We start from the raw sequence: 144,179 nt of genomic DNA, 5'->3' as shown, positions 1-144,179 counted from the left end.
AGACCTCATTGTTCCTTATATACCAAGTAGAGTACTTCGTTCGCAGACTGCAGGCTTACTTGTGGTTCCTAGAGTCTCAAAGAGCCGAGCAGGAGGCAGAGCCTTTGGTTATCAGGCCCCTCTCTTATGGAATAAGCTCCCAGTTAGTGTTAGGGAAGCAGACACCCTCCCCACCTTTAAGACTAGGCTGAAGACTGTATGTAAAAGTGACGGGGGAGGACGCAGGTAAGTGACGTAATGCTGTAGGCAAGTAGTGAGGTTGAGACGGCGGAGTCCCACTAGGCAAACGTAAACTATTCATTCATTCATTTATTAATGTGTGCGTTTTGCCAAATTAATCTGAAATTAATTTGAACATTCTCCTAAGTAGGTAAATAGTGTCTCTTTAAGGTGCATTCTGGAGCACAACGAGGAGGATTTGGCCAGCCTGACGGACTTCATAGATCAGTGTTTCGACAGAGTTGTCATGGGGAAGCCAAAGCAAACATCGACCCCAGCCGCATCATCTCAGGCTAAAAGACAGCGGAACGAGGATTCATCCGGAGCCATTTCGTCGCCGGGGAACGACACGACCGATGTTCTTATTTCTATCGATAAAAAGCTCAGTAGTTTCGATGCGCGCTTGAGCCTGGTGGAGATTCTCCACAAAGAGTTTCAGGCCTTGCGGGAATCACTGGAATTCAGCCAGAAGCAAGTGGAAACACTGGCCACAGAAAACGCGGTCCTCAGAGAGTCGGTTAAATCCCTCACCGAGGGATTGACCAGAGTCTCCGAGGAGAACAAGAAGATGAAGGAAGCGGTGCTGGATCTGCAAGCCAGAAGCATGAGGGACAACTTGGTGTTCGCAGGGATTCCAGAACAAGCAGATGAGGACCCCGAGACCACAGTTAAAAACTTCATCCAGACTCATCTAAAGCTCCCGGAAGAAACGGTGGGGAACATTGCCTTTCACCGATTTCACCGTCTGGGCGGAAGGAAACCCGGAGCCGGCCGGCCAAGGCCCATCGTAGCCAAGTTTGTTAACTACAAACAAAAGGAGCAGGTGAAGAGTCAGGGTCGTGAACTTCGGGGCCTTCATTATGCAGTTAATGACCAGTTTCCAAGAGAGATCCTGGATCGGCGGAGAGTTTTGTTCCCTATCAGGAGGAAATCCATCGCCGAAGGAGCTCGCGCTGTCATCGCCGTGGATAAATTATTTATCAATGGACAGTTGTACCGCGACCCAAACATCACTACGTGGCTCTACTGACTTGTTGGTATGTTCCTTAATAATCTTAAATCTTAAATAAGTTATGCCATATTTGTAATACTGTGGTTTCAAAATAATTATCAGTATTTTCTCCACCCGTCTCTGCTACACCGTTCTCGTCACGGATGTTTCTTTTACATTATTTTCTTCCTTTGGCACGGTCACTTTTTTCTCTTTTCACTTTTCTTTGTTTGAACCCTTTCACTTTTATCAGTAATGTCACATACTTCTCTATTTATATGTTTCATGGCGCACGCACAAGATTAAACATCGGACACAACGTTATGCATGATTCACACATACACTCACAGTTCAGTATGAGGAAAGCACACATAGAGACACTTAACGCGCAGATCCAGGTACCGCACACAGCTGACAGGCGCACAAGCAGCGGGTTACACACAGACACACGCTGTGGTAATATGCACATAACCTCTATCTCTGCTGGTTTATGGATACACTGAGGTTTGTAATATGCAGATAGTCTTCGTTTTTGTCGGTTTATGGATGCACTGAGGTTTGTCTCTTGGAATGTGCGTGGAGCTGGTACAAGAGAGAAGAGGTTAAAAATTCTTAATCAGATGCGTGAAATGAAGGCAGACATCGTTCTCCTGCAGGAGACTCATTTATCTAATTCAACAATAAATCTTTCAACGGACCAGTTTCCACGTTTACTCAGCTTGCTATAATTCCAGACAAAGAGGAGTAGCCACTCTTATTAATAAAAGTTTAAAATTTGACATTGATCAAACAATCACAGATCCAGAAGGCAGATTTTTAATAGTTACATTATCTATTCAAAATGTTAAGTTAACTATTGCAAATGTTTATGGCCCAAATGTTGATGACTCCTCCTTTTTTCACTCCCTCTTTACTTCGCTCTATGATCACTTAGATAACACAATCATTGTAGCAGGGGACTTAAATGTTATTCTTGACAAATACAGTTCATCAGGGAAGTATCGAGGTTGGAAATCAGCTGAAACGGTTAAACAGTACATGAAGGATTTTGGTCTTTGCGATGCATGGCGCTCTCATCACCCGACACTGAGAGAATACACTTTCTTCTCTTCAGTTCACCATACCTATTCTAGACTAGATTATTTCCTAATCAGCAGTTCACTCATGAGTGACATATCAGAGATAAAGATCCATCCCATAATCATCAGTGATCATGCACCTGTATCATTAACCCTTAGAAGTAAAAACTGTAAGCCAACCACTAGAAACTGGAGATTTAATACATCATTACTTACAGATTCTGAGTTTATCAGTTACTTTAAAAGAGAATGGTCCTCATATCTAGAAAACAATAACAGACCAGAAACTTCAGCGTGTGTTCTGTGGGAAGCAGGAAAAGCAGTAATGAGAGGGAAAATAATATCCTTCTCTTCCCATAAGAAAAAGAAGGAAACTTTGAGAACATCAGAATTAGAACTCAGAATTAAATCACTAGAGGAAGCTTACCATGTCTCCCCAGAAGAACACACACTGAATGATATTAGAAAAGCCAAATTTGAACTTAATGAAATAATAGATAAAAGAACACAATTCATGGTGCAAAGACTTCGATTGGACAATTTTGAACATGGTAACAAATCTGGAAAGTTCCTGGCTAACCAACTAAAGGCAAATAAGGAGAAAACAACAATTTCCTCTATAAAAGATTCAGAAGGAAATATCAGCCATGATCCTGACATGATAAACAATACTTTCAAAGAATTTTACAAAGCATTATATTCATCACAAATAAATCCAACAGATGAGAATATTAACCAATTTCTTAGCAGCATCAATCTTCCTAAAATAAATCAGGAAAATAAAATGGCTCTAGATTCACCTATTTCAGTTCATGAGCTCCATGAAGCTCTCCACCGTATGCCAAATAATAAAGCACCAGGTCCAGATGGTTATCCAGCTGAATTCTACAAAGAATTCTGGACCACACTGGCTCCAACCTTTTACAGCATGGTATTAGAAATAAAGGAAAAGCAAAAAATACCCTCCAATATGAACTTGGCGAATATTTCAGTCCTATTAAAACCAGGAAAGGACCCTACACTCCCATCCAGTTACCGTCCAATTTCATTAATAAACGTAGATCTCAAAATAATCAGCAAAGCTCTAGCCAGAAGGATAGAGAAAATAACCCCTTCCATTATTCACCCTGATCAAACAGGCTTTATAAAAGGTAGACATTCCTACACTAACATGCGCAGATTAATTAACATAATAGATTATTCAACTCTACACAATCTGAAGTCCACAGTTATATCTTTAGATGCAGAAAAAGCATTTGACCGTGTAAACTGGAAACTTTTATTTGCAACTTTAAAAGAATTTGGGTTTGGGTCATCATTTATTGACTGGATAAAAATATTATACAACAACCCAAATGCATGTGTGAAGACTAATGACAAAACTTCTCCAAACTTCTGCTTACAGAGAGGCACCAGACAGGGCTGCCCACTTTCTCCATCACTCTTTGCCATTTTTATTGAACCTCTGGCAGCTGCCATAAGACAAAACCCAGAAATCAAAGGAATTCAAGCTAAAAATATTGAACATAAAATTAGTCTTTACGCAGATGACATTTTACTTTTCCTTAACAACTCACAAACAACACTTTCTCAAACAATCACACTAATTAATACATTCTCTTCAATATCAGACTATTCTATTAACTGGTTAAAGACTACAGCAATGCCCATTAACTGTGACTTTAAAAACATATCTAACACCACTATACAGTCAGGAAATATTAGTTATTTAGGTATAATAATCTCTCCCAGACTAGCCGAACTAATAAAGTTAAATCATGATCAGCTAATAAAAACAGTAGAGGATGACCTCTCAAGGTGGAACCGCTTGCCCATATCACTTATGGGGAGGGTTTCCACTGTTAAAATGATGGTTTTACCAAAAGTTAATTACCTTTTCTCAATGGTTCCCATCAGACCATCCTCCACTTGGTTTAAATCACTAGACTCCCACATATCCAGATTTCTCTGGAAAAACAAGCCATCCCGCATTAGTCTAAAAACTTTGCAACAGACCAAAGACAGAGGTGGGTTGGACCTGCCAAATTTTAATCAATATTTCTTATGTAATAGGCTGCAATGCATCTCCAAGTGGCTTAATCCAAGTTCTTTGGATGAGCCATGGCTGGATGTTGAGCAAGCATTGTGTGAGGATTTAGTCATCTCTGATTTACCATTCATCAGCTCAACTGTCAAGTCATATAAGTGTTTTAAAAGCATTAACATCAGCTCCAGTTTAACGGCTTGGTGGGAATTCCTGAAAGTAACCAAGTCTGCGCTTATTCCATGTAAGCTCACACCCATCTGGAACAATCCTGACTTCCTGCAAAACAAAAAGATGATAAACTTCCCTCGGTGGAAGAATAAAGGAGTAAAGCAGTTAGAACATATAGTAGAAAATGGAAACTTTCTGCCATTTGATGCAATTTCTTCACGGTATGAATTCAGCAGCACCAAATTCTTAGAATACCACCAACTTAAATCTATCATAAGTAAGAAATACACCACTGATCAACTAAACTTACAGTTACCTATAAGGGTTGCAGAATTCCTAAATCTTAAGGCCCCGAAGCTACTATCCAAAATATACAGATTACTATTGAAGCTAGAAGATTCCATCTCTCTCCCAACTTCTAAATGGGAAGCAGACTTATCCAGCAACTTCAATCAAAATGAATGGTCACAAATCTGCTCAAACACATTCAAAATGACTAAGAATTCAAGCATGCAATTAATACAATTCAAAATTCTACACAGAACTCATTATACGGGACACAGGATGTTCAAGATGGGTCTGTTACACTCACATATCTGTTCACACTGTACTGACAACATGATTGACAGCTACTACCATGCTTTATGGTCTTGTCCACCTGTCCAGAGATTCTGGCTCCAGGTATGTAAAGATCTGTCAGACTGGTTTAAATGTAATATCCCTGCAAACCCCAAATTGTGCCTATTGAGTCACTTAGGTGAAAATAGCATAGGGTTTAATTTAGCAAAACCAATCCTCAGCAGCCTGTGCATTGCAAAGAAAACTATCCTTGTGAACTGGAAAAGCAAACAGAATCTGTGTATCCAGCAGTTTAGAAATCTGTTATTAGATTACATCAGCATGGAAATGATGTCTGCCTCCTCAAAGGATCAGTCAGTTGAATTTCACTCTCTCTGGTCTCCTGTGATCAGCTCCATCACTTAGTGTAGGGGGAGAGTGTGACCTCATCCCGCTCGGGGCTAGGGAGTGGCTGGGTGGCTCAGGTGGCTATGGGTCTGGGGTGGACCCCTGGACGGGGATCTTGGCTGCTTCATTACTGGGGGGGCTAGGTTTCCAGACCTGGCGGGAGGCCTTGGGTTGATCAATGGTTGGAGTTGCCTTTTGGCGGTGGGGCGAGGTCGCTGGCGGGGGCTGGATCGGCGGGTATTGGCTCCGTGACGGGTGGCCGTGCCGCTGTGGGGTGGGCGGGGTGCGGGTCCTGGGCGCCGGTGCCCGGGGCTGTCCCCTGCTTCTCGGGGATGAGGGGGTCGGCCCTGCCGTGGGGGGGTTGGGCTGACCTGGACCTGCCGCTGCAGTGGGGGCGGGTCCGTCCCCTGGTGCCCGGCAGAGGGACCCGGGCCCAAGATAGTTGAGGATGGGGGGGTGCCTGTGTATATATGGGGTGTGTATGGAGGAGTGTAGTGGTACATGAATGTATGGGGGGTAGGGGTGCGTGTATGTGGGAGTGTGTTGAGGCATGTATGTGTGGGGGTGTATGTATGAGGGAGTGCAGTGGTGTATATGCGGGGTGTGTATAGAGGATTGTAGCGGTACATGAAGGTATAGGGGGTGAGGGGTGTGTGTATGCGGGAGTGTGTGAGGGGTGTTGGGGTGGAGGTTTAGGGGACTGTGATAGTACATGAGTGTGTGGGGTGTAGGAAGTGTGTGGTGGTTTATATGTGGGGGGTTTATGGGGACTGTAGTGGAGCATGAGTTTGTGGGGGGTAGGGTTGTGTGTAAGGGGGAGTGTGTTAGGGCATGTAGGTGTGGGGGTGGAGGTTTTGGGACGTGTGATAGTACATGATTGTGTGGGGGGTTGGGGTTGTGAATGAGGGAGTGGGTGGTGTGTGTGTGTGTGTGTGTGTGTGTGTGTGTGTGTGTGTGTGTGTGTGTGTGTGTGTGGGAAGGGGTAAGGGCTTGTGTGTGGATAATCTGGTGTTAAATGCATGGGAGATAGGGGTGTGTATATAGAGGAGTATTGAGATGCATGTGTATGGGGGGTAGTGGCCCGTGTGTAGGGGGGAGTGGGGGGGTGCATGTGTATGTAGGTGTATAGGGGGGTGAAGGGTCATGATTATGAAGGGGGTAGGACTTCAGTGAGAGAAGTGGGGAGTTGTGGTGGTTTGTTCTAGGGTAGGTAGAATGAGAAGGGGTGTTTTGTGATGGGCAGGGAGGTGAGTGGGATGTAGGGTTTTGGAGGTGGACTAATCTTTTGGCCGTGTATCTGTTAGAATGGGTGTGTATGTGTATAGATGTATGTGTGGGTCTGTAGGTGTGTGTGTGTGTGTAGATGTGTGTGTATACCAGGCTGATGGTGAGGGGGTGTGAATGTGTTGGTGTGTAAAGGAGAAGGGAATGCAACGTGTCTCTGGGTGGGGGCGTCTCCTAGGGGTGTGGGGGCGGTGGGCCCTTTGTCTGTCTCTCCTTCTCCCGCCCCTCCTCTTCTTTGCCCCCCCCCCCCCACCCCCACCCCACTTTTGCATGTGGTTCGTTGGCGGCTCCTTTATTGGGGTTGCTGAGGGCCCTGGTTGTTGGGGCAGCTGCCCTTGGCCTGTCCTGGCCTTCGGGGGCCCCGGGAATGGGGGACGTGCCTCGTGCCACAGGTGGCTCATCTTCTTGAGGGAGGCGCGCTTCCCTCGGGACCTAAATCCCCGGACCCCCCTCCTTCCCTTCTTCCACCACATACAGGCAGGGCGTTGGGAGGTGGACACGTTGATCTGGATGGTGAGAGAGGCCATCAAGGTGGTTTCGATCGCTGCACCCAGCATCGGTTCACCTCCCAGTTTTAATTACACTTAGTCAACATAACACAAAAAACACACACTGACAACACATGGACATATTTTGGGGGGCGGGCCATGCAGTGTGCGGTGGGCGGGGCTGCTTTGGTGGTCCCGCTCCCAACATGATGTGGTTACTTCTTCCCAATTTTAATTGCAAACAACACACACTTCACAATCATTCATAAGCTGGGAGGGAGGGGGTGACAATGGGGTCCTGCCACGCCCCTATTTCTGGGGCTGTGCCGGAGGAGTTTGGGCGGGGGAGTGGTGCTGTTCAGGGGGCCTGGGTCTGGGCTGGCCTGGCGGGGGTGGGACTGCTGCTGGCCCTGGGTGGTGCTGGATCGGCTGCATGTGTGGAGTGGTGGGGGGGCATTGACAGGGGTGGGGGGTAGTTGTGGGGCCCTGATCAGGGCCCTCCTATCCCCTGCTCCCCCGGGGGTATCTCACAGGGGACACGTTGGGAAAGAAAGGTGAGGGCGTGCATGAGCCAATGGATGAAGTGGTGACTGAATGTTAGGGTAGAGGGGGGGTGGGGGGATCAGGGTGAAAGAATTTAGGAAAGTGGATGGCCGCTGGGATAGGAGGAAGGGGGGGTGTATGCAGATGGGTGGGGGTGCGTATGTGGGGTTATGTTGGTGGTACAGGGAAGTGATGGGGTGGGTGTACAATGAGGACTGTGAATGTGGATAGAGGGGTGTAGGGAGGTATGTGTGTGTGTAGAGTGGGGTATGCGTGTATGGAAGAATGGGTGATTATAGAGGGAGCAGGGATGTGTGTGTGAGGGGGTGTGTGTGTATAAAGAACGGGGGTAGGAGAGTGTGAGTTTGAGCATGTGTAAGAGAATGGGTGTATAGGGTGTGTTTAAAGAGGAAGTGTGGATGCGTGTGGGTGTGGGTGGGGGTAGGTGGGTGGGTGCATGTGTGCGTGTGCGTGTGTGTGTGCACATGTGTGTGCGTGTGTGTGTGCACATGTGTGTGCGTATGTGTGTGTGTTTGTGTGCGTGGGTGCGTGGAGGGTCTTGGTGCTCGGGGAGCGCTGCTGGTGCGCTGGGGTGCGGCCTGGCTGCCGCTCGGTGGCGGTCTGGGGATCCCGGCCCTCCGTCGGTGTGGGCTGGGCCCTCTGCCTGCGGGGGTGGGGGGTTGCTCCTGGGCTCTTGGGGCCGTGGGGCCCGCGCTCTGTCTGCCCTGGGTGGCCGGTGCCCGGCGGGGCCGGTCCTCGCTGGTCCGGGCCTGCTGGGGCCTGTTCCCCCTGACTGCGGGGGACTCTGGCTGGGACCCCCCTCTGCCTCCTCCTGGGTCGGTGCATGGCTGGCTCCGGGGTGGGGCAGTTGGGGTCTGCGCCTGGGGATGGCTGCCGATGGCCCTGGTCTCGGGGGTCCTCCTGGCGTGCCTCTTGCCTTTGTGTGGGAAGGGTCACACTGGCATGATCACCTTTTCCGGAACACGTTCCACTCTGCATGTTCTGCATGTGACACAGTCACCGAGTCGTCACGCAGTTTTATTCACTAATAGCAGCTAGTTTTCTCATTTCTGTTTGTTTCTCATTTATATTTAACTTTTTAGATTCATAGTTTAGTTACTATGATCTAAAGTTGGCTTGTATGTGTATGTATATGTGTTAATACTGGCAAGTGCGTATATGTTTGTACGTATGTATGTGTGTGTATGTGTGTGCATAGAGGTGTGTGTGTATATGTATGTATGTGTATATGTATATGTGTACATATGTATATATATATGTATATATATATATTATGTGTGTATACGTGTGTGTATATGTTTGTGTATGTATGCGTGTGTATGTGTGTGTATATGTATGTGTGTGCCTGTATGTGTGTATGTATACATCTGTAGGTTGTTTTCTTTCTTTTTGTTTTTGGGTTATTTTTTAGTTGTTGTTTTTTTCTCTCCCTTTTCTCTCCCTTTATCTCTTTCCCTTTTCTTATGAGGTGTTTCTTTTCCTTTCTCTTTCTGTCTTTTGTCTGTCCTCTCTGGTCCAGCAGTACAAACTCTACAATTCAAACAAGAATACAAAATAAACATAGAAATAAAATAAAAATTCAGAAAGTCAAGGGGATCATTATATCTATAAAGCTTCCCCTGGCAGAGAAAATTTGCTCTGCAGAACACAGCATCCAGACCATCATTCTGCTTGCCTAAATGCTGGACAAGACAAAAAAAAAAAAAAAAAAAAGACTAGGCTGAAGACTTATCTTTTTGATAAGTCCTATAGCTAGGGATGGTTAGCATCCCTTAGTTATGCTGCTATAGGTTTAGACTGCTGAGGGACATTTCCTGATACACTGAGCTTCTTTCTTTTTCTCTTTATCTCTTTCTTTTACCCCCCCCCCCCCCCATAACAGTGTTGCATCATTAACATGTATGTCTCCTGTCTCAGCAGGTCTCCCTGGCCGGGAGTAGCAGTTCCTGTTGTCTGTTGTCTTTCTGTCCTCTTCCCCCCACACAGCAGAGGCAGATGGCTGCCTGTCCTGAACCGGGTTCTGCCGGAGGTTTCCTTCCTGTTAAAAGGGAGTTTTTTCCTTCCCACTGTCGCCAGTGTGCTTGCTCAGGATGGGAGATTGAGTTGGACTCAACTCAATCTGTTGGTTTCCTTATATAGGCTATTATGAATTGGCCTTCATTATGTTTTCCCCTCTGTCTGTAAAGCGTCTTGAGATGGCATTGCCGTGATTTGACGCTATATAAATAAAGTTGAATTGAACTGAATTGAATTTAGCCAGCGTACCTCCGTTGATTGGTTAGCTCCTATTAGCTTCGGGTTAGCTCAGATAGCTATAAGCTACATGCAGGTTGTAGTTCAATAGATATTAATCATCCACCCTGAAGCTCACAGCCCCCCTCTCAGCTCCACCTCTTTGCCCATTTTTTGTCATTTCCGAGAGAGATGACATGCGTGACACTGCCAAGATGGCAATGGTAGGAACTGCCCACTGAGCTTCAATTCAGCTCTTCAGAAACCTATGGGTGACGTCACGGAGGCTACGTTCATCTTTTATATACAGTTTATGGTTAAAAGAACAGCATGGTTCCTTTAAGAATGGCAGGGAGAGAAGGGAGAGATAAACAGCACATCACAGCGTTGGTAGCGGAGGAAGTTAGCTGTGAGAAAAAGCCTGATTAGCCGTTTTGCTACAAGCTTTAGCAATAAAAGCCACCCAGCTTTTCTAGTTCCAGCAGAGTCCTGTGTCTGCATTACCGCTCTAAAGGTAGTTTGCAAATGCAGCAACAAGTAAAGTAATCTCATTACAATTTACAGAAGAATAACAAGTAACTAATTACTTTTTTTGAGTAATGACTCCAAAAGTGTCCATGTGTTTTTTTTTGCGTTGTCATATTTTTCAAATCAGTTCGTCCACTAGTGGGCGGTGCTGAGTTCATCTCTGCATTTTGACAGTGGTTTAAAGCAGTGATGCACTGCTTTAAACTTAACCATCCAAAAACACCACATGAAGTAGAAGGATAAAATCAGAAAGTTTTTTTTGCACCTCTCAACGTCTTCTGCATCTTCTTTGGCGAGTTTTATTTATTTCCTTCTTCATCTTCTTCTTATCCCTCTTGTTCATCTCTGGTATCTTCCTTTTACTGGTTGTGTGCCAGATAGACAATTCAACACTGTCCCTGGGATTTCTGGCCCTATTGCTTCCTTTTTTCCATCAAGTCACAGGTAGCGAAGCTCCTTGAAAACAGACCAAAGGGCACATGTGGCCAGTGCAGGAGACAAATGAAACTGTTGCTCTGTCTGTGTATCTGTCTTCTGTGTCAAGACCTTTGGGTCAATAGTCTTGGGTGTCATCCTCCACCGTACATTTTTATTCCAATCCAACATCAGTAAAGCGATCTGCATATTTCCATCTCAGTAACATAAATTGTCTTCACCCCTCTCTTACACCCTGTACCACTTGTTCATAGACTATTAACTTCCCATACTGATAACTGCAATACCCTCCTATTTGTTCTCCCCACCAATCTTTCCATGAAATGCAATTACTCAAGAGCTGTTCAGCTAGTTTATTCACCAAACTCCCTTTACCACCTCTTTTGCAGCAGCTTCACTGACTCCCTATCATGTTTAAGTTGATTTCCAAATCCTTGTATACACATTCAAGGCCAAACATGGCCTCTTACTAGTATCTGTCTGACCTGATCAATATTTCCACCCTATCCCATTCGTTCAGTTATTACTAACTTAAATTAATACTCATAATAATGTAGCAGTCAGAAGTGTCCCATTCTGTAAATTGATCTAAATATCTCCAACATTTTAAATTCTTGTACTAAAACAGTTTATGTTGTAGTACTGCTAAGTGAATGATCTAAATATTTAATCTAACACTGATTATAGAGCCGTAGGTCTGTTGGACCAACTAAGTCTATATTTTGGGGCGTCCACTGCATCAAACATTGCACTTGTTATTGTCAATGTTCTTGTGTTTTGTGGAGAAATGGGATTTCTTTCTCTGCTGAGGATCACCAGATTTGGACATATGTTACCTGTATAAGGGAGTGTTTTTCAACCACTAGTGTGCCTTGAGAGATCATCAGGTGTGCCCTAAGAAATGACCCAATTTCACCTAATTGGTCTAAAAAGCAGCTCTGTGTTAATCCAAACAGGCCCCAGTGAAAGATAATAAAATTTCTTTTTCTTGTGTTTTTCTGATTTCTGCTCGAGAGGCTTTGACAAGATGGACTTTATATTAATAATATGGACTTTAAAAAAGAAATAAATAAAAATTTTAAAAAAATAATGCCATTGTGGTTTGTGGTGTGCCTTGTGATTTTTTTTTTTTTTTTTTTTTTTTTTGGTGAAAAAGGTGTGCCTTGGCTCAAAAAAGGTTGAAAAACACTGGTATAAGGTATTTTTTAAAGTGATTGCTCATTTGGGGTATGGAAGAACAAGAAAAGTTGTGATTCTGGCCATATCAGCTTTTCAGTCAAGGCTTAGAAATATGGTCATCATTACCAGGAGCTGACCACAGAGGACCCTAGTCACATTTCTGATCAGTTCTTTTCACTCCAACGCAACCTCAATGAGTCTACTTTTGTGTGAAGTCCATGTGATGGAAATTTCTTCGCTCCACCAGCTCCCTCTGTGGCCAACCATGCACTGCCCAAATATTGGCAATAATCTGAAATGAGTGCACTTACTGCACCTGCACTTGGATCAATATTCATTCACAAAAAAATAAAAAACAATACCAAAGAAGATGAGGAGCAGAAAACAACATCACAGCTACTTTTGAGGAGTAACTTTGCAGGAGAACTCCATTATCAACATATATCATGGGGAGCTTCAGCACAGCTAACCCAAACAGTAGTGTAAACAGGAAAATGTGCCTGTCAGCAGATTCTCAAATGGTTTGTACACACAGATGCAGAAGCCGTAGTGAGGGAAACTTTTACATCTCTTGCATTTTGAGATTCAGCTGTAAAAGAAAAAAAAACCCAGAACCTATCCTTTACTTTTTTTTTGCATAAGGCTTTAATAAAGTGTTTGGGTCTGCCCTGTATTTACTTGAACTTACCATTGTCTGGATACCTAAGCTGCATTTCTACAATTTATATCTAAATAAAAGCAATATTTGTAAAAATCTTGACAAACTACAATTGCAATTAGCAGGTGTTTTAAGTTGAACTGTGTTTAGCACATAACCTGCAGTTTGTGTAAAATCTCGCCTCTCTCACGAGATTTTACAAGAATTGTGGCCGATGCAGGGTAGTAGCGTTATTTCGATGTTTTCTACTTGCTTCAGAGGATTTGCCACATCTTTTCCAAGCCCTCCTCCCTAATTTCAATTTGTAAGATATTATAAAATGCCACATTTTCCCCAAAATGACCTGGTCACATGACCCCCTGCGAAAAAACTGTTTCCATTACACTTTTAGAATATATTTCTATATCGAAACACCTTAAAAACCACCTCATGATAGTGTAAAAACATTTTAGTGATATCAGAGGTTTTTTTTAGATGTGGGTGTTTCCATTACCATCTTTCATTGTGATATTTAGGTTTTGCACAATTCTAGGGGTAAGGGAAAGGCAGCTACAGACTCCTGCTGCTCAGGTGGTCTTGCATATCCTGTTACAGTGACCTAGCTCCCATTTTCCTTACATCCCAGCTGCAAATTATGGCTTGTCTTTTTCATAGTAATTAAAATGTTGGGGGAAAAAAGAGGACTGTAGAGTATTTGCACTTCTTCTCTGACCCTGCTGGTGACCCACTCCTTTTTCTTTTTCGTATAACTGTATTAACTTCGTTGGTATTTCTCCAGTTTGAAATTGGTGTCCCTGAGGCTCATTAATTCTCCGCAGCTTCTGTCTTTCAGACAAGAAAACACAGCAGCTATGTGAATTGGTGAACAAATGACTGAACTGGTCAAGAAAGTCTGTAAAATGTAGTTGCTTGTTAACATAAACATCCTAATAGTAAATCACATGACAGGAACTCAATACATTAGTCAGGATGAGATGACTTGCTGAAGTTCAAACTGTGCATCAGAATGAGGAAGAAGGGGGATTTAAGTGACTTTGAACGTGGTCTAGTTGTTGGTACCAGACGAGTGCTTCAGAAAATGAAAGATTTTCACACACAATCATCTCTGGGGTTGACAGAAAAAAATCTGAAAATAGATTTTAATGTCCATCCCTTTCTTACCATACTGTACCAATCGTCTAGAAATCTGCTGCATCTGTGTGATGCCGTCATTTGAATATGGAGCAAAATATCTGGAATGTTTCCAACACCTTGTTAAATCTGTGACTAAACAAAGCAACCAGTGAGTTTAAATAGCAACAAATCAAACAAAGGGTAAATGGAGTGCCTTATAGAGGGCTTTTCTAGTCACGTTAACAACTCAAAGCGCTTGTCCACTTGTCAGTTTTAAAATTTTCTACATCTCTACAACTCGGTTTTTTTTTTTGTTTCTCTGTTAAACCCAGACAACCACAGCTCTGAGACCACACACATGGCTACATCCGTTTCTGTGTAATTCGGATGATGTCGGATTAAGGTAACTTTTTTTTTTTTTTTTTTTTTAAAGAAGGCTTTCATGATGCAGTTTTCATAGCATCTCAAGCTGTTTAAGTGACATTGAAACATTTTTTTTTTTTTCAAATTTGCATTAAATTCCATTTTTTTCATATATTTGTAAATTATTGCCTCCTTAAACATTTGCTTTGTGCTCAGCTTAAACACACAATATCATCACAACCAGTCCATTGGGAATCTATGCCAATGGATCTTTTTTCAAGTCCATATGATTGTGAGGGTGAAAGAATAATACCCAACCATCCTGGGTTTCATTTATAAACTATTCATATGAAACATATTTGTGTAAGTACACAAAAATACATATAAATGTTGGGAGGCCAGTCATATGCATATTGGTAAGTAACCAGTTGTTCATCTTCACGAACATGGTTCATGGTTATTTACATTGAGAAATGTCCTCAGTTTGCCATAAATGGTGACAACACACTTGTTTAGATCTGTTATGTTCCTTTTCAGATAGAAAGAAAAAAAGAAAAATTTCTGCTGAGTTTGAATTTAACCTAACATCTTTGTTTAGTCCATTCAGTTTCACTGTTTCAAGTTTAATTAACATTCATTAAAAATAGATTTAAAACACAAACTAGTGCAAGAGTGGGAGACCAATATTTACAATCCTTTGGAACAATATGCTACATTAAATGTTCCTCAGGTTTACAGTCTTTGGTAAAACAGCGTTTTCTTACCATGCACCATGGTCTTGGAATAATCTCCAAGAAGTTAATACATTTGTTCATATCCATAAAGGATTTCAAGATAATCCTGAGAAATGCAGTGAAGAAGGAATGTCTAATGTTTTTCTTAAAAAGTCATCTCTGGCATGGTTTATGCTTTTGTAACTTCGAGACTAGATTACTGTAACTCTCTATTACTGGGCTGTCCCAAATATGCCCTAAAAAGCCTTCAGCTGATCCAGAATTCTGCAGCCAGAGTCCTGACCAGAACCAGCAGGAGAGATCATATTTCTCCAGTTTTAGCCTCTCTTCATTGGCTGCCTGTTGAATCTAGAATAGAATTTAAAATCCTTCTTCTTACATATAAAGCCCTCCACAACCAGGCACCACTATATACCAAAGACCTCATAGTTCCTTATATACCAAGCAGACTTACTTGTGGTTCCTAGAGTCTCAAAGAGCCGAGCAGGAGGCAGAGCCTTTGGTTATCAGGCCCCTCTCTTATGGAATAAGCTCCCAGTTAGTGTTAGGGAAGCAGACACCCTCCCCACCTTTAAGACTAGGCTGAAGACTTATCTTTTTGATAAATCCTATAACTAGGGATGGTTAGCATCCCTTAGTTATGCTGCTATAGGTTTAGACTGCTGAGGGACATTTCCTGATACACTGAGCTTCTTTCTCTCTCTCTCTCTTTCTCTCTCTCTTTTACCCCCCCAATAACAGTGTTGCATCATTAACATGTATGTCTCCTGTCTCAGCAGGTCTCCCTGGCCGGGAGTAGCAGTTCCTGTTGTCTTTCTGTCCTCTTCCCCCCACACAGCAGAGGCAGATGGCTGCCTGTCCTGAGCCGGGTTCTGCCGGAGGTTTCCTTCCTGTTAAAAGGGAGTTTTTTCCTTCCCACTGTTGCCAGTGTGCTTGCTCAGGATGGGAGATTGAGTTGGACTCAACTCAATCTGTTGGTTTCCTTATATAGGCTATTATGAATTGGCCTTCATTATATTTTCTTCTCTGTCTGTAAAGCGTCTTGAGATGGCATTGCCGTGATTTGACGCCATATAAATAAAGTTGAATTGAACTGAATTGAATTGGCTTTTTTCCTTTGTATTTAAATCTGTGTTTGTTTGATATAGTTTTAACTCTGCATGTTTGCTACCTTGGCCAGGTTTCTCTTGTAAGAGAGATTTATGATCTCAATGGGACTTTCCGGTTAAATCAAGGTAAATAAAAAAATAAAATGAATGAAGCTAAACAAAAAATAAATAGATAAATACTGCAGAGAGAAACTGCTTTGATTTGGGATCTTTGCCAGAAATGAAAATAAAATAGCTAAACAGTTTTATGTCCAGCTAAAAGAAATAGTGTCATGATACACAGGCAAGGTGTAGGACGACATAACCAATAGAACTCCCATCTTTAGATGATGTATTTTTATCCTGTGATGCTCTTTGGTTAACTTCACTTGGTTTTATATCCAGAACGACAAACACGTTTGCCCCAAATGTGCAGTTTTGTTTGGCCCGTATCTGGCCTTGACTTACATCTTTTCTCCATGTGAGTGTGATTGCTAAACCTCAGGTGTGTGACCAATAAATGTGGCCTAGAAACAATTTGTTATAATTTATATCAAGACTGGCTCCTCATATTTGGATCACATCTGGTTCAAACAACACTTGCCAGCGTCATAACTACAAGTACCAAAAGAACCGCATATTAGGTCCAAATGGCTGAGAGAGATGGCAGGATTTGACGTGCACACATTCCCACCATCACTGGAGGGAATTTACTGTTTGATTTCAGCTTGATGTTGGAATCGTTCCAGAGAGATGAAAACATAATTGGCCCAAAGAAAAGACCATGTCCAGTATGGTATAATCCAGCTCAGAGATGGTCAGCCTCTCAACTATCTTATTTTGTTGACCAAAAATGCTCATTGGGATTATCAGCAGAGTAGTTTTAGTTCAACTCTGTGACGCAGGTCTTAAAATCACTGCCGAAATATGACAGGATCTCTTATAGGAAACAATGCTGGATCAGAAGTCACTCTACACTCTAACCAAACACATCAGCTCTGATGGACTCAGAGTTTAAATAATCATTTATCAGTGACATTTTAGTGGTGATTGTGATTTTCACCTGCATGGAAAGGTAAAATTAAGGTCTAGTCTAGGGACTGAAGTCAATGGAACACATTTGTTGGCATTTTGAGGCATGGTGGAAAACAAACTGTTCTCTTGGTAAGACTGATGTACACTGAAATGTCCTGTGGCTCTTAGTCATTGTTATGTTCCAACATGTTGTCAGAAAGCCTTTTCAGAATCAAGAGGACAAAAACTGAGGAAGTGTATTGATTTTTAAGCTTCTTAACCCACCTCTGACAACACTGGGATCAATGGCTGTGACCTTTTAGTGTTTTTAGAGTTGACCACAGTGACATTTTCATGTTATTTTTAGATTGTTAATGTTTAAATGTACTGTATTTTGAGGCTGTGGCCATCTTTGTTTACATGGCTACAAGCATTGTTGCTTTCTGTTGGGTCTGCCAGAAATGTTGCAGTGTGAATATACTGTGAGAAAATACACAATGCTCAGCTGTTTAAACAGAACCTACAATTTGTTCAAAGGGAAAATTAAAGCTGCAACTCTGATGACAACACAACCACAGGCTATCTGTTTCCTATCGGCAGTATCGCCACATTTAAAATGTGTTTCAGACACATTTCACTGCGTTTCCAAAGAAAAGGCTACGTGATGAACATTTCTGTGTAAAATTTTTTAGCCATTATGTCTTCATATTTCATGTCAGAACATAAAGAAATTATCAACGTGATTTACTGAAACAGATACAAACAAATGCCGTACATTATATGAGCTGAAAATGTTTTATATAATTCCTGCAGCTTGAAGGTTAATATTTGGTGTGACCACCTTTACTCTTCTACACACACAAAAACATTTTGACAACTCAAATTTGCATACACACACACAAACTCATTAAAAAGATTTGTGCTTGCACAGTAAAAACCATGCAGGGTTAATCACTAATATCTGACGTTTCATATTTTGTTGCTGGTTTTTTTTTTTTTTTCCTTTTAGGTGCTCCTGATTATCTGATTTGTTTGCTGAGTCCATAAGATGTTTTCTGACAAGTTTCACCACTCATGTAGCAGTTGATTGTCTGGTTTTCTGCTGGGGTTTTGATTGTACTATTGCTGCTTTGTTTTTGCCTTTTTTCTTTTAATCCACTCCTGTGTTTTCTCTTCTGCTCACCCCCCTCCCTGTCAGGAACAGTACTGATATGTAATTCACCAATAAATACATTTTAAAAAATAAAGTTTGGTACAACACAACAGTCAGACCATAATCCCTCATAATGCCATAATGCTGGACAGGAGATGGTTTTTTTTTTTAAAAAAAAAAAAAGGATTCTTGTAATTTATTTAAGTAGTTTTCAGGAAAACTTTCCCTGGCCTCTTGTTGGACTCGACAAAGCTCTTCTTTAGATTTTGGGTGTCTTTCATAAAGTTATATGTCAAGATGATAGCACATTAAATGTTGAGGTCTGGGCTCTGAGGAGTATTGTCTCTTTCACATCTGGTTCCATCTAGATTTGCTAAGGACACTCTGCACCCCATGACAAGATATAGGAAGAAGAGCAGTTGCATACCAACTCAGAGATAAAAGGCTGAACCTCGCATAACCTCCCTGATGTGTGATGAATGTGGGCATGATTGCGAAAGTTAAAACTCAATTTGGTCATGTAACTAAGATGTGTGCAATTTGGTGAATGTGGCATGTGGTGCAAAAGTGCTTTAAGTGGTCTAGAAAAACACTAAGCAAGTACAATCCATTTATATTTTTCCATTTTTTAAAGATGCAACTAAAGAAATGGGAACAAATTATGTGTCATTGTGACAGACTGCTGGTAAAGTGTCTAATTATTCTGTCTAAAGTGGATCTTTGTTAAGGTGACGGTTATGTGACGATACCACACGGGTTCATCATCATCGTCATTCATGAGAGTAGGGTTCCTTTTTATGCTGAGATGATTGATGGGGTCAGTGGTTAAGAAGAAAAAAAAAAAAAGAGTGGAAAAGCAGCAAGTGTTGAAATAAAATCTTAGACCTTCAGAAAGCTGGAAGACTATAGCTCAAGGTTACTTCAATAGATTTTAAAGGATTAAAGTAAATTTTCGGTGCTTGTAATTAAAATCTAAACATAATTAAATGAGTGGTTGTTCAACAGTACTTAAATTAATCAGAATTTGCTCTTTTTTTGCATGGAATAACCTGCAAAATTGGTTATACTTTAATTAAATGTGTAGACCTATAGAAAAGTTCCCTCGGTATTCAGTTACATGTTGGCATACTTCTGTTATTAATGATTAATGAGTACATACAATTATTTACATTGTCAGATTATATTTTCCAAGTGTCTTTTTATTAAATTTCTTTTTTGAAATATCAGTTGTGGACACACGCCACTTTGTCATCTTTCTGCTCTTGTATTTAAACACCCATGTGTTTGTCGGTGGTAAATGACGATGAGAGCAGCAGAAAGCCGAAACACACTGATCAATAAATAATGAAATAAACTCATTGTTGCCCAAGTCATTTTAGATCACCAGCCTTTGTCCAAAGCAGGGCCCGGTGCCTTATCCTACTTCAGCGAAGGTCAAACAGGTCTGATGACGCTCTGCCGGTGGGAGTCGAGCGCTACACGCAAGTCTTTCTAGAATACTGAAAATGAAGGTCAGCTTTCTGGGCCGCCGTTTCCCACAGTGACCATCCTGCCAAGAGAAGAAGAGATGGAGGATGCAATGCAACATGACCGCTGCACAGTTACGTAAGACCAGAGAAAGTGCAACAACAGCAGTGAACCCTGTCTCAGGGAAGGGACAGCACGCAAAAAAACAGAAAGGAGAGGGAGTGGGGGCAATTCAATCACATCAGTACCTTCATTCACGGGACAGAGGCCGGTGTTATGAACAACTAATGAAATAAGCAAAACGCTGAGTCAGATATTGGCTTCTGTCTCTCAGGGAAACGAGAGGTGAAGCAAGGAGAGGGATGAAAGCAGGGGCAGAGAAAACATTCACACCACAGCTGGGCAGTGGCATCATACCGTGACTCCTCCGTTCTTTCAAGTTAAAGGTCAGGGGTACAGATGGAGAGAGACTCTCCTATCCACCATAGTAAACAACTTCCCACGGTCATCTGTAATACTGAGAGCTCCAGACCAGCTTCTTCACTACAGATACAGCCCAGTCAAACACATACAGTCAGGAAATTTACAGGCAGGATGGTTAACATTTTGTCACATGGCATTGATGCATCTCATTTGTTAGAAACGTCTAAAGAATTTCCAACTTTCTATTTACAGTCATCGGGCAGACGCTTTTATCCAGAGCGCCTTACATGTGATAAGCAATCAATTAACCAGAGCCAGGGCACCCGGAGAGAGGCTGAAGCTCAAACCAGCAATCTTTTTGCTGTATGTTTCATCTGTTACAGTTACTTCAAGAGAAGGCCAATAAATCGCCTAGCATCAAGATGTCTTGTCCCTTCTCTATGAGGACTGTTAGCTATAAGCCAAACTGAATTCAACATTCACGGAGGGCTGAATAGTCGCAGTATTAACCCCTACACTGCCATCTTAAAGTTGTTCTTAATTATCTCCAGAAACTATGTAAGGTACATGAACATTTTTTTAGGATACGTTCTCTAATTTTCTTCTAGACCTCTTATGATTGGGGAGAGGTTCAGTTGTTCAGGAGGGTTGCAACATTCAACCAGTTCAAGTTTGCTTTCACACTGCACTTCCTCAAACTGGGGCTTTTGAATAACATATTCCTATTGTTGCCAGAGAAGAATTAAAGACAAGATATAAGAAGAAAACTTGTTCAGCCACTGGTTAATGCAGAACAAGTTCTGTTTCCTCCACATAAGAGCAAACCTGGAGCGACATCAGATCCCAGCTGTGTTTTGTAGATCATACTGTCACACCGGGTTCTTGGTTCCAGCCCAGTTCCCACGACTAAAGGAAAAAAAATGCCTGAGGAAGTCAGAGGGATGATTGTTCTTTTTATTAAAAGTCATAGTGAAAATTGTCCATTAAAACGTTTTTAAAAAAAAAAAAAAAAAAAAAAAAAAAAAAAAGGGCATGTCCCCCTCAAACGCCCCGATATACACACCACTGCTTCCTTTGGTCTTAGCCAAGCGGCAACCTCCGGGAGAGGGTCTTCGCTGCAGACTGGAGAATGTGGCGGGGCTTGATATTGGATGGGGCTGAATGTCCAACTCCGCCCCCTCAACATTTTGATTTGTGGCCATTGCTAACCCTAATACCCATTGCCCGTCTAACCACGCCCATTTGACATCCAACTCCACCCAATATCCAGCCCAGCCCCGTTCCCCAGGCTGCAGCCGGGGGTTATTGACCTCTGTCAGCTAAAAGTGAAGCCTATGCGGAAGTGACAAAAATTGCAGTTCATGTATCATCCACTAGTGGCTCTAAAACAAAACAAATCACCATAAACTCCCATGTTAAAAAAGACCAACTTCACAGCAGAAATAAACATGTTTACAGCCTGGTTCAAGAATCCATTTTAGGTTTAATAGGTCAGGTTTACCTTCATGACAACTGTGTGGGGAGTGGATTTTTTTCTAACTTGCCTGTTTAAAAGTAATTTAATCTCAAAGTTAGGCATATTTAGGGGCGTGTCCTTTTGATTGACAGGTACCAATCTCCAGCTTCAAGTCAGAAGAACGTAGAACAACCGCAGTTTTAATCTGGTTAACAATGTGACTTAGCTTTAGTCTGCTTACCTCCATTAGCTGGTTATCTCCAGTTTAGCTCAGTTAGCTTTTAGCAACAGAAAGCTCGGAGGTCGCTCGATGTCAATCATCCACCATGATGCTCACAGCTCCCCTCTCAGCTCCACCTCTTTGCCCATATTTGTATTTTCTGGGAGAGACGACACACGTGACGATGCCAAGATGGCGATGGTAGGAACCGCCCACCGAGCTTCAATTCAGCTCTTCAGAAACCTACTGATGACGGAGGCTCCATCCATCTTTTAGATACAGTCTACGGTCTTAGCCATGCAGTTGCTGCAGGGAAAACGAAGACCAAGACACACTTTATGTAGGAGCGGCACCTCACCCAAACACAACAGCCATATGTACCAGTGTTCATTTCACTTAGCTGTTGATTGGCGTTACGCCATTTCCCTTGGCCAGGCTGGCACTCATTGCAGCGTTGCTTCGATCTGTTGCTATGTCTCTGGTTGTTGTCCTTCTGCAGTTTTCCTTCCAAGTGGCACGGCCCAAGCCACTTCGCCCCAATGCTGGTCACATTTTCATCCCAGTCCTTCTGTATTCCTTCTCCTACTGGTGCTTTAATATACCTGCATCACACCTGTTCCTAGTTGACCAATTGTCTCCCTGCCAATCTCGTGGCAGGGATTGGAGATACCAGCTGTTGCCAATTGCTAATTACCTGCCTTACCCCGAAATAAAACTAAAAACCACAGCACAACATGCATGAATAGAAATAACTTCATTAAAAAACACTAAAACCATAAAAACCTGGGGACAAGGCAAACTACTCAGTCCACTTTGACAATACTTCTATCAGAACTTTTATCACACTCTTTAATATCTGACCATGAGAAATATTCTCTTAGCCAGCGCCACCTGTTGTCCTACACACACGTATGTGTTGTTTCCACTGTATATACCTAATCTGCTTCTCCATTTGCTTCACTTGAAGCAGAATGACACCTGCGTTTGTAAGCAGAGTTCACTTCTTTATTCAGCACCAGAGTTCATCATTACAACCTCCCCAAACCAATTGCTTTCTGAGAAAATTAATTAGGTTTTGAATTAGAAGGGCTTGTTTGGATGTGCTCTTCAATTGTTCACATTTTTGCTTTTGGGTTAATTAATGTTTATCTAATAAATTAAAGCAAGTGCAGTAATTAGCAGGTAAGTGGTGAAAAAGGATCATTAAAGGTCATGAAACTGAAGGACTGTGTGTAGACACAGCAGGGATGAGACAAACGAGGAAAAGAGTCAGAAGTATTATTCACTAGGTAGGAGGCCAGATCAGTCTCAATGGGAATGAACACAGGCCAGGTTTTTCATAAATGCACGTGCTCTAATTCACAAATATAATTTTAATGCACACTTTTATTAAGACAAAAAGCCCCCAAGCATCAAAATAACAGATTATAGGGAAGTGGTCTAGTGGTTCAGTATGATATTATGCAAGTTTAAAAAAACATAACTATACTGCGGTGTGCAGAATAAATGTTTTCTGAACACTGTTAGCTTTGTTTTTCCTCCTACCCAAACCATAATCTGCATCACTTACTTTTTCTTGATGCTCTATTGTAGCTGGAAGACGTCAATTCCTGTTTGGTTGATGGATGCAAGCGAATCAAGACCCCCGGTTTTCAAGTAGACCAGAGTGTTTGGTGCGCATCAGTGCAGTTGGTGCTCATACTGTACCAAACAATTAGTCTATCCCTGGAAGCAGACCACCGTCCGTTTAAAGCAGACCAGACAGCAACAATGTAAATATGCCCAGAAATAACGTGTTAAACTTCGATCCTGCATCAGGAAGGACAGAATGAGATATAAAAAAAAAAAAAGGAAAACCGGTCTATTTGTTGGTTAATGCAGAATAACTTCTGTTTCTACAACATTACAACAAAACACACAGCTGCATCAGATGCTAGCAGTTTTGGGTTGATCATATCTCTATCCGAACTTTTACAGAGTTCTTCCACATCTAACTCCAAGACATTTCTACCATTCAGAGCCACCTATTGTCCCATACCACATGTGTTTTGGTTGAGTTTACCGACAGTGATGGGTGCTGAACCCACAATGCCCTTTGCTCTGTAGTGTTCGTCCTGTATTTGGCTGTGTTTGAAGGTCTGATCAAAAGGACTTTTTTTTGACTCGCTTACAATTCCTCAAATGAAGCTGTATTTTTGAGGAAAATAGATTAGAATTTTAGTCAAAGACACTCGAGGGAATCTGCCCTTAATCCGTGGTTCTGGGAGTCGCAAGTAAATTGGGCACAAATGGAGTGTTAGAATGATCAATTAGACCAATCAGACCAATTAGAATTAAATCTCTTTACTGTGACTTTCTCTGCTGCTGTCAATGGAAACTTCATGAATTGTGCGACTCATGTCTGTGACATTCTCACACTGTCTCACAGCTCCTGCTGGGGACAGGTAGCCCTTTCACAATGGCCAGGCACTGGCATGTGCTGGTTTGCAATTATTAGCTTTGCTAGCTTCCTGTTTAAAATAAATTGGATTATGTAACTTTAGCATAGTCAGTGCTAAGTAACTGGGATGCTTAGGTTATCTTTGAGTATTTTACTTATTTCTTCTCAACTCCAATGTGAAAGACTTGGTTAACTGAGCAGATTGGCAGTCCCTAAATACGCTCAATGAAAACTAAATAGGACGTGTTTTCCACACATTGTCTTTAAACTGATCTGAAGTTACCATATTGGTAGATTAGCTTTGCTATGTAGCTTCAGGTTACCCAGCTTTTATTATATCAGTAGGCTAGTTTTATTTGCACAGGGGCAATATCTGTTATAGAAATAGAAATAGAAATGTGCAGCCAAATGTCTATATCTAAAAAAAAAAAGAAAGAAGTAGCCTTCTCGAGTAGCCTGTCAATCATCTGGGGTTCTATCTAGAATGACCAATAAGATTTCAGAAGTGGCCAGGACCTCCCTGGTTTCCCCTCTAGTGCCTTCCCTGCCTTTAGTATCATCGTCATGTTTTGTCTTGTGGCTTTAAAATGTTATTCCATTTTTTCTTGGCTCTTCTTCTAACTAATTGTTTAACTAATACCACCTGTCTAAGTGAAGTGGGGCACACACCACCAAGCTGAGCTGGGTTGTACTGTTAGCCTGAATGTCTGGTTATTGTTTAAATGAACATATGTTGACAGTGGTAACCATTTTCACACATAAAAGTCCAGAAAATTTGATCTGGTGCTCTTTTTCTGAGTTGCTGTTCACAGAAGCCCACCACATTGGATGGGCTTCTGCTGAAGAGGCTCCCACACAGATGGGAAAAAATGAGGGAGGAGGTGCAGAGAAATGGCTTTCTTGAGCTCACAGGAGGCAGCATGTGATTCAGAAAACAGGTTGTGAGAGTATGTTTTATGTTTTAAGTTGAAAACACCTTACTGTGCCGATCTGAATACTTCGAGTATCTGAACCTGTACACAAAATGATCCAGTGGCATAACAAGAGACTTGGCTTGAAAATCCACAGAGAAAGAAAGTTTGGCAATGTTGTAGAAATGTGTGTTGTCTAAAGGCATCTCATGCCACTTCTCTGAAACGTCGTCAACATTTCAGGAGTTTAGTGCATGTCTGAAATAGGGCTGCACGATTATGACCAAAACAATAATCACAATTATTTTGAGGAATATTGTAATCATGATTATTAATCACTATCATTCATTGTGTCTGGAAAAATATGTATTTTTAATGCACAACTTTTAATGCAACTCTAAACATATATATATAAATGTATAGATGGATAGATAGATAGTGCTCCCTCATTATTCCCTCAACATTTTTCATACAGTGCAGGAAACCCCTTTGGAGCAGTAATTACACGAAGGGTTCTCATATTTCTTAACCAGTGTGTTCATGCAGCTGTATTTTCCATTTTCGACAAGACTTGCTCTCAACAGTCTAAAAATTGTTACATCTGCCACAAGAAGCTTCGTTTGATGCCGGGAGGGATCAATGCGGGCGGCGTTGTCTGCTTTTTGTGCACGGAAGCTGCTTATTTCATATTTAATGAGCAACTTTGTCTGCGGCAGGGCAGGTTGTGCAGGTGGCAGGGTTCATGTATTTTAATGCAACGTGTTGTAATAATATTCATATTTTTTACCACCTCGATCAGCTGTTTAATCAAAACAATGCGTTTTACCTGCAACAGGAAAAATGCGGACCTCAAATGTCCAAACAATCCAGCAAAATACCTGGCTGCAGGTAAAAGATGTGCGTGCTTGGTATTTAGGCAGCTTAATGAAGCCTTAACCACGCATTGGCCCCTTGGTGGTTGGCAGACTACTGATTGAGAACCTGAGTGATCAGAGACCCATGCAGCAGAGCTCGCATTTTGAATCTAAATACTGTTGACGATCAGGTTTGTTTAATTGTGGCCACCAAAATTGTGATCACGATCAAAATCCAATTAATTGTGGAGCCCTAGTCTGAAAGCAACAAATGAAGATCCATGGTCATGTTTGGTCAATACAAATATAAGAATGTCATTTAAAAGTCAAAGTAAAGGAAACAAACATGCAATTAAAATTAACTTAGGTGTTGCCTCCCTGTTGCTCCTCCCCCAACTTTGAAGTGATGGTAGCTAATTTCACTTAATAGTTTCGGGGTGCAGCTTTAATGAAGAAAGGATTCGTCTCTCAGCACGAAGTGAAGTGGTGAACAGAGGGTACATGGTGTCAAAGTGATGCGTTTTGCCTAAGGAAAGACGAGCTGATCATCACACACTACAGCGTCTGATTAAGAAGCTGGTCATCCTTGAAACGGTCTGTCTCGGGATGTTGTTGCTGCTCAAAGCTCTTATAGGCTCCTTCAAGGAAACTGTCGTTTTTCATTTTCTTGTTGGGGTAGTCCCTGTCATGGTGGCCAGCTGTCCCTACGATGAGCATTAGACTGGAGAGACCACCGACAGTGACTCATCTCCAACCTTTTGAGTTAATAAAAAAAACCTTCCCACAGCTCCGTCATGCTCTGTGAGATATAACGAAGTGTGGCTGATGTCTGGCTCAGATGGTGAACCTCAGAGTGTTTGTGTGTGTCTGTGTGTGTGTGTGTGTGTGTGTGTGCTTCCCATTAAAACTGAGAGGTTATCCTTTCAGTCCACCTGTCTTATGTGTAAAGGTTGTATTTTGAAAGAAACTCTGTAGTTAATAGCCGTACCTTAAGTTATGTAATGTCTGCATACATCATGTCAAGGTTAGTTCAATGTTATCATAACAAAATGAATTTATAATGTGACCACACTCACTCAGGCTACTTTATTACATTAGCCTAATGCTTGGTAATGCAACCAGCTAATCAGCCGATCAGATGACTTAATGCATTTAGTCATGTAGACATGGTCAGGACGACTTGCTGACGTTCAAACTGAGCATCAGAATGAGGAAGAAAGATGATTCAAGTAACTTTTAATATGGCATGGTGGTTTACTGGTATTTCAGAAACTGCTGATCTACTGGACTCGCTCTGATGTAGGAGTACACGATGTGTTGGTATGTGTGAAAATAATAAAGTAGGAAAACAATTAAAATAGTGTCAATGAGAAGTTTTATATACATCTAATAAATATTGAAATACATGTGGTCATTGACAGTGGCCTTTTCTGTTGAATTTGAAGCCACTTGTTGAGATATTGAAAGCTGAGGTAGGTAATGTTGCTCAGAGACATTTCTTTACTCTGGGTGAAGTGGTTCCTTGTCCTGATAGTAGTCTGTACATTTTGTTATCATGAACAATAAAAAATATAGTTAGACCCCTCAGTTTACTGTAAATCTGTAAAAACTCTGACCAATCAAAATGTTCGGGTCGAATTGAAGTTGTCCGTTTCTTATATTTCATAAGCGTCTTCTCCCGGCTCCCCTCCTCCCCCTCCAGCAGCGCATACCTGATAGCCACACCCTGCATATAAACAGCGTGTTAGGATGAAAATACAAAGTAGTGAAGAAGAAAAAAAAAAGGCAGGAAGGATTTCCCGACCCGGCTCGGTTTATTTGCCTCCTCCCGGTAAACAGCTGAGAAAGAGAAAATTGTTGTCGGAAAAAGCTGCGGACTAGAAAAGCGGTAGAGCGCAAACCTCTGCCAAGGCCTTTAAAAATTTCCTGGATCCAAAAAGTGATCCGCATTACCACCAAAGTTAAATAAGTTTTTCCTTTTCACATTTAATTAAAATCCATCAATAACTTTTTGAGTTGTCTTGAACACAAACAGATAAACGCCTGTAAAAACATAACCTCCTTGGCTGAGGTAAGAAAAAAGCCTCGGATCACGCAAGGAGCAAAACCAGAGGGGGAGGAGCCAAGACAGGGCGCTACTTTCAAATCTTGCTAGCTCCCCAACATTACCTACCCCAGCTTTAAATGGTTCTTGTTTGATTTGCTGATAGTAAACAGCTGCTAGCGTGTACATTTTACCAATAAACTGAATTTGCAGCGAAGGTTGAATCATTTTGACTGCAGCTGTGAGTGCAAACGGAAAAAGAAGCAGCCTCTTGCTCAGGGCCGGATTAAAAGTGCACAGGCCCCTGGGCCCATATTTTTCCAGGCCCCCTTTCCCCACCGCAACATTGTGAAAATTGTGAAGGATACACTGTGAAACAACATTTCTAACATCTCTCAGCCAATGGTACCAGTACCAATACACTGGAGACCGTGGTGTAGCTATCTGGCTTTTATGTACAATTTGTTTCATGTCCAAACTGCAGGTCTTTGCTCTACATGGGCCCCAAGTGAACGTGGGCCCCTGGGCCTGTGCCCATAATGCCCATTGGATAATATAGCCTTGCTCTTGCTGCATATCAGTGATTTTAGAGACTGAAAATGTTTAGAATGTGTCAAATTAAAAGTGTTTCCTAAGACACATGGTTTTGTTTCATAATTTGCCTTTTATTTATTTATTTGTTGAGGTCATGTGAGCATCATTTTAATACCAAAGACCTGGGCATCTTTGGTATCGCCCATCTCTTTCTGATCACATCTAACGGCTACTTCCAGCAGGATGTATCCAGCACCATGTCACAAAGCTCAGATTGTCTTCAGCTGGTTTCTTGAACATTACAGTGAGTTCACTGTCCTCCAGTGACCTCCTGAATAGGTGGCTCAGACGCTAGAACAGGTTGTCTGATAACAGTTTGAATCCCACCTCATCCCAGTCAGGCTGGTTGTGTCTTTGGGAGGAAGAGAATCCCAACATGGATGTGCGGCCGACACGTCCGCTCTAACTGTGATTCTTCACCACAAAATCTCTGAGGAATGTTTCCAACACCTTGTTGCATCTGAGACTTGAATTAAGGCAGCTGTGATGGCAAAAGGAAGGCGGGGGGTACAACCTGGTGATAGAGAATGTAATTCATGCACAATGATTCATAATGAAAGCAAACACTTTACAGGGAAGGTAAACAAAGTCAGTTCAAGTCCAGTTAAATCACAACCTGATTGATTCTAACATAATGCGGCATCAGGGGATTGCAAGGAAGAACAGCTAAAATGTCCTCAACATCTGGACTTATTGTGTTTCACATGAGGTGTCCCTGAGCAGAATCTTTATCAAAACAGGAAGATTTACACGCAATCTTCAAGGTAGAGAGGAAGTCTGCTAGTTTTACCAGAGTGGAGCCTGATATCAGAAGTTTCTGTGGAAACAACAGAGTGTGAGAGTGAAATACTGGATATTAAAGATAATATAAAACTCTGACATCTTAGATGGAGTTTGGCCGCTAAAGGCCTGATGAGTGTGGAGAAAGATGTTTAACTCTATTTTGGCTTTTACTGGGAGCTACTAAAATTGGAAGACGGTCATCTGTCTTCCTGGTCCCCATCAGAGCTGTTGCAGCAGCGTTACATCATCAGAGCTGTTTCTCCAGCTTCAACATGAGGAATTATAAAAGTCCAGCCTACAAGTAACAAAAAGGCTTGTTGTGGAGGTGGAAGAAGGCAGACGTAGAAACTTATTTTTCATGCTTGCATCTGCAACAGCTCCTTGGATTTGAATCAAATTTTCAAACCTTTGCTCTGCAACGATCGACCATTGTCATGGTTTCTGCTCTGGCCTTAACTTGCTGAACTCTTCCCTGGCCTGAATGCTGATATTCCTCACCTGTTCTGCCCTCTACCTAAACACCAGCTCTAGATCTGCTCAGTGTGAGATCGTCTGTCTTTTCCACAGCTTTCGAGCAGTGTTCACGTACCTGACTCTGAGAAAAAAACCTGGTTTGACGCTGCCTGTAGCCGACCACCGTCTTCACCCTTATTGGTATGAACTGATCACCTGTTGCTGAACCCTGCCTGAGTCTGACCCTGCCTCTTGCTTTCTCGTGTCTTTTGGTGTGGACCCTGGACTGATTTTGGACCTTGAGATTCTGGATTGTAGAGATTGTTTTCCCGGCTCTGGAGGACCACTCTGAGGCTTCCTATTTCCCATCTCCAGATAAACATTCATTTCTTGGCCTCTCCAGTATCATCCTACCCCTGTTTTGGTTCACCTCTGTGTTTTGTCTTCCAAACTTCCTAAAGATCAGACTAAGCGAGACCACTTTCAGCAACATCATTATTTTAATAAATTTGTTTAAACCTCCTTGTTGGCTGAGTTTTGGGTTCTGGCTTCATATCAAACAGATGAGAGTCGAATGAACGAAGCTCCAATAAGACAAGCAGGAACCAATAACTGAAGCCTGGAGGAGATTGTTGGCAACTTTCTGGCTATGATGTGCTCAGAAAACCTAAATTACTTCTGCTAAAATCACGGAAAGCATGCAAACACACACATGCTGCAATCCAACAAACTGAGATCACTTTGCTTTTTACAGAAGCGCTAGTGCTGATGATGAGTTAACCCTTTAAGTTCCTGGTTTACCATTTGGTAGAGACTGGTTTGGTGAGTTTGGTGAATTCTTTTTAAAATATTGTGGTTTTAAACCTGCCTGAGCATCTCTACCAGTTGGTTTGGGAATGTAAAACCCATACTAAGCCCAAACTAAGTGTTGGTTATGACACATCTTTTTCACTTTTTAACCATTTCACTATTACAGTATTATTAACCCTTTCATGCATGGTGACTTTATAGTGGACACATATTTACAAGATTTTTTTCTTGCATATTCATTAGCGAGGAGGGTATTTTTGTAAATAAACCAGTTCAGTGGACGTTAGTGAACCATCCAATACATTTCTACTCACTGGAGAATAAACAAATACATGATATAATTGAACATATTGTAATTACACAAGTTTGCCTTTGCGCTAAATCGGAAAAGAAAACAATACAGCTATAGCTTTTTCGAAGATTTACATGTAATTATGACTATATATTTTATAAACATTTTATAGAATACATTAACATAAATCATAAATCGGGATAAATTCTAAATATCACTCATAAACAAAATAGTATCACTGCACATGTTTGAAGAGAAAAAATACGATATTAAAAAAAATGTTGCTTTGTTCTTTATTAATTAATGCATAAAAAGGTCAAATGCTTCTTTTTAACATCTCAAACATTTGCTAAAAACACAGAAAACATTCTTCTGGCCTGTTTCCTGTGTGAACATTAAAGGGTCAAGAATCTGCAGCCAGTCGTGTGATTGGCAGAACATGGCAGCTATTTGCCCTTTTAACTATAAAACTCTATTAAATCCCCCCCGAGCGCAAGGGTTATAGTATCAATAATATTTCAGCAACTGTATGTAACACTATGAGGTAAATTAGGATAGCTAGCTTACCCTTTCGGGGATCTACAGACGTTTTCCAGGCAGTTGTATCCCATCCAGGAGCTTTACAGTCCAGCTACGAAATAAAGTGTTTATTCAGGAACTCCAAATCACAATGGGTGATCCATAATAACATGAATATTAACTTTCTCTGAGCATCATAGCCACCTTTACCAGAACCGTCAGATAGTTCTTGTGCTAGTTCTGCACGCCATCTTTTAGGCTACGTTCACACTGCAGGTCTTAATGCACAATTCCACGTTTCTGGTCAGATTCTGGTTTTTTTGCTTCACTATTCACATTACATTAAATGTGACCTGTCTGCGGACCTCGCAGCTTGTGCTCATGAAGTAACCCGCATGCGCAGTGTAACATTAATGAAGTCAAACAGAGGACAATGTTTACTAAAACAAATATGGAGGTAACCGGTGCTGTTATTTACTGGCCTCTGTTAATAACAGTGTGTGGCAGAAGTCCCGTCCAGTTTGTGAGCGGGTTCTGGTTTAAAAAAGATGAAAAGGAGAAAGAAGTTTTCTTCTGCTATGACATCCCAATTCAGAGCAACTTCTGCGACATCAGTACAGAGGAGTGTGTGGATGCAGCGTCGGATCCAGGTGTGGTGGGATCAGGATGCGAGTGGTTCTACAAAGCTGGAGTTCTTCCAAAACTTTAGGATGTCAAGAAATACATTTTACACATCTGTCAACACATCGCCTCAAGACTTTTTAGGTGTGTCATGTGGTTCAGGAGAAAGTGAGCAGGGGGCAGGTTACCGCACCTCGCCTAGCCTGTTTTGGCATCAGATCCGCCGTTTGCTCTGTAGTCATGTCCTCGTGCCTGACTACATCATCTGCCTCGAGTCGCTCCAGAATGATGTCAGAGTAATAAGCAATAAGAATAATTAATAAAACTGCTCCTAAAGAGCAACAACAGAATTGTTCAGGAAGTCGGGACTGTTAAAAACTGCAAGATTTGGTTGGATGGAAAACCTTAATAATCATGCATAAAGCTAAACAATTCTTGTTACCACCGGGGCTGCAAATTCTTTTTATTTTAAATGATGAAACAAGTAGACAAATTTGTGATTTTAAACAACCTTTCGCAAAAACTACCATTAAAACAAATGTGTATTTCAGTGGTTGGTGTAAAACAATGGAACGCACTTGAAAGCAATTTTAAAAGTTGTTCAAATCCTTCTCAATTTAAATTGAAATATAAAGAGTACACACTAAAACTGTATGCTAGAAACTGATTTTAAAAAAACAAAAGTATTTCATACCTGTGTTTTGTTCTTAGTGTTTGCCGTAGATGATGCAATCTAGTTGGTTTACTTTGAAATGAGGATGAGGTCGGGTTCATAAGATCTTTTTACATGAAATGTACTACAATGGGTGTGTATTAGTTGTTGTAACTTTGGATTATATTTTCTGTTACTGTTTTTTGGATTTACCACTATATTATGAAAAAGAAAAGAGAATAAAAGATGTTGAAATTAAATGAATGAGAGTCACATCGAATGCAACCTGGCTGTTCAGATTGAGGTCGCATGGCAACAGATCAGATACATATCGGATTTAGGACCACATATCCAAGCAGCCTGGGTCGCATTAGAAAATATCATATCTGTGTCGTTCAGACTGTTAAGAAAAGATCAGTTACAGGTCGTTTAGGGGCAAAAACATCGGATTTAAGTCACTTCAGCTTTTAGTGTGAACGTAGCCTGAGTTACAGCAGCCACATGAAGCAGTAACCAGTCATCAGTGAATGTGGGATTTTCAGCTAAGATGGAGACAAACCAGTTGTGTCTGTGGGAGTTGTACCCACTGTATCGTCCTTTCTGCACCTCCAGCCTGTGACCTCCTCAGTGCTGCTCGACCGATAGGCAGGGGTGTCCAGCTCTGGCCCTTGGGGACAACAATCCTGCAGGTTTTTTTTTTTTATATATATATATCTGCTCAAACACACCTGCTGTGTGAAATTCATGGGCTGTTGGAGCCATTTAATTTGAATCAAGCGTGCTGAAGCAGGAATACACTGAAAACCTGCAGAACAGCGGTTGGACAGGCCAACCAGTCGCTTACATCCACCACAGTAGTGTTGGAATTAAGCCTCAGATTGGTGGTTTTCTTCTGCCAAAAAGTTGTTTACTGTTGTTTTCTCTGAAATCTAAAGTTGTTTTTCCCTCCGGTGAATGGGTTTGCCGCTCCGTATTTTTGTTTTCTACATGTAAACGTGGTTCCCATGATGAAACTGTGTCTTGTAAAAAACATAGAAGTGTTTCACTCGATGTAATATAGTTTCACACTTCCTGGCCAGCATATCTTAATTAATCATAAGACCTGGCAAGGACCAGATTACTTGTTTTACTTTGAAACATTAAAACTAAGAAGTGAAGGGACTGGGTGGCGTTTATCTACATGATGCTGTTTGCATGTGGACTTTTTTGGTCGCTTAAAATGTGTGATTGTGACTAAAACATTTGATTAAATTTGACAAGTCTGGGCAAAACCAAATAAATATATATAGCAAATGGGAGCAGACATGACATTTATGTGATTTAAAGGCTGCAGCCACAGGCATTGTGTAGGCGGATGTGCATTACAGCATTTGTTCAGGTTGTGACTGTATCAGGTAGAGGATGGATCACATAGATCAGTAAGAACAGGTCAACCCAGAACCAGTAATGACCTGTCATACTGTCCACTCAGAGCGGAAGCTGAGTTGTGTAGTCGTCTAGCCATATTTGATTTGTTTGCAAAACTCCACAGCGTGAACTCACATGTCAATTTAAAGTTTCTCACCTAACATTGATTATATTTCTAAAAACTCATCTTTTTTTCATTAAAATAACATATTTGACATATATTAATTAATTTATTTAGACCTAAAATGGCTTAGATGTAACCCCGTCCCATTAATTATACTCGTGTCTGTGCATGTTCAAATGAGCCATCTCTGCTGCCTCACCTCGGATCGGCTAAAATACCGTTGAACCGGTCTACAATGTGAGCTGAACTGTGACAAGGATTTAATTAATCATTTTTATGCGCTGTTCTTTTTATTCTTAATCTCTGTGTCACAAAAAATACATGGATTTTGTTTTTAGAGATCATTCATTGAGTTTACCTTCTGGGATAGTTTAACGCCAGAGGAGACCAGTCCAATCCAGTAAAGTTTCACATGAAACGTTTGAGAGGTTCACAGTTAACGTTGCTATCATCTGATGGATACTAAACCTTAAAGGGAATGCTGTTTGGTGCAAATTTGTGAAGTGAAAATCTTGCAAACAGTTGTAGAGCCACAATGCGAACAGGCTGTCCCTGTGAAGAAGCCATTTAGTCAGAAGAGGCCGTCTTCTTGGTGTAAATCACATCTGTGTAGATTTAAAATGGACTTGGATAAAGCTGGAGATGAAGTGGTTTTCCGTTTATTTCAAAGAATCTCACTTAGACTGAAAATATATGGTGGGAAATAAACATCTAAGCGCAAAGCCCGAACTGGTTGTTGCTGAGACCTCCGCTGATATATATATATTCCTTCACATCTCAGTGGCGATCGTTCCCCAGAAGAGAGAATTCATGACGTTCTTCCTCGTTTAGCTGCTGATGTATCATGAAGATCGACTTTAGAAAAGACTGTTGAACCTGTGAGCACAGAACAAGAAGAAAGAAGAAGAAGAAAATCCCAATTTGCCAGATGGAAAATGGCTCGTTCATCGCAGGCGAACAGTGGAGTAACGGGGTGATTATGCAGTCACCGGGTTTCTTTGTAGAAACATACAGTTTTCACCAGAATCTTTCCAGTAGAGAGGCACTGAGATATCCAACTTCCTCTCTTTGCATCACTGGATGGCACGTTTGCTTTTCACACTACTAGCACCCTTTTCAAGGCCAGATTATCCAATGGGCATTATCCAGGGGCCCACACCCACCTGAGGCCCATGTGGGGCCCACGTAGGTCATACACTAGCAGCTTGGACACAAAATGTAAATAAAAGCCACATAGTTACACAACAATGTCTAGTGTATTGCTATTAGTACCACTGGCTGAGAGATGTTGGAAATGTCGGTTCACAGTGCATATTTACAATGTTGTGATGGGACGGGGTCCCCTGGGACACTCTGGGCCCAGGGGCCTGTGCACTTTTAATCCGGCCCTGTCTCTTATTTGAATCTTTGCTCTCCATTACAGACCTTAGGTTACTCTAACTGGACAATCAATGGAAGCAGACCAAACTGTGCCAGTGTGTCTTGAATCTTGCTTAAATACAGCAGTATTTATTTTATTTTTTTCTTATCTATTTATACAGTTCCCCAACAAGGTTGTTCCAGGAAACTCTGAAACCCTTAAACATCACTTCCATAATACAGCTGATCATCTGCATTGGCAAGCTGCAGCGCTGTATACACTATACTGTTCATGTTCCAGATCTACCCGTGCAATTTCTTGTTAACACAAAAGTTAAACAGCCAATCACATAGCAGCAACTCAGTACATTTAGTCATGTAAACATGCTGAAGATGACTTGCTGAAGTTCAAACTGAACGTCAAAATGAGGCAGAAAGAAGATTTAAGTGACTTTGAACGTGACATGGCGTCTGATCTGCTGATCTCTACCGGGATTTTCACACACAACCATCTTTACAGAGAATGATATATGAAAAAATAAGGGGGGGGGGGGGGCGTACAAACTATCTGAGAGAATCACTAAACCTTCATTAAAAATAATAAATACTTTTTTCAAGGGCTGTAACAAAATATAGCAGTAATATAAACTGATAAACCATTTATATAAAAATAACCTAGTTAGATGTATGCACTGTGATTTAACCCTTTATAGGGCACTCAATGAGATACCTTCAAATTAGAAATTTTAACCTGATATGAACCAAGAACTCCATTCTGTTGTTACATTAACAAAAAAAAAAAAAAATATTTTCATGCTGAATATGAAAGAAAACAAAGTGACCAAAAATAGTCACTTGTCCCATTAAGGGTTAAACACAGCCCTAGATCTTTATTATTCCCATGAAAAGCTACTTTTTGATCAACTTGAAGCAATTGAAGCAAAAACAAAAATTTAAAATTTGTGGTGGGGTGAATGCCATTGTCTTTCATAGGACCCAAAATTCCTGGCGACGATCCTGGTTGGAGTGAAATGTCCTTCACAGTAAGCAGATTTCAGCCCAATAAAGTATCTTTGGGATGTGGGGAACATGAGATTCTCATCTTGCATGTGCAGCCAACAATCTGCAGGAACTGTGTGATGCTATCGTGTCAAAATGGAGCAAAATCTCTGAAGAATGTTTGCAACACTTTGCTGAATCAATGCCATGAAGGATCACGGTGGTTCTGAAGGCAAAAGAGTTAATAAGTAAGTCCATATACAGTGTTTTAAACATTAAATCTTACGTTTGACTGATACTGTGACCTTTTATTCATGACAAGAACTTCATACAGTCTTATGTCTGGACTCTGGAGATGTGCAGAAGTTTAGTTTAGTTTAGTTTAGTTTAGTTTAGTTTAGTATCCCCATTAGCTGTAGCAAGTTACAGCCATTCTGCCTGGGGTCTGGCACAATTATAACATCAAAACAAAAACTTGTAAAAAGTTACACAGCACATCAGTTCAGTCCTGGAATACAAGCTATTTACAAATTCAAATCCATTCCTTTACATCCATTTTTACATACTAAATGTATGCATCTCATGTCCATGTTACATCGTATAATATAAACTATTCATTCACAAAAATACACTTACTCATAATTGGATATCAACCTATATATTTGATTATCTATAATACAAATCTTCTAGTACACCTCTATCCACATTATCAATTTGTTTACTCTATTACACATTCATTTGTATTTATTATACTTTTATCACCAAACCTTTATAATTTGGAGATGCATTAATACAAAACATTGTTCTTTTTTTTTTTTTTTTTTTAAATTTTGCTTTGCTTTTCAACAACAACACTTTTTTAAAAATCTGTTAATATATAAGAAATTATGGGCTGCTTTAGCATGAACTGTACAACAAGCAAGGCCAGACTATCCAATGGACATTATGGGCACAGGCCCAGGGGCCCACTTGGGGCCCATGTAGGGCCCACATAGGGAAAAAAAACAGCATTTTGGACATGAAACAAAATGTACATAAATACCAGATAGTTACACCACAGTGTCTAGTGTATTGCTACTGGTACCATTGGCTGAGAGATGTTAGAAATGTCATTTCACAGTGTATCATTCAAGGTTTTTATAATGTTGCGGTGTGGAAGGGGGGCCCCTGGAACATTCTGGGCCCAGGAGCCTGTGCAGTTTCAATCCGGCCCTGACAACAAGCACAAGACTTTATTTTTCCCGGGAGCAGTTTACAGCGTGGCTGCTTGTTTATGTTGAACTCATCGCCAGTCATTGTAACACAAAGGAAACCGTAAATATTCCACGCAGCGTGGTGCGCCATCAGTCTGTGTTGTGACATTGGCAGCTACACATGAGAAAGGCAGGAGAAGAGGAAGAGGAGGAGGAGGAGGAGGGCTGTGCGCATCGTCGGTGCCAATAGGCGCAGCGCTATCTAATTAAACCCCTACCACGTAATCCCAACGACACCATCCCCCCCATTTAAATCCACTCCACCGGCGCTCTCACCACTTAAACCCGCCGCTGTCCCGTCCCTGCCTCCGGAGGAAGCCCGAGCCTCGGCACCAGCAGCACCGCCACGGCTGCCTCAGCCCGCACGGTGACATGGTTTGCGGGGTTTGGCTGCTGTAGCTCACCTTAGCCTAGTTAGTCAGCAAAGTGAAGTGTTGGATGCGTGAGAGTGTGCTCAAAGAAACATAAGCCTAGTCCAAAAAAAAAAAAAATTAATTAAATAAAGAAGAAGAAGAAGAAGAGCTCTCGATCTCTCCAGCAAGGTTACTGAGCCGGAGCTCCGAAGGGGGGAAAGGCGTCCAGAGCGAGCCGAGCATCACTGCATCTCCACCGGCAGCAGGGATACTCTCCGCTCCCCCATCGCTGCAACGGGTAAGGAGAAAACATCCACACACCCCAGATGTTTCTACTCCCTTTATAAAAAGGCGTATTGCAGTTTTCCTTCACGTTTCCTTAACGAAATGGGGCTGTGGAAGCGCGGGGCTTTTGTTTACCCGCGGGACCGTGTCTCCCTCCTGCGTGGTGGCGAGAAAAGCACCGAGACGTTCCCGTGCATCCTCGTTGCTTTATTTCACTACAACAACACGTGTGTTTTGCCATCTTCGTGCAGCTCTCGGGACAGTTTTGTAACCATAAAAAGGTGGAGGAAAAAGCATGTTTGCACAGCCAATGGCGTTAGAGCAGCGCAGGCCTGCCATGTTTTTTTATGAATGATCTTAACGTGGGACGTGGAGCTGCGCTGGTCTTCCAACCTTTTCTCTTGTGGTGCAGACTTCAAGTGGCATCAACTGCCTTGTGAAAATATCATTTTTATGTTTTTCTTTTTTAAAATAGTGACTTTAATTATGTTTAACAGCTTTGTGAAAGTGTTTTTGTTATACATGCAGGCAGGGCAGGACTAAAACTGCACAGGCCCCTGGGCCCAGAGTGTTCCAGGTTCCCCCTTCCACACCATAATATTGTAAAAATTGTGAATGATACACTGCAAAACAACATTTCTAACATGTCTCAGCCAGTGGTGCCAATAGTAATACATTAGACACTGTGGTGTAACTATGTGGCTTTATTGTACATTTTGTTTCATGTCCAAAAGGCTGGTGCATGCCCTACGTGGGCCCCAAGTGGGCGTGGGCCCCTTGGGCCTGTGCCCATAATGCCCATTGGATAATCCAGCCTTGCATGCAGGGGAATTGTGTAAAATGAAGCATCAAATGTGTGTGATGTTTGCCCTTTCAGTGTCCAGTGTTTTATTTCCCTTCAGGCGCTCTCACTGCTTTGTAATATGTTACTAACAGCCAGTCAGCTCACAAAGCAACCAGGGGGTCTACTCAGATTCCCCTCACCCACTTGTATCCCTTCTCTCTGCATCCATTAATGCACCATTTTATCCATATTGGACATAATGGGAGTGCAGTTTCTGTCACTGATTGCATTGGGAACTAAGCAAATTAAGTATGAAGCAAGGGCCCCGTGGCCCTCAGGGGCACATGGCATGCCATCTTGAATTATTATCTCACAGCCGAGGTGCTCGGGACCTCTGCTTGTCCCTGCCTCTGCCTCCGCCATGCTGGGATGACTGCATGATATATTCGCTCCTCTGCCTTCTTTCCTAAATGCCACCCGGTCCCAGCTGTTGCACGCCTTCTGTACAGACCTAATCCTCTCAGATTAAACAAGTTTCAGCCAGGCTTTGGAGATTGGAATCTCTGCAGAAAAGTCATCTGTTTGGGAATATGGGAAAAGCATCACAGGGTCAGAGGTTGTTGCTGTTGTTCAGCAGTTGTTCCAGGTAGGTGATGATGGAAAGATGATGATAATGAGGTATTTACTGACCATGGGTTCATGAGAATATGGAGAAGCAGCCCCAAACAGACTGATCTGCATGATGTACTTGTGTGTTGTGTTGGGTCAAGGCAGCATTTAGCCTGCGTGTGCTTATGCTAGTCTAGTTGTTACATAAGAGGATAAATGTGTGCTGGAGCACTACTCTGTATGTCACTTAGACTCATAAGCCTCACACACTTCTCCTGCTTGCATAGTACACATCCGAAGAGGTTTTAACACTGAGGCATTAAGCACCTCGCAGATGCTTGGTGAGGTGTGTTTCCATGTTGACGTTTGCTTGCAGGAGGAAGACTGAAAGGGAACAGTTTCTCCTCTTCCCTCTGTGCTCAATACTTCAGGCTCTCACATTAATAAGTCTCAGTGCAGCTCCTCTTATGTAGGTGACCTTGGTCACATGACGTCGTCAGAAATTCTTGACAAGAGGCCGGACTGCATGTATGCTAAGCACGCAGTGAGAAAGTCACTTTGAATTAAGGTTTATGTGTGGTCACGTGAACGCAGGCGAGGTTTTCCTTTCTATCGGAGACAAGCGCAACCTTCGAGTGTTACTGATGCTCGGAAACTTTGTTGCCCTGACAACAGCCTGGCAGCCTCTGAGGCATTTCTGAAGCAAAAACAAAATCAATCAGTTGTTGCAAGAAAACAGCAAAGAGATGAAGTTAGAAGCTGTGTAAAGTGGACCTGTGGTCTGCAGCAGTAATGGAGGGGAAATGGAAACTTGTCTTTTTATCCTTCATGAGATTTATGTTTTAGGTAGTGAATACAAAGTGGACACTTTCCAGTCATTATTGCCATTACATTTCTGATGCTGTTCGCTATTAGACATTAATGGAGGACTTGCTCAACAGAGAAAAATGCATTAGATTTTATTAGAGGATTTGAACAAGACTGAAGCTGAAGATGATCTTTGCATCGCGTGTCCTCGAAACAGCGTCGTTATAGATCAGATAATTGGGAATTCTAAATGGCAGAATGGTGGAGAATTGAGCTGAAAGGATGCAGTTGTGTGGATTTCGCTGAAAAAGCCTCATCATGTCTGTAGCTTCCGTGGCATGACGGTAGGGTTGTGTATCTTCACTGGTCTCACAATTCGATACAGTTATGATTATCTTGATTCATTTCGATTTGATTCAACTCCACGATGCATTACTACGTGCTACATCCTCAATTTTCTTTATCACTGCACATTGCTACAGTAAATACAAGCAGTCAGATTAAACATGAACCTCTGTGTATTTCTTATTATATCATGATTTAGTCTTAATGTCCTGATATCGAGAAACATTCTAAACATGTAAATAATGATGTTGTTTATAACTCATTGATTTAACTTTACTGTTCCATTGCCAGAAAATAAGGAAAATTAATTAATTTACTTTGATATTGTTATCAGAGATACCTCAGCAGCTTGCAGTGGCAAGATGTGTTGCAGTGAGGAAATGTGTTTTGTCCCTTCAGTCTTTCTGTAGTCAGTTCAGACAACATGGAAGTTAAGATGTTTTTTATGTTCTAATTTATTTCATATTCTATTTAGTTTGTAGGTGAACACAGGGAATATTGTGGAGGTAAACATTTGTTGATGGATTTGTTTTAATCCCTTTAGTTGGTTTATGCTTGCTAACCGCTAGCCGGCCAATGGTATTTTCTAGTCATGTTAGCCTGAAGCTATCTTATCAGTTTTTATTAGGGCTGGAACTTGATTTAAAAAAATGTATTGATTAAATATATAAAAAAAAAAATTAATGATAGGCTTTGTGATTAATTATTCTCGATTAATCGCATTTTAATTGCATAACATTTACCGCACAAAGCAACTTTTTTTTTTATATTAAAATGGATTTTAGTGGATGACTAAATCAAATAATAGAGACAGAGATTAAGATTGTAAACCAAACTCTATTAATGTCTGGAAAAATTAATTCATTTTAAAACTGTAAGAGAGAAATTGAAAATATCCCTGGCCAAGTTTGAGTCTCATTTAAATACTATAAGTAGCAGCTGCAGCTGTTCTCTAATTGACAGTCCACAACATATTACTGTACTTTTAACTTTCAAAATGTTTTCATCCAACCTTTTCATTAATAGACAACCCCAACCAGTCGAGGCAGATGGCTGCCCTCCCTGAGCCGGGTTCTGCTGGAGGTTTTCTTCCTGTTAAAGGGGAGTTTTTTCCTTCCCACTGTTGCCACGTGCAGCTCAGGATGGGTCGAAGTCAAGACTCGATGCAATATGTTGGTTTCTATTGTAGGATATCTATGAATTGGTTCGAAATTATGTGTATGTTGATTTGTGTATGTAAAGTGCCCTGTGACAACATTGTTGTGAAGTGGCGCTATACAAATAAAGTTGAATTGAAATTGAATTAATATGTGACAGTAAACCAGTCAGCCAGAGGCCTTTTCCAGTCACAGAGCAGAGGTGATCACCTCCTGCTCTGACTGCTGCTTTAAGCTGGATGCGGCGTGAGGACCAGCTTCTAGCATGTTCTTCCAGATGGGGGAGGGGCTTGGGCAGCGGATGCTACTGCTGCTGCTACTTCTGCTGCTAATGGAGAGTAAACTAAACATTCGTTTAGCTTTACTCAATAAAAGTCTCCCATACAAGAAAAATCGCTAAACTTGTTGATAATCGTTTTTTCTTAAAAAACCAGAGGGGTATGAAAAACTTCTAAATATTGTGCCAATGTTGCTAACTTAGTAGGGGGTCTATAGTGTGCAACAGTGTAATTGGTGTACGAGGAACTTGTGCTGACAAACTTTCATTACTAAATAAATACTTTTTTTAAACACAATTTTTCTGTAATTACTTAATGGTAATTACCGCATACCCCTAGTTTGTATACATGCAACATTATGTGGTTTCACTGAGACATTAAAAGTATCTTTTCCTAAGTAAAGCCTTCAAAACGGATTCAGCCTCGGATATTTCTTGGGAGACTTAGGGGCCCTCCCCACGATGCCAAATTATAGTAAAACCACTGAAGTAGTTTAGCTATCCACCCTTTAATCCACCAAGGATTAGCCTCTGTGAAACTGATCATGTCTGAAACCAGGTATCAACATGGACAGTTTTTTGACCTCTACTGCCTGTGTTCTGTCAGGACAGTATAACTACACAACTGGTAGAAATGATGTCAGTGTGACAAACACCAGCCAAACACAGCAATAATAATGGCATTGCTAACCAACAATCCTGGATTGTTTACAGCATTTGCAACAATATGCACGGTTTTTACAACAGAGTATTGCACTACTGTAGCATCAACAGCAGGAGCAAGCAAATATGTTACATGAATGTTGTATGAACTTCCTGCAACACACAGTGAGCACACATGCTGTCTAGTTCTGACTTAATAGTGTTACTCTTTAATAACCCCCCCCACTTCACACCTGAACTGGCTTTGGTGCTGTGTAGACATATTATTTACCTGCCAAGCTGTTGCAGTAGACTAGATCATGCCACACAAATGCAGGAATAAATACATTTCATCATTTTAATCAATGTTGTTTTGTTGAATCATTCACATCAGCTTCTCAATATATTGTTGAATCAGTTAAAATCAACACCTGGAGGTGTATAATCAAGGTGAAGCAAGCCATGAAGTAAAAGTCCTGTTTGGCAGCTGTTCCAACTCGTCACTAAACCAGCTGAATTTAATCAGCTCAGCTCCACTGCAAGGTAGACAAGCCTGTTAGTGAAAACACATGTTGTAAATGCACAGGTAGAGCCTAAAACATGGCAGGACTTCTGCTGATGGCATCTGGATTATAAGACTGACAAAACCCCTACATGACAACCAGACTGTAATTCTTTATTGTTGTAGACGTGTGGATTTCCACATGCAGGTTAAGAGAGAAGTCACTGGTTCAGGAAATATTTGTATGGGTTTTCAGCATGAAGTGAAAGCTGTGGTGTTCTCAGATTTATTCACTTTGTGACCAGTTTCCATGAGTAGCATCTCAAGTAGGGATGTGAATCCAACAACAACTCACTATTCAATTCAGCTCCGACTTTTGGGGTGACGATTAGAATTGATTATTGATTCAAACAGACTTTCAATTCATAATCATTACACTTAAGTAACAAAAGGTGCTAATTTTCCAAGTATCTTCTTTCTTCTATAAGCGAGAAAGAACTAAGGAATTTTTGGGATCGATTCGATTTAAATTGCGACATGTACAAAACTTTTTTTGCTATCGTCATTTTTCTTCATTTCAATTCCAAAAAAAACAACATAGTAGTCAGACCATCATTCTGCAGCTATAATACCCAAGAAGACAAGTAAAAAGATCAATAAAAACAACAAAAATGACAAAAAAAATGTCAAATGGATTATTATTTATTTTTAAAAAATTAGCAAAAAATATTGATTTTAAAATTGTGAAGTAAAAAATTCCAGATTTTCAATTTTTTCAATTTGATTCCCCACCCTAAATCTTTAGATTTGCAAAATGACCATCCATCCATCCATCTATCCAGCCATCCGTCCATCCATCCATCCATCTATCCATCCATCCATCCATTCGTTTAGTCCAATTAGGGGTTGCGGGAAACTGGAGTCTATCCCAGCAATCTTTGGGCGAGAGGCAGGGTACACCCTGAAAAGGTCGCCAGTCTATCACAGGGCAAAATGACAGTTCCATGTGAATAAAATGACCAAATGATACGTCTAAACTCGTTTCTATGTGGACATGGCCTTTATATCTAGTTTAGCAGCTTAGACACACGTCTTCATGATTTGTAACCTTTTCCTCTATGTGGCTGTTTTCACATAGGATTGTAGGATTTGGTTTATGTGGGTTTACATGAGGTCTGATTCCCATGTGTGCCACTGGCCCCGTAATCTGCCCTGATCCTACTCTGGTGGGACGTCTTCTGCCTGTTTAGACATCCAGTCTGATGATGCCTGCGATAAAGCTGAGCGAGCTGCTGCTCTGTAGGTGGTAGACAGCTCAAAGGAAGACGCTCGAAGCCAAACATTTTACCAATCAGTCCAAAGGTGGTGTTCGGATTAGAGTTGAGCTCACAGCGGTGAGGTTAGTCCTTGTTAGAGAGTTGTTCCTGGGTGCATTAGAATGACAATGCTGTGTTTATTTCTTATTTCTCTTTCACGGATACACTGAGGTTGTCTTCTTTTCCAAAATAAATAAGAAATGAAGCCCTATTGTCCAAGTTTCCCATTGTAGTGAGGTGTAACTGTTCTATTTGTCCAAATAGTAAGGCAGGATTATTCAACTTCATCCCACAAGGACCGCAGACCTACAGGTTTTCCATGCATCCCTGCTTCAACACACTTGACTGAAATTAAATGGATCCAACAACCAATGAAGTTCTGCACAAGATTCATTCATTTAAGTCAGTTATGTTGTTGCAGGGATATGCTAAAAACCTGCAAGGCTGCCACCCTTGTGGGACCAAGTTGAACAGCCCTGTAATAAGATGTCAGTGTTACTGCTTGTATAGATGCGACGTCGCAAGTGACACAAAAATTGAACTGGTGGTCACAGAACATGCTGCAACTCTGTTCATGATTGCTTAAAAATGCCTTTTGTTTGTGGTTTTATTTTTAATTTCTCTAGTGGTTCAAATCATGAAATTGATCCAGAATACCTCAGGCAAGCGAACCAAAGATTTTACAAAAAGATGTTGAGAAAAAGAGACCTCTAGACCAGGGGGGGGGGATAAAGAGAAGCCCAATCAAAACGTGCCAGTTTAGAAACCCCTGTCCTTCAGCTGGTTCTGGTTATTTTCTGTATGGTTTGATTGAATCACATACTAAAAACCAAAAACACTGTGACTGACTCTTCTTTGCCTTCTTTTTGCTTTTTCAAAAATATTTAAAAGGGCTTGTCTGAATTTACAACCAGTGGTTAATACATTATGGTATGTAGACGATAGCCTGTGTTGCTTGAGGTAACCAATGTCCACTTCATTATCTTACTGTAGCATTAGGACCAGTTACTGATCATTAAATAGCATCACATTTGCTGTTCATCACCAATATCTTTGTTGGAACGTTTGTTCAACTTGTCAAAACTAAAGCAACCTATCAGCAGCCACATTTCTTCTCTCTGGACTCTACCTGTTATAGGCTTGTTGAATGCTCTGGAAGTCTACATTGCCTTGGGGCTTAACTAATGAAGTTTAATTAGGCCCCACCTCCCTCCTCTGTGCTTCTGGAGGCAGCAATGCAGGTTCAATTAAGAAATTTTGGCGCTGTCCTTGTGAAACTTTAATTTTCAGCATTTTTAAGGCATGGCCCTAAGGAAGGGAAAACACTATGCAATCATACAAGCCTTGTGATTGACGACCAGTAGGAATTCCACTTTTTATCTTTTAAATTAAACACATAATTTAAACAACGCAAATCAATCGCATAAAAAGTCTTGAGTGGAAATTCTAACAAACAGCAGCAATCCCACTAGTTGGCCTCCTTTTCTCTCCTCCTCTTTCCTCTCCTCCAGCCATTAGGAGGCTGAAAGGGCAGCCAGTTACTCCCAGAGCTCGGCATGCGGTTTGGTTAATGATGCCAGGGGAGCGGGTGGGGTTCAGGGAGGTGTGTGTGCGTGTTTGTTCTGCAGCATGAAAGGGCCAACACCTCTCCACTGATAAAGCGCAATGGAGAACACACACACACACCTGCTATTTCCACCAATAGCTCTGCTAAGATCATATCGCAGAGCGACTTATCCCTTTTTCTTCTATCTCTTCTATCACATCTCTTCTTTCCCCTAAACAGCATCCCTTTTACTTTCTTTTTTCATCTTCACTTTGCCCGTCTGACCATCTACAAAGGCTGCTTAAGACATAAAACAGGAATTTAATTAGTCCCTTTATGCTAATTAGCAACACATATAAATAAATAAGTAAATAGAAGTATATCCCCCTGATTATTCTCTCTTCTTGGGGTTTCTTCTCAGTTTACATCTCTGTCTTACGCCTAAGCAGAATGCAAGGAATTTTTTTTTAGAACAACCACACTGCAGAAACTCAGCCTTAAAAAACAATAAAAAAATATACAAAAATTAGGCAAATGTTGCTTAAAATAAGATAAATTTATCTGCCAACAGAACAAGAAAATTTGGCTTGTCAAGACTTCCCAAACAAGTAAAAATACTTTTGAAACAAGAGGCATAAAAACTAAGAATTATCTTACCTTTAAAAAAATAAACATATGTGTACTCAATTTAAGATTTTTAATCTTACTTAGATTTCAGTTTTTGCAGTGTACCAGCTGTGTCTAAACCTCGGCTGTAAATTACAGGCAGAAAGGTGGATACGGTGCCTTTCTTTCTTATTTATTTATGTGGTTATTATGAGATTGAGAGGGACAAGACAAAATGTTCTGGGTTAAAAAATTCAAAGGGTGACAGCATCAATTAGGCGCCGTGCTTTTCCACTCGCTGCTTTGCCGGCTTCTCCCAGCAGTAACGGAGGGCCAATCAGAAATAGCTAAATCGATCTGGCGTCGGCTGGCTTGGATGCATTTACAAGCACCCGTAATGACTGCAGAGTCATTTCTCGGGCTGCTGGTGCAATCACACGGCCAGCTTTTCTAGCCGTGAGCGAAAAGAGCAGTGCTACTCTGTAGAGTCTGTTCAATTACTGTAAATGTGCTCCCAGCCTGTCCGCTCACAGCATCAAACTCATAATGTGAAGTGCAATAATAATGTTTCCCCTTTTTTTTGGTCTTTTATTTGTAACTCTTAATTATAACTTTGTGAATTCTGTGTCTTTATTTGTACAAACTGATTAGATGCCAGTCAGACTAATGAGCAGTCATTGATGATGGTGCTGCTTCTTTGCTGTTGCTCTGAATAAGTAGTCATCAGGGACGTCTTCGAGTGGATTGGAGGTAGGGGTGATCGATGAGGGTCAGAGCTGAAATGCCAGATATTACCCACATTACTCTTTTCACATGGAGTTTAACTTGCAGCTGCTCTCATGTTGATGAGTATTGGATAACATGGGTATCGCTGGACATCTTTAGAATGGGTTGTTGAATTTCTCATCTTTTTTCCGATCAAAACACATTATCCTTAACATCTACAAAGAAGTTAAATTCACGTCTTTCCCTCGTGGAAATTCTGCAAAGGCGAGTTTCAAAGAAAGTCTTCTTTTTGTCTTTGATTCCTTTTCTTTCATGTCTGTTTACGTGTTCGCCAGAAGAATTAATGTGCAACGTGAATCTTTATGTGATGAATTTCCATTTCAAAGTACAAAGGATGGATTAAGATTAGGACCTTCATGCATGGCCAGAACACTGCAGCAAAGCTTTATTTATACCAAAATCTACACATGCTACACCCACCTAACAAAAGCCACTTTTAATAAACACCATAAAAAACAACTCTTAAGAAAGAAATGGGAAACTTAGGGAACTTTATCTTTAAAAGACATGGTTTACACTCAGATCAAAACATGACACAGCACATTTATTCAAAATGTCCAGATTGAAAAAAAATGGACTGGGTGTCAATTACAAGGCAGCATTTTCACTGTAGTTTCTGACTGGATCATTCTGAATGTTTTCTGCAGAGCAGTTTGTTTTTTGATGGCGAACACACATCTACACTTACCATCCACACTTTTCATTGCTCTGTAACACAAATATGTAATCACACAATCATATGCCAGCAACTTAGTGCATTTTGCCATGTAGACATGGTCAAGATGACTTGCTGAAGTCCAAACTGAGCATCAGAATAGGAAGGAAAGGAGATTTAAGGCGGCAATCATATCAGGATAGTCCGCTAGACTTGGTCCGATTGGGGATTCGGCTGAGTTGTAGAGGGGTGTATCCACGCGGGCCGATATTGCGTTCACGTTGCACTTTGGTCAAATGAGTCAAACCATTAGAACAATGTATCCCCATTCTCACAAAAGGTGACGCTTTCTATATTTTTAACAGTATAGATGACAAGACCTGTGTTTCTTCTGCTTGCAAGCTAAACATAGAGCATTAAACTACCACTGTTTTGGGTTTTTTATTTTGTCTTATGCAAGTATACAGCAGAAATACAATGCAATAGACAAGGCAGAGGACCCTATGTGGTCTCTGTGTTTTACCCACAATGCAATACTATGGCAAATGCAGGAAGTAACTTTAGTTTATAGTCTGGTTCCTGTATTTGGTGCGCTTGAAACGGACTGCATTTGTAGTCGGACCAAGTCTACTTCTTCAATGCGAATCAGAATTTGTTTGGCGCATTCATGTTTCACCAAATGAAGCAGACTTTCTGAGCAATTGGACAAGGATTCGAACTAAAAAAGCTGATGTGAATGTGCCCTAAGTGGCATGATTGTTAGTGCGCCATCTCTAGTATTTACAGAGAAAGTCTGAAAAAGAGAAAATATTCAGTGAGCAGCAATTTGTCTGGACAAAAATGTCTCATTGATTTCAAAGGAGTATGGTCAGACTGGTTGGAAATGATAGCAAGGTAACAGTAAAACACTGGCTCCAACCAAATTATGGACAATCCCATCCTAATGTACGTGTCCAGCCTTGAACCAGACGAGGTACGGCAGTAGAAGTCCTCACAGTGTCACCTCTTTAAGCTGAGAATGGGAAAAATGACCAAAACTGAAAAAAATTAGAAACATATAGAAAAAGCTAGAAAACATTGTTTAGTCAAATAAAGCTCCATTTCAGCTCCACATTCAAATGGTAAGATTAGAATTTGAAAGAAGCGCCATGGAAACATGAATTCATTCTGTCTTGAATCAATCGTTCAGGCAGCTGCTGCTGTAATGCTGAGTTATATTTTCTTGACTCACTTTAGGCCCCTTAGTACCAACATGATGTGTTGGTACCACATCCTACCTACCTAGGGCTGGGCGATATGATTATATATATTGTTTAAACGATAGAAAATGTCTATTGTTTCATACAAGGCTCTATTGTTTACGCCATGAAAAGGTGCATTACTGCAGTATTTTACGGCATGCATACTGCAATATATAAACAAACATGGAGAAAGACGGTAGCAGACGTGTTTTAGAGCAAGGTAATTCACTAAAAGAAGACCAGCCAACCAAAACTGATGAGCTTGTTCATAAAAGATGGGAAGTTTCTGTCGAATGGATGCGGTTTGGATATAAAAAGACCGACGTGGAACCAACAACCGACAACAGACTAGCTCACAGTCCCAACAACAGACTCCGACACAACTAACTTATTTTATCAACTGCGCAAGAATTAGAAAAAAGAATAGAGTCAACAACCAAAAAGGAAGGAGATCACTGCTGTCGTTGCTAAACACATTTGACAAATAACTGATGACTGACACAAAATTACACAAACAATTTTTTTTATCATTATGGGGATATAAAATGGGCTATATTGGAATATGAGATTTTGGTCATATCGCCCAGCCCTAATCCTACCGTTGAGTTTCGTTGCTGACCATGTTTATCACCTTGGAACCACAGTGTTAAAATAGTTTTTTTTACAGTGTTTTATACCACAGTATAAAACATCTTCTGTTTTATACTTCCAGCAGGATAATGCACCACATCACAAAGCTTAAATTACCTCCTACTGGTTTCTTCAACATGGCAATAAGCTCACTGTACAACACGACCTCCACAATAACCAGATCTCAGTCCAAAAGCGCATCTTTGGGATGTGGTGGAGCGGGAGATTCTCAAAGCCTTCAAGTAATCCAAGTAATCAGAAAAATAACGCACTCTATAAAATGGTATAAACTCTGTTCATTGAGTCCAGTAAAATGTTTTAATTCAAGGCCTTAAACATTTTACTGTGCCAGTCATTTGAAAGATTGAGAGCAAAAACAGGTTACTTGAACTTGAATACTTATTAACGTAATAGATAAGCCTGCAGATGCCGGAATATACCTTGTAAAGTATTCTTTTTCTATAAAAGTTTTCTCTTTAAATGGACTTGGTCGGGCATGAAGCTGTAGTTTCACTGGACTCCTGCAAAAGTAACAATTAGTTATCCAGACATCTGTTAGCAAACTGATATTTCCCTAATTAATACAGAAAAGCAATTTGGGAAAAGTTTGAGTGCTACCTTCGGTTGTAATTTGCAGCTCTCTGCGTAATCTACATATACATTACTATGACATTCATCCCTTATAACTAAAAGAGAATAATATTGTATCCTCCTTCATTATTAAAGTTGAGCAGTGTGGATGATGTCCAAGTCTGCTGTGAATTTAATTGAAGCGAGGATCCACCAATTTAAAATGGCAAAAGTTTTAATTGCTTCCTCAGACTCACAGCGTCACATTTCAGCCCTTTTCATTTTCTATCAAATAAGCCACTTCAAAACCCAACATTAAAAGGTAAGAAATGCAGCTGGAGGAAGTTCACAGGGTTCAGACCTGTGAATACTTTCACTCCAACGAAGATGGCTTCACATTGCAACAATTCATCTATTCTGTCTGATATCAGGCGAGAAATGCAGAGACGTCTGCTGTGATATTCACAGCAGTTTCTATCACGATGTGATTGGATCGTTAGAGGGAAATGTGCTCTTTTTGTGATCTGCACAGTGGAGAATAACATTGCCTTTCATCACTGACAAACCATAGACATGAAAGCAGCCTTGGAGTTTGACTCATGAAGTCTGACAAGTCGCTCTAGCTGTATAACAGAGACCAAGTGAAATGACTCTCTTGACTACCACACAAGGACTTGCCTCATTTATTCAGCACAGGCGTGAAGTTGTGTTTTCTTCACAGTTTTTATTCGTTATACAAGTGGGGAGGGATAAGTGGTCCCACTGACCCTGCAGTCACCGTATAAAACTGCTCATTTCCTGCATTAACAAGTGTCACTCTACAGGACTTTTACAGAGAATTTTTCTGATTGTTCTCTCAGACAGAAATAGTCCCATCTCTATTGCAGTGCAACTACTGGTACTGACCACTTTATTAGGCACACCCTTGTAGGCGTGAAACTGTTTTGCTTTCAGAACATCAGTAAAATTTTGTGGTATAGATTCAAATGAAATGACATGACATTTGGTTTCTCTTTCAGAGGAAAATAGTGAAAGATGAAAATGTTGAGTGATGAATTGTAGGAGTTTGTTATAAAGTTCAGCTCATTGTCCATTGGACAGAAACTATTCTTTTCCATCTGGACATTAGTAATAAATGTGCTGTGTTATGTTCTGGTCTATTTCTTAAAGAGCATGTTGCAGGTTATAACTCCTGTTAAATCAGAAAAACTAATTGGAATTGAAACTAGTTGGAACTAATGTTAAATAAAAATACGCTTATAAATACATTATATTAGGACTTTGAAGTAGTTTCTGTTAGTAGTTTCTGCATCTAAAACTGCAAGACAGGAAGTGACATAGGATCAAGAAAATGGTGTCGTGTCAAAAAAAGCCCACCATGTAAAAACCACCCAGCCTGTATATGGTGTTTATTTATTCTTTTTAAGAGTAATAATGAATTTAAACGTTTTATACTGCCTCACCGATATCAGTCGATATATTGTTTTAAGGTTTGTTAGCTTTAGCTATTGCTAGGTTTGATAGCTTTAGCTGTTTGCATATCCCACTGGTTTTCCTTCCTGTAAATTGATTTACATCTTTTCCAGCTCTGAGTTTCAAACCTCAGATGCACATGGATAACAGCATAACACTGAATGTACTCAAATGATGTTGAAAGCAGCTTAATCCTAAACTAAGCTGCAGGTTTTAGCCATGTTGCTGCTCCCGCCGACAAATGTAACTCTATTTTAAGACTCAGTAAAACTCCGAAACTGAAAAAACTGAAAAGTTTTAAGCCCTATTTTATGTTTATAATGTTGATACCAAATTACTTACATTACCTTTCATGTAATTTGCTGATGTTATCTGATAGCATTACTTGCTAGTTTTCCCTCAATCTTGTAAACAGCAATAGCTTGGCTAGCTAGAAGGGCTAAGAAGCTAGTCTTTTTTTTTCTATTTCTATGCTTTGACAATAAAAATCAAATATATAGCAGCTGTTTAAAGGTTTTTACATTGTTTTCCCAAATCTTTTTACATTAATCTCCCCTTAGCCTGGAAGTTCTAAGTTGAGGAACATCCGTATCCTAGCATAGGAAATAGTGTCACTTCTAGTAGTTGTAATCCACAGCTGTGGTGGGAATGAGAAGCTGAGGAAACCGCTAACTTGTGATCTAAATTCTTTGTGAACTTTACAAAAAAAAAAAAAGGTCTACAAACAAGAGAAGAGCGATATCTGAATGTGTAATCTTTCCATGAGAGCTCTGAGCGAGCCCTGCATTACACTGCTGTGCAAATCACATCTCTGCGTTGCGCTGTGGGACATCTCTGCCTTGCAGATTGCAGGCCTCTGTTGCTGTGACATGAGAGCTTTTGAAAGGAAAATTCTTGCTGAGTTGGCTCATTCCCTCCCTGACAAAAGTCATGGGTATTTTTAGATCCTTCATCGCCGGTACAGGAAAATTGAAAATGAGACAGCTTTCATGTAGCGAGATGTTTCGGTATACTTTTTAAGTCAGCCCTCTTTGGTTGTTAAAGCATCCTCACCCTCCCAGTGTATCATAACTCAGTCTTAAATGCACCATCTGACTTTTCCCATCTCACTGAGAAAGATAGCGCAGATATGTCATCCACTACATCGGATCAAATCCTCCTGTGATATGGGAAGGTTGCATGAAATAAGCTATGTTGATTGAAAGTTAGATTATAGTTATGAGAACATGAAGTGGAGGCTAAATCCTCTTTATGTAAGTATTTTAGTGAGTGATGTCCTCTGCCTTATATTAAAGTGATGACTTTTTGGCTACCGCTTCCAGGGTCTCTTAGGAACACATGCCACTTCTGCGACATGGATACACATCAAAGTCCGAATCGATGTAACCGCCAAATGTGACACACCAAAGCGATTTTGATCTGCTCAGGACAGCTTTGCTTTTTGTAAAGATAACAGAATTTAATGTAAGGACATGCTGTACACAGTAAATATATGTGGATGAAGTTATTCAAAATAGCACTCACTTGCAATTTTTCCTTCGTATGTAGGATCTGTCATTGGGAAAGCTGCCAGAATTGTAGATATTTTTTCCATTCAATTCAGTCTTTACATCTTGGTTTTTGTATCACACATTTCAAAGGATGTATGATGATCACCATATCTCAGGAGGGAGGTGGAATTCAGCCAAGGAGCGTGGGGAGGGTGGGTTTGACAGAATCAAGTCACACCGAATCAAGAGTATGTGCAGGAGAGATGAGATGAATGAAGAGGGAAAAAAGAAGAGTTGGTGAGGGAGGACAGAAATCAAAAAGGGAGTCGTAACCTTGTCATCGATGTTTGTGCCAGAGAACAGCTGGAAAAGACTGATGGTCCAGCCTCTCCCATCTGTCTCTCACACACCCGCCACTCATCAGGACCACACGACCAGAGCTTCATTCACCTCCCTCCTCCCTGTGTTTTCTGCTCACCTCCCAATGCCTGCAGCATACACTAACTTAGTTAATTCTGTCCATTTCTAGGTTTAGGTCCCAAACTTGATGGATTTATTTTTTGTCTCTGCTTTTTTTCCTTGCTATTTTCTCTGATTTCCTCCATCGTGCCATCAGCATACAGCACATACACATATTGTGTGACGATGAAAATGGTCAATGTGAGACATGCTGACCACTGAGCAGAACACATTTGTGCGGATTAAGCTAAGCATTGAAGCACATAATTTGCTTCAAGGGGTTTTTGTAATCGACTTATTTCAGCTACTGAAATAATTGTTCAAGCCACGCTGCTCACTTTTCACCTATATGTTAATTTTGCAGCCATCCCTCTTGCTGCTGGCCTCAGTAACTTATTTTAATGTCATATCTGATTGCAGAAAGCTCAAAACTTCATTAGAGTCCCCACTATGGAGTCTACACACAAGGAATCTGGTTGCAATAACAGCACCAGTGGATTCAAACTGGATCCTCTCAGGCTAAACCAAATGAAGTGTCGCATCTCACCAAACCTAGGAATGTCTAGATGCCAACTGTCTTCTCTCGTCTGTACTCTCATCACAGAACAATCCTTGACCTGAATAAGTGAGTAATTGCCTTCAGCAACAAAAGAAGAAAGTTGATGCTGGGAGAATAATTACCCTCTTCATTCTGGGAAGTGTGGGCCCCTGCAGTGAGTGCTTATGAGCTGCACGACTCTTGAACGTGGCCGCGAGCGCGCTTGCCACCGCACTGAGGCACATTTCTGTTCTGGGACAAGAGCTAAAATTCACATCCTGCCTCGAAAGCCCTTCACCCTGGAGGCCTTTCTCAGTAAGGGATGTCCCCCTTTTGAAGGCCCTTGGAGAGCTGAAGATGCAGCACAGTAACACTTTAGGTTCTCCAAGCCTTTACTTCCCAAGCAATGTGATCCTGCAGGCGGGTTGAAAGGAGAGTTGTTTGATTCAGTGTCCTGTTTAACTTGCCCTTACGATATCAGTTACACTGGCGCCACAAGTAAAGCTAACCACAAGCTTTTCTTTCTGTCTTAGCTTCTGAGCAGTCACCAGCAGAGAAACACTTCTTGCTTTGCATTTGCACTGACATTTAGGATATTTGCATCCTAATTTTTGGGCATGCATGCAGAAATTTCACCAAACCCACATGCTAGGTTTACATTGTGCCTTGTATGCTAGCTCTTCTAAGAAGCGTGGCTTAACCTGGAGTCTAACACTTGTGAATCCCAGCACAACACAGGGCATTTGAACCTTCTTTCATGAGGTTTAGTATCAAGGAGAAAGGCCACATGGTTCCAGCGGTGCTGTTTGCCAGTTTGTGTTGGCGACAGCAGGACAGAAAGATCTGGAGCAGTGGCAACATGGGAGCACATGCAGCAGCAAGCTAGGCCCAAGGCATTTAGCAAAGATCAGGGGCTGTTAAAGAAACAACAAAATGACATTGTAAATGGTTTAAAGGGGACAGAAGGTGGATGTAGGCGAGGGGGGGGAAGGGAGAGGGTAAGTGAGAGGATTGGGAAGATAGGTGTTGTATGTCAGCAGATCGATTGCAGCTAAGGATAGGAACTATATCAGGATTCTCCTTCACCCCAGCAGGAGGAAAAGCTGCCTCTGTAGATACTATAGATCTGTTTAGGAGACCGTCGCAGACAGCATATCAATTATTTAATGGTAGTCTTATAATATTACTACAGTCCTGACTTCCAATCTGAACATTGGATATTAATAACCTCAAGTGTTGGATGTTAGATTCACCAAATGAGCTTATTTTCAAGGCAGCATAGACAAATAATTGTTGAATAAAACCATCCTTCATCTGTTTTGTGAAAAAAAAAGACATTATATGGAATTACTGATTTAATTTCACTGTTGTCTGAAAGTGATAATATCAAAACAACTTGGAAAGGCCATCGTAAAGTCATAGCTATTGAAATCGCAACATAAACAATGCAATGTATTTTTATTGGTTTCACACAGTGTCTTTAAACTCAATCTGCATCACTGAGAAATAATTAATGTAGTAAGTGTCTTTAACTGTGTTTTTTTTAGCTTTTGTATCCTGGACAACAAAAGATGTTGATGAGTCATCTCTGCACTTGGGGGCATTTGCTAATTTTGCACCCAGTTAAATCATCTTATGACTTATTTTAGAATCTGGAATAAAAATTGGAGCATCTCTGTCTAAGTTGCTGAAGTTAGGCTCTGGTACTGCCAATTTTATTTAGTGTTCATTCCTGAGCAGTTTATTCTAAAATATGTGATACATGCTAAAGAAAAACACCACTGTAAGCATAACTGTGATATACAGAGAATCAGGAGAATCAGATCGTAGGTGTAAAATTGATAAAGAACCAATTAAATAAATAATTATGACATGGGAAGCCTGGTTAGAGAGTTACTGATATTTTAGCATTGTAGCTTTCTGCAGGATTTGGGTAAATACAATGAATTAGTTTAAAGGACCAGGAGCCTAATTTGTGTGTATAAAATATCTGCCAACTATACTGGACAATTTTTTCACAAAAACAAGTATGTTCTGCACACCACAATAAAATTGGGAACCAAAAGATTGCATAATGCGTCTCTGTTGTTTACTGTTTATGTGCGGTCAAAGAACCAATGGAAGTGGAAATATTTCCTTTTTCAGTCCTGCAGCCTGGTTTTATTCTTCTTCCTTTTTCCCTTTTGTTCATTGTTGGTTAGTGGTTGTTTCGGGAAGTATCACCCCCTAATGAGCAGTTGTTTTAATGTGACACTGGGTACAGTTACATGATCATTTTTAACTCAAAATGAATAAATCAGAATTAAATAATTCCAAATAAATAATTCTGAATTGAGGTTTACATGAAACGCGTCCTTACTTAATTCTGCTTTAGATCGCTGGATTGGGAGGGGCTTTGATTGGACAGAGTTAGGCGTGACATACTTACATCTATCGGAAATAAACAAAGTTTGCTTCCTGCCTCTCACTTTTTCAGTCGTAACATGAAAACCTACGTAATAGGTACCAGTTTTGCTGTTATTTTGATTATAAATTTAAAATATCAGATTGACACAAGCATACTATGTAACTTTTTTTAAACAGCTGAGAAAGAAAAGGAAGATAGACTACTGAACAAAGGAGGCTAAACAATGCGGAAAATGTGCGTTGTCAGGACAGGTCAAGGTACAGAGCATGGAATTAACTTACAGCAGGATTAAGGTTTACATGACAGAGGAATTAATCAGTTCGAATCTAAAATGTGAAACTTATTCCACTTATTCCACTACTTATTCCAAAATTAAGTTTAATTCTGAATTGACTTTTTGCATTCATTCATTAGGTGTTTACATGGTAATTTTTCACCAGTTTAAAGTGGAATTCCCTTCTATTGGGAATTTAAAAGGAATTGAAACACCCATGTAAACTCGGCTGTTGTCCTGGTAGTTTGGTTTGCTTAAAAGAGGATAACTACTAGAAAGCCAAGCTTTAACCTGGGAATGTGGGCTGCCAATCCAGCTGATGAGACTTAAAAAGCATACACATCATAATGTCATCAGCATAGAAATTAAGGATATATCTGGAAAGAAATTCATAATGAACCCAGAACTGAACCATGTGGAACTCTACATGTTAGGGAGGTAAAGTTAGAGCTAAGCTTTCAAGCTTTTTGCTATATGTAATCGGAAAGTAAGAACGCCCTTTAAGCATCATGGAGTGCTAAACTTAAGTCAAGTCAGTTCGTCAGTGTTGTAAAATTGGCTGATTCCAATAGAGTTGTGTATTTATGGTTGAAAGAGTAATTTTATTCAGACCACAGGGGGAGTAGGGCAGAATATGTGTCGTTTTATAAACAGTTACATACAGAAACACAAAGTCCTACAGAAAAATTACCACTGATGTGGTCATAATAGCTGTCAGGAGACATCAAGCCACTTTGTACGTTTTTCTATTTGATTGTGGATGATGGCGAATCTTTGACGCTAATGATTGAAGAAAGTGAATCATTGTTTCTTCCTGAACTTCATGTACAGAGACGCGGTTGTGAAATCCATCTCACTGGTGAGAAATCCTCCAATAAGCTGTTTGTAATCCGCAGTTCATCCACAGGATTACTCTAACAGCGGCAACACATTGACTTGTTGGTTTGCAACTGAACACCTGAGAGGATGATTTGGGCTAAAAGATATGTTTGTTATAGTAATGTCTGATTGGTTTCAGAGCTTTGAGGACTGGTGCCTTCCTTCTAATATTAGTGTAATAGACATTTTGCTTCCTGACAAAGAGTCGGATCATTGTCGAGGGGTGTCTTTAATATTTTGCTGAGGTCAAAATGTCTCCAGCTGGAAGATGAGCAAACCGGTGGCTGTGTTCACGCCCTATGGGAGCGCGGCTGCTGCTGATATAATAGTCTGTCCGAGTGTAAGCCCACGTTTCGGCCTGTCAGCATCACAGCCTCATGTCTTCAGTTTGCACGGTGTGCAGCAGACCCTATGGATTTTCAAATATTAAATACGCTCAGGCTAGAATTACACACTCGTTAAAGGTCATAGCGCTGCATGGAGCAGATACTGACACGAACACAGACAGAGAGGAGAGAGGGAGGAAGAGGAAAAAGTGGCATTAATTATACATCAGCACTCCTCTTGTTTGATTTAATCTCTGCTTTAATAGCTCTCCTTTTCCCCTCTTCTTTAATTCTCCGCGGTGAGAAAATGAAACCTAACCCCGCACTCGTTTTCCACTCGTAGACTCTCACATATCAGCAGTCAGCAAGAGGGTAAGTTCAAGTTCCTTTTGATGCACCAACTGTGCAGGCAGGCGCTCGTTCCTGGTTTCTTCAAAACGCAGCCCTTCCCACACAAACACATGGCGAGGCTACAGTAAGCTAGCTAGAACACCTTCCCTGCTGCGAATGTAGGGACAGATGCCGATCTGACCGGAGCCGTATGCCTGCAAACACCAGACTTTTTCTCAGCCACAGCTTTCAGTCCTCACACATTTAACCAAACGCTTGATCCGCTGAATCCATCAAAAAACAACTTTCAGTAGAATAAAAAGCTGTCGTGTCTTAACCATTAAGTGAAATAAACAAACCACAACACAAAAAGGAGTAATAGCTGCCCACACTTTCCTGTTTGTGCACACTCACCTTACTGTATCGCTGCGCTCTCACACAAATCGCTGGCGTAAACAGTGGGAGGTGGGTGGTTAAAGGGCCGTTTTAGGCTGATTTCCGTGCTGCAAGTGGGCACTGAAAAGTGTCCAAATTGCGCGGTTACAACACAGTCTTGAACGCATATTGCTTTTGTCTTCAACTCAGCGGGACAAATGTCATTTATACACGAATTCACAGCATGCAGTGCTGTTATTGCATGCAAATGTCAAGTGTAATTTAGCTTTTATATGCAATCTCTCCTCCATGTAGAGAGCGGAGCAGCTACAAGAGGGAGCTGGTTAATAAATGCGTGCAGGGTACACAGTAAAAATTTTTTTGTTACCGGCTGTGAAGATGAGCTTCCCTGTGTAAATATTTCATAAGGAGCTGCTGCGAGAAGGCTCTCCACAAGTGAAAAGCATCCTCAAAGCCTTGGTGGATATTATATGAATATTATATACATGATGCTTGTCTGTGGGAACAGTTGGGTCATAATGACCCTGGGAGGAAAAAGTAAAGCTATATGTATGTGTTTATTCTACATCTTTACTTGAAAATATTCAGAGGAAAGTTTAGTTCTTGAGTTGATCAGACTGCGTTGATAGAATCTTTTTTCTCTGTTCATAAAAAACTCTCGTTGTTAATGTCTACGTTTCAAGCTAAAGCGAGCAAATAGAGTCGTTTTTGCTTGTGGGAACGGGTCTACATACATCAGTATAAGGCCTTTAAATAGTCCGAGAATTCCTAGCAAAGCATCGATCTTCTAATTTTTCTGCAGACAACCTGGAGAAATTGATGCATTTGGGCTGCTATCAGTTTACTGTCACATAATCAAGACTTCTGCTCCTGCACCGAGGACACTTTTTCTTATCTATGTGATCCAGCTGGAAAGGAATTACTCCTCAATAGATTAATTTGTGAGTTCAGCATGTTCTCAGATAGAGGTCAGAGTTCCTGAACACAAAGTCTAGTGCTTTAGTTCTTTGGCTGCTCCTTCATTACATCTTTACTGGGAAGTCAAACCTGAGCACAGATTTTTATTTAATCCAAAGCAAGGGAATCCTAAAAGGCACGGTTGCTACGTTTACATGGGACTTTTAATTCCTATTTAAATTCGAATAAATTTAATTCTGCTTGAAACTGATTAAAAATGACCAAAAATGACCGTTTTATAAACAGTTACATCAGAAACACAAAGTCCTACAGAAAAACGACCACTATTGTGGTCCACTTAAATCCTAATGATAATTTCTTTTCAGAATTAAACTTAAGTTCGATATAAGTTGCTGGTTTATTCGCATTTTAATCCAAACTATTCAATTCCTCTGTCATGCAAACCCTAGTTTTGGTCGTTCTGAGCATGCTCGTTACCTTGTCCTGTCCCGATGACGCGCATTGTTTTACCTCCGGTGTTCGGTGGTCTATCTTTCTTCTTCTTCTCAGTTGCTGCAGAAAGTGAAGTAGTATGCTCGTGTTGAGCAGCAACTTCGAAGTTATAATAAAAATAGAGGCGAAACTGGTTCTTATTATGTAGTTTTTACAAGTTACGACTGAAAAGACGAGAAGGAGGGAGCAGACTTTGTTTATTTCCGGTACACGTCATACGTCACGTGCACCCTCTGTCCATTCAGAACCCTTGCCAACCCGCCGTTCTAAAGAGGAATTAAGTAAAGACGTGTTTCATGTAAACCTTCATTCGGAATTATTATTTTCATGTAAACTTGTAGGAGAATATGTTATTCTGAATTATTTAATTCCGAATTAATAATCCGAATTAAAAAGCATCATGTAACCGTACTCAGTTTGATTATTTGCTGTTTTTATCCCTTTTTGAGAAGCATATTTTGATTTAATTTGTTGTGTTTCATTAAATTTACTTTTTTTTGTCTAATCTATTCTAAAGTAAATGTATTTTCTTATTCTGACAGTACAAATGAAATGATCGTCTTCGTTGCTTCAGGCTTGAAAACATTTCTTACCTCTATAAAGTTGTTAACAACCGTCTGAAAAAATCTAGGAGTGGAGGAATAAAACCACAAAGTCTTTTGCTGTTCTCTTTGTTGCCTTTTGCATCTTTTTCAGCTGCTTTTCATCCAGCCGTTTCTGCGTTGCCTTCTTCTTGTTCTTTTTCTTCTTCTCTGTTTTTTATTCCTTTTGCTGGGGCGCGAGAGCTTTACAACTCATCACTCCCCCGTGTTTACTGGTGGCTTTGCTCTGTTTTCTGTATCAAGTGATAGATAACTGGGCCCCTTTAAGATGGACCAAATCAGATGTGTAATACAGAAAAATGGGCTAAAACTGTCTGTCAGCATAGCTGTTTTCTGCATCGTGCAAAAATGGGCTGTGATGACATCCAGTACAGTTACTTTCTAAGCTTTTAATTTGCGCTTTATTGCTATTTCTATCTGTTGTTGCTTTGTTATGAAAGTGGTTATTATTTGACTTCTTGGCGTGAGCTAGCTTTTAGCTAGGTTTTAGCTAGTATTTTGGTAGTTCAAGCTTTTTGAAGTGTAACACAGCCCTTAGTCTTGCATGTGCAAAAAAACTACCATGTTGAATTTCATTAAATTTTATAGAGCAGAGTCTTTTTTCTCTTTTCCCTTTAAGTTTTCTCTTCCACATTCTAGTTCAGTAGGGACCCAGCGCTTGGTTGTTTTTTAAGCAGGGGCTTCTAGCAGGTACATTTATATATGACATCTGATTCAGGTGTCCTCTAGGTTCCATAATCTTAGTTTCTTACATTGTTAAATTTTTAAACAAGCCATCCATCCATTTTCTTAACCACTTAGTCCTATTTAGGTTTGCGAGAAGCCAGAGCCTATCCTAGCAATCATTAGGTGAGAAGCGAGGTACATCCTGGACAGGTCACTGGTCCATCAGAGGACTTCACAGAGAGTCAAACAACCATTCATGCTCACAATCACTCCATGTAAAGTAACCAGTTAATCTAGCATGCATGTCTTTGGACGGTGGGAGAAAGCTAGAGTACCCGAAGAGAACCCACGTACAGACAGAGAAAAGACGCTGTTCGAACCTTCCCAAACTGAGGCTCAAACCAGCGACCTTTTTGCTGAGAGGCAACAGTGCGAACCACGAGTGCAGCCTACTCCTAACATTCCTAAACATGTTTACGGCTAAAGGCCCATTTATGCTTGATGCCAAAGATGGGCATGCAGACAGGAGGACAAACCAGAGAAGATTAACAGGAAGAAGATGGCACGTAAACCACCAAAAACAAAAACAAGCACCCAAAGTAAAAGATGTAGAAGAAGAAATTTGAAGAGAACAACAAACATCAACAACTGTAGACATGGCAGGAGGCTGTGGTTGTTTGTCCGCAACTGCAGCGATCAGTTGGTGTCCAAACGCAGAAGTGAACGCTGAACTCACTACTGCCCACTAGTGGATGGACCGACTGAACCATGGCAACATAAAAGCCATTTTAAACAACCATCCCAATTTAAGTTAAGTAAGGTAGAATTAATGGGCATTCAGGTGGCGCAGCAAAGCATTTGTGTTGCAGCCTCCTGCGACATCTTAAACTCGACAGCGTTTGTAGTAACTTATCGTTTGGTCCACGTCTGACCTTTTAAAACTAAAGTATCTCCCAACAAAAGATACGTCTGATGCATCTTCGCTTTCTGAACATCCCCACCAACACAGTTGCTCTGTTCCATGCATGTCTGATGGTGCAGCAGTGAAGAAAGTTCCCCTTTCACACACACTCCCGCGGCACCACCTTCCCAGCATTTCTGGTATAACGCCGATAAAATAGTATGAACCATAATCCGCCCATCGCTTGGCATAAGTAACACTTCAGGGTGCCGTCTTAACCCTTAAAACTCTAAAGCTTGTTCCATCCTCCACGAGAAGGAACAACTGATTTCTTGTTCTTCAGGCTGCAAGAACAAGAAAAAACATCTTGTTATCAGGTCCATACATACTTCACGAGAAACACGTTTGCAGCGGGGAGGGGTCACTGCGGGGGGCAATGTCTGCTTTTATGTGCAATGAACCCGGTTGCTACCTCCACCAAGGAGGTTATGTTTTCCCCGGCATCTTTGTGTTCAAGATAACTCAAAAGGTTACGGAGGGATTTTTATAAAAATTTCAAGAGTTGTTGCAAATGTAAAAATGAAAAGCTAATTAAATTTTGGTGGTGATCCAGATGACCGTTTGGATCCAGGAATGTTTTAAAAGGATTCTTTAACATTGTGCTTGGCGGAGGTTTCCGCTCTCCGAGAGCTTTTCTAGTTTCATATTTAACGAGCAACTTTGTCCGCGGCAGGGTGGGTCGTGAACACGGCTGGGTCCGACTGTTTTAATGCCACATGTAAAAATGTTTGTACTTTCTCACCACCTCGATCAGCTGTTCTATCAAAACAATACATTTTACCGGCAACAGTAAAAACGTGGAAGCAGCAACTCCGCTTCATTTTCTGTGTTAACCACGCCCACCTCAAATGTCAGACCAATCACACGATACTTCTCGGAGCCCCGCAAGAAAAAAGTTCTGCCAGCCTGCTGTGTCAAGAACTGTTATCAAACACGTCCGCGAGAACAAAATGACGTCATTTTCTTCTCGGAGCCTCGAGAACAAGAAAAAACTTCTCGCTTCTCGTGGAGGATGTAACAAGCTTAAGCCATGTATTGCTATGTTTTTTGTCCGCCTGACCTCTCTGTCTGTTAATGCATGTATAATCTCAACCCTTTCACACACAGTCAAGTAATGCACATCTTGTTTTTTCAGGACAACCTGGGCAATCATAACATGTTTTGTAAAATGTTGCCACATGGATGGATCAATAGTTATATGAGTATTTAAAAACAAAAGAAAAAAAAAAGGAAATCGAATGTCACAGAATTTAATTTAAACAAAGATCAACAATGTGGAAGCTTTTTCATTTATTCGGGATTATAGAGTTCATGAATCATGAACGTAGCACGGTGGAATTCACATGCAAAGTTCCTGGAAATAACGCCGCTCTTAACGGCTGGATTGGAAACCTTCTGGAAAGGGTAAAATTATCCCATAGATCACCCAAAGAGCGTGCTTGTGATCGGAAATTTTCCCATTAAGTTTCGTTTAGATCCATTAAGTGTCGCTTTAGATCTGCACCGAACCAGATGAGTTCTGAGAGTTAAACTTAATGACGGGAAGAAACGTTCGGTGAGATGTGCATTTGCAAACAAATATAAAAAAGTAAATCCTTTATGTCTGAATTTGATTTGAATGATTTTTGCAATCATCCTAATTTCATCAGAGTTCAGCTGGAGTCCCAGATTTCACCAAACTGCTTCTATTTCTGTCTTATTTTCCCCCTGTCTTATCTTCTGTCCTGAAAATAAGTTCCACATAAGCCTTTTAAACCGTCGCCTCTCTACTTATGTGACCTTAAATCTTTCTCCATCAAATTCCTCACTTCTTCTCTTTCCACATTAGCCATTTTGAATTAAAAAGAGAAAGATGGTACAGTTCTAATAACCTGCGTGTGTGTGTGTGCGGACAGACGTACGTGACACCTTGTACGTGCGTGTGTATGTGTGTGTGCTTTTCCTCTTTGATAGCACGTTATTATCAGGATTTGCTCTGAAAACTCTTCAGCAGAGGGGCGCTCCACACTGAGGACCAGCCCTCGTTCTTATTTTTATCCACTCCATTAATGCCTTTTCTTTCACCAACTCCCCTTGTCTTCATCAATCCTTCTTCTTGTCTTCTTTCCATCCCTTTGCTTCTCTGTGTCTATTTTTTCTTGCTTTCTCTTTCAGGTGAATTTTTAGACTCAATAGTTTGATTCGTATCGATCAGCCAGCAGCGAGGGTCAGGTTGGAAATGAAGGGTCGACAGGAAAGTTACTCTTAAAGGTGTAATTTGTACAAAATAGAGAAGTAGATTGGGTTGAATGGATTCTGTTAAATAGCAGAGATACTGAGGGCACTTTCTGCTTTATGTTGTGGGATTACTACTGCAACAACACATCAACAGCAGGGTAAAACTTACGGGTTTTACCCTGCTGCTCGTGCTCCCTGTTCATGGTTGGGAAACCTGCGAGGTGAATTTTGCTTCACAGTGACAGGAATAGCTGACAGCGAAGGGTCAAAAAGTGACGTTGCTATGAATACATGCATGTTTCACTGAGGCTGAGGTGAAAGAGAAGTGGGGTTGTGTGTGAAATGCTTCAGAGCAGTGTCATCTCTGCAGCAGATTCAACTGAAAGCTTTATGACGTTTTATTTGTTTCACACTGTTTCACTTTATTTAGTCACATAATTAAATCTCATAATATACAACAAATGTATTTAATACAAACCTAATATTATATGGTGACTAAAAGGTACAGGCTGAAGCGTAATCTTTCAGTCTCAATAAATCAGAAAATCACCAAAAACTACTTTTCTTTTAAATGTATGAAACAGATTTAAAAGCAAAACACGTCTTTCTATGTAGTCCTCACACACAGCACACAGATTCATCATTTTCTTTGTTAAAAATCCTCTTTTTTTCTAACATACTGATTTTTTTATGTTTTCTTTAGCTGTAATTTATAATAATTGGAAATAAAATAAACATTTGAAATATATCTGCCTGTGTGTGATAAATCTATATTCAGCATAACAATATCTTTCACCTTTCTGGATTAATTTAGTGCAAAAAAATCTACTTTTTGCTGGTATTCCAGTTTATTAAAACGCCGCTGTATGAATATTACAGCTTTCATTGCTGAAGAAGGGAATTTTATTTATGTGGCACCTTTCAGGAACGGGGGCTTCTGGCAGGAAACCAGGATGAGGGATTCCGCCGGGATATGTTGGTCATCCTGGCACAAGTCATGCGTGATCCAGCTGCACAAAAGCAGGATAATGGAAAGTATGATATGATACGTTACCATGGAGATTTATTCTGTGGAGCTATCTTGCTCCAGACCAGGCTAAGTTCCCGGCTTTATTTAATCTCATCCCTTATTACAGTCAGCAGTCACCACAAATGGAAACCAATATTTATTCCACTGCTCACTGCACAGTCAGATACACCCAGTGTACTTCTTACTCACTCGGGGGGGTTCCTAATACTTTAACCGTACCTTTTCTCTTAGTTTTATAACCGTGACCGTGTTTCCCTTCTTATTTTATTTGGTTCATGGCTTCTTTACGCGCTTCCAGGAGGATGTCCTGTACATCACCTTCACCCCCTCATTGCCATGCTAGATCAGTGTTTCTGTAGAAGATCCCAAAGGTCTATTGGAGAAAGCTGAGTTGGTTTCACCTGGCGTGATGAATCCATGTCTGCTCATCGTTGCTCGCCCGTTGTTTTGGTCCAGTCATTTTTCCTGAATATCTGAGTCCTACTTTTGTGCAAAATGCCTCTGACTTCACAGCATTTTTCACAGCAATAAGAACTAAAAACATAAACACACAACAGGTAAAACAGGCTAAAACTTAAAAACTAAGTACATAAAACTCAATTCAGGAACCTTTTAGTGAAAAATAATCATTAAAATCATTAAAGAATAAAATAAATTAGTCTTAAGCTGCTTTTTTAATACTATCTACAGAGCTCACAGATGCTGAACTTAACAAAGTTTATTACTACAATTTAATAAACAGACCAATGTAAGGAATAAAAAGAAATACGTTTCGTCTTAAATTCATGCCTGTTGAATTTTCTAAACATGATTCTGGGAACTATCTGCATTGAAAGCATACTAACATCACTGTAAAGATGTCTGACAGTAAAAGTAATCAGATGAAAACGTCACATCTTTGCAGATCAGTATTTTTCTCATCAATATTTACAAAAAAAATACATTTTGGTTGTTTGAACATAGCAAATGTAAAAATTCCTCGTTTTCTTTCTCAGATGTGTCTAAAAAATTATTATCAGTGTTTCTTGTTCAATATTTTCGCTATTGGCTCATTGATCACTATATTGATATATTTATGTAGATTTTTATGTATTGTTATACCTTTTTGGTGACAATTATATTTTATGACAATTGTATTCCTCCAAACTTTAAGCCCTCATTAACCGATGACTGCAGAAAATGCCTCACAGTCAGTTGTTTTTCTGTCCATATGTGAGACAAGCAGAAAAATCTCACAATTCAGTAAGTTTTATATTTACAAACTACTCCATACTTAAAGCTAAATTAGTTCCCAAAATGATAAATATACAAAAGTAAAGTCAATTTAAAGATGAAGAGGAATAATTAAAAATGGTTTAAGATAATAAGGACTTATCATCCCTTAGGGCTGCAAAGGCAAATTTGCTGCAACATTTTTAGTGAAGGGATTAAAAAGAAAGCCAAATACAGCCAAAGATTATGCCACTTTCTCTAGTAGTAACATCTATATTCACAAAATGATTAATTCTTCTGTGATTATGCAGATCACTTGAGCAATTTCTTCCTCAACTTGAAATCTTCTGTTTAATAAAGTAGTTTCACCTTACAAAAGTAAAATGTGTCCAATAACGGCATCACAACTGTGTCACAAAAAGCCACAATTTTAAATTGAACAGACAATTAAAAGTGTTTTTTATTAAACATCTGATGTGTTTTATTGACAAGGTTTGTAAAGTCTTTTCAAAAGCATGTTTCTAGCTATTTATTGATTAAATAAGTTAATTATTTAAATTGCATTTAAACCAATAATTTACCAAATGTGCCTTATAAGGACTGTGCCCTAACCTAACCCATTTATCACTATAATAGTGTTATTCAGATGTGAGCTAAACCAGCGGATTATGCTAACTGTTCTCTTCAGCATCACAAGCATTTAAGTATTTTTAACTTCCTGGTTTTATTTTAATAACATCCGTATACTGTTTTGGGTGAGTTTTAACACTCATCTAAGTTGTTTCTCTAGAAAAGATGGTTGAAAAGACCGATTAACGTGTGATTTGCTACAAGGAGGCAAAGTTATCCACTAGCTAGTAAACAAGCTAACATGAGCTAGCATTTAGCTGCAGGAGCTGGTGAAAACTAAATTTACTCTGAAGATTTTTGCTGGATGGATGAGTAGAGTTTCAGCAGCAGTGAAAGGGAGGGTTGGGAAGAGTTCAACGTAAATACGAGAAGAAGCCCTGCAGCTGGCGAGGCAGATGTTGAGAGCAATGAACACAGTAACACTTTTACCCACATAACTGTCAGAAAAATAAAAAAAAAACTTCACTTAACTGATTAATAAAAAAAACCCCAAAACACTGTGTTCTTGCAAGATTTGACACATAGCATAAAGAAACACTCATTTCAGTCTATAAAAGGATTAAAAAATAATTTTTTTGAGGCACACAGTAGTTTGTACCATACGAGTTATGTTCTGGGACTGAGCTAGCATGCAGCTATGACATAATCTTTGTGCTCCAGTTGGTTGGGGTAGAGTGGGATGCGGTAATAATAGATTTAACAGATATTTAAAGGTGGACATAACAGGCGTAACAGTGGAAGTAGGAGCCGTGACCATATATGATTTTACAAGCGAACCAGGGAATGTAGAGGATGATCAGGAATTGGTCCAAACAGTGAGCCACAAAATCATTTACAAATCCCCCGTGAAACCAATGTAAGTGAGACAAGACGGCCGTTACGTCCCCGCTGTGTGACAGAGAGAAACAGCAAAAACAAGTAGCTGGTGAGAAATGACGGGAATTTCTAAGGTAGTTAAAGAGAAAAGGGAGAGAAAGGAGGAGAGAGGAGTAATATGGTTTAAAGGAATGAGCTGGCCTTTTTCTCAGGTGGCCTCTCAAATTGCTGTTCTTCGAGATGTAGCAACGGGAGACGGTTGGCTGAAAATATTCATATGGAGAAATAGGAGGAAAAAAAAAATCAATGGCGCCTGTCAGTATTTCTGATCTGTCCCTTTATTCACATGGCACCAGAGGCGTGCACTTTATTTTAGTGCTGCATATCTCCAGAGCCCCCTCCCATCAAGTTCTATCAGATCCACTCTCCATCCCTCTTTCCTCCCTAATGACTGAGCTGTTGGCAGGCAAAGGGAAGGCGGCATTTTCTCATCTTATGAGAGCATTAAGAGACCAGATTTCTAAAACATGAAATGGACTGAAGCTTCATTTACTCTGAAACTCTCCCTTCGTCCCGTCTTTTGTCCATCTCTGTCTCTTATTTATGTCTTTCTTTTCCTATGTTGGCCTGGTTTACCATATTGACGTGGCCTGTGACTGTGTTTTTTTTTTTTATTAGAAATGTGATATTAGCAGACCACTCTCATTCATTTTGTTTATAATGTCAGTAACACCCTGCTCACCATTAGTCAATACGCTTTCAATGTTATTCCATTTCAAGGGGCCACCCAGAGAAATGATTTCAGCCTGGTGTGGGAGGATTTTCACTCTTCAGCCTGTAAAACTTTCATCGAAACCTGCATCAATCCTCCTTTAGGAGCAGCTTACACAATTCAAGGAACTAAATTACTTTTCGTCTCCACTTCTGGGCTTTAAAGCTTCTTCCAAAGGATTCCTGGACAAAAAATGACTGAATAATAGAGCTGTGATGATATGCTTTCGTCCCGATTCGTTTAAATTCCAATTTTTTGGGTGCTGATTTGAGTTAAATTGCAATTCTCAGTTCGTCAATATTGCTGATTTTTGTAGACCAAAAACACACAAGAAAAAAAATGTACAAAACCTTTTTTTGTTTGTCGTTTTTATGAATTTCAATTAGGAAAAACAACAAAGTAGCCAGACCATCATTCTGCAGCTATAATGCCCAAGAAGACAAGTAAAAAGATTTAAAAAAAACAATAAAAAAAAAAAAAAAGACAAAAATTTGATAATGTATTATTTGTATTTATTTAGGGAAAAAAGAAAATCAAAATTTTTTTGTTAAAAAAATTTATATTAAACTTGTGAAGCAAAAAATCTAATTTCCAAACTTGGAACCCAGAGGTTTTATTTATGCATTTATGTATTTATTTATTTATCTATCCATTTGTTTATTTTATTTATTTATTTATTTAATTATTTATATATACTGTTATTTATTTATACTTTTATTATTTATTTTATTTAGTTATTTATTTATTCATAAATTTTTTGGGCTGGACTGACACGTGATCTCATTCCTTATTGATAAATAAAGTATATATGTGTGAATAAACTGATCTCAAACGAAAGTTATGTCAGAGTGGATTAATCTGAAACTATTTTTTTGCTACTTCTGCTGCTCACTGAGTTTTTGTTGCACAATGAAGACAGACAGACATGTTTGTAATCAGCAGAGATTTTGCTCTCGCATGACACATTGTTTCTGTGGTGAAAGTACCAGAAACACTAAAATAGACACAGTGCTGTTTTTGTGTAATATCACGTGCACACAGAGTAAACTTACTGGGCGATGAGCTTAACGTTAACGCAGATGAATTAACCTAAACGTGCAACCCGAAGGAGCTGCGAGATCTGAACTAGAATAGTTTTTTCCCTGAAGGTAAATGTCAGCATGGCTAGCTGCAGCATCTACAACAGCAAACATGCTCAGCTGATTGAGACTGAAGGCCCAGTGACTGAATAATTTACTTCAGCAACATTGTCTCTAGATATATTTTCCTCTTTTTTCTTAAAAACTGGGTAAAATGAAGCTGCACCATTTGCACCATTTTTCTTCAGTAGCACCGTCTCCTTCTCCTCCCCTTGGTCTTACATCATCCATCTATATGTCCTTACTTTGTCTCGCTGTTTTTGCTCCTCTCTGCAAGAATCATCAGTCCAAAGGTCGATGACCTGCTTATCAGCTCTGGAACACTGAAACAGATGTTCACGGACTGTGTGTGTGCGTGTCAACGAGTGACGAGGCAGAACAACAACAGCTAACAAACTGAGGGCACTCAGACGGGGAAGATGGATTAATGTTTCATGCTGCAGGATGGAGAGCCTGAAGAAAAAAGAAGCAGGGTTTTGTTTTTGTTTTTTTTGGGGGGGGGGGGATTAAATGAGATTAAAGCAACTGCACAAAAACAAACACTTTTACAATGATATGATGCTCAGCCTCAAAAACCTTCAACAGGTCACAGCTGGCTTCAGAGAGGTCTGTGGTTTCTAGCTGGCAGACTACAGGCGGTGGGCCTGTCACTTCACACTCGGTCAGTCTCTGAGCTTCTGTCTTTGGAGCTTCGTTGAGTCTCACGGAGAGATTTCATTGGAAAACTAAGAAAGAAGTCACGCGGCGTGATGGAAGCAGCCAGTGGTAAATTTTTTTAGGTCTACAGGTCAGGGACATAGCGGTACTGTATGTGTGTTGTCAAGAAGCATTTATTCAGTGAGAGTTGATCAGAAGTGACGTTTCCATTGTCTCTAAGTCTCTGTGAGGCCAACATTTGCAGTCAGAAGTCTTATTTGTGTTGACATACTGGTGCTTGTGGCACAAAAAAAAAACCTGAGGACATGAGCATCACCTAAAATATTTGGGCAGCCAACTGGTTGTCCATCAGCTAGCATGCTAGCCAGGTTGGCTCCGATAGCTCTGACAGTTTTATTATTTTCATAGGTTTTATGGAATACACTTAAGGTTTAATAGCATCCTGCTTGCTGTTTGGGTCATTCAGGAAGACACCATGCTGTCTAGAGTTTACAGTTATATCAGACTCCTGGTGCTTTTGCTCCTCAACCCCCCTGTATGTTTGGCTTTTTCTCTTTTTTAACAAGATGTCCGTATCTTGCTTGGGAACCAGGGAAATAAAAAGATTTTGTAGTTTTACAAACTGTACTGATTGACCTTGATGAACAGTATTTTTTTTTATTTTTTATGAATAAACAAGTCAGTCTTTCTCTCTGTGATATGATGCATCATCCTCATTGCTTCATTTAGACGGTAAGAATCATTATCTGATAAAAAAAAAAAAAACAACTTACTCTAAAACTAAAGTTCACACTAAGCTGCAGATTTAGACGTAGTTATGTCTAAGTTCCAAATATAAAAGTTGCAGTTTTGAGAAAGTTGAAAATAAAAATAATTTTTTTAAATGTATTTTTCATTTATTTAGTATGATTATTGTTTTTATTTTATTTTTTTTTTTTTTATTTATTTATGTTTTTTTTTTTTTCATCTATTTCGCTCTTATTCAGTGTTGGTTTAACTAATGAAGATGTTATACTGAAATAACAAGGACTTTTTTCTCAAGATAACTATCTTAGTTAATGTGTCATTTCTACATTATGGTGTCAAGTTTTGTACAAAACAGCAAATTTCTGTTTAAAAATAAAAATAAAATAAAATATAAAAATAACACACATATAACACACATGCAAACATAAAACTAGCTCAGTTGTGGTTCTTTTATGTGTGATTTATTAAAACTTGAAGCTATTGGTTCTTAACTCTATAATCCCGTATAAGTTTCGGTGACCTTTTGCATCATTTTATGGTTTAAATTAGTCTCAAAACCCATTTGTACACAGTCTTTTACTTGTGTTCTGCCTTCTGGAGGATGCGATAATATTTCAGCAATGCACTACAGTAATTTTAAATACAACACATGATGATAAACAGTAAATTTACAAAAAATATTCTATTTCTTTCTATTTTTATGTTTTGTTAAAAGGCCAAATAGACCAGAAAAAACAACTTTCTCCCATTTTCTGTAAAATCCAGTGTTTAAACGGTTAACGCAAAACAGAAATATGACTATATTCCAGGTCATTTTCACTACTTTCCATTGATCTGCCAGGATCTGAAAGTTTCACATGTAAACTTCCTGTAGGCATTTTGAAACACGCTTATGATTGAATTTCAAAGTTGCACCTGGAAACATACACATATAACTTTAATCACTCTTAAAATCTCCTTCTAAATATTTTGTTACATTGTTCTATTTACAATAATTAACTGCAGCACTGAATATTTTTTCCCCTGATGTGCTCTAAATAAATGTGGGGAAAAAAAACTGTATCAACAGGATGCAAGCTGGAGTTGCAGCTTTACCTGTGTAATTAAATAATTTGACCCTTTTAAACACTTTGCTTTGTTTGCTAACTTGCTCTATTTGTGTGGAATAACTTCAAACATTTTTAATTAACTGGTTAAGTAAACATCATATTTTAATTGACAGCTCTGTGTAACTGCAGTCAAATTAAACCTTCTTGAGCAATAATAATGCCTGTTAAATATGCTGAATATTGCCTGTATAATTTAGTCTTTTTCAGATCAATGCGAAAAAGCCAATAAAGCCAATATTTTTAGTGACTTTTGTCTGAAAAGGATTAAATAATAAAATGAAATGAAGCTGGATTCTTCATACTTCTATAGGCTGTGTTTAGCACTGTGGCCTCACAGCAAGAAGGTTGCCAGTTTGGGCCTCGGTTGGGGGGAGGTTCGTTCAGTGGTCTTTCTGTGTGATGTTTGCATGTTCTTCCCATGTATGCGTTGGTTTGCTCTGGGTACCCCAGCTTCCTCCCTCTAAACATGCATGCATGTTCCTCCAAAGACACGCATTTTAGGTTTATTGGTTACTCTAAATCTGGGGTGCCCAGCTACGGTGGCGGAGGGCCACAATCCTGCAGGTTTTCTGTGTATTCCTGTTCCAACAGAGCTGACTCAAACTAATCATTCATTGTGCAGAACTTCATTGGCTGTTGGGTTGATTTGATCATTATCCTTTTTCCTTTAAAATCAAAGCAGCGGTTTGGTGTGTTTTTTAGTCTAAAATGTTTATATCGGCGTTGTAGATGGAATAAATACTATTTCTCCTCTTTTACAATATGTTTGGCTGTACTGAATTTACCCTCGTTATTAATTAACACATACTGAACTTATTATTTATTCACATGTCAAACACACATGCAACTGTTCTGAGGTGAGCTCAGAGAGGACAGAAAAACCCTTGCAGCATGATGTTGATCATCACAAAGCCTCCCGATCCATATTATTATTGGGGGGTTTTAAGTGAAGGTGTCAGAAAAATTACTTTCAGACAACAGGCTTGGAACCATAGACTGTATACAAAGAGATGGACGGAGCCTCTGTGACGTCACCCATAGGTTTCTGAAGAGCTGAATTGAAGCTCGGTGGGTGGTTCCTACTGTCGCCATGTTGGCAGCGTCATGCGCGTCGTCTCACTCGGAAAATACAAATATTGGCAAAGAGGTGGAGCTGAGAGGGGAGCTGTGAGTGTCATGGCGGATGATTGACATCGAGCGAACTCCGAGGTTTCTGTAGCTAAAAGCTAACCAAGCTAACCCTGAGATAAAGGGAGCTAACCAGCTAACGGAGGTAAGCAGGCTAAAACTAAGTCACGTTGTTAACTGGCTAAAAACCACGGTTGTTCTACGTTCTTCTGACTTGAAGCCGGAGATTGGTACCTGTCAATCAAAAGGACACGCTCCTAAATATGCCGAACTTTGAGATTAAATTACTTTTAAACGGAGGAGTTTGAAAAAAATTCACTCCCCCCACAGTTGTCATGAAGGCAAACCTAACCTATAAACCGAAAATGGATTTTTGAACCAGGCTGTAAACATGTTTATTTCTGCTGTGAAGTTGGTCTTTTTAACATGGGATTCTATGGGTATTTGCTCTGTTTTTTGCAGCCCCTAGTGGATGAAGGGGGAACTGCAGTTTTATGCACTTCCGCATAGGCTTCACTTTTTACCGCCGGAGGTTGCCGCTTGGGACAGCCAAGCATTAATGTCTTTTGATGACATATATTTCTATTATCTAATCTGTTAGGCAAATCAAGTACATTTATTCACATAATGCATTTCATACACTAAGCAAACCAATGATGCTTCATGTTAAAGGCTTACAATGGAGTCAGGAGTCCGATGGATTTAGAAAACTCACCTAAAATGGTGGGCCACACTGATAGGAGTAATGACAGCAACGGTAATAATATATGTATTGGACTTAAAAGAAAAAGTTACAGTGGTCTCAAGAATATTACCGAGCATTTTCTTCATTGAGTACAGCATGAGAGGAGATACAAGTTACTGATGTTAAGTAAAGACTCAGCTCACTTCCAGTATCATCATACAGCAGGACTGCTGCTGATGATATCTTGGGATGGAAACGTAAAGCCTTGATCAACAAATTCTGTCAGACTTCAAAAGCCTTCATCAGATGTGATGGTTAGCATGCTATCAACTCTGAGACGAGCTCCTCGTCTGGATCCTCTTCATCTCTAAAATCCAACTTTTTCTGGTGACAAAGTAAACCAACCTCTCCCTGAGCCGTCACCTTATCGTGGTGGAGGGGTTTGTGCGTCCCGAAGATCCTAGCAGCTATGTTGTCGGGGGCTTTATGCCCCTGGTAGGGTCACCCATGGCAAACAGGTGTCTAGGGGAGGGACCAGACCAAGCACGGCTCATAGACCCCTATGACGATGACAAACCTGGGCATAAATGTTCCCTTGCCCGGACGAGGGTTACCGGGACCCCCCTCTGGAGCCAGGCCTGGAGGCGGGGTACGAGAGCGAGCGTCTGGTGGCCGGGCCTTCGCCCATGGGGCCCGGTCGGGCTCAGCCCGAAAGGGTTACATGGGCCCCACCTCCCGTGGGCTCACCATCTGCGGGAGGAGCCGTAGGGGTCGGCTGCAATGTGAGCTGGGCGGCAGCAAGGGGCGGGGACCCTGGCGGTCCGATCCCCGGCTGCAGAAGCTGGCTCTAGGGACGTGGAACGTCACCTCTCTGGTGGGGAAGGAGCCTGAGCTTGTGTGCGAGGTTGAGCGGTTCCGACTAGATATAGTTGGACTCACCTCGACGCATGGCTTGGGCTCTGGAACCAGTACCCTCGAGAGGGGCTGGACCTTCTTCCACTCTGGAGTTGCTCATGGTGAGAGGCGCCGAGCAGGTGTGGGCATTCTCATCAGCCCCCAGCTTGGTGCCTGCACGTTGGGGTTTACCCCGGTGGATGAAAGGGTAGTTTCCCTCCGCCTCCGGGTGGGGGGACGGGTCCTGACTGTTGTCTGTGCTTATGCGCCGAACAGCAGTTCAGAGTACCCACCCTTTCTGGGGTCCTTGGAGGGAGTGCTGGAGGGTGCTCCTTCTGGGGACTCCATTGTTCTGCTGGGGGACTTCAATGCTCACGTGGGCAATGACAGTGAGACCTGGAGGGGAGTGATTGGGAGGCATGGTCCCCCCCCTCTGAACCCAAATGGTGTTTTGTTATTGGACTTCTGTGCTCGTCATGGATTGTCTATAACGAACACCATGTTCCAGCATAAGAGTGTCCATATGTACACCTGGCATCAGGATTCCCTGGGCCACAGTTCAATGATCGACTTTGTAGTCGTATCGTCGGACCTGCTGCCACATGCCTTGGACACTCGGGTGAAGAGGGGGGCGGAGCTGTCAACTGATCACCACCTGGTGGTGAGTTGGCTCAGATGGTGGGGGAGGAAGCCAGTCAGAGCTGGCAGGCCCAAACGTGTTGTGAGGGTCTGCTGGGAACGTCTGGCTGAGTCCCCTGTCAGAGCGAGCTTCAACTCCCACCTTCAGCAGAGCTTCGAACATGTCCCGGGTGAGGCGGGGGACATTGAGTCCGAATGGGCTGTGTTCCGTGCCTCTATTGCTGAGGCGGCCAGCCGGAGCTGTGGCTGCAAGGTCGTTGGTGCCTGTCGTGGCGGTAATCCCAGGACTCGTTGGTGGACACCAGCAGTGAGGGATGCTGTCAAGCTGAAGAAGGAGTCCTATCGGGCCTTCTTGGCCTGTGGGACTCTGGAGGCAGCTGATGGGTACTGACGGGCTAAGCGGCATGCGGCTTCGGCCTAGGCAAAAACTCGGGCATGGGAGGAGTTCGGCGAGGCCATGGAGAAAGACTTCCGGACGGCTTCGAGGAGATTCTGGTCCACCATCCGGCGGCTCAGGGGGGGGAAGCAGTGCTCCATCAATACTGTGTACAGTGGAGATGGGGAGCTGCTGACCTCAACTCGGGACGTTGTGGGTCGGTGGAGGGAATACTTCGAAGACCTCCTCAATCCTACCAACACGGCTTCCCATGAGGGAGCAGAGCTGGTGGACTCAGGGGTGGACTCTCCTATCTCTGGGGCTGAAGTCGCTGAGGTGGTCAAAAAGCTCCTTGGCGGCAAGGCCCCGGGGGTGGATGAGATCCGCCCGGAGTTCCTTAAGGCTCTGGATGCTGTGGGGCTGTCCTGGCTGACACGCCTCTGCAGCATCGCGTGGACATCGGGGGCAGTACCGCTGGATTGGCAGACTGGGGTAGTGGTCCCCCTTTTTAAGACGGGGGACCGGAGGGTGTGTTCCAATTACAGGGGAATCACACTCCTCAGCCTCCCTGGTAAGGTCTATTCAGGGGTCCTGGAGAGGAGGGTCCGCCGGATAGTCGAATCCCGGATTGAGGAGGAGCAGTGTGGTTTTCGTCCTGGTCGCGGAACAGTGGACCAGCTCTATACCCTCTCTGGGGTCCTGGAGGGGGCATGGGAGTTTGCCCAACCAGTCTACATGTGCTTTGTGGACCTGGAGAAGGCATTCGACCGTGTCCCCCGGGGGCTCCTGTGGGGGGTACTCCGGGAGTATGGGGTACCGGACCCCCTTGTACGAGTTGTCCGGTCCCTGTACGACAGGTGTCAGAGCTTGGTCCGCATTGCCGGTAGTAAGTCGGATTCGTTTCCGGTGAGGGTTGGACTCCGCCAAGGCTGCCCTTTATCACCGATTCTGTTCATAACTTATATGGACAGAATTTCTAGGCGCAGCCGAGGGGTTGAGGGGATCCGACTTGGTGGCCTCAGGATTGGGTCCCTGCTTTTTGCGGATGATGTGGTCCTGTTGGCTTCGTCTGGTTGTGATCTCCAGCTCTCGCTTGAGCGATTCGCGGCCGAGTGTGAAGCGGCTGGGATGAGAATCAGCACCTCCAAATCTGAGACCATGGTCCTCAGCCGGAATAGGGTGGATTGCCCTCTCCGGGTCGGGAGTCAGGTCCTGCCTCAAGTGGAGGAGTTTAAATATCTCGGGGTCTTGTTCACGAGTGAGGGAAGGATGGAGCGTGAGATCGACAGACGGATCGGTGCGGCGTCTGCAGTAATGCGGACTCTGCGCCGGTCTGTCGTGGTGAAGAAGGAGCTGAGCCAGAAGGCGAAGCTCTCGATTTATCAGTGGATCTACGTTCCTACCCTCACCTATGGTCATGAGCTGTGGGTCGTGACCGAAAGAACGAGATCTCGTATACAGGCGGCTGAAATGAGTTTCCTCCGCAGGGTGGCCGGGCTCTCCCTTAGAGATAGGGTGAGGAGCTCGGTCATCCGGGAGGGGCTCAGAGTAGAGCCGCTGCTCCTTCGCATCGAGAGGAACCAATTGAGGTGGCTCGGGCATCTGGTCAGGATGCCTCCTGGACGCCTCCCTGGTGAGGTGTTCCAGGCCCGTCCCTCTGGGAGGAGACCCCGGGGAAGACCCAGGACACGCTGGAGGGATTACATCTCTCGGCTGGCCTGGGAACGCCTCGGGATCCCCCCCGCAGAGTTGGCAAATGTGGCTGGGGAGAGGGAAGTCTGGGCTTCCCTGCTTAGGCTGCTGCCCCCGCGACCCGACCCCGGATAAGCGGCAGAAGATGGATGGATGGATGGCAAAGTAAACCAATACTGATTTGTAAACCTTCAAACCATTTTCCCAAGTTCACCAAGCTTTTCCTATTTGTTTGTTGTTAGCAAACAGTTAGTTTACCAAGCTGTTAGCAACTTTTTCTAGTGACAAAGTTAACCACTACAGATTTGTAAACCTTCTAACAATAGTTCTGGTAGACTCACAATTTTCCCAACTTCATCAAGCATTTCCTAGTTGTTTGTTGTTAGAAAAACAGCTAACAGCAAGCTGTTAGCAAACAGCTAGTTTACCAAGCTGTTAGCAAACAGCTAGTTTACCAAGCTGTTAGCAAACAGCTTGGTAAACCAGCACAACTATGGAGAGACTTTGCATAAGTATTTAATTTTCTTACCATTAAATGATTATTCAAAAACATATCCTTTTATAAATATAATCCAGTTTTGTTTTGTCCAATTTATTATAGTTCTCTGAAATCTTGCTAGTTCATAAAAAGTAGTCTAGCTAAAGAAACCAACAAAAAGCTAACATTTTATCCTGCCTCTAGATGGAAGTCCAAGAAATCTTACCACGCATGCAGAGGCAGTTTGAATATAAGCAGCTCTTCTCTGCCAAGTGGCAAATGGCCAGTAATCCTCCGCCTGCAAGTTTTTCACCAGTCCCTAAACAGAAAAGAAGAAATCATAGCTGACATCTACAGTTCTCCTCGCAGTAGCCTGGAAATTGGCTACAAGCATTGCTGTCAGTGCACCAGCATTTACTCTAATGCCTCGGGGACGTGAGATTTAATATGAATCTAATTTTATTAGCTGAGCGAAGAGGCGGAAGGGTAATGTGGGTTTTGTTTTTCTGTTCATGAAGCTTGCCGGGCAGCAATAAACACCTGTAACACCCATGCTTTGCACCTCATATGCATCACAAATACTCTGACTCTTTCCTCAAGTTCATACAAAAAAAACCCCTGCCTGTTCTTACATTTGCGCGCCCTTTTATGCAAAGTTGTGGAATTACCCCTGAGGGGAGACTGGAGGTCAGAGATCCTCGTTGGCTCACCAATCCTGTAATTAGAATGACCATATGCACAAACACACACTCAAACACACATGCACACAGAAGCCAAGGCTTTGATGGTTATACACCCACTAATTAGCTGTGTACAGCAAAGTTGCAAGTTAACAAGTGCCGATTTTTTACACTTTCTTTTATCCAAGACTATTTGAACTGTGCAAACCCTTTAACAATGCCTTTTTGGAAACTGTAATTCATTATTAATAATCAAAACCATGAAAACCTGTCCTGAATTTTCAGTTCTTCTGCTTTGAGTTTGTTTTAAATTTCTATAACTAAGTTTTTTTTTTTTTTTTTTTTAATGACAGTAAATGCATAAATTTAATATGCTAAACAAGTAAATATGACTGTAGAGATTAAAAAAACAAAGTATTCTGTTTCATTGCAAGGGCTTCGTTACATAATCGAATCAACTGAAATCGCATTTTGTCCGACAGGTTAGAGCCGAGATGAAGATTAAGGGACGGGAACACACCAACAATCACACCAGACAGCTGATTTAACACACAAACACACAGCTGGCCAGATAAACCCCATCCAAATGTGATCAACAGGCTTGCGCTTGACGTCACCATGGTGCGTTCAGGATTATGTTTTGTGCCTGTGATGCGGCTCTTCAGGACTTGCTGACTTGCATAATATCTTGTGTCATGAGGATTGGGACATGGTCCTGTGACAAGGCTCGGGTTGAGTTGGTTTTTTTTTTGTTGTTGTTGTTTTTACAGCAGATAGCCACTGTACTTAAATATCAGTGTCACTTTGAGTTTTTAATGCCTAAAAATAAAGCCTTTCAGTTTTAACTCTTCCACCTTAAACCCTCCTTTCTGTTTTATCACAATTTCTGTCTGTTGCTGAACACCTTCAGTAACCAACACCATCAGTCTCCTCCCCTCTGCTTGCTTGTCGCTGACCTCCTGTATCCTTTTCTCTGACTGACAGGTGTGAACAGAAGCCTGGCTAGTGCTACAGACACCTTTGTTGTCTAGGAAACCAAAAAACCTGTCCCGTTGCCATGGGGAAACAGAACAGCAAACTGCGGCCAGAGATGCTGCAGGACCTCCGAGAGAATACCGAGTTCTCCGACCACGAGTTGCAGGAGTGGTACAAGGTAACATGCTGCACACGATGAATACAAACGGCTGGGAAATAGTCGATTAAATCATAGTAACCTTGTGGTTTTATTCACAGGGTTGAAATACACTGTTAGTTGAGACTCTGTGTGTTAACCTGAAGCAGAAGCATTTTATCACAGCAATAAACTACTTATTGAGCTCAATGTTTGCAATTTTTAATCTGCAAAAAAGAGGAATTATTTTGAACATTAGTAGACAAATATGAGATAAAACTTTAAATGAAACAGGATTTTACTGGTTTGGTGTTAAAATATAAGTACTACTATAAATATAACAAGAACTACAATGAACTAAAAGCACTCAGAGAGCGCAGACATTTTCATTTCTCTTCTGCCTTTAATTGTATAAATTATTTTCAAGTTCAAAATCAGAATCAGAAAGGTTTTTATTGCTAGGCATATTAAAGAGTATTGACAGTACAAAGAATTTGTAAAATGGCAAAATTGTACCTGTCAGCTCATCGTAAAGAATCCGGTTGGCGATACGGATCACCCCAAAAATATAATAAATTTTTCCCTATTCTATTTTGGCGATTTCCTGAAAAAATTAATTAAAATCTGCCAATCAAAACATTGCTAACAGACAGACTGACAGGCTGCCACTGAATACATGATCCCTGCCTTGGAGAAGGTAATAATGCTATAATATGACAATGCACACAGGCATAAGGAGAGAGGACTTGAACTTGTGTACTCTACATACACGGAGGCTTTGGCCTTTATGTTGTTTTTGTGTTTATTTGTTGATATGTTTTGTATTTTTGTGAATTTCCTGATGTTTTACCTTTTTCTAACTTTATTAGGAGGTTTGCTATACAAGTAATAAATTATTATTATTATTATTATTATTATTATTATTATTATTGCTATTATTATTGTTATTATTGTAGGTTTCATCAAGAAGCCTTTCCATTTTTGTACTTTTCTGATTTTGTTTGTCATTTCATTTTAGCTTTTGTTTATGTTTCTATTCATGAAAGTCATCTCAAATACTTTTAGTCTAAGTCTAATTCATTGTAGTCCAATTATAACAAGTCCATTATATTATCAATATCCAATAATTAGCTAGCTAAGCAAATAAAAGGATTGCACTGAATGGTTTTTTGATTCAGTCCCTTATCTTGAGCATGGATGGGACAGCAGGCGACAGTGGAGAGAAAAACAGGAAGGGAAAACGTCTATTTGAACCAGACTCAGGGAATGGCAGCCATCTGCCTCGGCCTTGACCGAGGAGAGGAAAGCGGTGTCAACAAGCACCATAACTTTAAGCCAGGGTACCTGCTGAGTAAGGAAAAGAGAGGGACAAATTAATGACAATACTATTGTCATTAATTGTGAAAAAGTAGAAGAAAAAGTAGAGATAAATGTGTGCAGTGAATCATGGGATGTTCCACAGAGGACGGTTGGAGTTCCAGCTATAAGTATAATGTGCATAAAATTGCAAAGCGTTTAAATATAGCATAATCTACACTCACTATTATCAAACAATTCAGAAAATCAGTATTGGACGTCTTTAGCCATTAAAACGATTCGGCGTGATGCTGTCATGGATTTCACTGCATCGGCTGAAGAACGCTCCCAGAAAATCACAGCTCGCTCTGCCATCTCCAAGAGCAGGTTAATAAACAAGCTGAATGCGAGCGCGATCGGCAAACTCCTCTGGGTCCAAGCTAATTTAAAATGAAGTGAGGCAAAGTGGAAAATTGCTATTTGGAACTAGGTGGATGAAAATCATTCATTCCTCTAAATCACGGACTAGAAAAGACATGGCCCATCTGTCTTCTTATAATGGTTCAGTTTAATATTTAATATTATGGTGTAGAAAGAGCACTTAACTAGCCACTGGAACGTCTGAAAAAGCATCATCAGGGCTGAAAGATTGAGGTTTTAGAGTGACCTACGCTTCCATCCAGATAACATGTCTTTCAGAGAGGACTTTGTAGGGCAATGCCATCTCTTGTGATAGCATTGCAGCTGTTGTATGTGTACTAGTAAAGTGGGCTTACTTGCAAATTTTAGTAAAAATACAAGAAATTCAGACCCAGCAAATCGTCCCCTTAGTTGCCACATGTTTATGGACTGTTAATAAATGAAGAAGGGATGGTGCAGAGTGGGAAACATAGTCTTGTTGCTAAAAGTGAGTTTACATTTCTCATGAAATGGCGAAATGTTTCATTGTGGTTTGTTTTGTTTTTTTCCATTGTGAATAGAAGATCTCTTTAAGAGATTACCAAACCGTTGCATTCACTTTGTATTCACATTTCATAACTGAGGATTATGTCTTATGCTATAAGGTCAAATTATTACCTGCCTTACCTATTGTTAAAGGAAAAAAGTCAAATTTTATGGACTGTATTATCTTTACACTTAGATCGACTAAACAACAACGATCAACTTTCCAAAGAGGAACCAACACCCTGGCTTGTAATGTGTCATTTAGTGTATTTATGGTTTAAATGGTATGAAGTGTACTAAACTGAGTGTGTCAGTGTGTCCTTGCTTTTCCCCGGTGATACGTCCTCCATCGTGATGTTGCGGCATTGAGTGGTTTGTCTCTGTCAGCGGCGGAGCAGCATCCACACCCAGTCCGTTGGCCGTTATCCGATTAGACCTTGGCATGATGAAGCACCACAGTGACCCGACTGCATTAATTATCCCTTCTTGTGCACACAGTTAGCTTCCTCTATTGTTCCCGTCAGAAACTCTTTGCCTTTGGGATTATAGTCAGATGTTGTACACGGTCCGTACATAAAGGATATTAAAGTTAAAGACATCTCATTGGGAGATTTTCTGCACACAAACACACATAACAAAAAGGACAATAAAGGAGTGGAAGTGTATGTTTGCCTACCCCAACGCTGTGTAGGCTTCTGCATGAGGTTTAATCATTGTAATCCTCTCCGGTGTGTACGTAATAGCTGAATGGCTCTGTGGATTAGAATAGTATAGCGCTCATCCTCCATGACCCATGACCCCAAGTCTCCTCACAGTGACTGTCCCCAGATTAACAGCCGAAGATGCTACATATATTCCACGGGATGTTGAGGAACTTAAGGTCTCTGTGAATTTATCCACTCATCTCTTTTTTCTTTTTTTTGAGGCAGGTGGGGGATTTATTGCCTATAAATCTCAGCTTCGAGTCAGGAAGCCTGGCTAAACACTGCGATGCTCTCTCAAAGCCCAGAAAATGTCACAGACACGGGCAATAAAAAAGTTTTATGAAGAGCACAGTGGAGCAAACTCTCATCCCTCACTTGTACGAATATCTTCTATGATGTTCAAAACGCAGCTTCAGCCCTCGCCGTGAGACAATGGCCGTGTCACCTCGCTGACTCTGTCTTCAACGTCTGGAAAAAGGGGGTCGCTTCTGCTAACAAAGAAGGAGACTGACATGACTTTTACCTTCCTTTGCCTCCAGGGTACAAAGCCCTTGCAGTAAAGCCATACACCTTCCGCCTTCTGCTATGCTTCCTTCTGCAGGGAAACACAAAATACCTCTTACACAAAATCTGACCCATGATTATTCATATAACTTTCTTTTTTGTTGGGGGGGAAGGGGGTCAGTTCAAGAAGCGAATGCTTATGCAAAGCTGTTAATTCCTTCACATGGTCCTTTCTTCCTCTTAGGGTTTCTTGAAGGACTGCCCCAGTGGGACTTTGAACGTGGAGGAGTTCAAAAAGATTTACGCCAACTTCTTTCCCTACGGTGACGCATCCAAGTTCGCCGAGCACGTTTTCCGTACTTTCGACACCAACGGTGACGGAACGATAGACTTCCGGGAGTTCATCATCGCCTTGAGCGTGACATCGCGGGGAAAGCTGGAGCAGAAGCTGAAATGGGCCTTCAGTATGTACGACCTGGACGGAAACGGATACATCAGCCGTGAGGAGATGCTGGAGATCGTGCAGGTGAGCAATCGGAGCTGGATAGTAAGCTTTGCTCTGAAACTGTGCTGAACATCGGGATTCGTCGTAGGAACGGCTCTTTATCTGGTCTCAGCTGGTAGCAGTGTGTTTGGAAATATTTCGAGCTTATGAAACGGTCAAAATCAAAACAGTAAATGGATAATTATTCTGACTTATTGGAATTTATTTCCAACTGAAATTTACTTATCTAGGTCGATATTGTACATTTATTAACACTTATAGCAATACTTGTATTTATGATTTTTCTTCTTCTCCAAAGATCCCTTTCATTTAAGTTTAAATGTCAGTAGCTGTGTTGATCATCTGTAGCATTTAGGCACTTATAAAGCTTGCCTTTCTCATTTACATGCTTTACTTTTTTTAAACATATATTGGCGCATATTGGCGAGTACAATTAGCCTCATTTAGTCTGTCATAGCAACCAGCGGGCAAGAAGTAAATCATACCCAGAATAGGTTTCTTTCCAGTCTCAAATACAAACAAAACAAACCACCATGGGCACTTACTCCATGGGTAAATTGGGAATTGCCAGTTAACCGATCATGCATGTTTTTTTAAAAAAGAAAAAAAGCGACAGTGCTAACCACCACACTATAATGTATCTTGCCGTGAAATATGTTAAAATAAGGAAGGAAATGAAGCACTTTCATGTCTATTTAAGTTGAGTTTTTTTCTAATACAGCAAACACTTAAGATTCCAGGAGTGATAGATAAAGTTGTTGTCTGACTTATAGACCAAAACAACCAACAAAGATTAAGCTAATGGTGGTTTGTTGCCATGTTGAGCAGTGTATTTACAGCTGTACACATTTTCAAAATGCTGTTTGATTCACTTTTCTTTCTACCATCAAGACGGTTCCTGTCCCATGGGGACATGGGGTACTCTAATATGGGTTTTTTTCTTTATTACTAACGAGTGAAAGTCCAGGACAGGAACTTCTGCAGAGTGCAAAGCCCAGTTTGAGTCCAGCTGAACTTGTTCATACATGTAATTTTACATCCAACCACACTGAGCGAAGCAACATCCTGGCTAGAGGCTTGCGGGCATTAAAACATCCAAAATGAGGAAGGTTGTTTCTACAGCTGCCGAGATTAGTTGATTCATCATGATGGTGTCAACTAATAAAACAATTGATGACTAATTTAATTATTGACGTAATCCTTTTTTTTTTTTTTTTTCTCAAAAACACCGTCGTACCTCCCACTGCCTTGTCTGGTCTTCGGTCGTTGACGCACATACACTGTTATGGCATCGGTGTCAGCCGTGACGTCACCGGAAAAGTTACACCCAAACAGCTGTATCATGGCGAGACACCAATGAAGCTCAAGAGTTTGGGATCATCTTATAAAAATGCATGTGCAATGCTGAATAAGCAAGGTAGAATTCACTTTCCATGGCGGTACAACGGTACATTATCGTATATTATCTCTGCAAACATTAACCTTGATTAAATCATACTGAACAAAATGAGACAAGTTTTACTAGAAACTAATCAGCGAGGTTTCCAAAATTGCCGTTTTGGCACAATACCCCGTTGAGGGACGTCTCATTTAAAAGCTTAATAAAGTATTATAGAATTCAGGCTTTAGAGGTCTTAGTCCAACCTTGATTTTAAGCTCAGTCAAGAAAAAACTTTTAGTCAGACTGCCAAGCTTGTATTTACAGGGTGGTCCTCGGGTTACTTGACTCATGTTGTTTCTACTTTACGACGCTTAAATTTACATTTTACATTTATTAAATAAATGTAAGTAAAAAATAGAGCAAGTTTCAAAGTTACGAGGGTCACGTGACACGGAGGCTGAGACGATGCCTTTACTGTTTTTCTATTAATATGATGTTTAATACGTGTATTTAGAAAGTTATTTAATGATCAAAGGGGCAATAAGGACTATTTAAGGATAAAAATTTGACCTGTGCAAAATTTCGGGTTACGTTGTGGCGGTAGGAACGGAACGGGTTCGTAAACTGAGAATCACCTACATTTTCTAAGTGTGGCTTTAGTAGGACTGACTCTGTTTTACTTTATTTATTGTTTCATTTTTGGTTTTGTCCTTTTTTTCTTTGACAACTAATTTGAGTACATTTTCACCCGTCGACACTTTGCTGTCACGTTGCCTACATCATCTATCAGAAAAGCAATGTAGCCGTTACCTTGTCTGGTAAAAATCAGGTGTAAAGTTTCAGCTCCTCCAGTGAGACCAGATTTAATGTCTGTTATACGGCAGATCTCATCTGGGAATTTCATGTTTGTCCCAAAATAATATCATAAATCTTTTAGCTTCAGAACTTTGCTTTCTTTTGAATAATGCAAAGGCTGCAGGTGAAAAATTTGCCTTGGTCGCTACTAGAGACGACTGACATTTCAGCCGCATGCAGGTAGACTGCCGAGTGATTATTACTGTTGAAGATAAGAAATGAAGGGATTCTCATGTGTAGTTATATGACTGAGGATCATTCTATATGTTGTATGTGTGTGTGTGTGTGTGTGTGTGTGTGTGTGTGTGTGTGTGTGTTTCATGGTTCCTGTGGATTAGCAAGTTAAATTTAACCAGAGTTTATCCCTGAGTGTGCAGAATGCCCGGATTATCCTCGAGATCATAGAGGTTACATTATAGACAAGAGAGCTGAGGGCATCATGGTGTAATTGTGCACTGAGAGGGGGGTGGGGGGGTTGTTATGATGACTGATGTCGGATCTGTTGTGCACCTTGTTATCAGACCACACCTTTACACACCTTGATGCAATAAACAAACATGCCTGCAGAATAGTGACAAATCAATTTTCTTGTCTGAAAATGGCATAACGGGGGGGTGTATATTCAAATCAGGGAAAAAGTCTGGCTGGTGTTAAAGGTTTTTTTTACAGGTTTTGGATTGAATAACTCTAACACTTAGATTTATGAACCTGTTGATACCAGACCTGCTGCAGGACATGACGAATAAATCTGAATTTTACTCAGCCTCCCTTCCCAGTACCTGCACATTATTCACCATTGGAAAGATCCTTGAAATCTGAATGCCGTATACTATTCCAGGCCACTGTCATAACAACAGATTCAGTACACTCCTGTTATTGAGCAGCAGTCGCAGTTGAATTAATCTGAGAAGCTGTATTTTCCTCCAGCAGCAGACGATACTGTGACAAAAACGGTCCAATTACATCAGCAAGGGTCCAGTAAAAGTAGTCCAGTAAGTTAAATGGTCCAGAAGAAGTCTCTTTTTCATTAAAAAATATAAATATTTAGACAAGAAGGATTTTAAGAGGTAGATGTGTACTGAAGTCAGGGACAATAACTTATTTGTGTTTACCTCTCTGCGTTTGTGTTTGATTGAATTTCCATAAAAGTTATGAACTTCGTCTTGACAATGGAAGTACATCCTTTTTCACTTAGGTTGGACATATCAGGACATAAAACATTCATCTGACCTTTATCAGGTCTTTAAACAAAGTAAATGCAGTCTTAAACAAACAACACATGACAAATTACATTATGACATCTATTATTAAAACAACCAAGCCACATGGCAGAAGCAGTGTGTGAAGAACTCAGGAGGCTTTTATTTTGCAACTGTGGGGGGAGTGAATTTTTTTCTAACTCGCCCATTTTAAAGTAATTTAATCTCGAAGTTCAGCAAATTTAGGGCCGTGTCCTTTTGATTGACAGGTACACAATCTCTGGCTTCAAGTAAGAAGAACCTAGAACAACCACGGTTTTTAGCCGGTTAACAACATGACGTAGCTTTAGCCCGCTTACGTCCGTTAGCTGGTTAGCTCCCGTTATCTCGGGGTTAGCTCGGTTAGCTTTTAGCTACAGAAAGCTCGGAGTTTGCTCGATGTCAATCATCCACCATGACGCTCACACCTGCCCTTTCAGCTCCACCTCTTTGCCCATATTTGTAGTTTCCGGGCGAGACAATGCACATGACGCTGCCAAGATGGCGACGGTAGGAACCGCCCACTGAGCTTCAATTCAGCTCTTCAGAAACCTCTGGGTGACGACATGGAGACTCCGTCCATCTCTTTATATACAGTCTATGATTAATACATTTGAGAAATAGAGCAAGATACTTCTCAGTGCATCAGGTGACGTCCCCATTGCTACATAAATAATGGATGGCTTTTTATTCATAAACAAAGATTCCTCAAACAACAAGTGCTGTTTCCCTTATTCCAAATAGAAATTAGCTCACTCTTTAAATCTCTGAAACTCCTTAAAAACAATAATTGTGTAGATCTCTCCTCTTCATAACTTATACTTTATATCTTATTGTCACATAAAATTGTATCCTCTCATGTTTTTGTTCTTATTTCAGGCTGAATTCTAATTAATTTGTATATAACTTTTTTTGTCTTATATGTATTAACTTATTTGACCTACTTTGCTCAATATTGCATATACATAATTTGAATTTCTTGTCGTTTCGGTAAAGTTTTGTTAAAAAAAAAACAATGTGAGAGTCTGATTATGTCATAGAATGATTACTTTAAGCCTTATAAATAACACAGTGCAACATGCCAAGTAATGTTATTCAGCTGAGATTGTATTTACGTTACTCCAAAACCTGGTGGGGATCTGATATGGAAATGAAGGAGGGTGTGTGTTTTTTTTTTTTCTTTATATATATGCAAGGATCTTTCCTGTTTGATGGTGTTGCCATGACACCGATCTACAGCCAGTTTTACACCGTACTCTCCCAGTAGAGGAAATTTAATGGGCACGTAAGCTGAATTTAGATCCGTGACTGAGGCCGGCTGATACTCTGAGCTTATCCGTGCTCACTCGCAGAGGTTAATTTAATGCCACCGGGGGACGGGAGACACTCGCATCGGTCAACAGATAAAGATGTATCAGATCAATACCATAAGCCGTGCTCGTAAACCCTGACCCACAAACACACACACACACACACACAAGCAGCCTGCTAACACATGTGATTCATGTTCCTGTAGCCTGGTGGTTTGATGTTACAGACATTATTCCTGATCCTGCATCGCTGCAAAGGCATCGGGACTGAATGGAGATGCAGCGGACCTGTCGACCTCAGGAGCTGCACTTACTGCATTTTTTAGTTTAGTTGTTTTAGATCTCTCTCCTACTGAGCCTCCATAATGGGTCCCTCCTGGCTTGATTTCACTTATCTGTCTGTTTTCCTGCCACCGCCCACTGTGTCTCTCTCCTCTTCCTCCTCCTCTGTCGCTCTGTCTTTCAGGCCATCTACAAAATGGTGTCATCTGTGATGAAGATGCCAGAAGATGAATCCACGCCAGAGAAGAGGACGGATAAGATCTTCAGACAAATGGACCTCAATAACGATGGTGAGAGGAGGAAATGGCTGCATGAAGGGACGCTCTGGAGATATGACAGTGTTGTGAAGATAATCTTTGAAATTGTTTCTTTTATGTGGAACAAAAAGTTTGCAAAGTCGGGTTCATTTCAATATAATTAAAAATCAGCTGCAAAAAAAAGAAAAAACCACACAAAGGCTAAAATCTAATTAATTATTCTTTTTTAAAAGTTTCAAACAACACATTTGGGAGAAAAAGTTGATATTTTAGAAAATGTTCATAAACACATCATGCAACTGTCTACAGATAATTTTATTCCAGTTTATTAAAAAAAATGCTACAAAAATTAATAGATGAACTTGAGAAACGTTTAATGTGAGTATAATCACAACAATGTATTACATCACCGGTGTTGTGTCATTTTATCTTTGCTCACCCCTAAACATTAAGTCAAGCATCTGTCTGCAGCTTTGAAGACAAATAATTGACACAAGGTTTCAGAAACATGCTTCTTTTATGTCGTCTTTGTATGATTTTGCATTTTTTGCTTAGTTGGGAGCCTGTTGAATCAGTTTTGAATGCGTAGTACAGCATGTACGGTGACCTACTGGAAAATATGTTGGAATTTATGTAGTGCAGAGGCATCCACCAGTAAACCAGTAAAGCAATAGGTCTCCTCTTAGATAGATAGATAGATGGATAGATAGATAGATAGATAGATAGATAGATAGATAGATAGATAGATAGATAGATAGATAGATAGATAGATAGATAGATAGATAGATAGATAGATAGATAGATAGATAGCGTTAACGTGACTTAGCTTTAGCCCGCTTACCACCGTTAGCTGGTTAGCTCCCGGTTAGCTCGGTTAGCTTTTAGCTACAGAAAGCTCGGAGTTTGCTCGATGTCAATCATCCACCATGACGCTCACAGCCCCCCCTCTCACCTCCACCTCTTTTCCCATATTTGTATTTTCCGGGTGAGACGACACACATGACATTGCCAAGATGGCGATGGTATAAACCGCCCACCGAGCTTCAATTCAGCTCTTCAGAAACCTACGGGTGACGTCATGGAGGCTACGTCGATATTTTTATATACAGTCTATGGTTGTGAATTAAACATGGAGGCGAAACTATCGCTGTTTTGTTTTTTGGTTTTTTTATGTTGTCTTATGCAAGTATACTGGAGAAATACACTGCAACAATGGATGCGGTATGAACAGACGAGGCCGAAGACGATCACTATGTATTTACCCACAATGCAATGCTACATCAAATGCAGGAAAGGAATTTTTTTGCAGCCTGCTTCCTGTATTTGGTCCGCTTAAAACGAAGACTTAGTTTGTAGGCGACCGAGTCCGCTTCTATGATCCAAATCAGGATTCGTTTGACACATTCACATTTTCCCAAATGACATGAACTTTCCCAGCAAACAGACTCGAATCAAAAAGGCTGGCACGAATGTGTCCTAATGTTTGTTTTCCTGACTTTCTCTCTCTTCTGCAGGTAAATTATCCCTGGAGGAGTTTATCAAAGGTGCCAAAAGTGACCCCTCCATTGTTCGGCTACTCCAGTGCGACCCCAGCTCGGCTTCTCAGTTCTGAACCGCCCTGCCGCGAACCCCCGTTTTTTCCCCCCCTTCACCTTTTCTTTGTTACCGTTCAGTCGCTCTAATCAATGCATGATGGTTCACATCTCATATCATCTATTTTGTTGTTGTGTGGAGGGATTGCGGAGGAAAATAAGAATTCATTTTCATTTTTGCTTTTATATTTAAGAAAATAAATGGACATGCATACATACAAGGATCCGTCCACAGGGACGCCAACGTTCCCAGATGTCTCGACCTGTGTCTGGAATGAGGGGTTCTCCCTACAGCCTGTTGCAACGTGTGGATGTTTTCAGCTGCGTGGAGGTGGCTCAGCTTCTCCTCCAACACTCCTGTATATCATGTATATACTAAAGTACATTTATGTATGTGATAAGATGAAGTACATTTGTCTTCATTTACTGTGCGGCGCACACACTCTTTGCATTGAAAGGCAGTATTATGTAGCGTAGCTTCCTGGATTGATGTGAACGGGTGGTCGGGGGGGGGGGGGGGTCTTGGGATTTTACTGCTGTATGATCTTTCACTGAGAAAATTGAGGGCCTAAGATCCCATTAAGTTTCTATTGATATCTGCTGTCTTTTTTTTTCTAATTTTGAATGGATGTGTTTTTTGTTTTGTTATTTTTCATTTGTACATACATTTTCCTCTTTCATGTCATTTTATTTATCTATTTTTATTCTTTATATTGTGGTTTGATAATTTATTCCAGATGACTGTATTCCAGTTTACAATGATGGAGAGAAATGAAGAAAACAGTGGGAAGCCTGTTAATGCATTTTGATCATTGACACCAATAGCACATATCGTTTTAGCGCCACGTGTTTTTAAAAGCGCGGCTGCCCATTTGGTCCGAATGGCGTGAGCGTGCATGTGAATATCCACCGTATGCTTGAGGCTCAGATTTACAGTATTATCATGTTGTGTTGTGTCTTAATTTGTAAGTATATTCAAAATTCTTGCAAATGGAGCAGTAAACTTAAGATAGTTGTAACCTGTCATTAAACTGCATGATCCTACAAACCAGACGGTGACAAAAGCAAACAGTTTATTATCTTTTTGTAGCTCTGCAGCCTCCTCAGAAATGTTTGGATCTTTCACTAGCTTTGGGGGCGAACCCCCCCCATTACTCGTTCATCTCTCCCCCCCGGTTCTTATTTCTTCTGACAGAGGAATCACTAAGGGCTTGTTCATCTCTCTATAGCTGAATGCTTTTCTGAATTCCTGGATCAGTCTGCATGCAGAGCAGGAAGATGAAAGGACATGTTTCACGTGACAAACAGCAAGCTCAGATTTTATTTAAGGGAGTCCCGACATCCAAAGTACAATGTTGAGAATCAGTGCTTTAAATTTCTATTAGACATGCATCATAAATGATAAAGACACTCTTATTTGGTTTGATTAAACACTGATGGCAGTATCGGACTTTAATGGTGTGATGTTAAATTTAACATGAAAATACAAGCAGCATCTTTCTCTTATGCCTCATTTTGAATCCCCCTATTGCCGTTTTCTCTCTTTTGGATGATATGAACACATTCTCATAAATTCAGCCCAAGGTAGGGAAGCATTGGGAAAACATGGTGCACAAGAAGGTGCACATTCAGAATATATATATTTAATCATGCCCTTGCCCAAACACATTCTTATTTGACTGAATGGAAAAAAGGAAAATGTGTCCAAATAATGCACTAAAAAGCATTTATTATATTTACCCAGAATGTCATTTCCTCCCACAGTGAATAACTGTGTGTAGTGAACTAGTGAGAGCATGACAGCTGGTTGATAGACATCAAGACTGATCTAAAGTTGATATGTACCAAACATTTGTCCAGGAGCTTCCGAACCAGCTGCACCTCTGCTTTGGGGATCCTTGAGTGTCACTGCCTTCTGCTGGTAGGATAAGAAACAACAGTTGCTTCTCCGTGATCTACCGTTTCAATCCTTTTTCTATTCTCACTGCCTCTCGATGAACTGGTATCTTATGTTAGATTTAAAAAAAAAAAAAAAAAAAAAAAAAAAGCCCCCTTCTTTCTTCCTCTCAACCCCACCCCTCCTCCCCTTAATATTTTTCTGTTGCATGATAACCTCAAGCGAGGATGCCATGTTCGTTCTGTTGGACCTGATATCTAAATATACCTACGTGTTTCAAAGCAGCAGGTTGACTGTCATTTTTTTATGTGTTGAAATGTCTGATCTGACAGCAAAACATTACCATTATATATTTACAGTAAGGTAAACAGCAGGTCTTTGTTAATACACACATGTAACTATCTCAACCTGTGTGTCTCAGTGTGAACCAGCCATTCCTGTCAGGCCACTATCCACTGCCATTATCACCAGCTGAAATGAAATGTTTATTTTAATTTTACAAAGTTGAGACACAAAGCAAACAGGATGAATGGATAATTTTAGTAAAAAACTTTTATTTGTGTAGGAAATAAATATGAAAACTTGCTGTGTGACTTCATCTTGACCTAAAAGCAGGAAAAAAAGCCCACTTTCTCTTTCACACAACATAAACCAGAGGCTCTGTTTCTCTACTGAAAACACATTAACACACATTTGACTTGTTGTATCACAGCTCAGTTGTTTTTGAAAACCATTCAGAGAAATGTAGTCGCAGCAGTTTTTAAAAAAATGTATTTTTGGGGCAGACTTCAGAAAAAATAACTCCAAACCGCTTTGTGAATAATTAGCTTAGCCTGTCAAGCAGCTAGCATAACACTTAGCTTAATGAGAAAGGGCTAGATGACATTTTGTCATTCACAAATGAGCGTTAGGAGCTTTTAATGTTTCTGTTTTAATGTTCTTACTGAGTTAAGTTTAGACTCTAACCCTTAAAGAAATTTTTATGTAAAGTAAATCCAAATAGATGTTTGTATAAGTAATTTTATGCTCAAAGCTAACATAAGCTAAATATGTTTGACAGTTCAGTACTGTACAACAGTATCAGTCTTGAGGTCTTGGCAAAACGGTGACAAGCCATTTCCCATCATGTCAAACCCTGTCATTAAGAACTGGCACCATATCTGCCCTTGGAGGGATTTAACTAGATTGTCTTCCATAATTTGGATGTTTTGTTACACACACACAACTGGTATCCTCAACAATGTGCAAACATTATGAACCTCAAAGAATTCAGGTTACATCCACTTAATGATACATGTCCAGTCTCTCAGGCCACAGCTTTCACCTGAATCTGTTCAGACAGAATGAGACCTGTTTGATATGTGATTCCCTGCGCTGTAGCGAAAACTACAGAACTCTCCTTTATTCCAGATTTGGCAAAGTCAAAGATGCCTAAATCCAGAAGCTGGACCTTTCATGTGTTTCCCTCTGCAGGAGCTGGTTCTGCTCTCGTTTACGTTGTTCGCTGCCAGCCCTCACTTCTGACCTTTCTCTGGCTGACCTCTCCCTATACGGCTGGCGAAGAGGCTGCCTCTCCGACGGAGGAAGACTCCTGTGCTGGCGAAGAGGCTGCCTCTCCGACGGAGGAAGACTCCTGTGCTGGCGAAGAGGCTGCCTCTCCGACGGAGGAAGACTCCTGTGCTGGCGAAGAGGCTGCCTCTCCGACGGAGGAAGACTCCTGTGCTGGCGGGGAGGAGGCTGTGGAGGTGGGGGAGGGTGGTACTCTCTTGGAGGTGCAGTAGCCCGTTTTGGGAGTATATTGAGAGTTCTTGGAGGTTCGGTGTAAATTTGTGCAGGTTCGGCAAGATCAGACAGAGACGTCGCCTGCACTGGCTTCACAACATTAATCTAAACAAAAATTGAATACAACATTTAGAGATTTCATCAATTTTCCAACAAAATTGCCCAAATAAAACGGTGCAATGCACGATTTCACCACCATAAGACATACGTTTTCAAGACAACACAGTGTGTATGTGAAGACTCACAGCTCTGGTGTAATGTGCAGGTCTCTTCCTGGTTGGACAGCAAGGCAGGCCCAGTAAGGAAGCACATACAGCGGCGCAACGGGCAGAAAACACCAGCTGGATCAAACATGTCACAATCAGAGGCACCCAAAGGACTAGAGTAGTACTCTGGGGAGGAAAGAGGAGAAAAGTTGACAGAAAACACCAGCTGGAGTGCCTGGATGTGATGAAAAATCCGCTTTCTTCACAGATGGGTGAGAAAAATAAAATAAAAATAATGCAACTGAGGCTGGGGACTTCAGTTTGGCACAGGACTGTCTGCACTGTGAATAAAATATGCAGAGCAAAACATATCAAAGTGCGTAGAGAGAATTTCAAATATAGGAGCTGCTTTTTTCTTTTTGTGTGTGCTTGTTTTTAGACAACAAAGTGATAAGTTTAAGAACACACAGTTTGGTGCATTCTTTAAAAATGGTGATAAAATATGCATGAAGCACAGAAAATAAACCAGGCAACCGTTATTACTGCAGCCCGTAAGCAACTATGATCATCAGAAAACTGAAGTCGAATACATTGCAGTGATTATTCTACTCACCAGCGATCGAATTTGGGCTTTATTCTTCCTCGTGTGGCTCTGAATAAACAGCAGTTTCTTTTGATAATGGCTTACTCTGGATTTGAAACCCAGTTAGTTTTTTGGTTTGTTTGGTTGGATTTATTAACAACTTTATTTGGAGATAAAATGAACAAAATAATCCTTTGAATTAAAAAAAAAACATGATAAACACACAAAGCCGCTGTTTATTTGTTTTTTTTTTGTTTGTTTTTTTTAAGCCCAAAAAAGTCCAGATGACTTGAGGAGGATGATGCATCAAATCACTCAACAAATCAGTTTGATATGTCATATGACATATGACATGCAGAGGTTCACAAATAATGGAGGGAAGCTACATTTTACAGAATTGGATTGTCTTAAACTAAAAAAAAATGTATACAATGATAAATATAAATATATAAGTAATTTTATGTTTTATCTTCTTTATTTATTCCTATGTTCAGAGACAGGCATTAGGGAGTCATGTTTTTGGGAGGGAGAGGGGGAGGGAAATGGGGTTGCTGTCTGTTCTTGTGTGTGTATAAATGTAAGACAACCTGCCTCTGTTTTTTCATTATTTTTAAATGTCTTGCTGTCATCTTTTTGTGTTTGAATATTTATTTTTAATCTTTATGACTTATGATTTGATCTTGAAGGAAGATACATAGAATAGATAGATAAAATAGATTAGATGGATAAGATAGATTCGATGAGATAGATTAGATAAGACAGACAGAACAAACTTTATTCATCCCTAAAGGTAAATTCAAATTGTCAGGCGGGTTAATAGAAACACTCACTCTTCATTGGCTACACAAACTTGGCATAACATCCCTGTTGGATTGATTAAACTGCCATGTACTTTTCTTGTGCTCTGTCTTGTCCCCACCATCCAAGGCCATGGTATGACTTCCTGGCCATGTCTTCGTAAATCTGTTTCCAGAACTCAACTCAACTTTATTTACAATACCCTTTAAAACAACCACCATTGAAACAAAGTGCTGTATATAACTTGTTAAAGTTACGACTAAATTTAATTAAAACTGGATAAAATCTATCCATAACTTTTGGAAAATGTTTCCAACAGACAAACACATCCATCAATCTTCTACCACTTATCCGGGTTGGGATGCAGGGAGGACCAGATGTCCCTCTCCCGAGCCACATTTGCCAACTCTGCGGGGGGGATCCCGAGGCGTTCCCAGGCCAGCCAAGAGATATAATCCCTCCAGCGTGTCCTGGGTCTTCCCCGGGGTCTCCTCCCAGAGGGACGTGCCTGGAACACCTCACCAGGGAGGCATCCAGGAGGCATCCTGACCAGACGAACAAGCCACCTCAACTGGTTCCTCTCGATGTGGAGGAGCAGCGGCTCTACTCTGAGCCCCTCCCGGATGACCGAGCTCCTCACCCTATCTCTAAGGGAGAGCCCGGCCACCCTGCGGAGGAAACTCATTTCAGCCGCCTGTATACAAGATCTCGTTCTTTTGGTCACGACCCACAGCTCATGACCATAGGTGAGGGTAGGAACGTAGATCGACTGGTAAATCGAGAGCTTTGCCTTCTGGCTCAGTTCCTTCTTCACCACGACAAACCGGCGCAGAGCCAGCATTACTGCAGACGCCGCACCGATCCGTCTGTCGATCTCGCGCTCCATCCTTCCCTCACTCATGAACAAGACCCCGAGATATTTAAACTCCTCCACTTGAGGCAGGACCTCACTCCCGACCCGGAGAGGGCAATCCACCCTATTCCAGACAGACAAACCAACACAGCCAAATAAATTACATCCACCTTGGTGGAGGTAAAAACCACCAACTGTCTCAACTGAACTCTCAACTCAATTGTCAAACCTAACTTTGACACAATCAAGCAGCTTGTAGCTCAATCATAAGCCAATGCTGTGGAAGTTAATCCGCTCCACACTTACAGCAAGGACTCGTAAATGCAGAACCAAACTAAATACTGCAACATTGCATAACAAGCAAGGATAACAACATGCTACGTCTCAGAGGGTGATACTTCTCTTTACTTGTGTCAACATTAACGTGACAAAAATGCTCATTCAAAACTTTCCTCACACAACCAGTTAACAACAGATTGTGCAGCAAATGCAATAATGAAGCAAGTTCAGCATGACACCACATAATGATAGAAAGAATAGAAGCAGCTGAAGGAAGCAGACATTTATCTAGTGCGATAGGTTTGTGTTGTTTGCAGCTGAAATCCAACTTTGAGCAATAAAATCCTCCATGCATCTACATCTGCTCCTCCATTAACCCTTTGTATGAAGCATAAATCCAACTTAAGGACGCTTAACTGACAAACTGTCAACTACACGTTAAAATGCCACGGCACTGCTGATGTGTGGCTGCAGCTGTGAGGTTGAGCAGCTCTGACAGTCCATCTTCAGCGCACTGGAACTGGACGCAGCCTGCAGTGGAACAACAGGGTCAGGTCAGCATTTCTGCGGGAAAGCGTGACCGACTTAGTGGCAGAGTAGACAGACGCCAAACCTGCCAAACACAACTCCTCCCTCCCTTTCACGCACACCACAAGCACAAAGAAAATGCTCTTAAGCTGCTTGTTCATACAATATTCCCATCAAACAAAGGATGTCCCCGATATGTCAATGAGATGTTTACCATGTCTGCTATTGGCTGCTAAGATGACATGTTTCACCAAGCTTTTACCAGGACTTTAATCTTATAACAAGATGTTCTTTAGCATTCTGAATGAGATGAATTGACGAATTGTATCCTTTTGGTTCTATAGATCAGTATTTTTCAACCATTGTGCTATGGCACACCAGTGAGACCATCAGGTGTGCCCTGAGAAATGATTCAATTTTACCTAATTGGTCTAAAAAGCAGCTCTGTGTTCATCTGTGACAAGAAAACAGCCTTGTTACCGATGCCCACACCCACAACCACCTATCTGACTGTGTCCCGGGTTGTCAGGCCCCAGCAAATCTCCCACAGTCCCACGTAGACGCTTAGAAGCACACTTAACGGTTTTGCTACAAATACTGGGAGCAGGGTATGGGTGGGAAAATTACAGGAGTGTCATCATCATCCGCTGGGGGGGGTTGATAAAAACTGGGTTGAGGGGTTTACCTGTGTTATATGGCCGGAGTATGCCGCAATCATAGACTGTATATAAAGTGATGGACGGAGCCTCTGTGACGTCACCCATAGGTTTCTGAAGAGCTGAATTGAAGCTCGGTGGGCGGTTCCTACCGTCGCCATGTTGGCAGCGTCATGCGTGTCGTCTCACTCGGAAAATACAAATATTGGCAAAGAGGTGGAGCTGAGAGGGGAGCCCTGAGTGTCATGGCGGATGATTGACATCGAGCGAACTCTGAACTTTCTGTAGCTAAAAGCTAACTGAGCTACCCCGAGATTAAGGGAGCTAACCAGCTAACGGAGGTAAGCAGGCTAAAGCTAAGTCACGTTGTTAACCGGCTACAAACCGCAATTGTTCGACGTTCTTCTTACTTGAAGCCAGAGATTGGTACCTGTCAATCAAAAAGACATGCCCCTAAATATGCCGAACTTTGAGATTAAATTACTTTTAAACGGACGAGTTAGAAAAAATTTACCCCCCCGCCCACGGTTGTCATGAAGGTAAACCTGACCTATAAACCAAAAATGGATTTTTGAACCAGGCTGTAAACATGTTTATTTCTGCTGTGAAGTTGGTCTTTTTAACATGGGAGTCTATGGGGATTTGCTCTGTTTTGCTGCCCCTAGTGGATGAAGGGGGAACTGCTGTTTTATGCACTTACGCATAGGCTTCACTTTTAACCACCAGAGGTTGCCGCACCCAAAGATGTCATCATCTCGTGACTAACAGATTATCCGATTAATGCACCGTAGTATTATGTTTTTCTATGTATTCAACTGTGGGAATATGTATGGGATTATGCTCATGAACTCCTTGTTGATATGGTTTCTCTGGATTGTCCATATATTGTTGGGGAACTTGGGGAAAATCCCATTTATTTGTAGTAACTGGGGAAGTTCCTACAACAGGCCCCGGTGAAAGATAACAAAATTCCTTCCTCTTGTGTTTATCTGATTTCTATTCAAGAGGCTTTGACGAGATGGACTTTATATTAAAAATATGGACTTTTTCTTTTTTTTTAAAAAAAGAAAAAAAACTTCTGGTTTGTTTTGTGCCTTTTTCAGTGAAAAAAAGTGTGCCTTGGCTCAAAAAAGGTTGAAAAACACTGCTATTGATGATGTTTTTCTCCTTTACACCAGTTTAGGATGGCATTGGGATGTCCATTTACAAGGGGTGGGAAAATCTAATCGAAAAATGGAATATCAGTATATTTTGCTCCATAATCACTTTTTTTTTTTGTGAATTTTTTTTTCTTCCAAATAAATAAAAAGGAATCCACAAAAAAATTCGTCATTTTAATTGTTTTTATTGATCTTTTTACTTGTGTTCTTGGGCATTTTAGCAGCAGAATGATGGTCTGGCAACTGTGTTGATTTTTCCTAATTGAAATCAAGAAAAATTACGAGCAAAAAAAGCAGTTTTATACATTTTTTTTTATTATTAATCTACAAAAATCTGCAATATTTAAAAATTGTGATAATATCAATTTAAATCGAATCGGCACCCAAAACAAATTGGAATCGAATCGGGACAAAAGCATATCATCACAGCCCTACCATTCACCCTTTATGCTGCATGTATCCTACTCACAGACCTTTTTGTGTAATTTTATGGTAAAAACTTGGCTCAAAATTCTGTTGTACACAATCTGATACTTGCGTTTTGCCTCCTTGTAGTTACCTACAATGATTACTACAATAATGTTGACATATTACAGTTATCAAGTGTAAATACACTAAAATTTGTTTTGTTTAGTGTTTTTGGGTTTTTTTTACAATTTGTTAAACGGCCAAACTCAGACTTTCTCCCCATTTTTCCTCCGATTAAAACTATTAAACTATTAAACATGTGTTGTGCATGTTTATACAATCACCATGCACTTTATGTAGTAAACATGCTCATTTGCCTGCTAACACAAGTAACTAAGATGCCAATCACATGGCAGCAACTCAATGCATTTACTAGTGTAACATGGTGAAGATGACTTAGCGAAGGTCAAACTGAGCATCAGAGTGAAGGGGAAAAAAAGGGATTTAAGTGATTTTGAATCTTGCAATTTTGTTGGTCTGCATATTTCAGGAACAGCTGGGATTTCCATGCACAACCATCTCCAGGGTCTACATGAAATACACCACTTTGTCATTTGTGTTTGGTTTAATAAACTTTTAACCGTGCAAAAAAATGGAAATCTCTGCGACGCTTCTACCAGGACTCTATTGTTTGCGTTGCCAAGGCGACAGTGACTGACGAATATGCCGCGGCTCGTAACGGATGGGTTCAATTCACGCCGGAATGTGGGATTTTGGGAGAAATGAAATGGTGTAAATCTATATGTAAATTTAGTTTATGAATGTACACTTACATTGGATGAAATATATTAGATATTTATACATTATATTTATATTATTTTGTTTAAGGATATTTTAAAGAAAACAAAACTTATATATTTTCAAAACATGTCAGGTACCCCCTAGAGTGCCTTGAGGTACCCCAGGGGTACACGTATTCCCATCTGAGAAACAGTGTCTTAAAGGATTCATTTTAAAATCTTATTATTTGTTTTTTTTAAGTGGTGGGTGTACTATAAACACTGGGCCCTCTCATTTGTTTGAACTTATCATAAGCTCCAGTTGTCTTCTGAGATCATTTTCCCCAAATAATCTTTACAGAAATGACAAGGTGGCCACGTTTTTTTTCCCAAACAAAGAGCTTCTAAGTTGCAGGGAGCCACCAGATTCCAGATTCGGGATGTGCTGCGACGGAGACTCTCATCATGGACGTGTAGCACACAAATCTGCAGCAACTGTGTGATGTTATATCAATATGGAGCAAAACTATCAGAGTCAGCTCAGAGCCGGACTCCACAAATTGATGTACTTGCACGTAAAAAGCAACGCCAAATATCTGGAACGGACCCAAGTGCATCATCAGAGTAAATGGACGCAAACAAAACTGGATAAATATGATTTTATTTACTGAAGATTTAGGTTACAATTAAGATGAATAGAAAGTTCCAGATATAGAGGCTTGAAATTTATTTCAGCATTATTTATTTATTTAATTTTTTTAAATTGGTTCTGGGTTCAGTGTTTAAGCAAAAACTATTATTTAATATATGAAAATGTTTAATACAGTGCTGTATCTCAAAGATAAGAAAAACACGAATAATAGCTGTCACTTTCTAAATAAAAAAAAAAAAAAAAAGAGTTTGGCCCTCGACTTTGCTCCTCTTTTTAAATTTGGCCCTCTGTGAATTTGAGTTTGACACACCTGATCTAATGAATCTGCAGGAACAAGGGGGATCCAATCCAGCACTAACAACACGGACCTAATATAGTGGCCCGTGAGAGTAACCCAGATTGTTTTAAATTATGGTAAGGTTGAACTTCCTTTTGATATTTCTTGCATGCTAAACCCCTGTATCTAATATACAGTAAGTAAATAAAGTAATAAATAAAGTAGTAAATAACACCCATGTAACTACACAAGGTTGTTGTTTCTCCAGGACCTTCAGCAGACATACAAGGAAGTTTTTAATCCTCAACTGGTTTTCATCCTTTAATTTATCCACAAAATGCAGAGATCTGCCACTGGATGGACAGAAATGTATTTCTGAGCATCACAGAATGTAAAGCTCTGCTAACAAACCCAAATAAAAAGTTACAGCGGTCAGAAAACTAACAAACCAGCCGCTTGTGATTCCTGACTCACGTATATGCGTGTGGGGTCAAAAGGGCACTCGTTGGTGACACTGGAGTATCCAACTGCATCGGGAAAACGGCAGTGAGTCAGGAGGCTCCGCCCACCGTGAATGATGGCCCTCACGATGGACACAATGAGCCCGATGGATGAAGCTGCAGCCATGAATGCTGAAGCCAGACTGATGATGAACAGAGACCACATCTGAGGGAAAGGGAAAAAAAAAAAGAGACACGCTTGAAATAATCATGCAAGAAAATCTCGATTGCTGCTGTGATAAAGCTTTAAAACTTTCTGTTGGGAAAGATTAGAACATTTGCCATATATTAATCCTAAAGAAGTTAATAAAATGACTAAGAATCTAGTTATATTAAATAGTATAAAAGTTTGGAAATTCTCTCATAAATTGCTTGGTTATTATAAGATCCCTATTTCTCGTTTTCCCCCAATTTGGAAAAATCCAAGTATTAAATGTTGTAAATATGACACTTTTAAGCTTTGGCATAAAAAAAGACATTAAGGAATTTGGTCATCTGTTTGAAAATGGGATATTTCTTTCATTTGATCGGCTACAAATATGGATTGCCCTCTTCTCATTTATATAGATTTTTCCAAATAAGGCATGCATTTACTACCGTTCTCTTCAAGAACCTATGTTACCAAAAATTGATATAGGATTAAAAGATAAAGAACAGATTAAAGAAAAGGTTATTTCTAAGATTTACAACATTTTTGTTGACTGTTCTGGTATAAATACTGATAATTTAAGTTCTTCATGTGGTCATAAAGAAAGAGGACTGGTCTTATATTTGTTGCCAAGTTCATAAATGTTCTTATAATTTAAGGCATAAACTAGCTTTATTTTAGATGACACATAGGATTTATTACACGCCAGAGAAATTGCATATAAAAAACTGGGAGTTGTCACTTCTTTGCTGGCGTTGTAAGAAACAAAAAGGGACATTTCTCCATTTGTTTTGGTCATGTGATGCAATACATCAATTTTGGTATTGTATTACAATGTTGATGTCTCATTGTTTAAGTACAACTGTCCCTTTGTCCCCACGTTTATGTCTGTTGGGAACTAGTGTGTCTAACAAGTGGAATAAATATCAATGTACATCTACAGACCTTGCATTGTTGGCAGCTGGGAAATGTATAACTTTGATGTGGAAAGAACCTAAACCTCCAGTATTGGCTTATTGGTGTAATGAGCCGTCAAGCTATCTTACACTTGATAAGATTTATTACAAGAATAAAAGCAGATCCTCAGATTTGTAAATCTCATATAGAATTTGATTTTAAGAATTTTCTGAAGCCAATGTAAGGCATGGAGTTAATGCTAAGACTAAGTAAATGTGATGTTTTTATTTCATTTGTTTGACTGGAGCAGTGAAGATGTGTGGCATTTTGTGTATCATTTATTTATAACCCTCTGGTCACTAAAAATAAATAAAAAAGCTCTCTGTTGGGAAACTGGGGCATCTGTAGCGGTAAATAGATAACAGAGCAACAAAGAGTAAACAACATCAGATATTTCGACATGTCATAACAAGAATAAGACCGGTGTATTCATGGAGTAGGCTTCACATTTCTTCCTGCTACCGTCCATGCTGACTTACTTACCGGACTCCTGGAAGAGAAACGTCATTATTTATCATCTTTGACATGGCTACAGTGGAAAAAAAGGTGGTCTGCACCAACAGGACGTAGCTTTTACTCAAACAGTAAAACACAGAAGCGAGAAGAGAAATCTTGTGTTATATTATCTGGGTTATGGAAGCCAAGAGAAGCTATTTTCTCCTATTTTTCACTGGTTACCTCGAGATAACTACTTAATTTTCTCGTCATCTTTAGATAACAAAAATTGTTTTCTCATGACCACGGGATGATTACGGACAAGCTTGTTTTCTCCATCCCAGGATAATAAACTTTATTTTCTCAAGATAAACTCGGTTATCCCGTCATAAAGAGATAATTATCCCATGATCTCGAGATAACAGTGTTTAAAAAAAAAAAAAAAACACACACACACACACACACACACGCTACCGGCTTTCATACTGGGCTGTAAAAAAGCTTGTAGTTCAGAAAAAATGTCATGCATTTGTGGAGTGGGAAGAGAGCGCCAACTTTCATAACTGATTCATTATTAGGGACATTCTTCAGCTGATATATGGCTAGCTCTAATTATCCTACTTTTCTTGTTTCATTCTAATGATTTGTTGAGCGAAGGGTTTTATGGTGAGTATGAACAGATAGTGCTGAACAATTTACTGCTGGTTTAATAAAGTTTATTTCATTTCATCCTGTATTGTTTGGAGAATTGCTAGTGTGCTACTCCTGAAATGAATGGTGCAAATGAAAGATGCAGTACTACAAGTGACCAGCAGAGGCAGTGTAGCTGCAAATCAGATCAATTGCTTCAATTTAGGGCCTTTAAATACCAGCTGCGACATTAACATCCACCAAACACTAACCATCTTGAAAACACAAGTCCTGCACCTTCATTTGTGATTTGCATTCGATGGACACTAGTAGAGGAAGTTAGGTAAAATATATTTAAATGAGACACTATTTTACACTCCTGTTAATTAAAAGGTGACACAACTCCAATAAAATGTTTATCCATAATTTTTTTCAGAGCCGTATTAAAAGGTGTTTGCAAACTAAATTAAATGTCACAATGTGGAAATGACAAGACCTTCAGATCTTGAATGCTGTTAAGATTTCCACAAAGAAAACAGGTGAATTCTTGCTCATAGCTCCTCTAGGAAACCTCACATCTCCCTCATTCCCCCTCTTTCAGGTGAATTTAAAAGATGAGACCAGGTCTTGCTGGATGTGATATGCAACACACTAAGCAATGTAGCTGTCTGACTTGTCTTCATGTGAAAAGAAACAGTGGAGCTTTTGTCTGCAGTGCTCCTCCAGATATACTGAAGTTGTTAAAATTGTCTCATAGACATAAAGACTTGGATGTCTAGAAATTTTCTCCTCTTAAACTCAGAAATTTTCTCCTCTTAAACTCAGATAAGACTGAAGTAATTCTCTTTGGATCTGAAAAACTCAAGAGCTAAATTTTCCGGTTTTGTAATGAACCTGGATGGCATTACTTTAGCTTCCAGTGCTACAGTGAGAAACCTTGGAGTAATATTTGACCCTGACCTGTCCTTTGGCCCACATATTAAGCAGGTTACTAAAACAGCCTTCTTTCATTTACGTAAAATAGCCAAAATTAGGGACATTCTGTCTCGGAGTGATGCAGAAAAACTGGTTCACGCTCTTGTTACTTCGTGACTAGATTACTGTAACTCTCTATTACTGGGCTGTCCTAAATATGCCCTGAAAACCCTTCAGCTGATCCAGAATTCTGCAGCCAGAGTCCTGACCAGAACCAGCAGGAGAGATCATATTTCTCCAGTTTTAGCCTCTCTTCATTGGCTGCCTGTTGAATCTAGAATAGAATTTAAAATCCTTCTCCTTACATATAAAGCCCTCCACAACCAGGCACCACTATATATCAAAGACCTCATTGTTCCTTATATACCAAGTAGAGTACTTCGTTCGCAGACTGCAGGCTTACTTGTGGTTCCTAGAGTCTCAAAGAGTCGAGCAGGAGGCAGAGCCTTTGGTTATCAGGCCCCTCTCTTATGGAATAAGCTCCCAGTTAGTGTTAGGGAAGCAGACACCCTCCCCACCTTTAAGACTAGGCTGAAGACTTATCTTTTTGATAAGTCCTATAGCTAGGGATGGTTAGCATCCCTTAGTTATGCTGCTATAGGTTTAGACTGCTGAGGGACATTTCCTGATACACTGAGCTTCTTTCTTTCTCTCTTTATCTCTTTCTTTTACCCCCCCACCCCCATAACAGTGTTGCATCATTAACATGTATGTCTCCTGTCTCAGCAGGTCTCCCTGGCCGGGAGTAGCAGTTCCTGTTGTCTGTTGTCTTTCTGTCCTCTTCCCCCCACACAGCAGAGGCAGATGGCTGCCTGTCCTGAGCCGGATTCTGCCGGAGGTTTCCTTCCTGTTAAAAGGGAGTTTTTTCCTTCCCACTGTCGCCAGTGTGCTTGCTCAGGATGGGAGATTGAGTTGGACTCAACTCAATCTGTTGGTTTCCTTATATAGGCTATTATGAATTGGCCTTCATTATATTTTCTTCTCTGTCTGTAAAGCGTCTTGAGATGGCATTGCCGTGATTTGACGCTATATAAATAAAGTTGAATTGAATTGAATTGAATTAAAATTAGGACGATGATGATGCCGATTTTTTTTTTTTTTAAGCAGCACTGTGTAACCTTCTGACCTTGTAAATATGTTTTCTGATGGTATAAAGACATTTATTATGTACAGTTCAGGAGATGTCTGCAGGATAGCAAGGCTGATTCATGAAAGAAACACAAGAGGACATTATTGTATGAAGCAAGGAAAAGAAAGAATGAATGGGTCAGAGCAAAAAAATAAGACTAGAATTCAAATCAGCCAGATCTACAGTTGTGTTCATATGTATTCATCCCCTTTCATTAAAAAAAAGGCTGAATTTACAACAGTCACTCAAATAACTGGAGACTTAAAAAAAAAAAAACAATAACTAAAAATAGGTTAAAAAAAAAAAAATTAGTAATATAAGACACTGTTTTTTCATTTAATTGAGTTTAATAATAATTAACTCAATCATAAATAATTGAGTTGAGTGAAGAAAAAAAACAAAGAAATGTGTCCTGGACAAATTAAAGCACTTTTCTGTTGAACAGTGGGACAAAATACCTGTCAACAGGTGCAGAAGTCTGACTGAGAGGAACAGAAAACACCTGACTGGAGCGGAAACATTAAAGGGTTGTTCAACTAAATATTACTTTATGACTAATGTAATATGTAATAAATTATCTTATCTTATTTGTTTGCTTTTTTAAAAAAAAGTATTTCTATTGAACCAGAATTAGAAAATAATGTAATTATTTTCATTAAAAAAAAAAATGTATTATTACTTTAGTCAATTTCATCTTATTTTACAGGCAGCTGTTTTTTTCCTTCTTTAATGAAAAGGTATGAATAGAAATGAGCACAACTGTATATGAGCTGGAGAGAGCTCAGAGAAGAGAGAGGATGCAAAATAGATGCTGTAATTAGTGGGAACCTGAGAAACTCTACCAGAGTTCAGACGTTGAGCCTAAAATATTTTTTAGATCATGTATTTTTTGTGTTAAATTATCAGGGCTTTTCTTTGGTTAAAATGGAGGCAAAAAGAAATTCTATTTGACAAAATATGGACTGAGTAGGGCGATGTGAAAAAAAAGTAACTTATTGAGACTGCATTCCTAACATTGTGACCTCCTGGACTACAGGAAGCCAGTACTGACCAGGATTTCCATACAAACCACATGTCTGTTTTGGTATTTTTGTCCCCTGCTGCCCAGAGGGCAAAATGATGATCTATAGCACTAGCCTCAGACTGGGAGCTATGCTCATCTTCCTGATCCAAAGCACGGCACGTTCATTTGTACAGCACATTTCATGAACAAGACGGTTCAAAGTGCTTCAAATTAAACATTAAAAGCATTACAACAAGAAGCATTGGCAGCTACATTAAAAACAAACAAGAGGTGACCAGGAAAAGTAATCAGAAACAACTAGTGGAGTGACTGACTGTAAAGAGCATTTCAGAGACAGAAACAAGCAGCCAAAAAAAAAAAAAAGTTCCTCAAAACAAAATTGCAAACACTGTGAAGATCCCACCATCACATGTGATGCTCACATCTGAAAGCCTGTCCTCTTTGGTCACGCTGCTAGCATTTACAGACCAAGCGGCAACCTCCGTGAAGAAGTTAGAAGTGAAGCCTATGCAGAAGTGCATAAAACTGCAGTTCTCCCTTCATCCACTAGGGGCTCCAAAACAGAGCAAATCCCCATAGACGCCCATGTTAAAAAGACAAATTTTACAGCAGAAATAAACATGTTTACAGCCTGGTACAAAAATCTATTTTCAGTTTAAAAAGTCAGGTTTACCTTCATGACAACTGTGGGGGGAATGATTTTTTTTTTTCTAACTCGCCCGTTTAAAAGTCATTTAATCTCGAAGTTCTGCATATTTAGGGGCGTGTCCTTTTGATTGACAGGTACCTGATCTCCCACTTCAAGTAAGAAGAACGTAGAACAACCACTGTTTTTAGCTGGTTAACAACGTGACTTAGCTTTAGCCCGCTTACCTCCGTTAGCTGGTTAGCTCCTGTTATCTCCGAGTTAGCTCGGTTAGCTTTTAACTACAGGAAGCTCGGAGTTCGCTCAATGTCAATCATCCACCACGACGCTCACAGCCCCCCTCACACCTTCACCTCTTTGCTCATATTTATATTTTCCGGGCAAAACAACACGCATGCCCCTGCCAAGATGGCGATGGTAGAAACCGCCCACCGAGGTTCAATTCAGCTCTTCAGACATCACGGAGGCTCCGTCCATCTTTTTGTATACAGTCTATATTACAGACATGACGTCCTACCATCACTCTAAAAACCCCTCAGGAACACTTCAAGAAATTAATGTCACAACACTGTTTACAATCGTGCATCCCTAATGCTATTGGATTGTGTAAAGGGCACTTAATAAACCCTAAAAACGTGACTTCTTTATGACATGGTAGTATGGTAACCACTTCCTGAAGCCTTTTTTTGACGTTACTCTTTGCACTGTAAAGACTTTTATTTTGGCACAGTTCCTGTGAACTTCCAGTTTTATCATCTCATAAGCGTGAAATTGACTGTAAAAATGGAGGGAATTCGCATCGTCTAAGTAATGGCCGTTATACTGCAAGGCTTCGGATCTCTGATAATTAACCATCTAGCTGGAATGGGAACAAGGTACTTTTCTATTCTGACTATTTATTGTTGTTTTCTCTAACACGATTCGTTATAATAAGTGTTCAAATGTATTACTCTTGTAACAGCTATGCCAATATAAGAACCTTAATTTGTAAGAAATTGACGTTATGTTTCAGATAAGTTTGGCTTTTGTTTGTAAAATACTTTATATTGTCTTGTGTTAAAATGTTGTACTGGTGAATAGATATTTGTGTGTTTATAACACAAAAGCTTTACTTATGAAGAAAGGAGCTCATATTATGTTTATGTCCTGTAGCTCTTACGGTGTTTTCTGAAGGCTACGGAAGATCACAGAAAACCGATCGAACTAAATAAAATAATTCTGAAACATCAGTAAGCTTCACCATCGTCTGGCAGGGTTAGCAAAAGATTGCATTAATGTCTATGGTGTGTGCATTTTCCACATCTGTGAAGCTCCATCAACGCTGAAAAGTACGTGACGGTTTTTCACAGCCAACATCTGCTCCATCCGGACAGTGTCTCTCTCTGGGAAGACTTTGCAGATTTCAGCAAGACGAGGCTAAACCTCAAACTGCATGGCTTCACTGCAGACGAGTCCCGGAGCTGAGCTGGCATCCTGACTCCTGCATCCGACCAGAATGGGACGACATTCCTAAAACTCCTGCACCTCATCTCATCTCTCTCATCAGTTAGATTGATTAGATGTTTTGCTGCCATCAAATTCAAAGCGAGCTAACACTTTCCCTAAAATATCTCAGTTTCAGCATCTGATGTGTTGTTTATGTTCTGCAGGAAATAAAACACGGATTTATAAGATGTGCACATTTATGCATTCTGTCTTTATTCATATTGCATGCAGCATCCTGACTTGTTTGGCATTGGGATTGTGTTTAGAATATAAACTACAGCCAATAACAAAAATGCATTTCAGATTACAAAAGATTAGATGAAAGTATACCGTCTACAGACCTTTAAAGAGTCACTTCAAGATGACAAAGCTGTCAAATCAGAACCTGATAAGTACAAACAAACTTGTCAAAGAGGTAAGAGGCCCTGGTAGCAAGTGCATGCATGTGATAAAAGCTACGTATCAACAGAGGAGAAAAGAAGTGTTTTCATTCATGCCTTGAGATGCTGGATGAATGACTAAGATAAGACAGTTGAGGTGCCTGTAAGCCCTGCCCTGCCTGCTTCATGATGACTCGCTCACAAACAGGTGAAACAGGGGGTGGTTTATTGAGCTTAAGGTTACTCTTTCATTTCAGCCGTCTGCCTCGTTAGTCTCGTCTGAGCAGCCTGACTGATTAAACAGAACGGAGGCTGCGCTGCACGGACTGGAGGTAGAGGGGAAAAACAAACTATTCCAGCTCTGCAGGCCTGAGCTGAAACATCTGAGGCAAGGCAGAGTGTGTGGAAATACTGATGTGGTGCGACGTAGGTAAAGTAATCGGAATAAATGAAGCCAAAAGTGATACTAACCAGACCTTTGCTCCTCTTGTTTTTGGACAGGATGATAGCCAGAATACCAACAACAGCGCCCTGCAAAAAGAGTGCAAAGAAGACAGAAAGATATTAATGAATGAAAGAAAAAAGAAGAGCATCTGCTGAGAGCAAATTCAGTTTGCAGTTTTACCAATATTCATATCAAATCACCTCAAAATCTGAATACTCTTCCCATGAGCACGTTCCAGCTCCGCAGTTAAGTAGTTAGTTGCTATTGGTAGATTTTAAATAACCTTTCCAGACATAAATACAAAAGCACGTGTTTACATAGACAACGCATATGATTACACATGCAACTGGTCAAGTCTTAAAACAATAATAGAAAAAAAAACAAAAACTGGTTTGATTACACATAACATTCAAACACCTTTCGGACAAATCTGTGTTTTCTCAAAACACAGATTTGCCCTTAAAGCTTTACATCTAATCCAGCCTAAATGATCCACAGGAGTTTATGAAAATTAAAAAAAATATTGCAAAAAAAAGAAAAAAGACACAAGTATTTGTCTTAAATACTATTTTATTTAGTCAAAAGCAATTGCGTTGCATTTTAGTTGCAGCGCAGGCGTCACACTCCTGTCCTCCAGGGCCAGTATCCTGCAGGTTGTTGTTGTCTTCATGCTCCAACACACCTGACCGAAATGAATGAACAGGTTGACATTAAACTATTGGATCCATTCGATTTGAATCAGGTGTGTTTGAGCAGGGAAACAAATATAGAGTTTTATACCCCTGGTCTACAGGATAAAACATCAACAAAAGCTAAAACTAATTAGGAGAATCAATTGAAACTGAAGGTGTAGTTTGTAGATTTTATGAGCTGCTGAGCAGGAAAAGAAGAATGCTGCAACATTTTCTCCATACCTTCCAGACAGATTCAACTCCCACCCCGACGCTGCAGAAATGCTACTTATACTGGTCTTTTTTATAAGCACTTACCACCAAGCCCGCGGTGAGAGCGACCACATTGGAGATGGCGTACTCCATGGCCCGGGCCTGCTTGTGCAGGTTTATGTGTCTGAGCACCACACCGTGCACAAGCGCTCCCAGCAGGAAGTTAACGTGACCGACGAGGATCACGCTCAGCCCCATCTTCATCAGGGCTTTGGGCTCCTCCAGATTGGCACAACACACTCCTGAGGAGTAATAGAGGAAGTGGAGCAGCAGAGGTGGCTTTACGTAGTGTTGCGTCATGTTGTATTGATCAGAAACACAGCATCCAGGTCAAAAGCGAAACAGAGATGTCACCTGTGTTAATGATTGGCTGCAGAAAACACACAGGTACAGTACAGGCCGTTTGAACGGAGACCGTCCAACACAAGCGTGACAAAGCTGATTTACAGAGCAACATCTAATGGCACAATTAACTAAATAAAACCAGCTCAAGTTCAGGAGAAGTTTCATGTTATTTATACCGTTGTCTGAAACAGACCCTATAATTTCCAACAAGTGATCAGTAAAAATCCAGCTGGAAAACATCTGTTTGTGGATAAACACAACATAACAAAGTCCCTGTTTGCTCTCCTCTTTCAGATTGACTCAGGTTGTTTCCATCTGAAAGTAAAAGCTTAAAAACAGCTTGTAGTATTTCTTTTTAAACACAAATGATATGATGTCCGAATTAAACTCCAGTCCATGTTTTAACTGTAATTTCTACATGAACTTTTACTTACTGGTTGAAATGTGTAATATCATACCTGGGCCATGCATTTTGTTTATTTAGACAGTCTCTTTTAATGCCTAGTGATTTTTTTTTTTTTTTTTTAACCCTTTTTGGGTACTATTTTGTGTCCACTTTGACTACTAGAACAGTGTTTTATTTAATTTTAATCTTATTTCACAACAAATTCCCTGGGAAATTCTCACATTCCTGCGTGTTTGTGACACATGTCACACGCAGAACAGGCAACTTCAACTCTTCAAAGCTGCTGAACGACATAATTAAACAATGAAAGTCACTGTACTGTTTTTTTAAATTAATACAAAATGTAAAACTTTAAAAATGTTCTCATTAAAACACTTTGGTCTTTTTTTTTTTTTCTGAAACAGCTTCTTTATCTTAATGATACAGGTGTCTCAAGAAAATGTTGCAAGCACCCACGAAGTTTTAAAGGAAACATTTCAGCATTAATTTGGCAGGAGTCGCCTTTCATTACCTGCACTGGCCATCTCTGTTAGGTCACCATTCGTGTGGAAAGACGAGACCAGTCCACGGAGCCGTCTCTGGCTCCCAGAAAGCAGAAACTCTGTCAGGTGTTCTGACTATTTTGGTACACCCATTCGAATTAATGCTCGATTAATGCGCATGCGTAGGAAATACAGCCATGATAATGCGCATGTGCCGAGCTAAATCCATTCGTTCAGCACGCCGTCTGCTTCTGAGAGGGATCTGACTTTTCAGCAGGGCCGGATTAAAAGTGCACAGGCCCCTGGGCCCAGAGTGCCCCGTGGGCCCCACTTCCCCAGCGCAACATTGTGAATCGACATTTCTAACATTTCTCAGCCAGTGGTACCAATAGCAATGCACTAGACACTGTGGTGTAACTATCTGGTTTTTATGTACATTTTGTTTCATGTCCAGACTGCTGGTGTATGGCCTATGTGGGCCCCACTGGTCTCCAAATGGGCCCCCCCCAAAAAAAAAAAGCCCATAATGCCCATTGGATAAACTGGCCTTGCTTTTCAGTCAATTTATTTAAAAAGTGTAGATCGTTTTAAATAGTTTGACATTAAATGGGGTTTATTTTCTGGAATATCTCATTTATTACAGGAAATAATAACTATTCAATGCCTTTCAGAAAACCTGGAGAACCGCTCAAAACCACTTAAACGATTATAAGAACATTTGGCTGCTTGGAAAGAACATTTACAGACATGTAAAGTGGGTCAAGAGTTTTGTACAATACTAAAATGTTTTAAATTACTATTAATTATTATAAAAGTATCATTATATTAAATTATTATAAATTCATTACTATTATTAATAATAATTAATAAACTACTGCCCCAGTGGTGCCTAACGTGGGGTCCCTGGACACCTGAGGGTTTCCCCTAAAGAGGACATGGAGTCACTAAATGTTTGATAGTTCAGTGGCAGATTGATTTTAATGAAGGCCATGTCCACACAAAGAACAGTTGAGGTGAATTTATCCACTTAAGTTTTTATCATTTGGTGTTTCATTTACATGGACACCATTTCATTAATGAGACATGTCTGAAAAATGCCACAGTCATCCTTATTTTAGATAAAATAAACGAAAGAAGAAGAATTAAATTAGGGCTACATGTTTATAACTGCCTAAGCTTCAGTTTAATCAGAGGAAAGCTGTCAGCCAGGATGCATAATTTATGGTGAGAAGCAGCGAATGAAAGCATGGCTTCAACATGGGGCAGGCAGGGGGTCCACAGCTTTTTGGTAGCTGCATGAAGGAGGTCCGCAGAGAAAATAAGTAGGGAACCACCGATCTAAACCAATTAATCACAGATCATTATGCCTCTGAAATCACTGCAGTGTTTCCTGATGTGAACCCAGTAATCGGGACTTTTCTGCCACCAAGTGGAGAAGTAATACTACTGAGGGAAGACGAGGAAAAGGGCAGGTAAGGTAGGTTATACTCATGTATGAACCATTTATTCTGGTAATATCACAATGGGACTAATGCTTAATTTGTTCATTCAAGGTAAGAAAAGAAAAGGTGGATTTTTGCCAAGTTTTGTTGCTGACAAAAATCATAAATTTATATGCAGCTGCTCATTTCTTTAAGTGACACATTAATATTGTATACGTTTATTTCACATGTGAAGTATAGTTGCAACAGTGAGACAACATTTACATAGATTGGAATCACTCAACAAAATTAGATATCCTTGAAAGCTTTATCTTTAAAGCGACAGTGTAATAATTACCGACATCTAGCTTTAAAGATGAGTATATAAGTTACTTAAAATGGCAGGCGTGGTTGTGAATGAACAGTGACCAACAGGGACCAGATTTCTTCCAGACATAAACATGTTTTTATTTGTGAGTGGATCCAGTGGCTTCAGGTGAAGCAATAACTGAACTGCCGGAAACTACTGCAACATATACATATGTGTGTTTTCATTTTTTTATGTGCCATTTATGGCATTACTTATCCCAGATGGTGCTCTTGCACCTTTTAAACAAAGCTGGTACAGCAGTTTTAAAGCTCAGAGGGTACTCACCTCACACTTTTGTCCTTTCAGAGACACTGTAGTAAAAATGGTGGCACAAATATGATAGCTCCCATGCATGTGGACCCAGAGCAGGTTTATATAATATTAATTCAAAGAAATTAAAACAGCAATCAATTTTAGTAATGACATTAGATATCAATAGAAACAAAGTTTTTATTGAGATAAAAATATGTTATTCACCTTTGGATTCTGTAACACATAGCATCTTAAACCAATACTCATTGTGCATTTAAAGAACCTACTGGTTTGAAGATTGATCCTGTCTGTGATGGTCTTGAACATGTCCTAATTTATTTTTCTGTTTTGTTCAAATATAAATAAAAAATGTTTTGTTAGGTGTAAACTGTCTAAATTTGGCAAATGATGTAGATAGGAGACGGAAAAACCAACCAAGAGCTTTAATGTTCAGGGGAAGGATGCAGATTTTAAGATCTATTTGAAAGTAAAAGTCAACCCACCCTTACTATTTATCCATTTTAAAACATTTGATTACCAAAAAGGTGTTAATCTAAGATCTCAGAGAAGGTTTGCAGCCATCACAGTCCATATCGTGGTGACCCTTCCTAGAGCTCGTGGTATCAATGCTGCCTTTATGCTTCAGATTTGCCACCCTGGAAGCTATCAGGTAAAAAATCTCACAGATGTTGAGCACCACACACAGGACAGACGCTCCCACCATGAAGTAGGTGAAAACCATCTTCTCAGTTGGACGGGATATGTAGCAGTCCACCATGTTTGGACACGGACTGATGTCACATTGGACTTTCCGGGACAGTTTAAAGCTGTCATAGATGTAGTGAAGCAGGTAGAGAAAAGTGATCTCGCATCCTGTTTTCATGAAGAGACTCATCAGGTAAGTCCACCACAGACCTCCATGCTTTTGGCCTGGGTTGCGGTACAAACGAGTGCTCCTGCCGTGCTTGGCCTGGTACTTGCGCTCCCGTTCTCCCCGATAAGCCACATGAAGCACCACCATGAAGGACGGGCAGGTTACAAAGATGAGCTGAAGGGCCCAGAGGCGGATGTGAGAGATGGGGAAAAAGTAGTCATAACAGATGTTTTCGCAGCCTGGTTGGCGGGTGTTGCACTCAAAGTGTCCCTGATCATCGCTCCAAACCTTTTCAGCAGCCACCACGAAGACCAGCACCCGGAAGACAAAGACCACCGACAGCCAGATCCGTCCAAAGGCAGTGGAGTACTTGTTGACTCCACTAAGAAGACCTTCGAGAAACTTCCAATCCATGAGCTCCCCTTTGATTAACTTGAGACTTTTGATAATGGAAAGCTAGAACAGATTAAAAAGACAAAAACAAAGTTTGATCAAAGAAATTAAGTTAAAAAAAAAAGATGAAATCAGCGTTTATTCCCAAGCTGCCTGTCTGGAAAAGGTTCAATCTTTACATTCTCTTCTCTAATGCACATGCAAATGACATTGTGAAGACAGATCTATGTATTTATGGAACAGTTGCTTATTGAGCTTATAAAACCCTGCAGAGGACAAACAGTGAGCTGAAGTCCTCCTAAGTTTTCATGCTCCTAAATGCACATTAAATTCTCCTTTTAAATCTCATGTTATACTGTCTGGCTTTGTATTAAGTAATAAAACATAAAACATACCTTACCCTGCAAATTCTGGTCTTCAGCTCAGTTGATCATGTCCGTTTTCTGAGACACAGACTTATAATTGGTGTAAGTTCAGAAGGCAGCTTTAGTTAACCTCTCTCATCCGATATTGACAGGATTGGCCAACCATCTGGAGGTGTGTCCTCTACTGGCACCCACCTCAAATGTCCCTTAAACATTCAGCTCTTTATGATAAACTAACTATTCATCAGCTTATCTGAAAACATGCTGCAGCCCTGTGGACTGTGTGTTCTTACCGATTACTTCTTTCACTACATTAAAATAACGAGGCTTCACCAACAAGCATGATGAAAACAGCAAATGAAAAGTAATTGAAAAAACAAAAATGCAGGAGTGATCTGAAGGAATTTGGTTACTAGGTGTGGCAAGTTTCACAAAGCTGATACGGTAACAACCCATAATAAGCTCTACGTTTATATAAATGTGTTTGTTTGCTGTAATTACCATGTTTCTTATCAGTTCTGTTCGGAAACCATGATGTGGAAATAAGCCCACTGCCGTCTTGTCAGATCTAATCACAATTTTACAGGCCAACACCTTAAATTTGTTTGCTGAACTAAAATACTGCTCTGATACGGGAGAACTGGTGCAGCAGTCTTAGTGGTACACTCTGTTTTATTATACTGTCCCCTGCAAATCTGATTCTTTTTTTTTTTCATTTAGAAGGAATGTAGGATGTGGTTGTTTGCTATTGAGGTGGTCTGAAACTTGTAGGAGTGGTGTTTCCGTTTTAACCCTTCCATAGCCATAACCTGCTGCTCACAGTTAAAATCGCTACAGTCTAAAAGCACTGAAGGTTTTAAAGAGTTAAGCTTCCAGTGTATTATGTGACAATCATTATCATGAAAGGAAAAGATGTGTGGTTGTCTCACCTGGTTCAGTTTACAGTCGTATACAGTGGTGTAGTGGTCCCTCGAGAAGTGGGTATACGCTCTCTAAAAGAGTAACAGCGGGTGTCTGGCTGCTAAACATATAAACATCTTTATTATGTCTATGTTCAGGCTAAAATGAATGCAGCTGCTGGCTGACTGCACCATTGTGGATTTGGTAACATCAGCTGAGCTGCTGGTAGACGTACATTCATGGGAATGTTTGTAATTGTAGGAGCAGCATCTCAGATGCTTTAGAAGTGGGCATGATCAGTGCAGACTGAAAAAGAGGAGGGTTTACTCTGTATACCTGTCTATACCCTGGACTACACCACTGGTTGTATCCCATAAAATGCAGATTTAATTATTTAAATAGAGATTTTCCCATTTTATTGGCCAAAAATGAAAAGGTTATTAATTTATTCTTTTATTTTCTTAATCACTTAGTTCAATTAATTATCGCAGGAATCACTGGGCGAGAGGCAAGGTACACCCTGGACTGGTCCCCAGTACACTGCCGGGCATCAAAAGGTTGATTTCCATTGGAACATGTTCAGATTTATTGTAAACGGAGATTTGTTAAGCTGTGTAAATATTATATGTGTTTCTGGTGAAGAACAAATGAAGATAGCACAAAGCACGAAAGAAAACCCTGAAATGGTTTGATTAATACAAGTATCTCTTTGGAAGGACACAGATGTAGCTCTCATTTTCCATCAGATGACAGGAAAATGTGTGAACATTATCTCATCTGATTAATATGAATCAGATAAAATTAGAGGTTGATTTAGTTCAGGCAAGGTCTCCAGATTAACGACTGTGTTGGTTTCTGAAATCTTTACACTGCTTGATCAAACTTTATTTAGTCTTGATGAAGACAAATGACATAAAACCGTTTTAAAAAGACTCCGTTTTACTTCACATCGATCATTTCCCATCTAAATTTTATTGCAAAACCACTACATACAGATTCATTTCCACTCAGGAGCTTAAAACGTCTACAAAACATTGCTTTACAAATCATTTTACCTCACTGATAAACAAAATCTCCAATAAATCTGCTCAGCTGTTCCATGCAAAATATTTGGTATTCAGGAAACTGCTACGCTGTATGGTGGAGCTGAACTGGGTTTGCCCACTTCCCCGCTGCCATTGTCCACCATCTCTTCCATCATCTCCTTCTTGTGTGGGGAGTTTTCCTTCCCAGTCTGAAGAATTCTGGTCATCATGAAGGAGTTTTCTCTCAAGGGACGGGGTCTTCTTTTACAACTCTCATGTAACCTTTTCCCACACAGGTACATAACCTCGCACAGAGTAATGAGAATGCACACGAAGCTTGTCACCACCATAAAGATGGTGAATATTTTCTTCTCTGTTGGTCTGAAAAATACATTATTAAAGACAGAGCGTGCTCAGATTTGTTTAGGAGTTCAGGATTTTGGAGGAACCCCCTTACCTTGCAATGTAGCAGTCCACTATATTTGGACATGGCTCCTCGTGACATTTCACCAGCGGGGGGAAGAAAGCAGCCTCGTAGATGTAGAACAACAGAAAGACAAACACGGCGTCTACTGTGACCTTGAAAAGCAGGCTGAAGAGGTATGTCCACCAGAGACCCCCTCTTTTCTTTCCTGTGTTATTGTACAGCGGCGTACAGTCCTCCCCGTGCTTCAGCCGGTGCTTTCGCTTTTTGTCTTTTCTGTAGGACACGTGGAGGGTTACGAGAAGGGAGGGACAAGTGACAAAGATCAGCTGCAGGGCCCACAGTCTGGTATGCAAGACTGGAAAGTAGTGGTCATAGCAGACGTTGTGACAACCAGGTTGGCGGGTGTTGCAGTCAAAGTCCTTCTGCTCCTCACCCCAAACCTTTTCACAGGCCACCAAGACAACCAACAGCCTGAAGATGAAAACGATGGCAAGCCAGATGCGACCAAATGCTGTGGAGTATTTGTTCACCCCGCTGAGGAGCCCCTGGAGGAACGACCAGTTCATGGTGTTGTTTCTGTTTCTGCTGGGAGAAAAGGAAGCACACGCTCTGCTTGAACTCCTGAACTGGGAATGTAGAGGCTCTTTAATATTCTAGTTATCACTGCGCCCTTCTTGGCACAAAGAGACAGCGAAGGAGGAGCGATATTCAGCAAAGCAAACAGAAACTCCTTCTTTAACTAGAGTAAGTAGTAGAAGTGCCGACAGCAAACACTTTAAAACAACGGAGTAAATAAAGATCGTTGTCAGATGCTCATTACTTTCAACACAGCCGTCGACTCTATAAGTTAAGTTATTTAGAAAAAAACGCTTTAAAGCTGGGGTAGGTAATCTTGCTCAAAGACTTTTTTTTTGTTTTTACTCTGGGTGAAGTGGTTCCTCGTCTATTCATTTTGTAATCATGAACAATAAGAAATATAGTTAGACGCCTCAGTTTACTGTAAATCTGTAAAAACACTGAACAATCCAAACATTCGGGTTGAATTGAAGTTGTTCATTTCTTATATTTCGTAAGCTTCTTCTCCCAGGTCCCCTCCTACAGAACATATGATAGCCACACCTTGCTTATAAATAGCGTGTTGGGATGAAAATACAAAGTAGTGAAGAAGAAACTCGGAAGGAAAACATGGCTGAGAAAATGCAGGAAGGATTTCCCGACCCGGCTCGGTTTATTTGCCTCCTCCTGCTAAACAGCCGAGAAAGAGAAAATTGTTGGTGGAAAAAGCTGCGAATAAAAAAGCCTTGGATCACGTAAGGAGCAAAACTTGAGGGGGAGGAGCCAAGACGGGGCACCACTTTCACATCTTGCTTGCTCCCCAACATTACAGTTGTGCTCATATTTATTCATACCCTTTCATTAAAGAAGGTAAAAAACAGCTGCCTGTAAAATAAGCTGAAATTGACTAAAGTAAAAATAAATATGAATTTTATGAAAATCATCACATCATTTTCTAATTCTGGTTCAATAGAAATATTTTTTTAAAAAAGCAAACAAATAAGATAATTTATTACATATTACATCAGTCATAAACTAATATTTGGTTGAACAATCCTTTAACGTTTCCGCTCCAGTCAGGTGTTTTCTGTTCCTCTCAGTCAGACTTCTGCACCTGTTGACAGGTATTTAGTCCCACTGTTCTAATTTGTCCAGGACCAATTTGTTTGTTTTCTTTCTTCAACTCAATTAAATAAAAAAAAAACAGTGTCTTATATTACTAAATTATATTTTTGCAAATTTTTAGTTATTGTTACTTTTTTAAGTCTCCGGTTATTTGAGTGACTGTTGTAAATTCAGCCTTTTCTTTAAAGAAAGGGGATGAATACATATGAGCACAACGTTACCCAGCTTTAAGAGAAATGTATAATTTAATCTGTTAGAAAATTTGATGATGATATGAGTCTAAACAGTCTATGATCTAAACATAACTAATGTGAGAACTAAACAACCAAGCTACAGCTTGGATTGCTACAAATAGCTAGGTTAGCTATAGCTTGTTTGCTACATTTAACTTTATCTAAGGTACACAAAGGCAGACAGTATTGAACATGCAGGTAAAGAAAGGTAAAAAAATTTTGTACAGCTCACTGTCGCTTGCATTTCTCTGTTAGGTTCTTATATATTCAACTGCCACTTCATTAGATACACTTTGCTATTACTGAGTCGTTACATCTTCAGAACTGTTTTATATTAACTAATTACATTAATTTTTCATCGCTTCAACAGCTCATTTGCTCCATATTAACATAACAGCATCACACAGTCACAGCAGATTTGTTGGCTACCCATGATGAGAATCTCTCGTTCACCCACAAAGCCGCTCTATTGGATCGAGATCTGGTGACTCTGGAGGTCGTCGGAGTCCAGTGAACTCATTGTGATGTTCAAGAAACCAGTTGGAGGTGATTTGAGCTTTGTGAAATGGTGCATTATCCTGCAGAAAGTATCCATCAGAAGATGCTACACATTTGCATGTTGTTTCCACCTAATTCTGACCTAGCCATCTAAATGTGGAGCTGAAATGGAGACTTTTCAGACCAAGCAACATTTTCTAATCTTCCATTGTCCAATTACAAGAAGGGGGCGGCCGGATGTGACCAAATGCTGTGGAGTTTTTGTTCATCCTTAACAGAATGACCAGTTAGTTGTATTAGGTGTCGACTTGGAGAAAGGAAGCACTATTAAACTCTCAGTTTCCTGTTCTTAGCTGACAGGAGTGGCACCAGGTGCAGCCTAATTCTATTCTATTCTATTCTATTCTATTCTATTCTAGTCATTTAGCAGACGCTTTTATCCAAAGTGACCTACATATAAATGAGAACAACACAAACACGAAATCAAACAGTAGAGGACATCGTAGGAAGGTGCTAGTGGACTGTCCAGTTGGATGCAGGTCCTTCCATGAAGTGCTACAGGCTTTTTTGTTGTTGTTGTTGTTGTTGTTTACTCCCTTCCCACCCCATAATATCAACTATGTTATAATACAAAGAATTAATACCATTGAGTTTGGTGCAAAGAATTGGGCAAAGTTCTCCAACTTTCCAATAAATGTAGCAATACTAAGTGGTGAAGTGCTCCTTGAAGAGCTGAGTCTTCAGCTTGCTTTTATAAGTAGACAGGGACTCTGCAGAGCGGACAGAGTTTGGGAGATCATTCCACCATCGTGGCACAACAGAGGAGAAGAGTCTGGCTGGTGATTTAGTCCCACGTATTGGTGGTAACATGAGGCGTCTTTCACTAGTGGATTGTAGTTGTCGAGAGGGAGTGTAGGCCTAGATTAGGGAGTGAAGGTAGACAGGAGACGTTTGAGTTATTGTTTTGTAAACCAGAAGCAAAGCTGCGACCGGAAGACATTGAAGAGCGATTAGCAACGGAGTGACATGAGCTCGTTTGGGTTGGTTGAAGACCAGACGCGCTGTGGCATTCTGGATCATCTGCAGAGGTCTAATAGAGCATGCAGGTAGACCTGCCAGTAGGGAATTGCAGTAATCGGTGCGTGAGATGACCAGAGTCTGAACCAAAAACTGAGTTGTGTGTTCTGTCAAGTACGGTCTGATTCTCTTGATGTTGTAGAGAGCATATCGACAGGTACGGTCAACCGAGGCAACACGGACCTTAAAGGTCAACTGGTCATCCACCATGTATCACCTGTATCCCAACTGCTTTGTGGTTGGAAAAGTAGATCTGACTGATTTTGGTATGCTTTCTAGAATCCAAAGCCCCACACCCTGCCTGATAACAACAGCACTCCCGCAAAACCACAAATTTGTTAAAGGTTTGCCTACAGAGAATTGCAATAATAAGATAATTCCTATGTTGTATTAGGCACAAACATGTTACAGGAACTTCTGTTTAAGCTTTTTATGGTATCATATTACTGATTCTTTGTGGAAAAAAGTTCCAACTAATAAAAGGGTGGGGGTCTGCCAATTGAACTGTCATTGGATGACGCCTCAAGAGCAAATAAATATACCATATCAGCCAGAATCAAGTTATTCCTCTGGGTTTAGATCACAGACTGAAATATTATCTGACACTGTCTGCATGAGGCTGGGTAATCAAATCTTGGCATATTAGATTACTTAGCTGATATTTTATAAGGTGTACAGAGGTATTTAAAAATAGTAATAATGAAAAAAGGAGCAGTTGGCTTAGTGGATTTAGGGGCCTACAGGTAGAAAATTGCTAAAATGATTCAATCCAGATATGCAATACCTTGCATACGCAGGCACAAGTTCAAGATATTGTCCGAAAATATAAAGTAAAAGAAGCCCACAAGTTGTTGAAGTGGAACATTTTGCAGTGGTCAAGTCAACCATTTGATCTAATCCCCACCAATCACGATGGCACATGAAGAAAGGATTTTTTAAAAGTTCCACAAATGAAAACATCGTTAAAAAATGTTTAGGCAGGTAAGTGACGTAATGCTGTAGGCAAGTAGTGAGGTTGAGACGGCGGAGTCCTACTAGGCAAATGTAAATAGTGTCCCTTTAAGGTGCATTCTGGAGCACAATGAGGAGGATTTGGCCAGCCTGACGGACTTCATAGATCAGTGTTTCGACAGAGTTGTCATGGGGAAGCCAAAGCAAACATCGACCCCAGCCGCATCATCTCAGGCTAAAAGACAGCGGAACGAGGATTCATCCGGAGCCATTTCGTCGCCGGGGAACGACACGACCGATGTTCTTATTTCTATCGATAAAAAGCTCAGTAGTTTCGATGCGCGCTTGAGCCTGGTGGAGATTCTCCACAAAGAGTTTCAGGCCTTGCGGGAATCACTGGAATTCAGCCAGAAGCAAGTGGAAACACTGGCCACAGAAAACGCGGTCCTCAGAGAGTCGGTTAAATCCCTCACCGAGGGATTGACCAGAGTCTCCGAGGAGAACAAGAAGATGAAGGAAGCGGTGCTGGATCTGCAAGCCAGAAGCATGAGGGACAACTTGGTGTTTGCAGGGATTCCAGAACAAGCAGATGAGGACCCCGAGACCACAGTTAAAAACTTCATCCAGACTCATCTAAAGCTCCCGGAAGAAACGGTGGGGAACATTGCCTTTCACCGAGTTCACCGTCTGGGCGGAAGGAAACCCAGAGCCGGCCGGCCACGGCCCATCGTAGCCAAGTTTGTTAACTACAAACAAAAGGAGCAGGTGAAGAGTCAGGGTCGTGAACTTCGGGGCCTTCATTATGCAGTTAATGACCAGTTTCCAAGAGAGATCCTGGATCGGCAGAGAGTTTTGTTCCCTATCAGGAGGAAATCCATCGCCGAAGGAGCTCGCGCTGTCATCGCCGTGGATAAATTATTTATCAATGGACAGTTGTACCGCAACCCAAACATCACTACGTGGCTCTACTGACTTGTTGGTATGTTCCTTAATAATCTTAAATCTTAAATAAGTTATGCCATATTTGTAATACTGTGGTTTCAAAATAATTATCAGTTTTTTCTCCACCCGTCTCTGCTACACCGTTCTCGTCACGGATGTTTCTTTTACATTATTTTCTTCCTTTGGCACGGTCACTTTTTTCTCTTTTCACTTTTCTTTGTTTGAACCCTTTCACTTTTATCAGTAATGTCACCTACTTCTCTATTTATATGTTTCATGGCGCACGCACAAGATTAAACATCGGACACAACGTTATGCATGATTCACACATACACTCACAGTTCAGTATGAGGAAAGCACACATAGAGACACTTAACGCGCAGATCCAGGTACCGCACACAGCTGACAGGCGCACAAGCAGCGGGTTACACACAGACACACGCTGTGGTAATATGCACATAACCTCTATCTCTGCTGGTTTATGGATACACTGAGGTTTGTAATATGCAGATAGTCTTCGTTTTTGTCGGTTTATGGATGCACTGAGGTTTGTCTCTTGGAATGTGCGTGGAGCTGGTACAAGAGAGAAGAGGTTAAAAATTCTTAATCAGATGCGTGAAATGAAGGCAGACATCGTTCTCCTGCAGGAGACTCATTTATCTAATTCAACAATAAATCTTTCAACGGACCAGTTTCCACATGTTTACTCAGCTTGCTATAATTCCAGACAAAGAGGAGTAGCCACTCTTATTAATAAAAGTTTAAAATTTGACATTGATCAAACAATCACAGATCCAGAAGGCAGATTTTTAATAGTTACATTATCTATTCAAAATGTTAAGTTAACTATTGCAAATGTTTATGGCCCAAATGTTGATGACTCCTCCTTTTTTCACTCCCTCTTTACTTCGCTCTATGATCACTTAGATAACACAATCATTGTAGCAGGGGACTTAAATGTTATTCTTGACAAATACAGTTCATCAGGGAAGTATCGAGGTTGGAAATCAGCTGAAACGGTTAAACAGTACATGAAGGATTTTGGTCTTTGCGATGCATGGCGTTCTCATCACCCGACACTGAGAGAATACACTTTCTTCTCTTCAGTTCACCATACCTATTCTAGACTAGATTATTTCCTAATCAGCAGTTCACTCATGAGTGACATATCAGAGATAAAGATCCATCCCATAATCATCAGTGATCATGCACCTGTATCATTAACCCTTAGAAGTAAAAACTGTAAGCCAGCCGCTAGAAACTGGAGATTTAATACATCATTACTTACAGATTCTGAGTTTATCAGTTACTTTAAAAGAGAATGGTCCTCATATCTAGAAAACAATAACAGACCAGAAACTTCAGCGTGTGTTCTGTGGGAAGCAGGAAAAGCAGTAATGAGAGGGAAAATAATATCCTTCTCTTCCCATAAGAAAAAGAAGGAAACTTTGAGAACATCAGAATTAGAACTCAGAATTAAATCACTAGAGGAAGCTTACCATGTCTCCCCAGAAGAACACACACTGAATGATATTAGGAAAGCCAAATTAGAACTTAATGAAATAATAGATAAAAGAACACAATTCATGGTGCAAAGACTTCGATTGGACAATTTTGAACATGGTAACAAATCTGAAAAGTTCCTGGCTAACCAACTAAAGGCAAATAAGGAGAAAACAACAATTTCCTCTATAAAAGATTCAGAAGGAAATATCAGCCATGATCCTGACATGATAAACAATACTTTCAAAGAATTTTAAGCATTATATTCATCACAAATAAATCCAACAGATGAGAATATTAACCAATTTCTTAGCAGCATCAATCTTCCTAAAATAAATCAGGAAAATAAAATGGCTCTAGATTCACCTATTTCAGTTCATGAGCTCCATGAAGCTCTCCACCGTATGCCAAATAATAAAGCACCAGGTCCAGATGGTTATCCAGCTGAATTCTACAAAGAATTCTGGACCACACTGGCTCCAACCTTTTACAGCATGGTATTAGAAATAAAGGAAAAGCAAAAAATACCCTCCAATATGAACTTGGCGAATATTTCAGTCCTATTAAAACCAGGAAAGGACCCTACACTCCCATCCAGTTATCGTCCAATTTCATTAATAAACGTAGATCTCAAAATAATCAGCAAAGCTCTAGCCAGAAGGATAGAGAAAATAACCCCTTCCATTATTCACCCTGATCAAACAGGCTTTATAAAAGGTAGACATTCCTACACTAACATGCGCAGATTAATTAACATAATAGATTATTCAACTCTACACAATCTGAAGTCCACAGTTATATCTTTAGATGCAGAAAAAGCATTTGACCGTGTAAACTGGAAACTTTTATTTGCAACTTTAAAAGAATTTGGGTTTGGGTCATCATTTATTGACTGGATAAAAATATTATACAACAACCCAAATGCATGTGTGAAGACTAATGACAAAACTTCTCCAAACTTCTGCTTACAGAGAGGCACCAGACAGGGCTGCCCACTTTCTCCATCACTCTTTGCCATTTTTATTGAACCTCTGGCAGCTGCCATAAGACAAAACCCAGAAATCAAAGGAATTCAAGCTAAAAATATTGAACATAAAATTAGTCTTTACGCATATGACATTTTACTTTTCCTTAACAACTCACAAACAACACTTTCTCAAACAATCACACTAATTAATACATTCTCTTCAATATCAGACTATTCTATTAACTGGTTAAAGACTACAGCAATGCCCATTAACTGTGACTTTAAAAACATATCTAACACCACTATACAGTCAGGAAATATTAGTTATTTAGGTATAATAATCTCTCCCAGACTAACCGAACTAATAAAGTTAAATCATGATCAGCTAATAAAAACAGTAGAGGATGACCTCTCAAGGTGGAACCGCTTGCCCATATCACTTATGGGGAGGGTTTCCACTGTTAAAATGATGGTTTTACCAAAAGTTAATTACCTTTTCTCAATGGTTCCCATCAGACCATCCTCCACTTGGTTTAAATCACTAGACTCCCACATATCCAGATTTCTCTGGAAAAACAAGCCATCCCGCATTAGTCTAAAAACTTTACAACAGACCAAAGACAGAGGTGGGTTGGACCTGCCAAATTTTAATCAATATTTCTTATGTAATAGGCTGCAATGCATCTCCAAGTGGCTTAATCCAAGTTCTTTGGATGAGCCATGGCTGGATGTTGAGCAAGCATTGTGTGAGGATTTAGTCATCTCTGATTTACCATTCATCAGCTCAACTGTCAAGTCATATAAGTGTTTTAAAAGCATTAACATCAGCTCCAGTTTAACGGCTTGGTGGGAATTCCTGAAAGTAACCAAGTCTGCGCTTATTCCATGTAAGCTCACACCCATCTGGAACAATCCTGACTTCCTGCAAAACAAAAAGATGATAAACTTCCCTCGGTGGAAGAATAAAGGAGTAAAGCAGTTAGAACATATAGTAGAAAATGGAAACTTTCTGCCATTTGATGCAATTTCTTCACGGTATGAATTCAGCAGCACCAAATTCTTAGAATACCACCAACTTAAATCTATCATAAGTAAGAAATACACCACTGATCAACTAAACTTACAGTTACCTATAAGGGTTGCAGAATTCCTAAATCTTAAGGCCCCGAAGCTACTATCCAAAATATACAGATTACTATTGAAGCTAGAAGATTCCATCTCTCTCCCAACTTCTAAATGGGAAGCAGACTTATCCAGCAACTTCAATCAAAATGAATGGTCACAAATCTGCTCAAACACATTCAAAATGACTAAGAATTCAAGCATGCAATTAATACAATTCAAAATTCTACACAGAACTCATTATACGGGACACAGGATGTTCAAGATGGGTCTGTTACACTCACATATCTGTTCACACTGTACTGACAACATGATTGACAGCTACTACCATGCCTTATGGTCTTGTCCACCTGTCCAGAGATTCTGGCTCCAGGTATGTAAAGATCTGTCAGACTGGTTTAAATGTAATATCCCTGCAAACCCCAAATTGTGCCTATTGAGTCACTTAGGTGAAAATAACATAGGGTTTAATTTAGCAAAACCAATCCTCAGCAGCCTGTGCATTGCAAAGAAAACTATCCTTGTGAACTGGAAAAGCAAACAGAATCTGTGTATCCAGCAGTTTAGAAATCTGTTATTAGATCACATCAGCATGGAAATGATGTCTGCCTCCTCAAAGGATCAGTCAGTTGAATTTCACTCTCTCTGGTCTCCTGTGATCAGCTCCATCACTTAGTGTAGGGGGGAGAGTGTGACCTCATCCTGCTCGGGGCTAGGGAGTGGCTGGGTGGCTCAGGTGGCTATGGGTCTGGGGTGGACCCCTGGACGGGGATCTTGGTTGCTTCATTACTGGGGGGGCTAGGTTTCCAGACCTGGCGGGAGGCCTTGGGTTGATCAATGGTTGGAGTTGCCTTTTGGCGGTGGGGCGAGGTCGCTGGCGGGGGCTGGATCGGCGGGTATTGGGTCCGTGACGGGTGGCCGTGCCGCTGTGGGGTGGGCGGGGTGCGGGTCCTGGGCTCCGGTGCCCGGGGCTGTCCCCTGCTTCTCGGGGATGGGGGGTCGGCCCTGCCGTGGGGGGGTTGGGCTGACCTGGACCTGCCGCTGCAGTGGGGGCGGGTCCGTGCCCTGGTGCCCGGCAGAGGGACCCGGGCCCAAGATAGTTGAGGATGGGGGGTGCCTGTGTATATATGGGGTGTGTATGGAGGAGTGTAGTGGTACATGAATGTATGGGGGGTAGGGGTGCGTGTATGTGGGAGTGTGTTGAGGCATGTATGTGTGGGGGTGTATGTATGAGGGAGTGCGGTGGTGTATATGCGGGGTGTGTATAGAGGATTGTAGCGGTACATGAAGGTATAGGGGGTGAGGGGTGTGTGTATGCGGGAGTGTGTGAGGGGTGTTGGGGTGGAGGTTTAGGGGACTGTGATAGTACATGAGTGTGTGGGGTGTAGGAAGTGTGTGGTGGTTTATATGTGGGGGGTTTATGGGGAGTGTAGTGGAGCATGAGTTTGTGGGGGGTAGGGTTGTGTGTAAGGGGGAGTGTGTTAGGGCATGTAGGTGTGAGGGTGGAGGTTTTGGGGCGTGTGATAGTACATGATTGTGTGGGGGGTTGGGGTTGTGAATGAGGGAGTGGGTGGTGTGTGTGTGTGTGTGTGTGTGTGTGTGTGTGTGTGTGTGTGTGTGTGTGTGTGTGTGTGTGGGAAGGGGTAAGGGCTTGTGTGTGGATAATCTGGTGTTAAATGCATGGGAGATAGGGGTGTGTATATAGAGGAGTATTGAGATGCATGTGTATGGGGGGTAGTGGCCCGTGTGTAGGGGGGAGTGGGGGGGTGCATGTGTATGTAGGTGTATAGGGGGGTGAAGGGTCATGATTATGAAGGGGGTAGGACTTCAGTGAGAGAAGTGGGGAGTTGTGGTGGTTTGTTCTAGGGTAGGTAGAATGAGAAGGGGTGTTTTGTGATGGGCAGGGAGGTGAGTGGGATGTAGGGTTTTGGAGGTGGACTAATCTTTTGGCCGTGTATCTGTTAGAATGGGTGTGTATGTGTATAGATGTATGTGTGGGTCTGTAGGTGTGTGTGTGTGTGTGTAGATGTGTGTGTATACCAGGCTGATGGTGAGGGGGTGTGAATGTGTTGGTGTGTAAAGGAGAAGGGAATGCAACGTGTCTCTGGGTGGGGGCGTCTCCTAGGGGTGTGGGGGCGGTGGGACCTTGGTCTGTCTCTCCTTCTCCCGCCCCTCCTCTTCTTTGCCCCCCCCCCCCCCCCCCCCCCCCACTTTTGCATGTGGTTCGTTGGCGGCTCCTTTATTGGGTTTGCTGAGGGCCCTGGTTGTTGGGGCAGCTGCCCTTGGCCTGTCCTGGCCTTCGGGGGCCCCGGGAATGGGGGACGTGCCTCGTGCCGCAGGTGGCTCATCTTCTTGAGGGAGGCGCGCTTCCCTCGGGACCTAAATCCCCGGACCCCCCTCCTTCCCTTCTTCCACCACATACAGGCAGGGCGTTGGGAGGTGGACACGTTGATCTGGATGGTGAGAGAGGCCATCAAGGTGGTTTCGATCGCTGCACCCAGCATCGGTTCACCTCCCAGTTTTAATTACACTTAGTCAACATAACACAAAAAACACACACTGACAACACATGGACATATTTTGGGGGGCGGGCCATGCAGTGTGCGGTGGGCGGGGCTGCTTTGGTGGTCCTGCTCCCAACATGATGTGGTTACTTCTTCCCAATTTTAATTGCAAACAACACACACTTCACAATCATTCATAAGCTGGGAGGGAGGGGGTGACAATGGGGTCCTGCCACGCCCCTATTTCTGGGGCTGTGCCGGAGGAGTTCGGGCGGGGGAGTGGTGCTGTTCAGGGGGCCTGGGTCTGGGCTGGCCTGGCGGGGGTGGGACTGCTGCTGGCCCTGGGTGGTGCTGGATCGGCTGCATGTGTGGAGTGGTGGGGGGGCATTGACAGGGGTGGGGGGTAGTTGTGGGGCCCTGATCGGGGCCCTCCTATCCCCTGCTCCCCCGGGGGTATCTCACAGGGGACACGTTGGGAAAGAAAGGTGAGGGCGTGCATGAGCCAATGGATGAAGTGGTGACTGAATGTTAGGGTAGAGGGGGGGTGGGGGGATCAGGGTGAAAGAATTTAGGAAAGTGGATGGCCGCTGGGATAGGAGGAAGGGGGGGTGTATGCAGATGGGTGGGGGTGCGTATGTGGGGTTATGTTGGTGGTACAGGGAAGTGATGGGGTGGGTGTACAATGAGGACTGTGAATGTGGATAGAGGGGTGTAGGGAGGTGTGTGTGTGTGTGTGTAGAGTGGGGTATGCGTGTATGGAAGAATGGGTGATTATAGAGGGAGCAGGGATGTGTGTGTGAGGGTGTGTGTGTGTATAAAGAACGGGGGTAGGAGAGTGTGAGTTTGAGCGTGTGTAAGAGAATGGGTGTATAGGGTGTGTTTAAGGAGGAAGTGTGGATGCGTGTGGGTGTGGGTGGGGGTAGGTGGGTGGGTGCATGTGTGCGTGTGCGTGTGTGTGTGCACATGTGTGTGCGTGTGTGTGCGTGTGTGCGTATGTGTGTGTGTTTGTGTGCGTGGGTGCGTGGAGGGTCTTGGTGCTCGGGGAGCGCTGCTGGTGCGCTGGGGTGCGGCCTGGCTGCCGCTCGGTGGCGGTCTGGGGATCCCGGCCCTCCGTCGGTGTGGGCTGGGCCCTCTGCCTGCGGGGGTGGGGGGTTGCTTCTGGGCTCTTGGGGCCGTGGGGCCCGCGCTCTGTCTGCCCTGGGTGGCCGGTGCCCGGCGGGGCCGGTCCTCGCTGGTCCGGGCCTGCTGGGGCCTGTTCCCCCTGACTGCGGGGGACTCTGGCTGGGACCCCCCCTCTGCCGCCTCCTGGGTCGGTGCATGGCTGGCTCCGGGGTGGGGCGGTTGGGGTCTGCGCCTGGGGATGGCTGCCGATGGCCCGGGTCTCGGGGGTACTCCTGGCGTGCCTCTTGCCTTTGTGTGGGAAGGGTCACACTGGCATGATCACCTTTTCCGGAACACGTTCCACTCTGCATGTTCTGCATGTGACACAGTCACCGAGTCGTCACGTAGTTTTATTCACTAACAGCAGCTAGTTTTCTCATTTCTGTTTGTTTCTCATTTATATTTAACTTTTTAGATTCATAGTTTAGTTACTATGATCTAAAGTTGGCTTGTATGTGTATGTATATGTGTTAATACTGGCAAGTGCGTATATGTTTGTACGTATGTATGTGTGTGTATGTGTGTGCATAGAGGTGTGTGTGTATATGTATGTATGTGTATATGTATATGTGTACATATGTATATATATATATGTATATATATATATTATGTGTGTATACGTGTGTGTATATGTTTGTGTATGTATGCGTGTGTATGTGTGTGTATATGTATGTGTGTGCCTGTATGTGTGTATGTATACATCTGTAGGTTGTTTTCTTTCTTTTTGTTTTTGGGTTATTTTTTAGTTGTTGTTTTTTTCTCTCCCTTTTCTCTCTCTTTATCTCTTTCCCTTTTCTTATGAGGTGTTTCTTCTCCTTTCTCTTTCTGTCTTTTGTCTGTCCTCTCTGGTCCAGCAGTACAAACTCTACAATTCAAACAAGAATACAAAATAAACATAGAAATAAAATAAAAATTCAGAAAGTCAAGGGGATCATTATATCTATAAAGCTTCCCTTGGCAGAGAAAATTTGCTCAGCAGAACACAGCATCCAGACCATCATTCTGCTTGCCTAAATGCTGGACAAGACAAAAAAAATAAATAAATAAATAAAATGTTTAGGGTTCAACACAACATATATATTATTTTCCATGCATTCTTAGATCATCTGTGTCCCTTTTCTTCTTTTCAAGGCCGGATTATCCAATGGGCATTATGGGCATAGGTCTAGGGACCCACTTGGGGCCTATGTGGGGCAAGCACCAGCATTTTGGACATGAAAAAACATTTACATAAAAGCCAGACAGTTACACCACAGTGTCTATTGTATTACTATTGGTACCATTGGCTGAGAGATGTTAGAAATGTTGTTTCGCACTGTTATCATTCACAATTTTTACAATGTTTGCATGGGGAAGGGGGCCCTGGAACACTCTGGGCCCAGGGGCCTGTGTACTTTTAATCCGGCCCTGCTTCTTTTAACGCAAATATATTTAAACTTAAGCTAAGTATTGATTATATGTAATAAGGCCTGATCAATAATGTAATAAATGTTGTGTTGGTGCCTAAATATTCCATAGCATAAATACATATATTAGCATTACTGATGTTTTCATTTAGTTGTTTTGTTTGGCAAACTAAACAGTTAAACAGTGCAGAGCAGGCTTATATACGCTACAACACAAATAAGAAAAACATACATGAAGTCCAAAAGAAACTTAATAAATATACGCAGAGGCACTGTATGGGGGGGGGGGGGGGGGGGGGGGGGTTGAGCTCTGTAATAAAATATAGCAGGAATATAAACAGATAAACCATTTATATAAAAAATAACCTAGTTAGATGTATGCACTGTGATTTAACCCTTTATAGGGCACTCAAAGAAATAACTTAGAAAATAACTTCGAAATTTTAACCTAAAATTGTCCTTCTGGTACGAACCAAGACCTCCATTCTGTTGTTACATTAACAAAAAAAAAAAAAAAAGTTTCATGCTGAATATGAAAGAAAACAAAGTGATCAAAAATAGTCACTCGCCCCATAAAGGGTTAAACACACCCCTAGATCTTTATTATTCCCATGAAAAGCTACTTTTTGATCAGCTTGAAGCAATTGAAGCGAAAAACAAAAATCTAAAATTTGCGATCAAGTGGTGGGGTCCATGCCATTGTCTTTCATAGGACCCAAAATTCCTGGCAACGCCCCTGAATATAGCACATGTAAAAGACTTTTTTCAACTTTCTGTATTACATATTTATTGTAATAGGCTGGACAATTAATAAAAGTTCACATTAGCAGAGGAATAATGTGTTTCTAGTCAGTACAGCACAACTGTAAATCATAATTCCAGCTGCCTCTACAGTAGAGACGAGTGAAGGGTTACAAACTGAGTCAGAAGCAGACTCATGTATTTGCATATTATTTTCCCACTGCACAGCTGAATGACAATATGACCCCGCATCGTTCGCCCCCTGGACGATAGTCAACAATTACTCTTCGAACCGGGGGGAATCACTTTCTTTAACAGAGTTTAGTGTGGACAGTGACTTTTTGTACTGTTTTAACTATCTCCTCGGTCACTTCAGTGGGCTGCAGCCGTCTCTCCAAGGTAAGAGAGGTGCTGCTCCGCGGTGGGACAATCCGGCGCTAGCCGCTGGCTAAGTTAGCTGGTTGTGTCTCAGCTTCGCGATATAACGTGGCATGTTTGGTTTGGGGTGACAGAAAACATCAAATGTATTTTTAATCAGTAGTTCTTTTAAAGCGTGGCTGCAATTACACTTAAACCACAAGATGTAAGTCTTAAGTAAGTAGTTAGCAGCGACAAAGCGACGTAAAGATGCATAGACATAGACGTCACGTTATTGTTTCCTCTGCCCTTCAAAATAACAGCATAATGTATGGGTTTAGCTTTAATCAATTTAATCAACTTTATTTATGTAGCGTCAAATCACGGCAATGCCATCTCAAGACGCTTTACAGACAGGAAAAAAAACATAATGAGAGCCAATTCATAAAAGCCTATATGAGGAAACCAACAGATTGAGTTGGAGGGTTCAACTCGGTCTCCCATCCTGAGCAAGCACACTGGCGATAGTGGGAAGGAAAAAAAACCCTTTTAACAAGAAGGAAACCTCCGGCAGAACCCGGCTCAAGGACAGGCAGCCATCTCCTTCTGCTGTGTGGGGGGGAAGAGGACAGAAAGACAACAGACAACAGGAACTGCTACTTCCGACCAGGGAGGCCTGCTGAGACAGGAGACATACATGTTAATGATGCAAAACTGTTATTTGGGGAGGGGGGTTAAGCGAGATATAAAGAGAGAGAGAGAAAGAAGCTTAGTGTATCAGGAAATTTCCCTCAGCAGTCAATCCTATAGCAACATAATTAAGGGATGCTAACCATCCCTAGCTATAGGACTTATCAAAAAGATAAGTCTTCAGCCTAGTCTTAAAGGTGGGGAGGGTGTCTGCTTCCCTAACATTAACTGGGAGCTTATTTCATAAGAGAGGGGCCTGATAACCAAAGGCTCTGCCTCCCGCTCGGCTCTTTGAGACTCTAGGAACCACAAGTAAGCCTGCAGTCTGCGAACGAAGTACTCTGCTTGGTATATAAGGAACAATGAGGTCTTTGATATATAGTGGTGCCTGGTTGTGGAGGGCTTTATATGTAAGGAGAAGGATTTTAAATTCTATTCTAGATTCAACAGGCAGCCAATGAAGAGAGGCTAAAACTGGAGAAATATGATCTCTCCTGCTGGTTCTGGTCAGGACTCTGACTGCAGAATTCTGGATCAGCTGAAGGCTTTTTACGGCATATTTAGGACAGCCCAGTAATAGAGAGTTACAGTAATCTAGTCTTGAAGTTACAAAAGCGTGAACCAGTTTTTCTGCATCACTCCGAGACAGAATGTCCCTAATTTTGGCTATTTTACGTAAATGAAAGAAGGCTGTTTTAGTAACCTGCTTAATATGTGTCAACCAAGTCTGCCTGTTAATTGTTAATACAGTTGTGCTCATATTTATTCATACCTTTCGTTAAAGAAGGAAAAAAATACAGCTGCCTGTAAAATAAGCTGAAATTGACTAAAGTAATAATAAATAAAAGTTTTATGAAAATCATTACATTATTTTCTAATTCTGGTTCAATAGAAATATATTTTTTTAAAAAGCAAACAAATAAGATAATTTATTACATATTACATCACTCATAAACTAACATTTTATTGAACAATCCTTTAAAGCACAGGTGTCAAACTCCAGTACTCGAGGGCCAGTATCCTGCAGGTTTTTGTTGTCTCCATCCTCCAACACACCTGACCAACATTCATAAATAGGTTGACGAGAAGCTGCTGAATCCGTTTGATGTGATTAAGCTGTGTTGGTAGAAAGAAACATCAAAAACCGCCCAGATACCGGCCCTCGAGGACTAGAGTTGTTTCCGCTACAGTCAGGTCTTTTCTGTTTTCTGTTCCTCTCAGTCAAACAGAAAAGTGCTCTCAGTTGTCCCGGATCAATTTGTTTGTTTGTTTTTTTTTTATCTTTCTTCAACTCAATTAAATGAAAAAACAGTGTCTTATATTACTAAATTATATATTTGCAGTTTTAGTTATTGTTCCTTTTTTACATCTCCAGTTATTTGAGTGACTGTTGTAAATTCAGCCTTTTCTTTAATGAAAGGGGATGAATACATCTAAGCACAATTGTAAATATCCTAGTAATTTTATTTAAAACATTTCAACTTGAGGCGCTTCACTGTGCTTTTATTTTGAAAATTACATTACATTTCTTCCGCTTTGTACTTCCAAACTGGCTAACGAGATAGCAGAACAACTATGGGAGGCTTTGGCTCAGCCTGCTAGCCAGTCATCTGTGGTTGAAGGGTTGCCAGCATGCTAATGGGGACAGTTTAACCGCAACACCCTGCAGTAAGTCTCCTCTCTGACTCCGCTGAGGTCCGGGAGAGCTGAGCCATGCGACAGTGGTGCGTCCCCACTGCGACCCCACGCGCTGAACCACTCCCGGGGCGCCTGTCCGCCTCACCCCCTCCACCAGGTAAGTGAAAAACCGGTGTACTTTGTGAGCCAAAGTCAGCCCCTTTTGTGTGCTTCTGAATGTAAAACTCTAGTTTTACGTAGAGAAACCAGCAGAGGGATGAAAGTATCTGGTTTAAATCACTGCAATCCCAATGAACATTGTGTGATTGCAGTGGTTCAAGTGAATCTTTCTTCCTTATTCAATCCAGATATGCATCACCTTGCACACGCAGGCACAAGTTCAAGGTATTGTCTAAAAAATATAAAGTTAAAGAAGCCCACAAGTTGATTAAGTGGAACATTTTGCATTGGTTTAACGGAGTCCTTCCTCCTGATTCAATCCAGATGTGCATCACCTTGCACATGCAGGTACAAGTTCAAGATATTTTATCTAAAAAATATCAAGTTTTTTTTTTTTTTTTATTATATTTTATTTTTTAAGACTTTTTTAATTTAAAAAAAGCACCCCCCCCCCCCCCCCCCTACATTTCCCCCAAACAATCAGACAACAAAAAAAAAACAAAAAACCTCCAATTACCATATCTCTTTGACGTTAAACACAATACACAAATACATACTAAGGCCTGGTTTTTTTTGTTTTTTTTAAATGAAATTATACCTACCAGGTTTAGGTAAGGTTCCCAAATTTTTACAAAGGTTTTATAAGATTGTCTTAGACAGTGTGTTATTTTTTCCCAAGGGCACACAAGTGTTCATTTCTATAAACCACATGGTCAGAGACAGCAGGGAATCAGACTTCCATGTAACATTTTCTAGCCACTACCATGGCTTTCAAGAATTTTTGTTTGTTTGTTTGTTTGTATTTATCTAGGGTTCCTCAGTTTTCATCAAGTTTCCAATTAAACAAATTTCAGGGTCCAGAGGTATTAAAATCATGACAATGTTAGCCAGAGTATCACAGAAACCTCTGATTTTCACACATGACCTAGAAGCCCACAAGTTGTTGGAAGTGGAACATTTTTGCAGTGGTTCAAGTGGTAGAATCGGCATGAAAAATGGCAAATCCATTAAGTTAACTTTGTTTACTTTTGTAATTACTCAATAACAACGCTGGACTTTGAGTGCCTTGAAATGTTTGCAGTTTTCAGGCTGTCATTTCTTAAGCTAAAGGTACCTCTAAAGGTTCGTCTTTATTTACTTTGGTGATCTTATGAAACATGCCAGGTCATGTCAGAATTCCTTGATAAATCAGCAACTTTGCAGGACTGACGGATTGGGACAAGAGAAAGGATGGATATCACCCTGAGGGCCCCCTCCCCTGATGTTAGTTTGTGTTTGGAGGGGGATCTTACTTCAATTCCACTTTAGACACTCAGACCAAGGTTAGCCTCATCTGTGTGTGCCAAGTGTTTGAAAGGTTGCCAGGTCTTTGAATGACCCACAGGTTCCTCAGAGGAGATTGCAGCCTGCTCTTTTCTGCAGTCCTATAAACCAAAGCGTTAAGTCAGATTTGCATCTGAAGTATTCCTGCTAAATGAAAATCTACAAAGAAAGAGCAGTGTTTGAATTCAGTTGAGCATGTTTTGTTTTTAAATGTATTTCATCTATTAATAATCCTTTTATAATTTATCAGTTTGCTGGTTCAGAGAGAGACGGCTCAGTTTTATCTAAATTTAATGTTGGAACGGAGATAAATATAGCTCTGTGTGTGTGTGTTGGTGACACGTTGGGAAGTCTTTATGGTGCTGATTATCTAGCGGGAAATCAACGGAGCCATGCAGATTTTGTATTTCAGCTTGATTGCCCGCCTCAGATTCACTTTGTGAAAAACTCTGCGCCTCAGATCCGAGGATGGAGGGCTGTGAGGTGGAGCCGCGCTACACCATCGAACAGATCGACCTCCTGCAGCGCCTGCGTCTGTCCGGCATGACCAAACCTCAGATCCTCCATGCTTTGGAGTCCCTGGAGAGGCTTGACCCAGACCATCGCCCATCGCACTGTGACTCTCACCCCGCCCCATCAAACAACACCCCCACCACCGCCGCCCCAGCACCGTCTTCATCTTCTTCATCCTCCTCGTCGCTCTCTCTGGCTTCTGCCACCACACAGACCTCTGGCCTGGACGGCGCCGCACTGTCGCCCAGCAACAGCTACGAGGCCTCACCACCGCCTCTGTATCCTCCCAGCGTGCCAGTTCAACGGTCGTTCAGCTACGACATGATGGGGGAAGAGGAGTGGGACCTGGAGGAGAAGGTGGAGGAGTACATGAGGTGAGAAAAGGTGTTATCAGAGATGAATTCCTGCCGTGTGAGGATGATTTAGGGAAGATGGAGGCAAAGAAATGCAGAGCGAAAGAGACTATTATAACATCAGATAATGACAGCTAGCGTCCCCAGAGCTGCAGGCTTATTCTCCGGGATTGTAGTTGAGCTAATTCAGGTCAGGTGTGTAGGGATGGCTGGAAAAAGAGAGGCATCAGTGAATAAGGTTAGTCAGAGCAGGAGCAGGAACGGACGTGTTAACCACCGTGTAATGGTACTTATGTGGTTTTGCTTTTACAGAAGAGACAGCAACCTGGTGAAGGAAGAAATCAAAACTTTCCTGAACAATCGCAGGATCTCTCAGGCAATCGTAGGCCAAGTTACAGGTACTCTCCTTTCAGTATTACGTCACTGTTATTAAATGCTACTGGATTGGTTGGGAGTAGGACCGTTTCCATTACATTTTTTTGCGAAATAAAAGCAATATTTGTATGATTCGGCAAACAATAATTGCGATTTGCTGGTGTTTCCATTGAACTGTGTTTAGCGCACTAGCCTCAAGTCTCGTAAAATCTTGTTACTCTCGCGAGATTTGATGAAAATTGCAGCTTATGCAAAGTAGCGACGTAGCGTTATTTTGCGGTTTTCTACTAGCTGAGGAGAATTCGCTATGGATTTTTGAAGCTTTTCTCCCACATTTTCTTTTGTGCAACTCTGAAATTTGTCATTAATTATTCCACTCCGCGCCATCTTTACTGGAAATGAACTGGTCGTGACGCCGCCACGACGCGTCCGGGGACACGTAAACACGGAAAAAGGGTTTCCTTTAGGGGTGTGATGATACGCTTTTGTCCCGATTTGATTCCGATTTTTTTGGTGCCGATTCGATTTAAATTGCGATTCTCACAATTCTCCGATATTGCTGATTTTTGTAGATTAAAAACAACAAAAAAGTATAAAACTTTTTTTTTGCTCGTCATTTTTTTTTATTTCAATGAGGAAAAAACAACGCAGCAGCCAGACCATCATTCTGCTGCTATAATGCCCAAGAAGACGAGTGAAAAGATCAATACAAATGGCAAAAATTTTATAGTGCATTCATTTTATTTATTTGAAAAAAATAGATTTTTTTTTTAGTTAGAAAAAATTTTTTTTTTTTTTTTTATAATTCTGAAGAAAAAAAATCCAGATTTTCGATTTTTCAATTAAATTTTCCCACCCCTAGTTTCCATTACACTTTTGCGATTTATTTCAATATCGAAACACCTGAAAACCACCTCATGAGAGCTGTAAAAACTTTTTAGAGATATTTAAGACATTTTTTTTCGCAACGTAGGTGTTTCCATTAGCGTTATTTATTGCGATATTTAGTTTTTGCGTAATTCTAGGTGTAACGGAAACGCACCTTTTCACACATTTATGACTCAAGAAGAAGAATTCACTTGAACTAGTTCTGCACAAATTCAGCTTTGGAAAGATGTTGGAGGTAAAATAGGGCAGTGCAGCTACATCACAGAGGGCTGCATGTCCTAAAACTAACCAGCACAGGTGGAGAAGTGACATTCAGCACTCATTAACACACCCAAAAGCCACTGTAACAGCTACACCTTGCTAGTACTGGGTTGAACTCTCCTTATGTGTCACAGACACAGCAGGGTGCTGGAAACACATTGACATGAAGCATCACACGGTCGCTGAACATGAGAATTTCCTGTACAATACATCCCAAAGCTGCTCTGTTGACTGTGGAGGTTATTACAGGGAACTTATTATGTTCTGGGAAGCAGTTGGAGATGATTTGAGTTGTGTGACATGGTGCATTATCCTGCTGGAAGTAGCTATCAGAGGATGGTACGCTGTGGTTACAAAGGGAGGGATGCGGTCAGCAACACGACTCAGTGAGCTGCAGTGATTGATGTTTAGATGATCTTTAGGGACCAAGAAAATGTCCCCCCACAACATTTCACCCACAGCAGCCTGAACTGCTGATACAAGGCAGGATGGATCCATGTTTTTATGTTGTTTCAACCAAATTCTGGCTCTACCATCTGAATGTTGCAGCTGAAATGGAGACTCACCAGACCAGGCAATGTTTTTCCAGTTTGGTGAGTGAGTGACTTGTGACCTGACAGGAGTGGCGCCTAGTGTGATATTGTGCTGCCTTCACCCATCTGCTTCCAGGTTAGACATGTGTGATCAGAGATGCTATTCTACATACCTTGGCCAGGGTGACCAGATCTTCTACCAAATGTGGGACAATGTGTGACAAAGTAAAAAAAAAACAAAAAAAAAACAAACCTTTCTATTCTGCTCTTTGGTAATAAAATTACTATCCAAACATAACCAATCTGTTTTTATATCTTTTTTAAATTGAAATTCAAGTTCTCTGACAAAGGGAAACAGTAAAAGCTTGCACACTATTTCCTTGTTCCTTTCACGTTATGAGAATCAGACAGAATTAGCAGTCGAGGCTTTATTTGAGTAGCGTGTTTTTTTGAGACTCTCGGATTTTTAGTGCCGTTTCACGTCATAATCTCCACCGTGTGACACAGAAAAATTACTCTGACAAACATCACAAAATACCGTCACAGTCTGGTTTACCCAGGAATATCTGCTTTCCCAGTGTTTGTCGTGACAAAACTTTCTTTTCTTCTTCTGTCTTTGATTGACATGAGTTTCAGTCAAATCAGCAGGCGGTGTGATGTGACAGCCGTCAAATCTTTTGCCACACACAATTGGTAAAAACCACACAAAAGTAAAGCCTGGTCGTAACGATGTGGGACAGCGCCCCGTTTTGTGGGACGTGTGAAAAGTAAGAGAAATGCAGGACAATCCAAGCACAAAGCGTGACATCTGGCCACCCTAACCTTGGCTGGAACCAGTGCTTATTTGAGTTACTGTTTGCTTTCTCTCATCGTCAACCAGTGTGCAGATTCTCCTCTGACATCCACAAGATGTTTTGGTCCAAACAAGTGCTCACTGATTTTCTGTTATTCAGACTATTCCCTGTAGTATTGCTGATTTGCTGAATTGCTGATCCACCAAGCTCAACAACTACTTTAATAAAACTAGTCCTAAATGCAGTCATTTGACTAATTTTCTTATTTTAAAAAATGTAAGAAAATTTAATATAAAAAATTTATATATATATACATATATGTATGTACATAATCTTTTTGAAGTCACCATTATGTTTTAATGATGGATGAAAGTTCAACTTTTCCATTAAACAAATTGATAAGTTAGCAAATATAAATGTCTGAAATGTGGACATTTACCTATAAATTATTGTCCACATGGACCGAGGAGGAGAAAAAGCTGATTCTCTCTTGTCTGATTGACCTGTGCAGGAGGAAAGTCTGCTTTGGCAGATGCAGTCATAACACCTAAATGCAGTTAAAAATAGCTTAGAAATAGATCCATGTTGAACACTGTTATCATTTCATTATCATAATGTCTAAATGATAGCTACCATTAGATGGATGTATTTACAGTGTGCATAACAGATTATACTATGATAGCAGGCCAAAGTTTGGACACACTTTTTTATTCAATTTGATCGGTAAGTTTTCTGTATATTCTTACATTTTCATGCTGTAAATGCAGATGCTTTGCATAAATGCCTGATGGTATTTTGTAGAAGTGGGAAAATCTAATCAAAAAATCAAAAATCGGGATTTTTTTTGCTTCACAATTTTAAAACATTTTTCTAGTTTTAAAAAAAAAAAGAAGTTTTTTTTAAATAAATACAAACAATTCATTATAAAAAATGTTGTATCTATCTATATAATCTATCTTTTTAATTGTCTTCTTGGGCGTTATAGCAACAGAATGATGGTCTAGCAACTGTGTTTTTTCCAAATGGAAATAAATAAATAAGAAAACGAGCAAAAAAAAAAAAAAAAGTTTTGTACTTTTTGTTTTTAATCTACAAAAGTCAGCAATATCGCAGAATTGTGAGAATCACAATCGGAATCGAATCGGGACAAATGCACGTTGTCCAAGCCGTAGTATTTAGTGATACTACAATCTTTTGAATGTTTGTTATTAAAACAGATCCTCTCACTGTAATTAGTTTGTCTACATTTGTCATGTTTATCTCTGTTAGGGGTTGGCAGGGTGAACATAAGGAGTAAAGAGATTAATTATGTGACTTTGAATTGTTGCTAGAATGGTTATAAAAACATTTCTAAACTATTTGGAGTCCATCGTTCTACAGTAAGTAGAATAGTGTGTTAAATAATGTCTTATATGTCATTAGATGTCACTAAGAAGCTTTCTACCATCAGAAACATCAGCAGAAATAAAAGTCTAATTCCCAGAAAGACCAGTAGACACTCATGCAT

The 144,179-nt window shown here is 40.8% G+C and overlaps 5 protein-coding genes across 5 annotated transcripts in view; 2 read left to right on the top strand and 3 right to left on the bottom strand.

The window, feature by feature from the left end:
* The first annotated feature begins 38,524 nt into the window (after nt 1-38,524).
* LOC306769653 (hippocalcin-like protein 1) lies at nt 38,525-92,288 on the top strand. The gene is made up of 5 exons (XM_079258340.1): nt 38,525-38,635; nt 81,192-81,360; nt 85,012-85,293; nt 90,523-90,628; nt 92,110-92,288. The coding sequence occupies exons 2-5, from the start codon at nt 81,265-81,267 to the stop codon at nt 92,205-92,207; spliced, it is 582 nt and encodes a 193-aa protein (XP_079114466.1). The 5' UTR covers nt 38,525-38,635; nt 81,192-81,264; the 3' UTR covers nt 92,208-92,288.
* Nucleotides 92,289-95,515: 3,227 nt separating this feature from the next.
* tmem54b (transmembrane protein 54b) lies at nt 95,516-113,043 on the bottom strand (the record flags this gene model as incomplete). Its single annotated transcript, XM_079258771.1, has 5 exons — nt 95,516-95,971; nt 96,112-96,258; nt 103,520-103,711; nt 111,826-111,885; nt 112,789-113,043. 5 exons carry the CDS (start codon nt 113,041-113,043, stop codon nt 95,516-95,518), a joined length of 1,110 nt encoding a protein of 369 aa, XP_079114897.1.
* A 3,529-nt stretch (nt 113,044-116,572) lies between these two features.
* LOC306769582 (gap junction beta-3 protein-like) lies at nt 116,573-117,307 on the bottom strand (the record flags this gene model as incomplete). The annotated part of the gene is made up of 1 exon (XM_079258248.1): nt 116,573-117,307. The coding sequence occupies one exon, from the start codon at nt 117,305-117,307 to the stop codon at nt 116,573-116,575; it is 735 nt and encodes a 244-aa protein (XP_079114374.1).
* A 2,361-nt stretch (nt 117,308-119,668) lies between these two features.
* Nucleotides 119,669-120,569, bottom strand: LOC306770002 (gap junction beta-4 protein-like; the record flags this gene model as incomplete). The annotated part of the gene is made up of 2 exons (XM_079258770.1): nt 119,669-119,957; nt 120,034-120,569. 2 exons carry the CDS (start codon nt 120,567-120,569, stop codon nt 119,669-119,671), a joined length of 825 nt encoding a protein of 274 aa, XP_079114896.1.
* A 14,520-nt stretch (nt 120,570-135,089) lies between these two features.
* The window catches only part of LOC306770380 (homeobox-containing protein 1), a gene marked incomplete at its 3' end in the record, with an annotated part of 23,788 nt that continues 14,698 nt past the window's right edge, over nt 135,090-144,179 (top strand). Inside the window, exons 1-4 of the mRNA XM_079259239.1 lie at nt 135,090-135,187; nt 137,531-137,630; nt 139,416-139,842; nt 140,134-140,219. Coding sequence (XP_079115365.1) covers nt 137,549-137,630; nt 139,416-139,842; nt 140,134-140,219 — 595 coding nt within the window. The 5' untranslated portion in view covers nt 135,090-135,187; nt 137,531-137,548. The remainder of the gene's footprint in view (nt 135,188-137,530; nt 137,631-139,415; nt 139,843-140,133; nt 140,220-144,179) is intronic.

The sequence above is a fragment of the Telmatherina bonti genome (genome assembly GCF_933228915.1).
Source record: "Telmatherina bonti genome assembly, chromosome: 19".
NCBI lineage: Eukaryota > Metazoa > Chordata > Actinopteri > Atheriniformes > Telmatherinidae > Telmatherina > Telmatherina bonti.
The sequence above is the reverse complement of the archived record's forward strand: the minus strand, read 5'-3'. Positions and strand labels throughout refer to the sequence as shown.

Bases quoted from the DNA above. Each gene is read 5' to 3' on its own strand.
- LOC306769653 (XM_079258340.1), top strand. From the start codon at position 81,265: ATGGGGAAACAGAACAGCAAACTGCGGCCAGAGATGCTGCAGGACCTC. The intron at 81,361-85,011 runs GTAACATGCTGC...TCTTCCTCTTAG, and splicing joins AGTTGCAGGAGTGGTACAAG to GGTTTCTTGAAGGACTGCCC. The intron at 85,294-90,522 runs GTGAGCAATCGG...TCTGTCTTTCAG, and splicing joins AGATGCTGGAGATCGTGCAG to GCCATCTACAAAATGGTGTC.